At 40.1% G+C, this 142,100-nt stretch overlaps 2 protein-coding genes, 3 long non-coding RNA genes and 1 pseudogene across 5 annotated transcripts in view; 5 read left to right on the top strand and 1 right to left on the bottom strand.

Annotated features, from left to right (window-relative positions):
* The first annotated feature begins 8,546 nt into the window (after positions 1 to 8,546).
* Positions 8,547 to 11,499, top strand: LOC115584092 (uncharacterized). The gene is made up of 3 exons (XR_003984483.1): positions 8,547 to 8,586; positions 10,773 to 10,892; positions 11,386 to 11,499. It is a non-coding gene; the product is annotated as an uncharacterized LOC115584092 (long non-coding RNA).
* A 13,950-nt stretch (positions 11,500 to 25,449) lies between these two features.
* LOC115582747 (ribonuclease inhibitor-like) lies at positions 25,450 to 40,710 on the top strand. The gene is made up of 6 exons (XM_030418914.1): positions 25,450 to 25,636; positions 26,714 to 26,887; positions 34,958 to 35,131; positions 38,239 to 38,412; positions 39,738 to 39,911; positions 40,680 to 40,710. The coding sequence occupies exons 1-6, from the start codon at positions 25,524 to 25,526 to the stop codon at positions 40,708 to 40,710; spliced, it is 840 nt and encodes a 279-aa protein (XP_030274774.1). The 5' UTR covers positions 25,450 to 25,523.
* A 535-nt stretch (positions 40,711 to 41,245) lies between these two features.
* On the top strand, positions 41,246 to 45,054 carry LOC115582694 (uncharacterized). The gene is made up of 2 exons (XR_003984214.1): positions 41,246 to 41,414; positions 42,216 to 45,054. It is a non-coding gene; the product is annotated as an uncharacterized LOC115582694 (long non-coding RNA).
* Positions 45,055 to 58,411: 13,357 nt separating this feature from the next.
* Positions 58,412 to 103,092, top strand: LOC115582746 (NACHT, LRR and PYD domains-containing protein 14-like). Its single transcript, XM_030418911.1, has 10 exons — positions 58,412 to 58,486; positions 59,009 to 60,815; positions 61,899 to 62,072; positions 64,054 to 64,230; positions 69,034 to 69,207; positions 71,462 to 71,635; positions 73,905 to 74,078; positions 76,062 to 76,235; positions 102,302 to 102,440; positions 103,072 to 103,092. Coding segments are annotated over exons 1-10 (3,015 nt in total). The 5' UTR covers positions 58,412 to 58,485.
* A 10,636-nt stretch (positions 103,093 to 113,728) lies between these two features.
* LOC115582745 (NACHT, LRR and PYD domains-containing protein 12-like) lies at positions 113,729 to 125,000 on the top strand (annotated as a pseudogene).
* Positions 125,001 to 139,415: 14,415 nt separating this feature from the next.
* Positions 139,416 to 142,100, bottom strand: part of LOC115582697 (uncharacterized) — a 3,580-nt gene continuing 895 nt past the window's right edge. Inside the window, exons 2-3 of the long non-coding RNA XR_003984217.1 lie at positions 141,204 to 141,260; positions 139,416 to 139,646 (exon numbers count right to left, since the gene is read on the bottom strand). This is a non-coding gene — a long non-coding RNA (uncharacterized LOC115582697). The remainder of the gene's footprint in view (positions 139,647 to 141,203; positions 141,261 to 142,100) is intronic.

The raw sequence follows: 142,100 nt of genomic DNA, 5'->3' as shown, positions 1-142,100 counted from the left end.
CATGTGAGAACTTGTGTTTGTCACAGTGATTATTTTCTGCAATAATCAAAAATACAATGTAAAAGTCCCACAGAGGGAAACAGAGCGACACGTACTTCTTTAAAGAGCTCAAAATGTGTCCAACTGGAGAGGAACTTGCATCAGATTGTGTTCACATTTCAACAGTGTGGTGATGTAAGAGACGTGTCACACTGAAGATCAACATTACAGTTATCACAGTATTTTAATTATTTTACAGCACAAACAACCAAACGTGTAAAAGTCAAGACGACTCATCACAAACTGAACTACATGATGAACAGAACATGATGAGGCACATTGTTTGGGTGAATGTCTCCTTTAATCAGGTGTCAGGACGGTTTGACACATTTCAAACTGATGGTGTGTTTTGACAAAAGCAGGTTTATTTGTACAGAAAACAAAGTGATTCACAGACGACATAACAGGTGTTCAGAGAAGAAAGACAGAAAAGACATTTGAACAGATATTAACAGATAAAACAGGAGAAGAAGAATCACAGAAATTAAGGAACAACTGGTTGAAGACAATAAAAACAGAAAAGTTTCTGACAATGTGGATCATAAAGGTTAAACTCCGCTTCTCCAGGTTTAGTTTGGAGTCAACAGATCTGATCCCAGACCAGCTGAGGAGATCAAAAATAAACCAGCCAGTGCTTTATAAACCAACAGCCGTGTTTCAGTTCTTTGGCCACGGTGAAGATCTGACAGCTGGACTGATGTGGTCCCTCCTTGATCTGCTGCAGCTGACTGATCTGAGACCTGCAACTGAAGATAAACACAAGTTTTACTAAAATCCTGCTGAGACAAATCCTCTAATTCTAGATCTAAGACAACATTTAGGCTCTTCATCTACTCTTGATGAGCCACTGTGTGACCGTTTGAAGTGAAGCAGTTACAAAATATCCAAATTTGAAGTTGTTATTGGGACAAAGCTGTCACATTCTGTTGTCTCTAAATATGAACTGTCCATATAACTAATCAGATAAATACACTCTCTGCAAAAATACAGGCTTGACATGGGTCTTGATCCCCGGTCATCTGTATCCAACACAGCAGCAGTTCTACTGCTCTATTCCCTCAGCCCAAATGTTTTAGTTAGCTACTACTTTGAACATCTCTGATTGAATAATTTCTGAAGGAGATTAATATGAGAAAAAGGCCAGCAAAGTTCCCATAGCATCAGGTAAGAAAACTGATCGCAGTCGTTGTTGACTGTAATTAAACATTAATGGAATTTCAATTTCCTCCACTTCTTCACCGACGAAGAAGGCAAACACCGCAAGCTCAGCCAAGTCACGTCACGTCTACGGGAAGAGAGAGTGTCCGACTTCATAGCAGCGTTTGTAGCCCCGCCCCTGCTGTCGCCAGCAGATCTTGCTGATGCAGTCAGGCAGCAGGAGGTCAACTTGAACACACCTAATGTCTCCCTGCACTGGTTGAATGAGAAACATGTCTGTTATCTTTAAACAAACAGGTTTATCAACTTTATTTCAAGAGACATGAGATCATGAACCAGTTCTTTCTTTCTTACTTTCGTTTTCATGGAACCAATTTCAACTCAGTCTGTTAAGTACAAGAGATCTGCCTGTGAACACACACCTGTTGAAAGGGGAGGAGCCACACTGACCCTGTGATCCACAGGTGTGATGTCCAGGTACAAGTTCAGAGTCCGTTATCAGAGTGAACCTGTGATATTCAACTAAAGTGTGTGTGTGTGTGAGAGAGAGAGAGAGACTTCCTGTTCGTCCTGTTATCTGTCCTCTGCAGCTCATAAACAAACGTGTTCACCTCATGGTGCATTCAGGGACACCTTGTAAATTATGAAATCACCACTTATAGCTGTCTTTTCTGGTGTTTTCCTTTGTTGACCTACATCAGCTGCTTGTGTGATTAATGTCTTGCTCTTACAACGCAGCTTTTAAAATGATTATCAGTAAGATATCACAGTCAGTTACACACGAAAAAAACTTGTAATCAAACTTCTATGATAAAACTCCAGATTCTTCTACAGTAGGTCCCAAAATACTCCTGTGCGAGTAGTTATACGTCCACCGCAACATTTTAAATAATGGTTATTTGGAATGACTACTCCCTAGGGCTGGGCGATATGGACTAATAGTCATACCCGATATATTTAGGCTGAATATCGATATACGATATATATCCCGATATTTTTATGCAAAGTGAGAGCAAATGTTCAGTCAAAATCAAAGCCAAATATGACATGTGGGTGGGAATTTCGTCATTTTAGGGGCAAGTCCATTTGGCCTTCACTTTTTTTTTTGTCAGGGGCACCAAGGCCACATGACAGGGCACAAAGGCCACTGAGTAAAATGTGTTGATTTACCTTTCAGACTGATACCATAACATCCTAATTTATAATAAGACATGGATTATGTATTAAAACATTTTTTAAATACCAATATCAAGTTAATGTTACATTACAAAACAGTTTTTTTAAGTAGGGTTAGAGTGAGGTGAGTTTTGTGACACCTCACTGAATATTAGTGTTATTGAATATTTCTCCCAAATAGAAATTCCCCAAAATTATGGCAAAGCACATTTTTTTCCAAACAAAAAAATTGTAGAATAACCAGCAGGAGACCACTGATGTGTGGAATGATTTTGGTGACACTACACTCTGAATAATAGTGAAGTTATTGAATTTTTTGTAGTTTCTCTTTTCGGTGTTGCACTTTGTAGACGGTCCCTGCGCCCTCGTCTCACAGCTGGCTGACCATACAGACCAGAGTTAATGTCCAGACACTCGTTTTGATTAACATACGGTTGTAGCTCGTTGTCTTCCTCACTACGGTAGGAAAGAGCCGTCAGTTGTGTTTTAACAAGGTTTCACTTATGAGTTATTGATCCGGGAAGTTCGAATCTGTGAATATATTTCCAACTTTACCGGACTAAATCCTACCACATACGTCAGTTACGTATCATGTCAAAACCGGCTGAGCTCGCTCTCTGTGCTCTAAGTTTCCTTCTTCTGTTTCGAGACGCTGCTGCTGTTTGAGAGGCTTTCACGTGAGATCATCGTGATGATGAGACTCCACCTGCGCGAACCGCGGACTCACTGGAGTTACTGTGAGTGACTACTGTGCACTCAGGTGGCTGTAATTAAAGACAAGCTCGCTACGCTGACCGGGCCAGGGGCACAGAGGACGCTGTGGCCGTGCGATGATATTTTTTCACGGGGTATCAAGGCCAAAGTGTGGGGCAACGGCGGCCACCAAAGTGTTTGTTGAAGAGTACCGGAGTGTCTGTTCCAGCCCCTCCCCTCTCTGTGCATGAAGGAGGAGGGGCGGGGGGAGCAGTGCAGAGAGCTCCGGGTCAGCAGTTTGCCCGGAGCAAGGACCACAGCGCAAATTTGAACTATATCGATGTATGCGATATGGTCTAATTCCATATGACATTTAAAAAATATATCGATATAAGTTTTATATCGATATATCGCCCAGCCCTACTACTCCCCTTATGATTTTCTTATGGTATCATCTGTGGCCCAATGATTGATGGCTAATTGTCAGGTGTGTTTGAATTTCTACCGAAAAGGCAGGAAGTGTTTTTTCGTTTGGACAAAGAGGGGGTGGTCATATAGTTTTTTAACCACCGAATAACAATAATTCGTTTCGTTTCGTAGTTTATTCATTGGTTGATCGTTTGGAATTGTGCATCCTGATTTATGGATTTCGTTTGGGATCGCAATAAATTCATTTAAATTAATTAGTCTACGACTACTTGTTTGAAGGTGCGTCTGAAAGGTTTCACCCCGATCTGGTCTCGGCGTCGGGCATTGTATTGAAAGCCGATACATAACATTTCTGTTTTTTAATCCAGCGAATGCGCCCCCCCCTCCCCCTCTCCTCCCCCTCTCCGTCCGTTAGGGAGGAATCATTGAAAGTGAAACTAAACTGTTCATTCTCCATTTTGAGTCGACAGAACAGCAGCGGGACGGCTACAGTGTGAGTCAGGGTGAGTGTTAACACACTTTATCTTTAATTACAGTCAGAAACTCTGAGTCTGTTTTCTCTCTGTGAGCTGAAGAAGACATGAACTCAGGAACTCTTCATACAGACACTTTAACTTTTTATCTGTCGAGAACTAAACTGCGTCACCGTGTGTACGTGTGTTTGTGTAGTGTGTGTGTGTGTGTGAGACGTTGTGTGTTACTTCCTGTTCTCAGTCTGCCGCAGCTCAAGAACAAACTCGTTCACCTCCACGGTAGAACTCATGTTCACCTTCCTCTGTTGTGTTTTTGTTGTTTCTGACACAAAACTAAGATTAAAATATATAACTTTGTGTGAAGAGACAGAGAGAGGTGACGTCTTCCTCCTGTGACCGCTGTCAGTGCATCTACACGGAACATACAAATCCAAAGCGTGTTTACACTACTTTATACGGTAAAGCTGGGGCTCTCATGGGGCATTCACAGACACTTCAAAAAATTATGAAATCGCCACTTCATCGACTACTCGCGTCATTAAAGGGATATTCCGGTGTAAGTTTAATCCATGGTCTAAATCACCGTAAAACTGTGTTAGACTCCCTCTGGAGAGATCAAGTTAGCAGACCGCTAATTTACAGAGTTTTATCAACCTCAGAAACGACCGCACGACAACAATACACTGCAGTAAATGGATCCAAATATACCCTTACAAAAATGTCCTGTGGTAAAATACCATTAAAAAAAAAAAATGCAATTTCTGTGGTACTGTACCTCATGTTCTTAGAGTAAATTCCTGTGGTACTCGAGGGGTTCCTGTGGTATTTTGGGACATTTACCACAGGATTGTACCTCAGGCACTGTGGTACTATACCGTACATTCTGTAGTACTTTACCACACATTCTGTGGTACTGTATTACACATCCTGTGATACTATACTATACCATATACTATACTATATACAACTACAACAAATCTAAACACAACCTTTAAATTAGGTTTTTTTTTAATTAATAAAAAGAAAAGGACACCATATTATCAGAGGATATATTTTATTTAAATCTTCAAATATGCAGTATGAGATACAAAGAATAAAATATGTATCATTAGTGGATTTAGGAACAATGAAAATAAACCAATGTTTATAAATTTTATTTAACAGAGACCACCAGAATAAAATGGAGGGGATACTGAACTTACATTCCCCGGTGGCCAAACATAAAACAAACACTTTTTTTAGAGTACTTTATTTCCCTTTTTAACAGTTCATTCAAAATATTGTTCCTTACTGCTTCTTGAAGGATATGCAGAGGCGTGCCACGAAACTGGGCTGCAGCTATTGCTTAAAAAGAGGAAAGACAAAATTACTTAGAAAATACCTCAGAACTTCAAACTGTAACGTTAATCAAACATTTGATATATTTGCCGTATTTGTCGGAATAGATAAATAAAACTCACCACCCGAGAAGCCTTCCTTGTTGTGGGGAAGCCCTGTGAGTGGATTACCAAGTGAAGTAGAGTCGGGCTGCGGGACTCTACTGCACTCGGTAACCCACTCACAGGGCTTCCCCACAACGAGCCTGCAGCTGGTTTGAAGTTTTGTTTATCTATTCCGACAAATCCGGCAATGATATCAAATGTTTGATGCCTCGAAATATGTGCTGGGACCCTGTTTCTAATGTTGCTGAAGTTTGGTGCTGTTCTGAGCATTATTTGTGGCTTTTTCAGCCACATTAGCAGACACTAAAAAAATAACAATATCAAAATCAAATTGTTATACTTTGTTATAACTCCACCAGAATCTTCTACAGCAGCTCCCAAAAAATTCCTGTGAGAATATTATCATGTTTTTTCACAGCAACACTTTTGATAATTTAATGCTAAAATAACATTTTTATAAACTTCAAATCAAATTATTATAATGGAACTCCACCAGATTCTTGTATTAGGACTCTTGTATCTCATAAGTTCTCCCTTTCTCTCATAATTCTGACTGACACAGTGAATATTTATTAACAAGCTCAGTGTTCATCTCTTTTCTCTAACTGGCAGTAATGAGCTGCTGTGAAGCCTGAAACAGACACAGACACAGTGTGCAGCAGCTGATTTATTCAAAGCTGCTGCTGTGCTCTGTAACTTTTATCATAGTTTTACTGTTCTGTACTTTACTGTATTTTTTTTTTTTTTGTAACGAGTTGCACGTGCAGAGCTGTTCGGTTTGCTGACGTAATGACGTCATAAACCTGAGTAGTTTTAGTAACATATCACTTTAATATTTTAACATTCAACCAGATGATTCAAACTGTGAAAACTGTGTACTCAACGTCACTAATCATTGACTGGTCATTAACATGTTTGTTTACTTTGAAAAGACATGAAGAAAAAACAATTTTCAGATTGTAATTAAAAAAAAAAATCAAATTAACTTAAAAATATAGAAATATAAATAACTTTTAATGTCTTTTCAATACAAACCTTTTTTTTCACTTGTCACTGTGGTTCTGTTCAGAGCCCGGGAGGTGACATGGATCTGTGTTTTTTCACCTCCCAGCCTCCGTAGTTTTGTTTTTTAATGATACATTTAATTTTCAATGCTAAAATGAATCCTCACTTTTCTGGCTGCATACTAACGGAAGGAGAGGGAGGAAACCTCAAAGACTAAAAGTGAAAGTAAAATGTTCAGACTCCATTTTGTGTAGACAGAACAGCAGCAGACCTGCAGCAGTGTGAGTCAGGGTGAGTGTTAACACACATTTTATCTTTATATCACAGTCAGAGTCTCTGAGTCTGTTTTCTCTCTGTGAGCTGAAGAACACAAACAGGAGGAACTCAGGAACGCTTCATTCAGAAACTTTAACTTTTTATCTGTTGAGGAATAAACTGCGTCACCGAACAATAATGAAACTCAACCAACAGTAAAATGTCGTCCCACTTCTGAAACATGAAGTCGTGTTGAGGACAGTGTGGTAACAACAGAGACAGAGTGTCTGCTGGAGTCTCAACAAACTGAGTTTATCTGCTGCTGTTCAGCTTTAAGACGAAGCTGTGAGACTGCTCTGTGTGACATCACACAGGATTCATCTGTCACACAATTTCACATGACACGTGGTGCCATGACACATTTCCTGATTCTTGTTTGCTGAACTCAAAGTCAGTGTCACTGTTTCACCTCTCAGACTGACTTCAGAGGAGAAGATGAGTGTTTGTGTGGAGGAAGAGGAGAGAGCAGAACCTCCAGGATCAATCTGTCCTTCTATGAAGAGTGACTGGTCCAGAGATGAACCTGAACGCTTCAGTAGTGAACCTGGACCCTCAGACACAAAGTAAGAACTGGTTCTGACCCATATTCAGTTGTCTCTGTCAGTCACATGTGATTTTGTTGTAATACAGTTTCTCCTAAAATGCATCTGTCAACTAAAATAAGATTCTTACTGTGTTTTCACATATAGTCTCTTTAAGTGAACTGAACTCAGTCCACTTAGAGAGACTCAGTCCTCTTAAAGAGACTCAGTCCTCTTAGAGAGACTCAGTCCTCTTAGAGAGACTCAGTCCTCTTAAAGAGACTCAGTCCTCTTAGAGAGACTCAGTCCACTTAGAGAGACTCAGTCCACTTAAAGAGACTCAGTCCTCTTAGAGAGACTCAGTCCACTTAAAGAGACTCAGTCCTCTTAGAGAGACTCAGTCCTCTTAAAGAGACTCAGTCCACTTAGAGAGACTCAGTCCTCTTAGAGAGACTCAGTCCTCTTAAAGAGACTCAGTCCTCTTAGAGAGACTCAGTCCACTTAGAGAGACTCAGTCCACTTAAAGAGACTCAGTCCTCTTAGAGAGACTCAGTCCTCTTAGAGAGACTCAGTCCTCTTAGAGAGACTCAGTCCTCTTAAAGAGACTCAGTCCTCTTAGAGAGACTCAGTCCTCTTAGAGAGACTCAGTCCTCTTAAAGAGACTCAGTCCTCTTAGAGAGACTCAGTCCTCTTAAAGAGACTCAGTCCACTTAAAGAGACTCAGTCCTCTTAGAGAGACTCAGTCCTCTTAAAGAGACTCAGTCCTCTTAGAGAGACTCAGTCCTCTTAGAGAGACTCAGTCCTCTTAGACAGACTCAGTCCTCTTAAAGAGACTCAGTCCACTTAGAGAGACTCAGTCCTCTTAGAGAGACTCAGTCCTCTTATAGAGACTCAGTCCACTTAGAGAGACTCAGTCCTCTTAAAGAGACTCAGTCCACTTAAAGAGACTCAGTCCTCTTAGAGAGACTCAGTCCTCTTAAAGAGACTCAGTCCTCTCTGTTCACACTACAGTTCATCTGGTTCTCTTGGTGATCTTTACACCTTTGAATTATTGAATAAACTCTTTATGATAAAGAAGAGAAATAACAAACAAAGAAATAATTTGCCCCATCAGTCTCGTGGTTTGTTTATTCGGAGCTGTTAAAACAGTTTGATCATCTGAGAATTTATCCAGGATTCATGTGATGAAAATGAAATCACTGTTGGTGTTTGCAGAGTTCAGTCCAACAGACAGAGAGCAGAACCTCCAGGATCCATCTGTCCTTCTATGAAGAGTGACCGGTCCAGAGATGAACCTGAACGCTTCAGTACTGAACCTGGACCATCAGACACAAAGTAAGAACTGGTTCTGACTCATATTCAGTTGTCTCTGTCAGTCACATGTGATTTTGTTGTAATACAGTTTCTCCTAAAAATTCCTCCACCGACTACAATAAGATTCGTACTGTGTTTTAAGTGAACTAAACTCAGTCCTCTTAGAGAGACTCAGTCTTCTTAAAGAGACTCAGTCCTCTTAGAGAGACTCAGTCCTCTTAGAGAGACTCAGTCCTCTTAGAGAGACTCAGTCCTCTTAAAGAGACTCAGTCCTCTTAGAGAGACTCAGTCCTCTTAGAGAGACTCAGTCTTCTTAAAGAGACTCAGTCCTCTTAGAGAGACTCAGTCCTCTTAGAGAGACTCAGTCCTCTTAGAGAGACTCAGTCCTCTTAAAGAGACTCAGTCCACTTAGAGAGACTCAGTCCTCTTAGAGAGACTCAGTCCTCTTAGAGAGACTCAGTCCTCTTAGAGAGACTCAGTCCTCTTAGAGAGACTCAGTCCTCTCTGTTCACACTACAGTTCATCTGGATCTCTTAGTGATCTTTACACCTTTTAAATTATTGAATAAACTTTTTAATATATGGATGAGAAATAACAAACAAAGAAATAATTTGCCCCATCAGTCTCGTGGTTTGTTTATTTGAAGCTGTTAAAACAGTTTGATCATCTGAGAATTTATCCAGGATTCATGTGATGAAAATGAAATCACTGTTGGTGTTTGCAGAGTTCAGTCCAGCAGACAGAGAGCAGAACCTCCAGGATCCATCTGTCCTTCTATGAAGAGTGACTGGTCCAGAGATGAACCTGAACGCTTCAGTACTGAACCTGGACCATCAGACACAAAGTAAGAACTGGTTCTGACCCATATTCAGTTGTCTCTGTCAGTCACATGTGATTTTGTTGTAATACAGTTTCTCCTAAAATGCATCTGTCAACTCAAATAAGATTCTTACTGTGTTTTCACATATAGTCTCTTTAAGTGAACTGAACTCAGTCCACTTAAAGAGACTCAGTCCACTTAAAGAGACTCAGTCCTCTTAAAGAGACTCAGTCCACTTAAAGAGACTCAGTCCTCTTAAAGAGACTCAGTCCTCTTAGAGAGACTCAGTCCTCTTAGAGAGACTCAGTCCTCTTAAAGAGACTCAGTCCTCTTAAAGAGACTCAGTCCACTTAGAGAGACTCAGTCCTCTTAAAGAGACTCAGTTCACTTAGAGAGACTCAGTCCTCTTAAAGAGACTCAGTCCTCTTAGAGAGACTCAGTCCTCTTAAAGAGACTCAGTCCTCTTAAAGAGACTCAGTCCACTTAAAGAGACTCAGTCCTCTTACACAGACTCAGTCCTCTTACACAGACTCAGTCCTCTTAAAGAGACTCAGTCCACTTAGAGAGACTCAGTCCACTTAAAGAGACTCAGTCCTCTTAAAGAGACTCAGTCCTCTTAGAGAGACTCAGTCCTCTTAGAGAGACTCAGTCCTCTTAAAGAGAATCAGTCCACTTAGAGAGATTCAGTCCTCTTAAAGAGACTCGGTCCTCTTAGAGAGACTCGGTCCTCTTAAAGAGACTCAGTCCACTTGGAGAGACTCACTCCTCTTAGAGAGACTCAGTCCTCTTAGAGAGACTCAGTCCTCTTAAAGAGACTCAGTCCTCTTAGAGAGACTCAGTCCACTTAAAGAGACTCAGTCCACTTAAAGAGACTCAGTCCTCTTAGAGAGACTCAGACCTCTTAAAGAGACTCAGTCCACTTAGAGAGACTCAGTCCTCTTAAAGAGACTCAGTCCTCTTAAAGAGACTCAGTCCACTTAGAGAGACTCAGTCCTCTTAGAGAGACTCAGTCCTCTTAGAGAGACTCAGTCCTCTTAAAGAGACTCAGTCCACTTAGAGAGACTCAGTCCTCTTAGAGAGACTCAGTCCACTTAGAGAGACTCAGTCCTCTTAAAGAGACTCAGTCCTCTTAAAGAGACTCAGTCCACTTAGAGAGACTCAGTCCTCTCTGTTCACACTACAGTTCATCTGGTTCTCTTGGTGATCTTTACACCTTTGAATTATTGAATAAACTCTTTATGATAAAGAAGAGAAATAACAAACAAAGAAATAATTTGCCCCATCAGTCTCGTGGTTTGTTTATTCGGAGCTGTTAAAACAGTTTGATCATCTGAGAATTTATCCTGGATTCATGTGATGAAAATGAAATCACTGTTGGTGTTTGCAGAGTTCAGTCCAGCAGACAGAGAGCAGAACCTCCAGGATCCATCTGTCCGTCTATGAAGAGTAACTGGTCCAGAGATGAACCTGAACGCTTCAGTACTGAACCTGGACCATCAGACACAAAGTAAGAACTGGTTCTGACTCATATTCAGTTGTCTCTGTCAGTCACATGTGATTTTGTTGTAATACAGTTTCTCCTAAAATTCCTCCACCAACTACAATAAGATTCGTACTGTGTTTTAAGTGAACTAAACTCAGTCCTCTTAGAGAGACTCAGTCTTCTTAAAGAGACTCAGTCCTCTTAAAGAGACTCAGTCCTCTTAAAGAGACTCAGTCCTCTTAAAGAGACTCAGTCCTCTTAGAGAGACTCAGTCCTCTTAAAGAGACTCAGTCCTCTCTGTTCACACTACAGTTCATCTGGATCTCTTAGTGATCTTTACACCTTTTAAATTATTGAATAAACTTTTTATGATATGGATGAGAAATAACAAACAAAGAAATAATTTGCCCCATCAGTCTCGTGGTTTGTTTATTTGAAGCTGTTAAAACAGTTTGATCATCTGAGAATTTATCCAGGATTCATGTGATGAAAATGAAATCACTGTTGGTGTTTGCAGAGTTCAGTCCAGCAGACAGAGAGCAGAACCTCCAGGATCCATCTGTCCGTCTATGAAGAGTAACTGGTCCAGAGATGAACCTGAACGCTTCAGTACTGAACCTGGACCATCAGACACAAAGTAAGAACTGGTTCTGACTCATATTCAGTTGTCTCTGTCAGTCACATGTGATTTTGTTGTAATACAGTTTCTCCTAAAAATTCCTCCACCAACTACAATAAGATTCGTACTGTGTTTTAAGTGAACTAAACTCAGTCCTCTTAGAGAGACTCAGTCTTCTTAAAGAGACTCAGTCCTCTTAAAGAGACTCAGTCCTCTTAAAGAGACTCAGTCCTCTTAAAGAGACTCAGTCCTCTTAGAGAGACTCAGTCCTCTTAAAGAGACTCAGTCCTCTTAAAGAGACTCAGTCCTCTTAAAGAGACTCAGTCCACTTAAAGAGACTCAGTCCTCTTACACAGACTCAGTCCTCTTACACAGACTCAGTCCTCTTAAAGAGACTCAGTCCACTTAGAGAGACTCAGTCCACTTAAAGAGACTCAGTCCTCTTAGAGAGACTCAGTCCTCTTAGAGAGACTCAGTCCTCTTAAAGAGAATCAGTCCACTTAGAGAGATTCAGTCCTCTTAAAGAGACTCAGTCCTCTTAGAGAGACTCAGTCCTCTTAAAGAGACTCAGTCCACTTGGAGAGACTCAGTCCTCTTAGAGAGACTCAGTCCTCTTAAAGAGACTCAGTCCACTTAAAGAGACTCAGTCCTCTTAGAGAGACTCAGTCCTCTTAGAGAGACTCAGACCTCTTAAAGAGACTCAGTCCACTTAGAGAGACTCAGTCCTCTTAAAGAGACTCAGTCCTCTTAAAGAGACTCAGTCCACTTAGAGAGACTCAGTCCTCTTAGAGAGACTCAGTCCTCTTAGAGAGACTCAGTCCTCTTAAAGAGACTCAGTCCACTTAGAGAGACTCAGTCCTCTTAGAGAGACTCAGTCCTCTTAAAGAGACTCAGTCCTCTTAAAGAGACTCAGTCCACTTAAAGAGACTCAGTCCTCTTAGAGAGACTCAGACCTCTTAAAGAGACTCAGTCCACTTAGAGAGACTCAGTCCTCTTAAAGAGACTCAGTCCTCTTAAAGAGACTCAGTCCTCTTAAAGAGACTCAGTCCACTTAGAGAGACTCAGTCCTCTTAAAGAGACTCAGTCCTCTTAAAGAGACTCAGTCCACTTAGAGAGACTCAGTCCTCTTAGAGAGACTCAGTCCTCTTAAAGAGACTCAGTCCACTTAGAGAGACTCAGTCCTCTTAGAGAGACTCAGTCCTCTTAAAGAGACTCAGTCCTCTTAAAGAGACTCAGTCCACTTAGAGAGACTCAGTCCTCTTAGAGAGACTCAGTCCACTTAAAGAGACTCAGTCCTCTTAAAGAGACTCAGTCCACTTAGAGAGACTCAGTCCTCTCTGTTCACACTACAGTTCATCTGGTTCTCTTGGTGATCTTTACACCTTTGAATTATTGAATAAACTCTTTATGATAAAGAAGAGAAATAACAAACAAAGAAATAATTTGCCCCATCAGTCTCGTGGTTTGTTTATTCGGAGCTGTTAAAACAGTTTGATCATCTGAGAATTTATCCTGGATTCATGTGATGAAAATGAAATCACTGTTGGTGTTTGCAGAGTTCAGTCCAGCAGACAGAGAGCAGAACCTCCAGGATCCATCTGTCCGTCTATGAAGAGTAACTGGTCCAGAGATGAACCTGAACGCTTCAGTACTGAACCTGGACCATCAGACACAAAGTAAGAACTGGTTCTGACTCATATTCAGTTGTCTCTGTCAGTCACATGTGATTTTGTTGTAATACAGTTTCTCCTAAAAATTCCTCCACCAACTACAATAAGATTCGTACTGTGTTTTAAGTGAACTAAACTCAGTCCTCTTAGAGAGACTCAGTCTTCTTAAAGAGACTCAGTCCTCTTAAAGAGACTCAGTCCTCTTAGAGAGACTCAGTCCTCTTAGAGAGACTCAGTCCTCTTAGAGAGACTCAGTCCTCTTAAAGAGACTCAGTCCTATTAAAGAGACTCAGTCCTCTTAGAGAGACTCAGTCCTCTTAAAGAGACTCAGTCCTCTTAAAGAGACTCAGTCCTCTTAGAGAGACTCAGTCCTCTTAGAGAGACTCAGTCCACTTAGAGAGACTCAGTCCACTTAGAGAGACTCAGTCCTCTTAAAGAGACTCAGTCCACTTAGAGAGACTCAGTCCTCTCTGTTCACACTACAGTTCATCTGGTTCTCTTGGTGATCTTTACACCTTTGAATTATTGAATAAACTCTTTATGATAAAGAAGAGAAATAACAAACAAAGAAATAATTTGCCCCATCAGTCTCGTGGTTTGTTTATTCGGAGCTGTTAAAACAGTTTGATCATCTGAGAATTTATCCTGGATTCATGTGATGAAAATGAAATCACTGTTGGTGTTTGCAGAGTTCAGTCCAGCAGACAGAGAGCAGAACCTCCAGGATCCATCTGTCCGTCTATGAAGAGTAACTGGTCCAGAGATGAACCTGAACGCTTCAGTACTGAACCTGGACCATCAGACACAAAGTAAGAACTGGTTCTGACTCATATTCAGTTGTCTCTGTCAGTCACATGTGATTTTGTTGTAATACAGTTTCTCCTAAAAATTCCTCCACCAACTACAATAAGATTCGTACTGTGTTTTAAGTGAACTAAACTCAGTCCTCTTAGAGAGACTCAGTCTTCTTAAAGAGACTCAGTCCTCTTAAAGAGACTCAGTCCTCTTAAAGAGACTCAGTCCTCTTAAAGAGACTCAGTCCTCTTAGAGAGACTCAGTCCTCTTAAAGAGACTCAGTCCTCTTAAAGAGACTCAGTCCTCTTAGAGAGACTCAGTCCTCTTAGAGAGACTCAGTCCTCTTAGAGAGACTCAGTCCTCTTAGAGAGACTCAGTCCTCTCTGTTCACACTACAGTTCATCTGGATCTCTTAGTGATCTTTACACCTTTTAAATTATTGAATAAACTTTTTATGATATGGATGAGAAATTGTGAACAAAGAAATAATTTGCCCCATCAGTCTCGTGGTTTGTTTATTTGAAGCTGTTAAAACAGTTTGATCATCTGAGAATTTATCCAGGATTCATGTGATGAAAATGAAATCACTGTTGGTGTTTGCAGAGTTCAGTCCAACAGACAGAGAGCAGAACCTCCAGGATCCATCTGTCCGTCTATGAAGAGTGACTGGTCCAGAGATGAACCTGAACGCTTCAGTACTGAACCTGGACCATCAGACACAAAGTAAGAACTGGTTCTGACCCATATTCAGTTGTCTCTGTCAGTCACATGTGATTTTGTTGTAATACAGTTTCTCCTAAAATGCATCTGTCAACTCAAATAAGATTCTTACTGTGTTTTCACATATAGTCTCTTTAAGTGAACTGAACTCAGTCCAGTCTCTATAAGAGACACAACTGAGTCTCTTATAGAGACTCAGTTGTGTCCTGTTCACACTGTCAGTTTGTTTAAAAGCAGGCTTCTCTTTCTGGTCCATTTGAACTATGATTGGGACTCATCTTTAAACCTTTATTGTATAAACTCTTCATGGATGAAAAATGAGGAACAAAGAAATCATTCGTCCCATCTGCTTCTTATTTTGTTTATTTGAAGCTGCTTCATTTTGTTTATCAAGGATTCACAGGATATAAATGAAACATGTTAGTGTTGGCAGAGTTAATTTTGAAAGATGGAAAGCAAGTTCTCAATTATCCAGCTATCTTTTCTAGATGAACCATCAATGCTCGTGGTTCATGGAACTATTTTGGATGGAAGCTTACAGCAGCCATGTTAAGCTGCACAGAGCAGACTGAGCCAGGCAGGAAGTCGGAAATATGAACAATAAATACACTTAAAACAGATAATGAAACCATTTAACTAAGTAGTCTACTCATCTGTGTTAGAAGCGATATGCAAACAAAATGAAAAGTTATCTGTAAAGTGTAAAGAACATGATAAGGACAGATTCAGTGTCTCAGGTGTTTCAGTCTTTGGATTTAAATCTTTGTGTCCTGTCTTCTCTGCTCCTTCACAGAGAGAGGAAGAGGAGTCATGTTTCTGTGAAGAAGCAGCCCACCTGCTGTGTTTGGTGTCAGGACGTCCTGAAGGATCCGGTCTCTACCAGCTGTGGACACTGGTTCTGCAGACGCTGCATCACATCATACTGGGACCAGTCTGCTTCACCAGGAGACTCCTCCTGTCCCCAGTGTGGAGGTAAGACCCAGAACAACAGCTGGACTGCAGACAGCCAGTCTGACCAGCACTGTACAGAGTAAGACTACATCTGTCCTCTGATGTCTTCATGTCTGAAAACACTGTTGATTTAATAACGTGACATTTGTTTGTGTTGCACTGCACAGACAACTAAAATCTTTATAAATGTCTCTACATCTAAAGACCAACAGCATGTTTTTTTCTGCTCTAGCAGCATTCAAATCTGTTCTGCATCACATCTCATCACAACCAATAGAAATACATTTAGATCTGATATGTTGATGATGATGGAGGAATGTTTAACTGTGTAAAGCAGCAACATCACAGTTCTGTCAGACAGACTCACTGTCTAAAAGCCAACAAAGAGCTAAAGACGAGCTTAGCTTCCTGCTGATGTCTCTGTCTTCCCTCATATACAAAGACATCTTTTTTTTTTTTTTTTTACTTTTTTTCCTTCAATTAGTCAGCAAAAACATGTACAAAAACATAGAAACAAAGCACAGGGCGGTAAACACTACTTTGTCACATACAATTGCCATTTTGTCCATCTTACAGTATATAACTCCATTTTGAGTCGAAGACTGTAGGTCAATTGTTCCATTGATAGAATTTTCTCTACAATGTCCAGCCAGTGGCTCAGTCCAGGTGGTTCAGTTTTCAACCAATTTCTTGTAATGGCCTTCTTAGCCGCAAGAGACAAGATCTTGAACAAGTGTATGTCCTCTTTACCTGTTACAGGGTCTGTTATCAGTCCCAGGTATATATGCTGGGGCTCATTAGGGATATTATATCCAAAAATTTCAGCCATGGCTCTCAGCACCTCCTCCCAAAATGAGCGTATTTTCACACATGACCAAAATGTATGAGAGTGGTTGGCATTCAGTTGCCCACATTGTCTCCAACAGAACTGTTGTTGACCTAATTGTTTACTTTTAATTCGGGGTGTAATAAAAAAACGTGTTAAATTTCTCCAACCAAACTCCCTCCATCTTTTAGAGCTTGTTGATGTATGTTGGGTCTTAAATATAGATTGCCAATCACTCTCAGGCAACTCGACGTTAAATTCTTTTTCCCATTTCACTTTAATATACACTGTAATTCTTCCCTGTTGCTTCAAGAAACCCTTATACAGTTTAGAGACAATTCTTGAGGGAGTTTCATGTACGCACCTGTCAGCACTTCAATTACACCATTCCCTTCCAGTGAGATTTCCTTCTTGATTTCTGTCTCGAAAAAGTGTCTAACTTGAAGATATCTGTACAAATCTCCATTTTCCAATCCAAACTCATTTTTAAGTTGTCTAAATGATTTAAGATGTTGCTTGTCTACAAGTGTACATGTTGCTGTTATGCCTTTGTCTCTCCACTTTTCAAAGGTTTTGTCTAATGTTCCCGGTCTGAACCTGGAGGTGTGAGAAGGCCAAATCAACAGCTTACAGTCTCCTGTTAACTTATATTTTTTAACCACATCGTACCATATTTCGAATGTTTGTCTCATAATCGAGTTTTCACCTTTAAGAAGACCCATATGTTCTTTTCCACTTAACCTTGACTGTGGAGGGGCCCGACCCAGGCCCATCTCAATGTCTTTCCATCTGGCCTGATAACCGGGAGAGCACCAATATACTACGTATCTTAATTGTGCAGCATGGTGGTATTCTCTAAAGTTTGGCAAAGCCAAACGTCCATTTTCTTTGTCCAGCTGAAGAGTCTTATCCTAGGCACTGCTCCCGCCCAGATGAACCTAGAAATCAACTTGTCCCATGCTGAGAATTGTGAGTCCGGTATTCTAACTGGGAGCGACAGAAAAAGATATAACAACCTAGGCAAGAGATTCATCTTGACCACCTCGACTCTTGAGCTGAAATCCATTACTAATGATGACCATTTTGCCACATCTCTTTGAATTCTTTCATTTATTTGTTTGTAATTTGTCTCGTAAATTCTGTCGAATTCCTGAGTTATTATCACTCCTAGGTATTTTATTGACTTAGCATTGCAATTTAAGTTATATCTCTTCCTGATTTCTTTATTAGGGCCCGAGCAGGCCATCGACCTGTGAGGTCCCTATTGAAATTGGAAAAATTATTCTTCCTATTAGTTTTCCTCTCCGAGTACGACTGCAGTTTTGGAAGCCTGAACATACCTGAAAACTCACCAAATTTGGAATATACGTCACATCAGGCGAAAATTGCGATACTGCATTGTCATTGAGCGTGGTCGTGACCTGCGGGCTCTGTAGCACCCCCTAATGTTCAGCCCCGCCTCCCACAAGTGTGTAGAAGAACGAAATTTGGTACGCCGATTCCTCATCTCCAGACGCACAAAAAACCCTCTTGCACTGATACCGTCACTCCAACAGGAAGTCAGCCATTTTGATGTGTGGCGGCATTTTTGTCCAATTCATGCCTACTTTGAAAACTATCTTGTCCTAGAGCTTAAACACCCCAGTCTTCAAGTTAACTCAGTTATCATCTTCATGCCTTGAAGAACAAAAATTATGGAAATCTTTCAGCTGCGACATACCTTAGTGGGCGGGGCGGTGGAAACCATTTTTTCCACTCGCCGTCAAGCATCAAGGCTTTATAACTTCAACATACAATTTCCTATCCATACCAAACTGCTCATAAGTGTAGAGGCTGTCTCCCCGAATAAATCTCAGCATCAATACTAAGTCGGCCACTTTGCTTTTGGCCGCCATTTTGAAATATTGCCAATCTTCGTACTTAAATTATCTCCTCCTACAGATGTAACACACCGACTTCACAGTCACTCAGTATCATCCTCTGACCTTGAAGATGAAAAGTTATGGAAATCTTTATACTATGTCAAACCTGCTGGCCGCGGTGGAGCGGTCAATTCAAATCCTTCGCCGTAAAGCATCATGTCCTCATAACTTCTTCATACAATTTCCTATCTCGGCCAAATCTCTCAGGAATGCAGAGGGAGTCGCCCTGAAAAGATCTGTGTTGTCATGGGGCGTGGTCGTGACGCCTGGGCTCTGTAGCGCCCCTTATTGTGATGCCCCGCCTCCTACATGCACGTAGATGGACGAAAATTGGTACGCACATTCATCATGACCAGACACACAAAAAGCCCATTTGGATGCATACTCTCAGTCCAACGGGAAGTCAGCCATTTTGATGTGTGGCGGCATTTTTGTCCAATTCATGCCTACTTTGAAAACTATCTTGTCCTACAGCTTAAACACCACAGTCTTCACATTTACTCAGTATCATCTTCATGCCTTGAAGAACAAAAGCTATTGAAATCATTCAGCTGTGTCAAACCTGGTGGGCGTGACGGCGAACGCCATTTTTCCCCTTTGCTGTCAAGCATCATGTCCTTATAACTTCCACATACAATGCCCCATCTCCACAAAATTCCTCATGAATGTAGACAGTCTCGCCCTGAATACATCTACACATCCCTTCAAAGTCAGCCATTTTGAATTTGGCGGCCGTTATGAAATATTGTCTGACATCATACTTTCACGTCTTCCTCCTACAGACTGGACACCACAGACTTCACAGTCAGTCAGTATACTTCTCGGACCATGCCAAAGACACGCTAGTAAAATCTTTATCCTACGTCATACCTGCTGGCAGTGACGGTGCCCGCCATTACAATCCTTCGTCATGAAGCATCGAGTCCTAATAACTCCTTCATACTATTTCCTATCTCGGCCAAATCTCTCAGGAATCTAGAGGGAGTCGCCATGAATAGATCTGTGCATCAATACTGAGTCATATCCATAGCGCCACCCACTGGACACATGAAGTAAGTTTTATCTCAGTCAATTTAGGCTTCCTACATGCACGTACATGAATGAAATTTGGCATGCATGTGTGTTATGACAAGACGCAGAAAGTCCAACAGGAAGTGTTCAATTTGGATTAGAAGCACATCAATATATGGTGTAAGTTATACAAGTCGTCCACTAGATGTCATTGTTGTCTTTCAAGTCACATGTATCCTAGATTAGAAATCTCTGAATAATCTCTGAATAATTCCATTCCATTCCAGGAAGTCAGCCTCATATTTATCAGATTTTATTGAAACTTCAAAATGTGGCAGCACGCACTTTATAGAATAAAGACTAGCAAACAAAGCAGAAATCAGATCAAAAGCTTGACATTGACAGACAGCCATAAATACATTTTTGAAAGAATGCAAGTGAAGCATTATTTTACACTCATTTATGTGCAGTGATGACAAACATAGTCAGATGTACATGGCATTTGCAGATAGTTTTGTCCAAATTGCACATTACGACATGGCATAATTGAAGGGTGATGTTTAGAGCCACATAATGGATAAGTTAGTGGTAGTAAGCCACAGCACATAATTTTCAATCAAGCCAATTTGCTAAGAATGCCACTTGTGTGTAGTTGTGATTCTGCCCAACTTTTCCGCGATGAACACAGTGGCTAACCCTGCCATTTGAAACAACTGAGTGATGTCTTTGGTTACGTAACACAAATCACAGCTGTGGTTAACAGTCAGTATGTAAAGCCATCATGCTGTTTAGCATGCTTTGCCTCTGCTAATGTTATGTTGGACATTGTTCTGCTTATTCCAACACTGATAATATACTGCATTCAGCTTTCCAGCCTTTTCAGACATTCTTTAATACCGACAGGAGGAACAGCCCACCAAATCATAGGAAAAACTGAAACGGAAGGTGTTGTGCGGGTAAACCCGACGGCGGCGTGCGTCGACGGCAGCATGCCCCGACAGGCGCGCGGACTGCGAGGGCCTGTTCATCACTGCTTGCAGTTTTAATTTGGCTTGTAATTGAAAGTTAAAACCTGAGTTTTTGACATATTCAATTTGTAGCCCGACATCAATCCATATTCTTCCATTATCTTTACTAGTTTAATAAACGTATTTGGGTCTTTAAGGAAGGTAATTATATTGTCAGCAAATAGGCCTATTTTGTGTGCATCTCTTTCGATCGTGATTCCTGTCAACTGGTCCTCTTCTCTAATTATTTGAGCGAGTGGCTCTATGAAAATCGCGAAGAGGGCGGGGCTAGCACGACAACCTTGTCGTGTCTCTCTGTACTGTTTAAAAGTGTCTGTCAGGTGTCCATTAATTTTAACTCTGGCTGATGGGTCTGTGTACAATGCCTTTATACATTTAATGAATTTATCATTGAATCCCATCCTCTCTAGTACTTTAAAAAAAAAAATCCCAGCTGACCCTGTCGGACACTTTTTTGGCGTCTAAGCTGATCAGGGCAGCGCTTACATGGTGTTTATTGACATGTTCTATAATATGAAGGGTGCGCCTGATGTTATCCTGTGTTTGGCGTCCTTTTACAAAGCCTGTCTGGTGGGGCTTTAGCCTTCTCAAGTGTCCAATTAAATGATTCCAACAGTACCGGGGCGAGGACTTCTTTGAATTTTTTGTACCATTCTTTTGGATAACCGTCGCTTCCAGGACTCTTATTAGTTGCCAGTCTATTGATAGCTTTAATCAATTCGTCTTTTGTGATAGGGGCAGTCAGACAGTTATTTTGCTCTAAACCTATTGAGGGGGAGGTCCAGTGAAATCAGGAATTGTTTTGTTTTCTCTTCGTCCACTTTCTCATGCTGTGAATATAAGGTCTCATAGTAGTTTTTAAAGATTCTATGAATTTCCTCTGGATCGTATTTTAATGAATTTGATAAAGGATCCCTGATTTTATGAATTGAATTTGTTATTTGTTGTGTCTGAAGACGCCTCGCTAATATTCGTGTTGCCCTTGGGCCTGATTCATAGAAGGTTTGCTTCATGAATCTCAATTTATTATCTATTTCATCGTTAATTAAGTTTTCAATTTGTTTCCTTATATCTTTAATCTGGTTCCCTATTATGTCCTTATTGTCATTTTTGGGAAGTTGTTTCTCTAATTTTCCCAATTCCTTCTCTAATTGATCATATTTTGATCTCCGGATTTTCCTTAGATGGGCTGTTCTTGATATGAGCTTCCCTCTCATAACCGCTTTGACCGTGTCCCACACAATAGTTGGGTCGACCTGGCCATCCTTGTTATCACTTAAACAATCCCCAATTTCTTTTTTGATTTCCTCTACTATGGATTTATTGTTTAGAATTCCAATATTCAGCCTCCATAGTGTGTTTCTCGGCTTGCTGTTCAAACGTATTTTTAAATAGATAATACTGTGATCAGACACGTCTGCTGTTCCGATTGTACACTCATGTACCCTGTATCTATCTATAGTATTCATCAGGAAGAAGTCCAACCTGGAGTGAACTTTGTGTGTAGCTGAATAGTGGGTGAATTCTCTGCCTCTTGTATGAAGGCTTCTCCACACGTCAATTAAACCTGCCTCTCTTATCAGAATATTTAGGGTTTTTGATTTTGGGTATCCATGTCTGCTCGTGCTTGTTGTATCTAATTGATGGTTCAAAATTGTATTCCAATCTCCAGAGCAGACAAGGACTCCCTCGCTCTCAGATACAATCAGGTCGAATAATCTTTTGAAAAAGCATAAGCATAAACAATCACAAGTGTGACCAGAACACTGTCCATCCTGCCCTTGATTAATATATATCTGCCTTCATCGTCCCTTTTTACTTTAAAGTCAAAGTTTAACGAATTAGATATCATTATCACAACCCCTCTCTTCCTACTATTTTTACATGAACTATAATATGTATTGGAGTACCCAAACTGTTTTAGTTTTTGTGTGTCTCTTGTAAAAAAATCACTTGGGACTCGTCTTTCCTCATTTTCGCCAGCACCCTACTCCTCTTGACTGGGTTACTCAAGCCATTAACATTAAGAGAAGCTATTTTCCAATTATGTGACATTATCATTAAAACCCAGGAAAAGAAAGAATGACTTTGTGTTGTCCCCTGATAACACAAAAAAACAAGAACATAAGCAGAACAAAGTCACCTGAACGTAGTGAAACACAGACCTCCAAACTGGGAGGAGATAACTCCTCGCCGAGACCCCGTTGGTGGGTCGAGGGTAGATCCTATAACTAAGATAAGGCCCTATGCATAGGGTGGCTAGGCCATCTGAACGGACTAGCCCTACCATCCTAAAGTCCAACGTAAGCTATTGAGAATTAAGTTGTGTCTCCCAGACATTTATTAACAATATAGCCTTTATTAAGCCTGATATTAGTCCAGATCAGCGCTTGTATTCCAGTCTCGCAGTGGCAGTAATCTTACCAGCCTGTGATAAATTCTAATTCTTCGTTCTACTCTCCTTGCGCTGGGGATGATCACTCTGGAAACTCTGAAGTTTGTGCCGCGCCCTCCGGGAGATGTCGTCCTCTGCCCTGCGATGTCCTGTTGCCTTCTGCCACGACCCCAGCAGCTCTCCCAGACGTGCTCCCCAGTCAATCGCCCCCTCGGCCGGCGTCGCCTCCTCCATTGCTATTCCTCATCTCCTCAGCTCCGCTCTCGCCTCCTCCGCGCTGCTGTAAAGTCGGGCTCCCGTCTCCCAGTGGATGCGCATGTTTACATGTGGTGTTTGGAAACAGTTTCCTTTCACTTTCAGAGCTTTTTTGATCTCGTTGTAATCTTTGCGTTTCTTGACCACCTCAGCTGTGTAATCATGAACAAAATAAAGAGATTTGTTATTCAGCTGGATCTGTTCCTTCTTGTTTTTTTTCCACGCCTCCTTTAAAACCAATTCTTTGGTTGCGAATTCCTGGAAATTGATTATGAATGCTCTCGGGGGTTTATCTGGAGCGGGCCTCTGAGTGCCGGATCTGTGGGCGCGTTGTATTTTTAACTCCATGCCATCCGGGATTGGCAGCTTGCTCCGGATGAGCGCCTCGACAAACTTCTTCTCCCTCTTCTCCTTCTGCCACTCTCTGGCTGTCGTCGTGTTTTTCTGCTTTACAGGCTCTCTTTCGTCGGCTTTTTGGCTTCTAAGTGTTCTTCCCCACTGCATCAATCTTTCTTATCGAGCAATACTGAATTTGAAATTAGTTTGGATATAATTCGCGATTTGTCTGGGAGAGCGATCTCACCAAGCGTCTGGCTACTCCATGTGCCAACCCGGAAGCCATACAAAGATTATTACAACATCACACCACTGTTAGTGATTTAGGTGGACTTAATAACCTTTACGTCTTTATATACTTGTATTTTGATCATTTTTATATTGGGAATAAAATAATCACCACATTTTTTTATTTTGTCTCTTTCAGTGAATGTTGGTCTGCAGGAGGTTTTAGATGAACATAAGATCAGTCTGAGGAGGAGATGTGAACGTGTGACTGAAGGAAGTGATGGAACAGGAAGTGATGGAACAGGAAGTGGAACCCTCCTCAACAGGATCTACACTGAGCTCTACATCACAGAGGGACAGAGTGAAGAGGTTAATACCCAACATGAGGTGAGGCAGCTTGAGACAGCTTCCAAGAAGAAGACCTTCAGTGAAACTCCAATCAGGTGCTGCGACATCTTTAAAGCCTCACCTGACCAACAGAGACGCATCAGAGTGGTTCTGACCAACGGCGTCGCTGGAGTTGGAAAAACCTTCTCGGTGCAGAAGTTCACTCTGGACTGGGCAGAGGGCTCCGAAAACCAAGATGTCAGTCTGCTGGTTCTGCTGTCGTTCAGGGAGCTGAACTTGATCAGAGATGAGCAGTACAGTCTTCTCAGGCTGCTCCATGTTTTCCATCCAACATTACAGAAGGTGACAGCAGAGAAGCTCGCTGACTGTAAACTTCTCTTCATCTTTGACGGCCTGGATGAAAGCAGACTTTCACTGGATTTCAACAACCATGAGGTCGTGTCTGATGTCACACAGAAGTCATCAGTCAGCGTGCTGCTGACAAACCTCATCCAGGGGAAGCTGCTTCCCTCGGCTCTCGTCTGGATAACTTCCCGACCTGCAGCGGCCAATCAGATCCCTCGTTCACGTGTGGACAGGGTAACAGAAGTACAAGGCTTCACTGACGTCCAGAAGGAGGAGTACTTCAGGAGGAGGTTCAGTGATGAAGATCTGTCCAGCAGAATCATCTCACACATCAAGACCTCCAGGAGCCTCCACATCATGTGTCTGATCCCAGTCTTCTGCTGGATCACTGCTACAGTTCTGGACCACATGTTGACTACATACCAGAGAGGAGAGCTGCCCAAGACCCTGACTGACATGTACTCACACTTCCTGCTGGTTCAGACAAAGAGGAAGAAGCAGAAGTACCATGAGGGACGTGAGACGAGTCCACAGGAGCTGACGGAGGCTGACAGGGAAGTTCTTCTGAAGCTGGGGAGGCTGGCGTTTGAACATCTGGAGACAGGAAACATCATGTTCTACCAAGAAGACCTGGAGCGCTGTGGTCTTAATGTCACAGAGGCCTCGGTGTACTCAGGAGTTTGTACAGAGATCTTCAGAAGAGAGAGTGTGATCTTCCAGAAATCAGTCTACTGCTTTGTTCATCTGAGCGTTCAGGAGTTTCTGGCTGCAGTCTACATGTTCCACTGTCACACCAACAGGAACACAAAGGTGGTGGAGAACTTCCTGGGAGGTTGGAGGTATAACAGTGATTCATCCCTGGAGGTCTTCTTGTGGAGAGCCATGAACAAATCCCTGGACAGTAAAAATGGCCACCTGGACCTGTTTGTCCGCTTCCTTCATGGCCTCTCTCTGAAGTCCAACCAGAGACTCTTAGCCGGGCTGCTGGGTCAGACAGACAACAGTCCAGAAATCATCCAGAGAGCCATCAACAACCTGAAGGAGATGAACAGTTATGAGAGCTCTCCTGACAGAAGCATCAACATCTTCCACTGTCTGACGGAGATGAACGACCACTCAGTCCATCAGGAGATCCAAGAGTTCCTGAAATCAGAGAACAGATCAGAGAAGGAACTCTCTGAGATCCACTGCTCAGCTCTGGCCTACATGCTGCTGATGTCAGAGGAGGTTCTGGATGAGTTGGACCTGATGAAGTACAAAACATCAGAACAGGGACGACTGAGACTGATTCCAGCTGTGAGGAACTGTAGAAAGGCTCGGTAAGTCCAGATGTGTTAACATTATGAAGTGAGGTAAAGCTGAAGCCTTCAGTATTAAAGATCAACACTTTACACACATGAATAATATAAAACCTCAACACTATACACGTTTACCAAAACAAGTATTAAACCTGCTGATTGAATAAATGATCATCACCAAGCTCAGAGTAGAAATGACATGAAGTCGTCTTGTTTCCAAAACATTACACTAAATTATTACCCATAAAATGATAATAAGACAATGTTTAGTTGTAATTCTTGTGTTTGTGCAGTGGGAGGCATTAAATGAATGAAATGGGAGATGAAAAGCAGATGGAGCCACAGAATAAAATGCATCAAAGATTGAGAAAATACACACAAACACATAAGTGAGGTAAATACATACGAGTGCAGTTCCAACCTACAGTGACTTCACAGTTCACTGATCATCATGTGAACATGAAGCTGAACCAATAGAAATCACAGCAGCCTGTAAACTAACATCTGACACGTTTACGTCTCACTTATTTCAACACTTTTGTCCTAAACTGTCATTTCTGCTTCATTATTTCCCTCAAGGACACTTCAACATGTATTTCTGTTTATTTATATGGCACTTTAAAAGCACTCACATCAGTTTGTTGGACACAAATAAAACAGCACAACAATGAAAGAGTCACAAGAAAAGTATTACAGGGACAATTACAAATATAAATATAAAGACAGCAGAATGAAGAAAACAGACAAACACAAATATGTCAAACCAAAATCAAACAAAGATGAAATCATCAGAATCAGCCGTTAAAAGCCGTTTTATACAGGTGTGTTTTGAGGGGGATTTAAAATGGGCCACTGATTCAGCCCAGCTGATCTCCTCAGGCAGGTCAAAGTCTGGAGGCTCATGTGGAGCCGAGGAGCTCAAGTTTCAAACTACAAACCTTGTGATCGCTGACTGAGCAGCTCAGGCCGAACAGCTGACCAGCTGAGCTACAGCTGCTCATGTTCATGTGCTTTGTGATGCAAAATGTAAAGAGTCTATTTTCATAGTAAAGAGTCAGATTTTATCTGATTTAAATGTTTTATTATCTGTATTCACAGACTGACTCTCTGTAAACTCTCAGAGACTCACTGTGAAGTCGTCGCCTCAGCTCTGAAGTCCAACCCCTCACATCTGACACATCTGGACCTGAGTCACAACATACTGAATGATTCAGAAGTGAAGCTGCTGTGTTCTGGACTGGAGAGTCCAAACTGTCAACTGGAGACTCTGAAGTCAGTTCATGTGTTTTTTCTCTGTGTTTATTGAATTTAAATCTAGAACAGAAGATTTAAATATCCTTCAGTTCACACACACACACACACACACACACACACACACACACACACACACACAGCTCAGTGCATGTCTGATCAGTGATGAAGACAGGGTACCCGTGGGGTCTTAAAAAAGTCTTACATTTGATAACGTAAATTAAGGCCTTGAAAAGGTCTTAAATTTTGTTTACATGTCTTAAATTTCATTCTTAAAGGTCTTAATTTTTCCCTTTCTTATCTGCATGATACAGCTCAACAACATAACTGTATACTAAGTAAACTAACAAGAAAAATTCATGGAACGTTGCGTTGTAAAATGATTTTTGAGGTGGCCTTCCAATGCACTGTTTCAACTAGGAGGTCAGAAAATCCTGATTTCCGAGTTTTCTATAACGCAGCATTACGTTGGAGCGTGCACAGTCAGCCGCTGACCCGCTGATGTCGTCACTCGCGCAGCAACTTTGGGAAGGGCAAGTGCAGATGTAATCCATTGTGGCTAAGTGACTCAAAATATGACTGGGTTCAGGCTGTAACAGGGAATGAGTGGGAGGCTCAGTGCAGCCTGTGCCGCAAAAAATTCAAGCTCGGCACAATGGGACATATGGCCTTGGAGTCACACATGAAGAGTGCTAAACATTTAGCATGCTCAGGAGCTACACGGAGGCAGGCATTGTATTTGTGAAACGTTTATTTTATTTGTGAAAATGCTAAAGGGGAGATTTCCCCGTTTTTGTTTGATACCTACAGACCACATTAGACCAGGTCCAGGTCAAAAACCACTGTACCCAGACTTCTCAAATCTGGATTAGATTATCCTACAGAGGCTAAACATTCATTATAACACAGTTTCTGATCTGTGAAACTTTTATTCTATTTGTGAAAATGCATTAAAGGCATTTTTCACTGTTTTCTCCTCATATAGACCACATTAGACCTGGTCTAGGTCAAAAACCACTGTACCCAGACTTCTCAAATCTGGACTAGATTAATCTCCAGGCTCTGAAGATTCATTATAACACAGTTTCTGATCTGTGAAACCTTTATTCTATTTGTGAAAATGCAATAAAGGCAGATTTCACCGTTTTCTCCTCATACAGACCACATTAGACCTGGTCCTGATCAAAAACCACTGTACCCAGATTTCTCAAATCTGGATTAGATTATCCTACAGAGGCTAAACATTCATTATTACACAGTTTCTGATCTGTGAAACCTTTATTCTATTTGTGAAAATGCAAAAAGGGATAATTTCACAAAACCTTCACAAAACAAGACTTTAGCAAGACTGTATTCACACACCTATTGAGACAGGCAATGAGTTCAGTGTCTTGCCCAAGGACACTATGACATGATGACACAGAGTGGAGGAATTGGGATTCGAAACACCAACCTTCTTGTTGGACGACCTGCTCTACCTCCTGAGCCACAGCCACCGTAAGTGAAGCTAAAAAGCATCCAGCAGTAGAAAATAAGTTTAGCTTTGGACTTTTGGTGTTTAACAGTTTTTTTTACGTTTGCTCATGTTTTTGTCTTTGAGATCTGATTACAGGTTTTGGCTGCATGAGATCACAGGCCTCCAAAGAAATTATCACAGGAATAGTATTCTCACTGTGTTAACAGTGTACTAAATATTTTGGAGAATAAATCTTTGTTGGGCAGTCTAGACCCATGTTTCTTTTGCTTTCCTCTTGCTGAAAAATGATATTACTTGGACAACCTTTTTTTATTTTTTAACTTGGTCCAAGTTTTATGGTCTCAACTCTGCTTTTGTAAGGTTGTGTCTTTTTTTATTTATCATTACATATGATTAACCATTAACAAAATAGTCATAAAATGTGTCAACAATGTCATAATGGACACAGTGTAAAAATAAAAAAAAATGTTTGACCAAACATGTTTGGAAAGGTTTGGCTTTAATTTGTTGACGAGGCAACATTTTCAATATATTCTTCTATCTATAATAACCTGATCTATCACATTTGTAGAAAAAGTCTCTTTACATGCAGTGACTGCTGGTATTAGTTTAATATCACATACACCACTTACGCACTGCTGAAAATGCATCCCAGAGCAAGCCAGCTCTAAAATAATTACATTATGTTACTTAATAATTCAGGTAGGTCTCTTGTAAATTAGACCCTGGGTCTCATTGAGATTTTACCTGTATAGATAAAGGTTAATAAAAAAGAAAATAGCCATTGTAGGGCATGTCATTTGTTGGATTTTTTGATTTGCCTGGCAACAGATTTTTTTTAAATATATTTATTAGTTTTTGTATTCATAGAACACAAATCATGACTTTTATCGGATATTTCCCAATTGACCAGTCGATGAAGATGTGTTTAATGTTTCTCAAGAGATAAACATTACTTTTTTACTGTTTTATAGTGAGAAATAAGAGATCTTCATGTCCATCAGAAATGAGATGGAGAGACTTGGCTTAATCTGAAAAAATAAAGATGTTTAAAAAAATGGACAAGACACTGAACTCATTGCCTGTCTCAATAGGTGTGTGAATACAGTCTTGCTAAAGTCTTGTTTTGTGAAGGTTTTGTGAAATTATCCCTTTTTGCATTTTCACAAATAGAATAAAGGTTTCACAGATCAGAAACTGTGTAATAATGAATGTTTAGCCTCTGTAGGATAATCTAATCCAGATTTGAGAAATCTGGGTACAGTGGTTTTTGATCAGGACCAGGTCTAATGTGGTCTATATGAGGAGAAAACGGTGAAATCTGCCTTTATTGCATTTTCACAAATAGAATAAAGGTTTCACAGATCAGAAACTGTGTTATAATGAATCTTCAGAGCCTGTAGATTAATCTAGTCCAGATTTGAGAAGTCTGGGTACAGTGGTTTTTGACCTAGACCAGGTCTAATGTGGTCTATATGCTGAGAAAACAGTGAAAAATGCCTTTAATGCATTTTCACAAATAGAATAAAGGTTTCACAGATCAGAAACTGTGTTATGATGAATGTTTAGCCTCTGTAGGATAATCTAATCCAGATTTGAGAAATCTGGGTACAGTGGTTTTTGACCTGGACCAGGTCTAATGTGGTCTATATGCTGAGAAAACAGTGAAATTTGCCTTTAATGCATTTTCACAAATAGAATAAAGGTTTCACAGATCAGAAACTGTGTAATAATGAATGTTTAGCCTCTTTAGGATAATCTAGGCCACATTTGAGAAGTCTGGGTACAGTGGTTTTTGATCAGGACCAGGTCTAATGTGGTCTATATGAGGAGAAAACGGTGAAATCTCACTTTATTGCATTTTCACAAATAGAATAAAGGTTTCACAGATCAGAAACTGTGTTATAATGAATCTTCAGAGCCTGTAGATTAATCTAGTCCAGATTTGAGAAGTCTGGGTACAGTGGTTTTTGACCAGGACCTGGTCTAATGTGGTCTATATGAGGAGAAAACGGCGAAATCTGCCTTTAATGCATTTTCACAAATAGAATAAAGGTTTCACAGATCAGAAACTGTGTAATAATGAATGTTTAGCCTCTGTAGGATAATCTAATCCAGATTTGAGAAGTCTGGGTACAGTGGTTTTTGATCAGGACCAGGTCTAATGTGGTCTGTAGGTATCAAACAAAAACGGGGAAATCTCCCCTTTAGCAATTTTCACAAATAAAATAAACGTTTCACAAATACATAGCGGGTGTCAGGAAAAGTTAATGTCTTACCTAAAATATCTAAAATGTTTTTACATCAAGCAGTGTCACAAAAAACAGACAATCAGTGTACAAACAGTCGCACTGCACGATACGTTAATTTCCCCTTAACTTTCCCCTTAAGTGCCGAATTGGAAGCTGGCGAATCGGAGGCTAACTTCAGCGTCGTCACAGCCAGGTAACATACGAGCGCTTTGTGGCTCGACGCCAACAGTTCAGGCAGAGGTGACGTGGACACTAAAGACGATATTGGACCACCACCCCCTTAGCAAAAAGTAGTATACTTGAAGTTCATTTTATTAGGTATGCTTGAGTATAAGTATTGCAAGTATACTATGGACCATGTACTTGTAGCATACTAGAAAGTATACTGATTTAATACTTATTCGGACTAAATTGGAACATTTTAAGTTTATAAAAGTATACTTTAAGTACACTTTATAAGGTCATTTTTAAGTTTACAGAAGTACACTTTTAAGTAAACAACACGTACAGTCATCTATATACTACTAGTGTACTAAGTATATACTTCTAGTCCACATTTTAGTTTATTAACATGTAAGTTTATAACAGGGGTAATACCTCAAAGCAAATGTGTGTAGTGAAAAACATTTTTATTCTGCTATATTAAATGTAAGCACAACTCAATGATTCAACCTTTTTCTGTACTTACATCAAAACATTGTAAGTATTAGCACTTATAATGTGACAAGCACTAGCATGAGATTCACCACTTATTACCATACATGCCCACTGCTTAACAGACGGGAAGTCTCTCCCAGAAAACACCCCTTCACTCACGGTGCCAACATTTTTATCATCTTTGTTAATTCGACACAATTTAACCACATAACAAGGATGTGAATTAACCCGCAACCGTCTTACACATCATCTTATTCACAAACACATTCACAAACCATAATTACACCAACAACAGAATACCCAAGAGTCTTTGCACCACAGTCCACAGTATACTAAAGTACAAGTATAAGCTTTAGTATTAAAGTATAAGTCTAAGTATTAATGTACTTAGTCTTAGACTATTCTTTATACTTTTCAGTATAAGCCAAGTATACTTCACTATACTTTTCTTAAGTAGGCTATATAAAATGTAGTATATAAAAAGGAAACTTCAAGTATACTGCCTCAGTTTTAGTATAAAATAAGTATACTTGTAGTACACTTGAATAAACTACTTTTTGCTAAGGGCTCGTATACGTCAAATGAAATTATAAGGGAGCTCTTCAAAGTCATGTGCATTATTTCATAAATGTATGCCAGAATAGGTGCGAGGTTGGTCTTAAATTTCATTGGACGTGGTCGTAAAAAGGTCTTAAAAAGTCTTAAATTTGAGTGGAAAAATCCTGGGGGGACCCTGGAAGATGATGGAGGATGAAGCTCACAGTCAGTCAGCTGTGTGTTGATGGAGATGATTACAGCTTTCTATGTGTGTGAGACAGAGCTGCTTGTTTGTGTTGAAGGTGAATCGATGGTGTAGAACTTTTCTGTTTGGTGGTTGAAGTCTGTCGTGTGATTGAAATGATGTCCCAGGCTGCTTAGAGTCCGTACATCCAACAACAATTCCCACAATTCCTTGGGAACAATCCCATAATTCCTCTGCAGTTTCCTTCAGGTCATTTTCTCAGCGAGTAGGAATGAGATGGATCGGTTTGGGCGATAAAACAATAACGGTATCTATCGCAATAGACACGTGATCAATATCAATAGAAAATACGTTCGATAGAGCGTTGGATAATTTCACTGAACTCCGTTAGAAACAGGTGATCTGTGAGCGGCGAAACACAGCGCGAGGCCCAGTTGCTGGACGAGAGGTTTATGCACGCAACTCTGTTTACTTTCGATCAAAACGAAACTTAACAATTTCAGACACAGACACAGACCGTAGAACTATAGGTTCTATGGTTGAGAAAATGTAGTGCCAAAAGTGCCAACAGACCGACTATAGATATGTACTTTATATGACCCCACTTTAAAAAGCCGAACTATCCCATTAACATATTGTCAAGCAGCAATGTCAGCTTCTTCACTATTTTGTCTCATGTCTTAGATTTTGATTCTGGAATCTTCAAAATAATTTTTTTTTCAAAAATCTCACTTGTAGTCACCATTTAAAGGGTTATTTGTCAAATTTTTCTTATTTCAAATGGGTAAAAAAGAAAATCAATAATTATCAATATCGACTCATAAGAAACACTTATATCGTTATACATTTTTTCAGCCATACCGCCCAGCCCTTGGATCGGTGCTGGAACTCTGAAATAATTCTTTACAGTAACTGTGGTCAGTTGTGCACGAGAGGCATCATGATATTGCGATATAAATAAAGATGAAAACACAAGTACCTGTATATGTACATCAGAAGATATTGATTAGAGGACAAATTGAGTCAAAACTATTTCATTCAAAACAGCCTCTCCATTTTATTAATTCCCATGAAATTTCCGGGCAGTAATATTTTCTTTGTCCAGCTCGTTGTTCTTGCTGTCTCTCTTAACTTTGAAGCCAAAGTGCTTCCAAATGTCAACTTTAAATTGCGGAGGCGTTGTTAACTTGCCATCCATTTTGCAAAGACCTCAGCCACTCTCTCTACTACAGAAATACACCCGCCGCACAGCAGAGTCGCTCTTCGTCGCTCTTCGCAGTGAAGGTACGGAAGTCGTCTAAACATGAATCTTTTTTTTTTTTTTTTTAAATCGATCTTTGGAGTTCAAAAATTGATACTGTATTGGGCGGCAAAGTATCGCGATATATTGCCGTATCGATATCTTTACCCACCCCTACTATAGAAGCCCAACATGCCAGTAAGAAGGTAGAAACTTGAGAAACAGTTTTAGCCTTAGCAAACGCGCCTTAGCTAGCTGCTAGCAAGAACAAAGTTAGCAACGCACCAGTCTTGCTAGCAAGAAGATAAACATAGCAAAATGTGATCACTACTGATCTACTGAACAACATAGATAGACAATATAAGCCTAACATGCTAGCAAGATAGGAACTTGAAACATGTAACCATGTTTTAGCCGTAGCTAGCATTGGCAATTGATTAATAATGTAAGCAAATAGTGAACGCACCAGCATGAAGTTAAGCCTGGAGAAACACTTTGAAACATAAGAGTGTAACTTACAGATGAGTACAGAGAGTATCCAGACATCTAGAATGTGTCGGGAGGGAAGATTTTATGGATAGCCTACATCGAGTGTGTAGCGTAGCAGCTAGCTACACACCAACATCCACAGGAACATCCACAGATTCAGATTCCAGTTTGTTGTCCTCGCGTATCTCTCACATACCAGTGTTCTGTGCAAGTATCCGATTCCGATTCAGTTTGTTGTGTTTCTCGCATATATCTCCACTCAAAGAAGCATTGTTCTTAAGGTGTGTTGTTTGAGATGCGAAACACAGGAGGTGGGGCGTGGGGGTGGGCTCTGCAGTGATTGGCTCTGGTGCTCTGCAGTGATTGGCTCTGGTGTGCACAAATTCAGAGGCGTGGCTGTGGTTGACAATGCTGGTGGAATTCGTAAATCATTGATAAATCATTTATTAACGGTATCTTTGTAGTCCAAACAAATCTGACGTTGCACACCCTTCAAGCAGTCATGTTGAAAATCTCAGGTCAGTCTGATCCTGATCTGCAGAGATATTTCAGGCACACACACACATACACACATTCTCTCTCTCTCACACACACACACACACACACAATAATTGTAGTTATTAATGTGTGTTGATGTGAACAGGTAGGTGAATGTTGTGTTGACAGGATGATGTCCCCATGATGATGATCCACAAAAGAGAGGTGAAGCCACGCCCCTTCTGCTCGACCAACTGGGACCTTATTTCAGAACAAATGCGACAAATAATTTTCTGCTCTGGTTTGAATTGTGTCATGAATCTCACAGATGATGTTTGTCAGTTTAAAAGAAAACATTTTCTCAAGAAAGTCTCAGTTTGTCATAAAACTACTAAAATATAAGACTGTGAAAATATATGATTATAAACTTTATACTTATATATATACTTATTTATACTTTACTTATTTACCACAAACAGACGCTTTCTTGACTGAAATCAGGTCCCATGAGGTCCACCTGAAGGGGCGGGACTTCCCCTCCCTATAGAAAGGTGTAGTCTGTAGTCCTAAAACCAGAATTCTGTTTGTTTGTATTGGGCACCCCTGTGGTCCTCTGGTGGACAAACTATGCAACGCCAACACTCATAACATGGTTGAATGGGTGTTTCGTCTGTTTTTATTTTATTTTTTAAATATTCATTTATTGCCGTTATAATGGTTATAATGGTTGTATCTACATAATTTGTTCTATATTCAGATTGAGGTGCTGCAGTTTGTCAGAGATCAGCTGTGCCTCTCTGGCCTCAGCTCTGAGGTCCAACCCCTCCCATCTGAGAGAGCTGGACCTGAGAGGAAACAAGCTGAAGGATTCAGGAGTGAAGCTTCTCTCTGCTGGACTGGAGAGTCCAAACTGTCGACTGGAGACTCTGAGGTCAGTACACCAACACTATTTCTTGATTGTAGAAAATGTCCACTGTGTAAAGTTTATAATATTTGGTAAAAAGAGTTGTTGGTGTGTGTGTTTGGTTCTTGCGGTGTTTCTTGGGCTTGATTTTGGACTACATTTTTAACATTTGGATGAGGGAGGGCTTCAAAAATATTATTTATTTATCCCAGAGGGGAAATTAGGTCATCGTAGCAGCAGTACAATACAATCAGTGTGTATATATATATATATATATATATATATATATATATATATATATATATATATATATATATATATATATATATATATATATATATATATATATATATATATATATATATGTGTGTATATGTATGTGTATATGTATATGTATATATATATATATATATATATATATGTATATGTGTATATATATATATATATATATATGTATATGTATATATATATATATATATATATGTATATGTGTATATATATATATATATATATATATGTATATATAATACAAGGAATCTCTGTCTGTCTGTGTGTGTGTGTGTGTGTTCCTCAAATATCTCTGCGGATCAGGATCAGACTGACCTGAGACTTTCAACATGGCTGCTGCGTGGTTCAGTGGTGTGCAATAAGCATTTGCTTGGACTGAATAAATTATTTCATAAATGCTTTACAAATTCTGCAAGCATTGTCCACCGGAGCCACCACAGTCACGTGGGAACCAGAGCCAACCACTGCACACCGTGGCCACGTGCGCACCAGAGCCAATCACTGCAGAGCTCAAGCCCACGACATACCTGAAGAAACAAGCGGATTTATTATTATTATTATTTGGACCGGGATTTTGCCGGCGGTTCGGTTCCGTTCTGTGCATCTAAACTGACTGTTGTGGATTAATGAGATTAAACAAGTCCAAGTCTGTTCGGGTCTGAGGAGATCCGGAGACGCGCGGATAACAAAGTGGGATCGGAATCTGTGGATGTTTGTGTGTAGCTAGCGCTAGCCGCGCTAGTCGCTAGCTAGTGCTAGCTACACGGCCCACCGCCCCAGTTGACGGAGCGGACGCACTGGCACGTCCAAAACCGGATTTAGGGTAAATAATGTCCAACACGCCTTTTCGCTAAAATTGCCGTTACGTTTGCTTTGTGTCTGGTGCAGGAAGAAACAGTAAAAATGTGTTTTTGTCACAAGTGGATTTATACCTGCAGCGGCGCGAGCTGGACCGGGATTTTGCCGGTGGTTCCATTCCGTTCTGTTCTGTTCATCTAAACTGACTGCTGTGGATTATAATGAGATTAAACAAGTCCAGACTGAGTCTGTTCGGGTCTGAGGAGATCCGGAGACGCGCGGTCAACAAAGTGGGATCGGAATCTGTGGATGTTTGTGTGTAGCTAGCTGCTAGCCTGCTAGCCGACCCACACGGCCTAACGTTACCTACCGAGTTGACGGAGCGGGCGCACCGGCATGTCCGAAACCGGATTTAGAGTAAATAATGTCCAACACGCTTTTTCGCGAACATTGCCGTTACGTTTGCTTTATGTCTGGTGCAGGAAGAAACAGTAAAAATGTGCTTTCGTCACGAAAGTGTCCAAGCAGCAAGTTTGGTTGTTGAGGAACAGGAAGATGTGGGAGAGACATCGCGGATGATTGACAGCAGCAGTGATGTGTTGGAGACAGCGACAGAGATAGCGAGTTTTGAGAGTTGAGAGATTTGTGACATATAGCGTGTTTGGAGTGTATAGTTAGTGTGTTATGTAGTGTTTGGCGTGGTGTGTTTAGTGAGTAGTGGAGTCGTGTTGTGAGGCAAACCAAGGAGGAGACGGCTGAATGTGGAACAGGCAGGAATGAGCTGAGGAGCCTGAGGCATTGCCTGCATTTAAATGTAAATAGTTACACATAGCTTTGTAAATTTCAAAAACTTATGCACCAATTTAGCAAACAACAATTTATATTTGCATTATAACTAATGCAATTGGTCCATTAAACATATTTGTGGTTTTCACAGTAAAAAATCTAACTTTTTCTACTCGAATTTTATGTTTTTTTGTGATTTTAGGTCCATTGTGTTAATACAGTATCACAAAATAAAAAAATAACTCTACAGTCACATGTGAGGTTGTAAAAATAAAAAAATAATGACACCAAGTAAATAGTTTGTAATAGGCAAAAACGGCCAATTATACCCTGGAATATCGGATTTCACAACAAACCTAAATATCCCTGACGTCCCACCTTCAAACACAGCCTCATTTGGCCATCCATGAAAAAGCTGCTTAACCTCCCACTTTTCTATAGGAATACATTTTTCTTTCGGGCACTGCACTAGTAATATCAATGTGTGTTCAGCACATATGTATATTTTCATATAAAGGTGTATATGTAAATATATTTACACTAATTATCAAATAAATTAAACTAATTTTACTTTTTGTGTTGTTTTCACTTGTATTCACTCCTTCATGAATGAGTGATCTGTACACTGGAGACCCTCTGAACTAATGTTAGTTTAAAATGGATAAAGTGTTAATGATGAATATGAATCTGTGTTGACGTGAACAGGTGTATGAATGTTATACTGACATTTGGATGATGTGTGTAGAAGGCTGACATGATGTTGATCCTCAATAACACTGGGGGTGCACAATTACTTGCAAAATAATCAAATATACAATATGTCTAAGTGCAATATACAAATTGCAAGAACTACTTCATTTTTATAAAAGGTAAAATGTGTCACAAAACAGTGTTGTAATGATATTTTGTAGAGCTGCAAAGATGTTCTGGCCTACAAAGTTTGTTCTCCAGACGTACTAGAACATGTTTGTTTGGCAGAGACAGGGAGAAATGCCACATCGTCATGATTTTACTAGTTATTCAGTGACAAGGAAAATTGTGATGTAAAATTTAATCATCCATAATGATAATGGATAATATAACAATGTCTGTCAAAATAATTGCAATATCACTTTTTGATCATATCGTGCAGCCCTAAAAGTTACTTGACTCATTTTGGAGAAAAGCTCATTGATAAAGACATAGTGATGTTAAGCTCCACATTTAAACACATCTGATTGTAGTATAAATGGTTTTATCTACATAATTTGTTCTATACTCAGATTGTGGAGCTGCAGTTTGTCAGAGATCAGCTGTGCTTCTCTGGCCTCAGCTCTGAGGTCCAACCCCTCCCATCTGAGAGAGCTGGACCTGAGTAACAACAAGCTGCAGGATTCAGGAGTGAAGCTTCTCTGTGCTGGACTGGAGAGTCCAAACTGTCGACTAGAGACTCTGAGGTCAGTACACCAACACTATTTCTTGATTGTAGAAAATGTCCACTGTGAAAAGTTTATAATATTTGGTAAAAAGAGTTGTTGGTGTGTGTGTTTGGTTCTTGTGGTGTTTCTTGGGCTCGAATTTAGACTAAATTTTGGAAATTGGGATGAGGGAGGGCTTTAAAAATCTCTAGGAGTTTTCATAGGTGTATGCATGTGTTTGTGTGCATAAAATCAAAATATGTTGTAAAATAAAAATATGTGGTAATAACTTAAGTTTTATAATAAGATATAGAAATGTGGTCAATGTATTTGTATTATGTATAATATATTATAGGTTAAGTATGTATATATGTACACGTGTGTTCAGCACATATGTATATATTCATATAATGGTGTGTATGTAAATATATTTATGTATTAAATGTTATATGTTAATTGTACACATAGTATATCAAATTGTATATAGTTAGATGGGAGTGTAAAAAGGTAGACAGGTTTAGGAATGGAAGTAAATTGATTCGGATTAATTACTGAGTTGTAGTGGAGGATTAAATAAGTGTATACTTCATCCTACTCCATTTCAGGCATGTCAGTGCTTGTTAATGGAATATACTTTGTAACATTCTTTTAATTTGATTAATTAATTAATTATCAAATTAAATTAGACAAATTTTACTCATTCCTTCATGAATGAGTGATCTGTACACTGGAGACCCTCTGAACTAATGTTAGTTTAAAATGGATGAAGTGTTAATGATGAATATGAATCTGTGTTGACGTGAACAGGTGTATGAATGTTATACTGACATTTGGATGATGTGTGTAGAAGGCTGACATGATGTTGATCCTCAATAACACTGGGGGTGCACAATTACTTGCAAAATAATCAAATATACAATATGTCTAAGTGCAATATACAAATTGCAAGAACTACTTCATTTTTATAAAAGGTAAAATGTGTCACAAAACAGTGTTGTAATGATATTTTGTAGAGCTGCAAAGATGTTCTGGCCTACAAAGTTTGTTCTCCAGACGTACTAGAACATGTTTGTTTGGCAGAGACAGGGAGAAATGCCACATCGTCATGATTTTACTAGTTATTCAGTGACAAGGAAAATTGTGATGTAAAATTTAATCATCCATAATGATAATGGATAATATAACAATGTCTGTCAAAATAATTGCAATATCACTTTTTGATCATATCGTGCAGCCCTAAAAGTTACTTGACTCATTTTGGAGAAAAGCTCATTGATAAAGACATAGTGATGTTAAGCTCCACATTTAAACACATCTGATTGTAGTATAAATGGTTTTATCTACATAATTTGTTCTATACTCAGATTGTGGAGCTGCAGTTTGTCAGAGATCAGCTGTGCTTCTCTGGCCTCAGCTCTGAGGTCCAACCCCTCCCATCTGAGAGAGCTGCAGCTGAGTGACAACAAGCTGCAGGATTCAGGAGTGAAGCTTCTCTGTGCTGGACTGGAGAGTCCAAACTGTCGACTAGAGACTCTGAGGTCAGTACACCAACACTATTTCTTGATTGTAGAAAATGTCCACTGTGAAAAGTTTATAATATTTGGTAAAAAGAGTTGTTGGTGTGTGTGTTTGGTTCTTGTGGTGTTTCTTGGGCTCGAATTTAGACTAAATTTTGGAAATTGGGATGAGGGAGGGCTTTAAAAATCTCTAGGAGTTTTCATAGGTGTATGCATGTGTTTGTGTGCATAAAATCAAAATATGTTGTAAAATAAAAATATGTGGTAATAACTTAAGTTTTATAATAAGATATAGAAATGTGGTCAATGTATTTGTATTATGTATAATATATTATAGGTTAAGTATGTATATATGTACACGTGTGTTCAGCACATATGTATATATTCATATAATGGTGTGTATGTAAATATATTTATGTATTAAATGTTATATGTTAATTGTACACATAGTATATCAAATTGTATATAGTTAGATGGGAGTGTAAAAAGGTAGACAGGTTTAGGAATGGAAGTAAATTGATTCGGATTAATTACTGAGTTGTAGTGGAGGATTAAATAAGTGTATACTTCATCCTACTCCATTTCAGGCATGTCAGTGCTTGTTAATGGAATATACTTTGTAACATTCTTTTAATTTGATTAATTAATTAATTATCAAATTAAATTAGACAAATTTTACTCATTCCTTCATGAATGAGTGATCTGTACACTGGAGACCCTCTGAACTAATGTTAGTTTAAAATGGATGAAGTGTTAATGATGAATATGAATCTGTGTTGACGTGAACAGGTGTATGAATGTTATACTGACATTTGGATGATGTGTGTAGAAGGCTGACATGATGTTGATCCTCAATAACACTGGGGGTGCACAATTACTTACAAAATAGTCAAATACACAATATGACTAAGTGCAATATCCAAATCACAAGAACTGCAATTATTTTATAAGGTAAAATGTGTCACAAAACAGAGTTGAAATGATATTTTGTAGAGCTGCAAAGATGTTCTGACCTACAAAGTTTGTTCTCCAGACGTAATAGAACATGTTTGTTTGGCAGAGACAGGGAGAAATGCCACATCGTCATGATTTTACTAGTTTTTCGGTAACAATGAAAATTGTGATGTAAAATGTAATCATCCATAATAATAATGAATAATATCGTGATATCTGTCAAAGTAATTGCAGTATCACTTTTTGACCATATCGTGCAGCCCTAAAAAACACAATGACAAAGTCACTTGAGTCATTTTAGAGAAAAGCTCATTGATAAAGACATAGTAACATTAAGCTGCACATTTAAACACATCTGATTGTAGTATAAAGCTGAATAATTTATTCTATATTCAGATTGCGGGACTGCAGTTTGTCAGAGATCAGCTGTGCTTCTCTGGCCTCAGCTCTGAGGTCCAACAACTCCCATCTGAGAGAGCTGGACCTGAGTGAGAACAAGCTGAAGGATTCAGAAGTGAAGCTGCTGTCTGATCTTGCGGAGAGTCCAAACTGTAGACTGGAGACTCTGAGGTCAGTAGAGGATTTGAGTCAGTTCCTGCTGGTTTTAGCCGTATTGAGTCAGCCAATCAGATCAACCAGCAACTTGTTGTTATCATGTGTTTGAGCTGCTGACTGTTTTCATCTCTACAGGAAATAAAGCTGGATTGCAGCTGACAGCATCAGATGTTTAGAGACAGTTTGCTCTCATTTCAACACTAAAGAAATGATCAGGTCCTCTTTGTCACAGCTCTCAGATCAGTCTGACTAAACTTTGCAGATCAAAGTACCGTCATGAGATTTAGTGACCATGTGATCTTAATACAGAGCAGAATCTCTGCTGTAGTCCAATAAACACAGCTGATGGTTTTCTCTACAGACTTTATGAACATGGATATATCTGTCCATTTGATCGGTCCACATATTTTTATAAAAGACTCATATTTACATATTTGTCTCGTAATATTTTAAAGTAGATGAAATATTCAAATGTCACAAAGACATTTAAATCTAACAGCAGTAAATCATAATTATAGTGAGCAGTATCTCAGTTTCTGCACTAATGATGCATTCAGGGACTCTCCGCTGTTAATTGTGTACTTCGGTGAAATCTGCAAAGTTAACAGACTTGATATCCAAAGTGTCTGCAGGTCCTTTAAGCTTCACTCCCACACATTCACATGAGAGCTGAAAGGAAGCTGGCTGCGCTACACAGCTGCTCCACTTCTGGTGCTGCTGGTCTTTATAGTGGATGTGCTGCATCACTGACTGAGAACTGATGAGAAGAATCTCTGTAAACATTAATGACTTGTGTTGTCTCTCTTCTCTCATCAGATGGAAGTGATCTCTGTAAGGGTGGTGGTGTGGAGAGGATCAGCTGTGTCCCGATGATCCAGAGAGATTGAAGCAGCAGAATCAACTAAGATGACCGTCAGTGCTGCGGTCTGAACTGCTCTAAAATCTGCTTTAGTGTTAAGTTAACAATCATCCATTTATGTGTAACAATAAAGTAAAAAGTGGTAAGTGTGGAGATTAAATGTGCAGTTGTAGAAACTGCGTCAAATAACCAAATTATATTCATCGTGGTGGGAGTCACCAGGCAGATGGAAGATGGAAATCAAGAGAAAGTGTTTTCAGACCGATGCGATGTGAGACCAGTGGGCTCACCTAGCCCCAGCAACCCACATGAAGGCCAGTTGGGTCAACGACCCACAAATGGCCCAACGACTTTGAAACTCAGAGCGCACGCGTGTCTTTATCGACTCTTTAAAGACACTCCCACACAGAGTTTAAAGGCCTACAAACTCAACTCCAGTTAGTAAGAACTGAAGAAGCCTCTTGGATGAGACGTGAAATGTCTGAACCCTCTGTGGTCGACTGATATGTCCAAATCATGTGACCAATTTAAGATGATGTAACAGTAAGACGCAGCCTCACTGAGTCTCTGTTTCAACTTCAACAAACTATATAACAGTTTTTAAATTGTGTTGATAAAGTAAAACCGGACATACAATAAAAAAAATTACGCAAGGCTTTATCATGAATATTGTCGTCACGTTTAGTGTGCGTTTGCAGGCAAAAAAACCACGTGACACCCCCATTTCTATTGGTGGAAAAATGCACCACATCAACCAGTCGCAAAAGTATATGGCAAAGCACGTGATTTGCTTGCTGAGGAAGAGGTGAAAGTTGTGGGAGGGATGGCGGCAAAAGATTGACGGCGGTAGTAAAAGCAAGTTTTGAAAGTTGAGAGATTTGTGACATTTAGCGTGTTTGGAGTGTGTAGTTAGTGTGTAGTGTAGTTGTTTTTTTGTTTTCTGTGTCAAAACAATGAGATTACTGAATGTGGAGGCAGAGCAGCTCTTCTATGAGCTGGGAGGAGCTGAGGCAGACCTGAGCCTGAGGCATTGTCTGCATTTAAATGTAAATAGTTACATATAATAACTCTGTAGATTTCAAAAACGTATGTACAAATTTAACAAACAACAATTTATATTTGCATTCTAAGTTTGTTAAACATGTTTGTGGTTTTCACAGTAAAAAATCGAACTTTTTCCAAAGCAGATTTTATGATTTTAGTGAGATTTCAGGTCCACTGTGTTAATAAACGACACCAAAACAAACAAGGCAAGGCAAATAGTTTTTAAGGTGAAATGTAAAAAGTAGTGAAAAATGGTCAATTATACCCTGGACTCCAGAGGGTTAACTTAAAGCTCCTTGTGGGCCGAATTACACCAAAGTGGTTTTGGCTGTGGAGGACTAAAGTGTCTCCCTGACGTTTAAAGAAACTGAAGCATCCAGTTGCCTACAATACAGCACTTACAATGCTTGAAGAATGAATTCAGGTCAAGTCATATCACAGAGAACTGTCTCTGTTTTGGGTTCATACCGATGTGGTAGACAGATAAATTCTCTAGGTGTATTTGCTGGTCTCAGTTACTATTTATTGATTTTAAAACAGCTTTTAAGAAACGGCCTCTCAGTGGAGACAGATGAACAGATGCTCTGCTGCTGAGAACTAGGCACCGCTCAGCCTCAGGTAGTGTTGGAGGTCATACAGAGATCAAAGTAGACAAAGAAGTTGCCAGAGTAACTGCGTAACCAGCATGATGATACTGGCCTTCAAGGCCTTCAAGGTCTTCAAGCGAGACTTCTTCTCTGTTCTGGAGCCTCAGTGGTGGAATGAACTCCTGACCAACGTCAGGACAGCAGAGTCACTCTCTGTCTTAAGCCAAAGACTCAAGACTCATTTGTTCAGACTTCACCTCGACCCCGCAGAGCATGACTCCCTCCCAACACCCCTCTATTTTTTTTTTGTATGTACACACTTGTATGTTCGTATCGTCAGCACTTCTATCACAGCACTTATGCACTTAAAGTATCTTTGATAAATAGCAGCTACGATCCTCAGATGATGGCTTGAGAATTTTTTCTGTATTTCTTTTTACTCCATAGACGGTGATGTCGTGGTTTCTCTCTTGTGACAAATGTACTTATTGTAAGTGGCTTTGGATGAAAGCGTCTGCTAAATGCCCTCAATTTAAGTGTAAATGTACATGTAAACTTAAAATGACACACGACTGTCCCTCACAAGCCATCGGAGATATGTTTATTGAAATGATCCAGATTTAGATCAGTTTTTGGGGACTGTGTTTTGTTTTATTTTGTTGTTTATTTTTCTGATGTTAAATTTTATTCCTTTTCATGAATCCTTATATGTTTTATTATGTAAAGTCATGAATGATTATAAATGGTTGGGTTTTATTTTCTTTGCTATGGTTGAATTTTATCATAAAATAAGCATATTAACCCTTTATAACGACTTTGAAATGACATCATGTCTTCTTGTAGGTCTTAGTTCTCCTGTTTTTCTTTGAATTTTATGTGGTTACTTGCTGTCTTTTTTTTCCCTCTTCATTTCTCGTCCTGCAGGTCCATGTGACCTCTGATGTCTGTCAGAAATCTTAAAGCTTGTGGTTTTATTTTGCTAGTGTGGTGAAAACCTTTTCTAAAAGGCCTGTTACTGTATTGCTGCTCATAATATGACTGTCATGGAGCCTCATGTTGCATCTTTATTCCTTTTCATTCATCCTAATATGTTTGTTATGTTTCAACCATTTTGCTATCTATCTGCTAAAAGTAATTTTAATAAATACATATGTTGTCATCATCATTTCATTTCTCATTGTCTTTAATCATAGTATTAAGTGTGTTTAATTCGTCCATAATACTGATCATCCAACTTTTTAAACTTCTTTGTTGTTTTCTGTTTGTGATTTATTTACCAAATATTCCTGTGACTGTTTTTTTCACTACATCACAAAAGATATCATCATTTCATAGTTCTTTTTTTAAATTTCCATTAGCCACATAAATTACTTTGTTGTTTTGTACCTACTAAATTGATCATAATTGATTTGTGATCAGAAAGGTGATCAACATCATGTGAGGATTCTGAAACAAAATGTAGAAAAGAGAGACAATGAAACCAATAAGTAATTCTGGATTCTAAAGATCTGATGGAGTCTCTCCAATTAAACATCTTCATATCAGGATTGAAACCACCAAACATCTTTGACTTGAAGGATGATCACAAATAGTCAGTACTTTTGAGTCTTGATTGTGGGACTGAGCCTCTATGTACTTTATCTACAAGATCACCTGGAGCATCTTTAGGATCTCCAGTGTGCCTCCTCAGATTTGTTTTATAGTGCTTCTGTCTTGATACTAAGTTATTTCATTTGTGCCTGATGCGTTGTTATGGCTATATAATTTATAGACCATGAAAAAAAAAAACAGTTGTTCACCATCATCTAAAGTGAACAACTCAACAATGTCTGCAGTCTGGAGTTTTGAGAAAAAAGTGGACTTAGAACATTAGAATGAAACAGCTCCCAGGTCAGTCCTTCTTCCTCTCTGCCTTCTAAGCCCCTCCCACAGAGGAGGAGCCTGCCCTGCACGAGCAGGCTTGTTACCACGGCAATAGAGGACGCAGATAACCAAGACTGCACATTCACAATAATAACAACAACTTACAACAACATAAGCCCTGACTGTTCTATTTGTGATTAATACAACTAAATTACAGTGACGAGTGCCTCCTGCAGATCACTGTAGATATCCAGAGTAACAATCAATATTCTTCACATCACTGTAGACGAGTCACCAGGTGATCATTCAGGTAATCATCATCACCTGCTGCCTGTCTGAAGCATGAGTAATGTTGTTTCTATAAACCAATTCAACCACTTCAGAGCGTCCTGAACACAACCTAACGTTATAAGAACTGCCTGCTCACTTAAAGACACTTTTGCTAACCAGTAGCCATAAAGACAAAGCTAAACACAGGAGTTAGCATACAAGCTAACAAGCTAGATTTAGCAACAAGCTACGTAGCTCGACTGCAACATCGTACTGCAATATGCGCTATTGTGAGTATTACTGTAATCACCGCCATCTTAGTCTCGTGGTTAAAACATAGAATGAAACATATATCCAGGTTACCTGTCCAGCAGAAAAGTCCTTACAGATCCAGCAGCTCCTCCACCTCTGAAATGACACTTCCATATGTATCCTTGTTTTCTCTCTGGCTTGGTCCAGTTCTTTGTTTTAACACTGCAGGGCTGCAGCATATGCACGAGAATGATTGACACTTCTCAGACACGCCCCTTGGCTCTGATTGGTTGTGTTGACCTAAGTGGTGGATTCTTGCAGATCAAATTACAGCCACTGGGTGGAGCCACAGACAGCTGACCTGTATCTGATTCTACTGTCAGATCATAATGACAATTTTAGCAAATATAACAAATACAATAGTTTCAGACTTAAACTTTAATTTTCACTGTTCTGGACGAAGAGGCTCCCTCCCTCTTTGTCCGTTAGGGAGCTTTGAAAGTGAAATTAAGTGTTCAGACTAATTTAAGTCGACAGAACAGCAGCAGGACGGCAGCAGTGTGAGTCAGGGTGAGTGTTAACACACAGTCTATCTTTATATTACAGTCAGAGTCTCTGAGTCTGTTTTCTCTCTGTGAGCTGATGAACTCATGAACGCTTCATTCAGAGACTTTAACATTTTATCTGTCGAGCACTAAACTGCGTCACCGTGTGGATGCGTGTGTGTTTGTGTAGCACTGTAGATATTAACAGATGGCTAAGACTCAACGGCAGGTTCGGAAAAGCAGTTTTAAGACTAGTATTCAAGAATAACAGACCACAGACTATGAGGTCAGTTTGAACCAGAGATGGACAGAGTACTCGACCCCAGTACTTGAGTAAGAGTACAAATACTACTGGTCAAAATTTACTCTGTTACAAGTAAAAGTAGCTCAGTCGACATGTTACTCAAGTAAGAGTAAAAAAGTACTTGCCTTTAAAAGTACATAAGTATCCAAAAGTACATGCTTTTAAATTTACTTTAAGTAAAAGGGTAAGAGTAAATTTCTTATGTTTCACATCAATTAATTACTATAATTTTTTCTAAATGAATTTAAGGACCTTTTAACTCTTGTTTCTGAGAATGAACTCTTTGAAACCAATGTTGTCCCCAGACCACTGGTTGAGAGTCACTGCTTTACAAAAAACTACATCTGATGCAGCCACTGTCGCGGTTTTGTGTTGACAAACGCAGTCGAGAGCGTGGCTACTTTGGTGGTATCCTTATGGGGAGGGATGACGTATTTCCGCTTTACCGTAGATCCCAGTGGAGAGCTGCACTGTGATAGGTTTCCTTCTTTGACAAACACAGCTTGTGTCCAATAGTGTTCTAGAAAAAAAAAACTACTTTTCAGCCTTCCTAGAAATTAACTCGAGTAAAAGTTAAAATATTTGTCTTGGAAATGTATTCAAGTAAGAGTAATAAGTACCAAATAAATCTAATACTCAAGTAAAGTACAATCCTCTGGATATGTACTTAAGTACAGTACTCAAGTAAATTTACTCCATTACTGTCCACCACTGGTTTGAACTGCCAGCAAATTTATATTATTCGCAAAATAGTAGTGGACAATACATACATAGAGTATGGTACCAGACAACATATATGGACAGAGGAATATTGTACTCAAATCCCTTAAACAACAAAATAAAACCCAATCTCAGGAAAATATTATTTCTCCCTATTTTGTCTCTTTGAGTTTATCTTAACCCGATTTGAGTTAATAAATCATGTTCAAGTGGGATCCTTTAAGTTGTTGTCTTAATTCTTATTTCTCGTTTCTTTGACTTGACTCAGTTCTGGGTTAGGGGTTATCTTCTCCATCCAGCCATCTTCTCTTCCACGCTGCTGGTTGGCAAACACCAAGTGATCGTCTCAGCTAGACATGTTGCCCTGTTGTGCAACATACATAAACATGTTTAGCCTTGCATATTTCTTAACAAAAAAAAAGGTACACCTGAGCTGAACAAGCACATAAATAAATCTCAATTATCAATTCAGTCCAGACCACCTAACAACATGGCGGCGGCCGTCCTCCTCACTTTACTAGAGAGGCCAAACTCGAACATGCATCTGCTAGTAGCTTCTTAACTCGCTCTTTACAAATAAAAACACTTAAAATACAAAACAAAGACGTTCACGCTTAGCTTAGCTTAGCTTAGCTTAGTTTAGCTTAGTTTAGCTTAGCTATTGGCATGTTCCATTACACATTTCGCTTGAAAACACACGAGATTATACTAATCTTTTTTTTTTTTTTAACTCAACAAATCCTTGTTGAAAAGAAATAAAATACACACAATAAATCCAGCAGTGTAGAGCTTAGATTAGGCCCAATAGATCAAGCCTGACCTGACCCGAGCCCGTGCACGTTGTGTCCGAGCCGGCCCGACACCTTAACTGTAATTATGAACCTGAGCCCGATTTAAACCCAACATTATTTTAATACGTGGGCTGTTATAACTGATGTTCTCAACTACAATTCCAACTTGAACTTCAGAAATCTGTTTAGAATTATCTTAATGAATAATGCAACAAGTGCCGCACTTAATGCACTCGACAAAACCCACACATGTTATTATCACTGCTAACAACTTGTTTAAAATGGTTCCATACCTCCGACTTTCCTCCAAACTTGCTCAAATTTAATTGTTTTTATTTTTTTCTTTACATCTTCAAGCTCCATGTTGCACTTAAGCTACGCAATCAGTGATGTCGGTAACGCGTTACTCTAATCTGACCACTTTTTTCAGTAACGAGGAATTTAACGTGTTAATATTTCCAAACCAGTAATCAGGATAAAGTTACTTATTAAAGTCACTGTGCCTTACTATTATTTTTGTCATTTTCCTTAGTAAAAATATATATTTTTGCTTTCTCCGTGTGTCTCGGGGAGTGACGCCACGTACGCGACAAGTTACGTATTCAGCACAAGGTCACTCATGTGTAACACCACGCAGTGACAAAAACAACAATGGAGGGAGGAGAGAGATGTACGTTTTCTAGCTGTAAATAGTCATTATTTTGTGTTAAAAAAACAAAAAACAACACAAATGCTTGATCAAGGGCCCGGCCTCCGGCAGAGAATCTGAACTCTACAGCAGTGTACAGGGAAGGTGAACACAAAATCCTCCAAAATAGAAAAAACAAGCTTCACATTCCTCAAAAATTCACTTCTTTACACTTTTTTTTCTGTCTCTCCTCAGCAGCTTTCTCTCTTTATTTCCCCCCAAACCTCCAGTAGGTGGCGCAGCAGCTTCCTGATTGGCTGTTACCGCTGCACGCGTTTAAGGAATAGTAGCTACACAAAGTAAAACAGCAGAAGTGAACTATAAACTACTTTTTAATGAATGTAAATTGTAAATGAACTTAATTACTAATTTGCTCACTGTATTTAACAATTATGTAACCTGTCACCTATTTGTTGGTTTAAGTGTAATCTATCTATTGGCGCAGTGGCTGGTGTGGAAACGAGATGTCCTCTTGCATGGTCTGTAATAAGTAATTTTGCTGTGTAATGTACTCATTGAGATTTGTGCTAAGTGTTTTGAGCACTTACTGTGATTTGTTAAGCCATGAAGCTACTTTTTGGAGACTTGTAATGATGCTAAACTATCTTAAATGCTTCCCATCGTTTCATGTGCTGTTCAGATTATCCTGAGACTGATGATAATGTTCACACATTGCTGTGCTGTGAGCTGTGTTGCAGGTAATATGTTGTGCATTTTATTGTTACTTTTCATGATGTTTTATTGTATATTTTGTCTGAGCTGCCACTTGTTCAGCTAAAAGGCTCACATTCATTCATCTAGCTCTGAATTTAGTGTATTCTTATACTCACCTCATTGTAAATGTTGAACGTGTTCTTATAATCAATTTTATGTGACATAATGGATCATGTGGGTTTTTTTAACTTATGTTTGTGGAATAACAATATACTATACAATCACACCAGGATGTAATTTTATATGAAAAGATTTGTGTTTTTTATTTTATCATTTGTTGAATGCACAGAGAAAAGAGGACTTCACTGTGATCAACCTGATACTGATGATCATGTTCACACATTGCTGTCTGTGAGCTGTGTTGCAGGAGGGAATTGTGTGTAATAAACGCCCCATAATCCACCTGGTCATCGTCTGTGGTCTGTAGAAGCGACAGTAGTGTGGAGCTGCATGTCACTGATGGCTGTGACACGTCACATAAGGCTTATTAACCCTGGTTACACGTGTGTGTGTGTGTGCGTGTGTGACTGAGAGACGTTGTGTGTTACTTCCTGTTCTTTGTCCTCCGCAGCTCAACAAACTTGTTCACCTTCCTCTGTCGTGTTTTTGTTGTTTCTGATGCAAAACTAAGATAAAATATCTACAATATAACACAAACTTTGTGTGAAGAGACAGAGAGAGATGACGTCTTCCTCCTGTGACCGCTGACAATCCATCTGCACCTCTGAGGCGCTCTGTCGAGCAACATAAAAATCCATCGCGCGTCTATACTACGTTATACGGCGGAGCGGGGATTTCATGGAGCATTCAGGGACACTTCAAAGGCTCAATTTTTTCGTGTTTTCCTCTGTTGAACTACATCCGCTGCTTCTGTCATTTATCTCTTGTTCTTACTGCTTTTTAACTAATTATCAGTAAGATTTTACAGTCGGTTATATTAGCAGACACACAAAAAGAAACTAGTAATCAAACTTTTAAGATTAAACTCCACCAGATTATTTTAGGTCTCAAAGCAGTAATACGTTCACTGCAACATTTGTAATAATATAATGCTAAAATAATTAAGATAATTGATATTTATCGGACACTATAATATTCTTATAAACTTAATTTTTTACAATCAAACTTCACCAGATTCTTGTTTTAGGACTTTTGTATCTCAATTTCTAAATGTTATCTTATAAATAAAAGTTTCATCTCAGTTCTACCATTTCTCTCATAATTATGTTTGACGCAGAGAACATTTATTAACAGGCTTAGTGTTCATCTCTTTTCTCTAACTGGCAGTAATGAGCTGCTGTGAAGCCTGACACAGACACAGTGTGCAGCAGATTCAAAGCTGCTGCTGTGCTCTGTAACTTTTAGCATAATTTTACTGTTCTGTACAGTATTTTTTTTTCACTGTCACATCATGTAACGAGTTGCACGTGCAGAGCTGTTCGGTTTGCTGACGTAATGACGTCATGAACCTGAGTAGTTTTAGTAACACATCACTTATATTAATAATATTTAACATTCAATCAGATGATGCAGACTGTGAACTCTGTGTATCCAGCATCACTAAACACTGACTGATCATTAACATGTCTGTTTACTTTGAAAAGACATGAAGAAAAAACAATCTTAAGATTGTAATTAAAAAAATCGAATTAACTTAAAAATATAAAAATAATAATAACTTTTACTGTCTTTTCAATACAAACCTTTTTTTCCACTTGTCACTGTGGTTCTGTACGGAGCCCGGGAGGTGACATGGATCTGTGTTTTTTTCACCTCCCAGCCTCCGTAGTTATGTTTCTAATGATACGTTTAATTGTTGACAAGTTATCCTTTGGTTTACTCTGCTCAGCTTCTGCCCAAACTTGAAAAATGGCCTGGCCAACCATGAAAGATTCAATAGGACAACTCTTTTCCTCTTCTAAATTTTATTTTCTTATTGGAGGAGATATTAGGTTGAAAACCTTCAAACAGAAACAGAAATGTACAACCATCATTAATTTCAAACAAATAAATGTCTTAAATGTTTTAGTAATTTTCTTAAAGTAATTTATTATTCAAATTATAATTATTATTGACTTTAACTTAACTGTTTCAATCTTTACAATATTCGATTACCATGTACGTCCAATTTATCAATCATCAAATATTATTTCTCAATTATCATTGACATTGAAGCATGAAATCAATTTGTAAGAGACAAACAAAACCCAGCAGGCTGCTTCACTGCTGCTCAACATGAATAGGCCTGCTGTCTGTCCTAATCATGCAAGAAACCAAACTACACCTTTTCTGCTTTCAGCAACAAAACAAACATTTCTCATCAATATAATTTCGGTTCATCCATACCAGTAGCTCCTTCATGGTTTGACCCAAGCTGAACAGTCTGAACTCCTCTGTTGTCTGAATCCACACTGGAGTGCTGAGTGATCCTGCTGAAAGGCTGCAGGCAGGTGCTCTCAGTCAGCTCATCAGCTGGTGTTAGTTTGGGGATTTTCCTCTCCTCAACAGGGAGGCAATACACTGCTCCACCTGTCCTACAGGTGTCATGATTTCTTTAACTGATTTGACTTTTGACTCAACAATTGTCAGTGCTAAAAATAATCGTCACTGTTCTGGCTGCATACTAATGGAAGGAGAGGGAGGAACCCTTAAAGCCTCAAATTGAAAGTAAAGTGTTTAGACTCCATTTTGAGTGTCAGAACAGCAGCAGGACGGCAGCAGTTGGTCAGGGTGAGTGTTATCTCACATTTTATCTGGATGTCTTTAATAACTTAATGCTAAAATAATTAAGATAATTAATAATTAGCAGACACTGATCACCGAGCGACCAAGTTAAGTATGGCTTAACATTATTATTGTATATATTTCGGTGTGTATAATATTGGCTTATTTTGTATAGTGCTTGGAGGGAGTAGGTTACATGTGAGAGAGGGCTAATTAAGTCATAAGCGGGACATCCATATAGTTTCACTCAAAACGGTGTGTGTGGATTCATTGTGGTGATTCCTCAGGTTGCTGTGGTTGATAAACTGCAGTGCCTCCTGCGTTGAGGGTGCGAGCGTGCCGTGGTTTGAAACGGTGTGTCTTAAACTAGAATCTAGTCCTGTGTGTAGTGGTTCTTCACTTGAATGAAGCGTATTGGCTGTCCTGTGATGAGTTCCTCTAGTCGGTTGTAGCCATCCTCACCTCTATGAATTAGCTTTCATATATTTAACTTGTGATGATTTAATAAAGATCCGTTGTATGATTATTTAAAGGCTCTGACACTGGCAGTATTTTCCTGCTAAAGGACAAAACCCACATTTATTACAATATTTATTAACAAGCTCAGTGTTCATCTCTTTTCTCTAACTGGCAGTAATGAACAGGAGTAAAGCCTGATGCAGACACAGTGTGCAGCAGCAGAAAATCAAATCACCACTTAAATCTCCCTTTTCTCATGTTTTCCTTTGTTGACCTACATCAGCTGCTTCTGTCATTAATCTCTTGTTCTTATAAGCAGCTTTTTAACTGATTATCAGTCAGATATCACAGTCAGTTACACACAAAAATAAACTTATAATCAAACTTGTATGATTAAACTCCACCAGATTTTTACAGTAGGTCCCAAATACTCCAGTGAGAGCAGTAATACGTTCACTGCAACATTTGTAATAATATAATGCTAAAATAATAAACAAAAATAGTTGCAGACTACAGCTTTAACGCACATGTTATCTTTATATTACAGTCAGAGTCTCTGAGTCCGTTTTCTCTCTGTGATCTGAAGAGGTCAAACATGAACTCATGAACTCGTCCCGCTTCTGAAACATGAAGTCGTGTTGAGGACGGAACCAAACAACGTGGTAACAACAGAGACGTGTCTGCTGGAGTCACAACAAACTGGGAGGCTGTGGCTCAGTGGGTAGAGCGGGTCGTCTAGTGATCGGAAGGTCACCAGTTTGAATCCTGGCCCCCCTAGTTGCATGCCTTGAGCAAGATGCTGAACCCCAAATTGCTCCTGATGAGCAGTTGGCGCCTTGCATGGCAGCCTCCGTCATCAGTGTATGAAGGCTCAATATCTTCTGCAGCATGAACACGAGCATGTAGGCCGCCATTGTTGTTGTTATGGGACGTCGCGAGGTGGGGCGATGGCGTCATCGTTTTGGAAAGTATGCGGATTCGCCGTCCACATGAAAACAGGAGGGCTGCGTTTTCGGATTCCTCCACCCTGAGACCCGTTTTCAAAAAAGTGCGTTTTCAGGATCCGTATGGACGGTCGGCCAAAACGATGCAATACATGTGCGTTTTCGCAAAACGGCGTTGTCGTCTGGACGGGGCCTGAATGTGTTTGTGAATGGGGCATGTGTTGTACGGCGCTTTGAGCTGTCGTTGGACTGGAAAAGTCTGCTTTACCAAACTGAGTTTATCTGCTGCTGTAAGACGAACCTGTCTGACTGCTCTGTGTGACATCACACACTGGCACATGTGACACATGACTGCCCGAACCTGAATTATAAAACCAGACATGATACATTTCATCATCTTCTTTTCTTACACTGTGTGATTGTGTTTCACTCTCTGTTCTCTTGAACAAACTTGTTTTCTGATTCTTGTGTCCTGCAGCTCAAAGTCAGTGTTTCACCTCTCAGACTGACTTCAGAGGAGAAGATGAGTGTTTGTGTGGAGGAAGAGAGAGCAGAACCTCCAGGATCCTGCTGTCTGTCTATGAAGAGTGACTGGTCCAACGAAAATCCTGTAAACTTCAGTACTGAACCTGGACCATCAGACACAAAGTAAGAACTGGTTCTGAATCATTTCCAGTTGTCTCTGTCAGTCACATGATTTGTCTTTTTCTGTTGATTGGGAGTATAATAACATTTCTTTTAAAATGCAACTGCCACATATACATCGGTTAAACGCTGTGATAAAGTCAATGAAATTATTTGACCCATCTGCCTCTATTTTGATTATTTAGAGCTGTTTAAAGGGTTTTCTTATTGAATATTTTTATCCAGGATTCATGATGTAAATGGAAACACTGTTTGTGTTTGCAGAGTTCAGTCCAGCAGACAGAGAGCAGAACCTCCAGGATCCATCTGTCCGTCTATGAAGAGTGACTGGTCCAATGAGGAACCTGTAAACTTCAGTACTGAACCTGGACCCTCAGACACAAAGTAAGAACTGGTTCTGACTCATTTTCAGTTGTCTCTGTCAGTCACATGTGTTTTTGTTGAAATATAGTTTCTTCTAAAATGTATCTGTCAACTAAAATAAGATTCTCACTGTGTTTCAAGTGAACTGAACTCAGTCCACTTAAAGAGACTCAGTCCTCTCTGTTCACACTACAGCTCATCTGGATCTCTTGGTGATCTTTGCACCTTTGAATTATTGAATAAAGTCTTTATGATACAGATAAGAAATAATGAACAAAGAAAGCATTCATTCCATCTGCCTCCATTTTGTTTATTTAGAGCTGTTTAAAGGGTTTTGTCATTGAAGAATTTATCCAGGATTCATGTGATATAAATGAAAACATTTTTGCTGTTTGCAGAGTTCAGTCCAACAGACAGAGAGCAGAGTCTCCAGGATCCTGCTGTCTGTCTATGAAGAGTGACTGGTCCAACGAAAATCCTGTAAACTTCAGTACTGAACCTGGACCCCCAAACTTAAAGTGAGAACTGGTTGTGGATCATTTCCAGTTGTCTCTGTCAGTCACGTTTGTCTTTTTCTGTTGATTGGGAGTATAACAACATTTCTTTTAAAATGCAACTGCCACATATACATCGGTTAAACGCTGTGATAAAGTCGATGAAGTTATTTGACCCGTCTGCCTCTATTTTGATTATTCAGAGCTGTTTAAAAGGTTTTCTTATTGAAGATTTTTTTCCCAGGATTCATGATGTAAATGAAAGCATTTTTGGTGTTTGCAGAGTTCAGTCCAACAGACAGAGGGCAGAACCTCCAGGATCCAGCTGTCTGTCTATGAAGAGTGACTGGTCCAACGAAAATCCTGTAAACTTCAGTACTGAACCTGGACCCTCAGACACAAAGTAAGAACTGGTTCTGACAACATTTCCAGTTGTCTCTGTCAGTCACATGTGTTTTTGTTGAAATATAGTTTCTTCTAAAATGTATCTGTCAACTAAAATAAGATTCTGACTGTGTTTTAAGTGAACTGAACTCAGTCCTCTCTGTTCACACTACAGTTCATCTGGATCTCTTGGTGATCTTTACACCTTTGAATTATTGAATAAAGTCTTTATGATACAGATAAGAAATAATGAACAAAGAAAGCATTCATTCCATCTGCCTCCATTTTGTTAATTTAGAGCTGTTTAAAGGGTTTTGTCATTGAAGAATTTATCCAGGATTCATGTGATATAAATGAAAACATTTTTGCTGTTTGCAGAGTTCAGTCCAGCAGACAGAGAGGAGAGTCTCCAGGATCCATCTGTGTGTCTGTGAAGAGTGGCTGGTCCAATGAAAATCCTGTAAACTTCAGTACTGATCCTGGACCCTCAGACACACAGTAAGAACTGGTTCTGACTAGAGATGCACCGATCAGGATTTTTGGGGCGATCACCGATCATCAAAAGCAGTATCTGCCGATCCCGATATTGCCGATCACCAATCACAGCATCAAATCCATAAATTCTTATTATATCTATATTGTTGTCTTGAGTAACTTTCATATATTTAATTAATGATTCTTCTTACACAACATTGACATTGTATTATTAAGTATAAAAATTAGGAGATGAGAAAGTATCATGAATTGACCACTGTTTTATTGCAGGCTGAGGCAATGTACAATATTTCACACTCTGGAGACTCTTAGAGACAACTTGGACTCAGCTTACACAGAGTAACTGTAGCTTACTAGTGGGAATGCAGTCAGGGTGGGAATTTTGGCATTTTAGGACCAGAGTTAATGTCCAGCCGCTCGTTTTGATGAAAATACGGTTGCAGCTCGTTGTCTTCCTCACTACGGTAGGAAAGAGCCGTCGTTTGTGTTTTAACAAGGTTTCACTTATGAGTTATTGATCCGGGAAGTTTGAATCTGTGAATATATTTCCAACTTTACCGGACTAAATCCTACCACATAAGTCAGTTACGTATCATGTCAAAACCGGCTGCGCTCGCTCGCTGTGCTGTAAGTTTCGTTCTTCTGTTTTGAGACGCTGCTGCTGTTTGAGAGGTTTTCACGTGAGATCATCGTGATGATGAGACTCCACCTGCGCGAACCGCGAACTCACTGAAGTTACTGTGAGTGACTACTGTGCACTCAGGTGGCTGTAATTAAAGACAAGCTCGCTACGCTGACCGGGCCAGGGGCACAGAGGCCACTGTGGCCGTACGATGAGTTTGTTTTTTTTCACGCTGCATCAAGGCCAAAGTGCGGGGGTGAAATTCCCACCCTGCATGCAGTCAATGCACTGTCTCTATATTAAGACGTCATCTGATCGGCCTGATTTGATCTATTTTGAGAACTCCGATCAAAACCGACAGGGGCATTATCAGCCGATTGCGATCGGTTGCCGATCGATGTCAGTCACATGTGTTTTTGTTGTAACACAGTTTCTCCTAAACCTCATCTGTAAACTACAATAAGTTTCCTACTGTGTTTTCACATATAGTCCTCTTTAAGTGAACCAAACTCAGTCCTCTATCTGTTCACACTACAATTCATCTGGATCTCTTGATGATCTTTTCAATATTGTTGGAAATATTAACAATAAATACACTTAAAACAGACAAATAATGAAACAATTTAACTAAGTAGTTTACTCATCTGTGTTAGAAGCACAAAAAGACACTCACTTCTGAAACACTCAAAGTGGGATTTGAAGCCGAGTGGAGCAGAGAACAAAACAGCATCACACACATGAAGTTACAGAGTATAATCGCTCACATCAGGAGTTTGGGAGCTGATGATGGGAACGGATGGCTGGAAGCAGTATTTGCCTTTCTAGATCACCAATCAAAATGTTCTTTCTTTTCTTTATTATCATCTATAGCTGTTCATTTTTAGTGGCATCATTAAAAAACATTAAAAAATTGAGGGAATTAGTCGTTACATTTATTTAGCTTGATTCAAAGAAACAGTCTTATAACAAAATGAAAAGTTATCTGTAAACTGTAAAGAACAGAATTCTGAAAGATTCAGTGTCTCAGGTGTTTCAGTCTTTGGATTTAAATCTTTGTGTCGTGTCTTCTCTGCTCCTTCACAGAGAGAGGAAGAGGAGTCATGTTTCTGTGAAGAAGCAGCCCACCTGCTGTGTTTGGTGTCAGGACGTCCTGAAGGATGCGGTCTCTACCAGCTGTGGACACTGGTTCTGCAGACGCTGCATCACATCATACTGGGACCAGTCTGCTTCACCAGGAGACTCCTCCTGTCCCCAGTGTGGAGGTAAGATCCAGAACAACAGCTGGACTGCAGACAGCCAGTCTGACCAGCACTGTACAGAGTAAGACTACATCTGTCTGCTGATTTCATCATGTCTGAAAACACTGTTGATTTAATAAAGTGACATTTGTTTGTGTCACACTGCACGGACAATTAAGATCTTTATAAACGTCACTACATTTAATGACCATCTAAAACACAATAACATGTTTTTTTTCTACTCTGTTCTGCACCACGTCTCATCACAACCAATAGAAATACATTTAGATCTGATACGTTGATGATGATGGAGAAACTGTGTAAAGCAGCAACATCACAGTTCTGTCAGACAGACTCGCCGTCTGAAAGCCAAACAGCAGCCTGAGCTCAGCTTAGCTTCCTGCTAATGTCTCTGTCTTCTCTAACATACAAACACGTCTTATTCTCCAGATCACTGCAGTTTTCAGTTTTTATTACAACATCACAACACTGTTTGTGTTCAGGTGGACTTTCTGACCTTTACGTCCTTATATACTTTTATATTGATCGTTTGTATAATGGCAATAAAATAATCACCACATGCTCTGATCTGGTCTCTTTTCAGTGAATGTTGGTCTGAAGGATGTTTTAGATGAACATAAGATCAGTCTGAGGAGGAGATGTGAACGTGTGACTGAAGGAAGTGAAACAGGAAGTGATGGAACAGGAAGTGATGAAACAGGAAGTGGAACCCTCCTCAACAGGATCTACACTGAGCTTTACATCACAGAGGGACAGAGTGAAGAGGTTAATACCCAACATGAGGTGAGGCAGCTTGAGACAGCTTCCAAGAAGAAGACCTTCAGTGAAACTCCAATCAGGTGCTGCGACATCTTTAAAGCCTCACCTGACCAACAGAGACGCATCAGAGTGGTTCTGACCAACGGCGTCGCTGGAGTTGGAAAAACCTTCTCGGTGCAGAAGTTCACTCTGGACTGGTCAGAGGGCTCCGAAAACCAAGATGTCAGTCTGCTGGTTCTGCTGTCGTTCAGGGAGCTGAACCTGATCAGAGATGAGCAGTACAGTCTTCTCAGGCTGCTCCATGTTTTCCATCCAACATTACAGAAGGTGACAGCAGAGAAGCTTGCTGTCTGTAAACTTCTCTTCATCTTTGACGGCCTGGATGAAAGCAGACTTTCACTGGATTTCAACAACCATGAGGTCGTGTCTGATGTCACACAGAAGTCATCAGTCAGCGTGCTGCTGACAAACCTCATCCAGGGGAAGCTGCTTCCCTCGGCTCTCGTCTGGATCACTTCCCGACCTGCAGCGGCCAATCAGATCCCTCCTTCATGTGTGGACAGGGTAACAGAAGTACGAGGCTTCACTGACGTCCAGAAGGAGGAGTACTTCAGGAGGAGGTTCAGTGATGAAGATCTGTCCAGCAGAATCATCTCACACATCAAGACCTCCAGGAGCCTCCACATCATGTGTCTGATCCCAGTCTTCTGCTGGATCACTGCTACAGTTCTGGACCACATGTTGACTACAGACCAGAGAGGAGAGCTGCCCAAGACCCTGACTGACATGTACTCACACTTCCTGCTGGTTCAGACAAAGAGGAAGAAGCAGAAGTACCATGAGGGACGTGAGACGAGTCCACAGGAGCTGACGGAGGCTGACAGGGAAGTTCTTCTGAAGCTGGGGAGGCTGGCGTTTGAACATCTGGAGACAGGAAACATCATGTTCTACCAAGAAGACCTGAAGCGCTGTGGTCTTAATGTCACAGAGGCCTCGGTGTACTCAGGAGTTTGTACAGAGATCTTCAGAAGAGAGAGTGTGATCTTCCAGGAAACAGTCTACTGCTTTGTTCATCTGAGCGTTCAGGAGTTTCTGGCTGCAGTCTACATGTTCCACTGTTACACCAACAGAAACACAGAGGTCCTGGAGATTTTTTTGGGGAAAACATCTCTGGACGTCCTTCTGAAAGCAGCCATGGAGAAATCCCTGGACAGTAACAATGGCCACCTGGACTTGTTTGTTCGCTTCCTTCATGGCCTCTCTCTGATGTCCAACCAGAGACTCTTAGCAGGTCCGCTGGGTCAGACAGACAACAGTCCAGAAATCATCCAGAGAGCCATCAACAACCTGAAGGAGATGAACAGTGATAAGATCTCTCCTGACAGAAGCATCAACATCTTCCACTGTCTGACGGAGATGAACGACCACTCAGTCCATCAGGAGATCCAAGAGTTCCTGAAGTCAGAGAACAGATCAGAGAAGGAACTCTCTGTGATCCACTGCTCAGCTCTGGCCTACATGCTGCAGATGTCAGAGGAGGTTCTGGATGAGTTGGACCTGCAGAAGTACAACACATCAGAACAGGGACGACAGAGACTGATTCCAGCTGTGAGGAACTGTAGAAAGGCTGTGTAAGTCCAGATGTGTTAAACATTATGAAGTGAGGTAAAGCTGAAGCCTTCAGTATTAAAGATCAACACTTTACACACATGAATAATATAAAACCTCAACACTATACACGTTTACCAAAACAAGTATTAAACCTGCTGATTGAATAAATGATCATCACCAAGCTCAGAGTAGAAATGACATGAAGTCGTCTTGATTCCAAAACATTACACTAAATTATTACCCATAAAATGATAATAACACAATGTTTTTATTTGTAATTCTTGTGTTTGTGCAGTGGGAGGCATTAAATGAATGAAATGGGAGTTGAAAAGCAGATGGAGCCACAGAATAAAATGCATCAAAGATTGAGAAAATACACACAAACACATAAGTGAGGTAAATACATACGAGTGCAGTTCCAACCTACAGTGACTTCACAGTTCACTGATCATCATGTGAACATGAAGCTGAACCAATATAAATCACAGCAGCCTGTAAACTAACATCTGACACGTTTACGTCTCACTTATTACAACACTTTTGTCCTAAACTGTCATTTCTGCTTCATTTTTTCCCTCAAGGACACTTCAACATGTATTTCTGTTTATTTATATGGCACTTTAAAATTACTCACATCAGTTTGTTGGACACAAATAAAACAGCACAACAATGAAAGAGTCACAAGAAAAGTATTACAGGGACAATTACAAATATAAATATAAAGACAGCAGAATGAAGGAAACAGACAAACACAAATATGTCAAACCAAAATCAAACAAAGATGAAATCATCAGAATCAGCCGTTAAAGCTGTTTTATACAGGTGTGTTTTGAGGGGGTGTGTTTTAAAATGGGCCACTGATTCAGCCCAGCTGATCTCCTCAGGCAGGTCAAAGTCTGGAGGCTCATGTGGAGCCGAGGAGCTCAAGTTTCAAACTACAAACCTTGTGATCGCTGACTGAGCAGCTCAGGCCGAACAGCTGACCAGCTGAGCTACAGCTGCTCATGTTCATGTGCTTTGTGATGCAAAATGTATAGAGTCTGTTTTCATAGTAAAGAGTCAGATTTTATCTGATTTAAATGTTTTATTATCTGTATTCACAGACTGTCTTTCTGTGGACTCTCAGTGACTCACTGTGAAGTCGTGGCCTCAGCTCTGAAGTCCAACCCCTCACATCTGACACTTCTGGACCTGAGTCACAACGACCTGAATGATTCTGCAGTGAAGCGTCTGTGTTCTGGACTGGAGAGTCCAAACTGTCAACTGGAGACTCTGAAGTCAGTTCATGTGTTTCTTCTCTGTGTTTATTAAATTTAAGTCTAGAACAGAAGATTTAAATTTCCTTCAGTTCTCTCTCAGACACACACACACACACACACACACACACACACACAGCTCAGTCTGATCAGTGATGAAGATGATGGAGGATGAAGCTCTCAGTCAGTCAGCTGTGTGTTGATGGAGATGACAGTGGTGATGAAGATCTGTGCTTTGATTACAGCTTTCTATGTGTGTGAGACAGAGCTGCTCATTTGTGTTGAAGGTGAATCGATGGTGGAGAACTTTTCTGTTTGCTGGTTGAAGTCTGTCGTGTGATTAAAATGACGTCCCAGGCTGCTTAGAGTCCCTACATCCAACTGCAATTCCCACAATTCCTTGGGAACAATCCCATAATTCCTCTGCAGTTTCCTTCAGGTCATTTCCTCAGCCAGTAGGAATGAGATGGATCGGTGCTGGAACTGTGAAATAATTCTTTAGAGTAACTGTGGTCAGTTGTGCACCAGAGGCAGGTTCAGAGTTCACCTGGCTCTTATGCTCACTGTGCCTGCAGCGTACAGAAGCAGGATGTTGGATTCACTTCTGTTTGCAAATCCACTCAACTGGTTTTCTTTAAGAGCTGTTGGCTGGGATATTTGTAGAAAGAAGATCAGTGGTACGATGTGTTGTCTGAACACATCTGGAGCTCAAAGTGTTCACAGCTGTTCCAAACAGCCAAAGGTGGAGTGAAGAGCTGCTGGAGACACAACAATGGTTTAAATATGGAGAAGACGTGTCACATGTTCAGACAGTCTCTGCTGAAGACGTTCATAGTGTTTCACTCAGCTGTTCATATGAACAGTGACAGAAATAGTTGTGTAACAAATGAACAAAGAGCTGAGAGAGAAGTTCAAACCCCGCCTCCTTTCTCACCTCCACTCAGGCGACCAATCACACAGTGAGGTGTGTGTTAATGTTGGATTGTTGGTTTTAAAGTGACAGACACTGTTGGACACAGACCGTCCTAATGTGACATCAGAAAGGTGTGGCCCCACTCACATTTAAATCTGTCAATAGAAAGTGTTGAATCTTTGAAAAAGGAGCTTTGATGATGTTAAAGTCACACTGGACAAAAGACACATGGATGTAATTTAATGTCTTCTCTGATTGAACACACTGCACGTGTTGACTGTCTGAAACTCTGAAGACAAACTTTACAACATTGAAGATATTACACTGCTGATGTCAGTTATAAATGTGACACCATTATTTCACACATGTTGTTTTCACATGTTTAAATCACATTTTAATATGTATTTTAAACCTTTGTTAACACTTTCACAACATTATTCAAACTCTGTGAATCTTAGTTTTCATGTCATCAGGTCTGAAGGGGATCTGACCTCATAGATTTGATGCTGATTGACTCTGAGCGTCTTGTTCAGCTTCATATTTAAAACAGATCTGATATAACATTAAACATTCATCACTGGTTGATTCTCTCTGAACCTCTTAATCATTTGATTCCTTCGTGCTTCTGTGAATAAAAACAGAAACCAGTGTTTTCTTCTCTGTCAGACGATAACAAACATGTTTGTTCAGAACCTTTATGATGACATGTGACGTTTATACTGACTGAAATATTTAAACTCAGGATGATTTTGATCTGAAACAGTAGAATCAAATCTTCAGTCAGTTTCTGTTGGTTTCTGTTTGGCTGCACAACATGAGTTTGTATAGATGGAGCCTCTGGTGGAGCTGCAGAGTTTAAGAGGTGGAGTCACTACGTCTTTATTGAAGCAGCAGCACGTTGTCATTAATATTAATGAGAGCTCTGTTTCACTTTGTGTATCTGACAGTTTTGGACCTGCAGCCTGTTGGGTTCAGGTGTTTGGAGCTTCATTTTCTAAACTTGTTCAGCTCTGAACAGAAGTTTAAACACTGAATGATTTCAAGCAGGAACATTGTCTTCTAATCTCACTTCATTTATTCTTTATTCAGATTGAGTTGGTGCAGTCTGTCAGAGATCAGCTGTGCCTCTCTGGCCTCAGCTCTGAAGTCCAACCCCTCCCATCTCAGAGAGCTGGACCTGGGAGGAAACAACAACCTGCAGGATTCAGGAGTGAAGCTGCTTTGTGATTTTCTACAGAGTCCAAACTGTCGACTGGAGACTCTGAGGTCAGTACACCAACACTATTTCTTGATTGCAGAAAATGTCCACTGTGTAAAGTTTATGATATTTGGTAAAAAGAGTTGTTGGTGTGTGTGTTTGGTTCTTGCTGTTTCTTGTGCTCGATTTTAGACTACATTTTTTAACATTGTGATGAGGGAGGGCTTCGTAGATGTATGCATGTGTTTGTGTGCATAAAATCTAATTATGTTATAAAATCTAAATATGTGGTAATAACTTAAGTTTCATAATAAGATATAGAAATGTGGTCAATGTATATTTATTATGTATGATATAGGTTAAGTATATTTGTATGTGTGAGTATGAATATACTCCTTTTCAGGCATGTCAGTGCTTGTTAATTAATTGAATTAAAAGAATGTTAAAGAATATTCCATTAATTATCAAATTAAATTAAACTAATTTTACTCTTTGTTTTGTTTTCACATGCATTCATTCCTTCATGAATGAGTGATCTGTACACTGGAGACCCTCTGAACTAATGTTAGTTTAAAATGGATAAAGTGTTAATGATGAATATGAATCTGTGTTGACGTGAGCAGGTGTTTGAATGTTATACTGACATTTGGATGATGTGTGTAGAAGGCTGACATGATGTTGATCCTCAATTACACTAGAGCTGCACAATTAATAATCAAATAATCTAATACACTGTGGCCCTCATTTATCAAACGAACGTACGTCAGAAAACCGTGCGTACGACCATTTCCATGCAAACTTCGGCATTTATCAATTTGGACGTGAGCCGAAGCTACGATCAGATCTCACGTCAGGTCTGAGCTCGTGTACGCAAATCTGAGTCTGCAGCACAGCAAAATCTGGCTGAGTCTGAAAATAACAAACCTCAGCTGTCATTAAGCACAAGCAGTCACATATTTAGAACAGATCAAAACAGATTCTTAAAACAAATAAAAAAACATTTTTTTTTTAAATAATTTTAAAAAAAGCCCCTGTTTTTACTGATACCCCTTTTGTTTGTAAAATAAAATATGACAACTAATTAACAGAACAGAAGATTTAAATTTTGTTCAGTTCTCTCTCTCTCTCTCTCTCTCTCACACACACACACACACACACACACACACAGCTCAGTCTGATCAGTGATGAAGATGATGGAGGATGAAGCTCTCAGTCAGTCAGCTGTGTGTTGATGGAGATGACAGTGGTGATGAAGATCTGTGCTTTGATTACAGCTTTCTATGTGTGTGAGACAGAGCTGCTCGTTTGTGTTGAAGGTGAATCGATGGTGTACAACTTTTCTGTCTGTCGTCTGATTAAAATGTAAATCTGTGAATAGAAAGTGTTGAATCTTTGAAAAAGGAGCTTTGATGATGTTAAAGTCACGCTGGACAAAAGACACATGGATGTAATTTAATGCAGGGGTTCTTAACCTTTTCGACCTTAAGGCCCAATTTTTTCAGTGCGGAGTGGCCCGGGGCCCATTAAATATTAACACTGTATATGCAGTGGGGAAGCTACTTTGCAAGTGTAGCATGTAAAACTACATTCAGCCTGGCTGTAGTTTTAACAAACTGCATTTCTACTCCTGGAGAAATGTGGTTTGTAAAACTACTGCTAAAAAAAGTAGCTTTAGCAACTACTTATACTCATTATACTCATTTAAATCAGCGTTAAATAAATCAACATATGATGTATATGAAACAAAATATAATAGCCTACAAAAAAATCATATACAAATATGACTCTCAACTCAAGCTTTATTTTTCAAAGAACAAAAGCTGACATTTTTGGTCAACATCACAGGAACTTCAGAGGCACTAAAAACGTCTTTACCAACACTAAAAAGCCGCTCCCATGCTGCACTGGCTGTGACACCAGTGTTGAACTTCTTCAAAGAAAAATAAAATAAAATGTATATTATATAGATCTTTTATCTATATCTATCTATCTATCTATCTATCTATCTATCTATCTATCCATCTATAGATAGAAAAACTCATCTTATTTGCCAAAATTGTAGTTTGTGAATTGAGTGGTTAAACTACAAAAAATTACCCAAAAAGTAGTTGAATTACTTGACGCAGCACAAAATATAAATGTAGTTTAACTACCAGCAAGTTACAGCAAATTGTAGTTAGCTGTGAAGTTCAACTACTTCTCCACAACACTGCATATAGGTTTAATTGATCTCACTCTTGGTTTGATTTGTATTCAATAATAAGTAAAATCCACTTACAGTTTAACATGGTAATACGTTAATAGAGTTGAATAAATAATACAATTACGTGATTATACGTGATAACCACAAAGATTTTTAATGAACTTCTGTCAACATATTGTGGCGGGCATGGGCAGAAGAAAGTTTCACACCACAGTTTCTTAATTTTGACAAGGGTCCTGAACTGTCAACGCAGTAACATACAGTGACCACAGTTTAACTCACCAGTTTACCAGTTTAAGGCTGGTATGTAACACTGTTACTGTGATGATAAATGAAACTTAAATATTGAATCTGTGTCTATAATAACCACACCCTGACATGTAAATGTGACATCCGTCTTGATTCATTTAACTAACTTTATTTTAACTAAAATATGGACAACTGACTGCATAATATGAATCAGAAACAGAAATGCTTTACAGCAGCTCCCATTCAAAGTCAAGAATATGCAGAAAAATAGTAGTAGTAGTCATAATAATAATAATAATAATAATAATAATAATAATAATAATAATAAACTATATATGCTGCATGTATTTACTGCAACTGTACGTTTTTTTCACCATTTAACATTATTTTATACATTATCATATTCTATTATGTTCTGTCATGGAGTACATCACTTCACTGCTGAAAGAAAAGAAAGCAGCTCACTGCCAGTTGCAGCTTCTTATCATGATCTGCAGTCTTTGTTAATTTTCTGTCATGATTGTTATTATTAGTACCCATCAAAAATCACAGTTACATGTCAGGATGTGGTTATTATAGACATATTCAATATTTAACTGTCATATGTCATCACAGTAACAGCGTTACATACATTAGCAGCTGTAAACACATAACAACATTATAAAACACATCATGTGGTCCTCTTTAAACGCTGGGTGGAGGCGTATATTTGGGTAAATAACCGCCAATGCAGAGCATAATTTATTTGGAAAAAACATCAAGGAAGAAGACGTGACTGACCACTGACACTGCACGTTTTTCTTCTTCGCCTTTTTCACGTGTTGTGCCCAGAAGGATGCCAGAGAGTTTACAGAGAAGCTGGAGAAGTTTGTGACATTTTCATCCTGGATTTTTGTGAGGAGGGAATTAAACAATTGGTCCCATATAAACGCCTGGTCTGTTAAGTGATTGAAACAAATAAACGGGCTATTATTTGGTATTTTACGTTTGTTCCCGCATCATCAGCACGAGCTGAAAAATACATCTAACTCAGCAAGAGAGGCGGGACTTAAGGCTGAACAGCCAATCATCAGCCGGTCAGTCCCAAAGCCGGTGTCATGTTTGAAGCAGCAACAGGAGATGGAGAGGGAGAGGAGGCAGCTGCAGGGAGAGCAGATACAGATCGGCCGGAGAAACTGAGCGATTGTAGTGAGGCGTTTGTGCAAAACTGAGTGAACCGACTCACCGGGAAAAGTGTGGGTGTTAAAACACCGACACTCCCCACGGGTGCGAGTCGCACCGTGCGACGCCCCTGGCTACAGGTGAGCAGCAAGCTGAATGTCTTCTTCTGTTCTTCTGTGAGCTTCTTAAACAACTTAATGACGCATTACCGCCACCGTGTGGTCGGAAGCTGCATTTTAACTGAGCGTCTCATGGATAACAGCTTTTCTCTGGCGTCTTCAGTTGATAACCTATGCAGTCCCGCGGCCCTCGCGGCCCACTGTGCAAAACTGAAAGTTTTTGGCGGCCCACTAGGTGGCGCTTGCGACCCAATCTTGGGCCGCGGCCCTATGGTTAAGAATCACTGATTTAATGTCCTCTCTGATTGAACACACTGCACGTGTTGACTGTCTGAAACTCTGAAGACAAACTTTACAACATTGAAGATATTACACTGCTGATGTCAGTTATAAATGTGACACCATTATTTCACACATGTTGTTTTCACATGTTTAAATCACATTTTAATATGTATTTGAAACCTTTGTTCACACTTTCACAACATTATTCAAACTCTGTGAATCTTAGTGTTCATGTCATCAGGTCTGAAGGGGATCTGACCTCATAGATTTGATGCTGATTGACTCTGAGCGTCTTGTTCAGCTTCATATTTAAAAGAGATCTAATATAACATTAAACATTCATCACTGGTTGATTCTCTCTGAACCTCTTAATCATTTGATTCCTTCGTGCTTCTGTGAATAAAAACAGAAACCAGTGTTTTCTTCTCTGTCACACGATAATGAACATGTTTGTTCAGAACCTTTATGATGACATGTGACGTTTATACTGACTGAAATATTTAAACTCAGGATGATTTTGATCTGAAACAGTAGAATCAAATCTTCAGTCAGTTTCTGTTGGTTTCTGTTTGGCTGCACAACATGAGTTTGTATAGATGGAGCCTCTGGTGGAGCTGCAGAGTTTAAGAGGTGGAGTCACTACGTCTTTATTGAAGCAGCAGCACGTTGTCATTAATATTAATGAGAGCTCTGTTTCACTTTGTGTATCTGACAGTTTTGGACCTGCAGCCTGTTGGGTTCAGCTGTTTGGAGCTTCATTTTCTAAACTTGTTCAGCTCTGAACAGAAGTTTAAACACTGAATGATTTCAAGCAGGAACATTGTCTTCTAATCTCACTTCATTTATTCTTTATTCAGATTGGAGGGCTGCAGTTTGTCAGAGATCAGCTGTGATTCTCTGGCCTCAGCTCTGAAGTCCAACCCCTCCCATCTCAGAGAGCTTCAGCTGAGAGGAAACAACCTGCAGGATTCAGCAGTGAATCTGCTTTGTGATTTTCTACAGAGTCCAAACTGTCGACTGGAGACTCTGAGGTCAGTACACCAACACTATTTCTCGATTGTAGAAAATGTCCACTGTGTAAAGTTTATGATATTTGGTAAAAAGAGTTGTTGGTGTGTGTGTTTGGTTCTTGTGATGTTTCTTGGGCTCGATTTTGGACTAAATTTTTAACATTGTGATGAGGGAGGGCTTCAAAAATCACTAGGCGTTTTCATAGATGTACGCATGTGTTTGTGTGCATAAAATCTAAATATTTTATAAAATATAAATATGTGGTAATAACTTAAGTTTCATAACAAGATATAGAAGTGTGGTCAATGTATATTCATTATGTATAATATAGGTTAAGTATATTTGTATGTGTGAGTGTATGAATATACTCCTTTTCAGACATGTCACTGCTTGTTAATGGAATATTCTTTGTAACATTCTTTTAATTTGATTAATTCATTATCAAATTAAATTAAACTAATTTTACTCTTTGTTTTGTTTTCACATGCATTCATTCCTTCATGAATGAGTGATCTGTACACTGGAGACCCTCTGAACTAATGTTAGTTTAAAATGGATAAAGTGTTAATGATGAATATGAATCTGTGTTGACGTGAACAGGTGTATGAATGTTATACTGACATTTGGATGATGTGTGTAGAAGGCTGACATGATGTTGATCCTCAATAACACTAGGGCTGCACAATTAATAATCAAATAATCTAATACACAGTGGCCCTCATTTATCAAAGGAACGTACGGCAGAAAACCGTGCGTACGATCATTTCCGCGCAAACTTCGGCATTTATCAATTTGGATGTGAGCCGAAGCTACGATCAGATCTCACGTCAGGTCTGAGCTCGTGTACGCAAATCTGAGTCTGTGGATTTGTGGTGCAGCACAGCAAAATCTGGCTGAGTCTGAAAATAACAAACCTCAGCTGTCATTAAGCACAAGCAGTCACATATTTAGAACAGATCAAAACGGATTCTTAAAACAAATAAAACAAAATAAAAAAATTAAAAATTAAAAAAAGCCCCCGTTTTTACTGACACCCCTGTTTTGTAAAATAAAATATGAACACTAATTAACAGAAGATTTAACTTTCATTCAGTTCTCTCACTGTCACACACACACACACACACACACACACACACACAGCTCAGTCTGATCAGTGATGAAGATGATGGAGGATGAAGCTCTCAGTCAGTCAGCTGTGTGTTGATGGAGATGACAGTGGTGATGAAGATCTGTGCTTTGATTACAGCTTTCTATGTGTGTGAGACAGAGCTGCTCGTTTGTGTTGAAGGTGAATCGATGGTGGAGAACTTTTCTGTCTGTGGTGTGATTAAAATGTAAATCTGTCAATAGAAAGTGTTGAATCTTTGAAAAAGGAGCTTTGTTGATGTTAAAGTCACGCTGGACAAAAGACACATGGATGTAATTTAATGTCATCTCTGATTGAACACACTGCACGTGTTGACTGTCTGAAACTCTGAAGACAAACTTTACAACATTGAAGATATTACACTGCTGATGTCAGTTATACATGTGACACCATTATTTCACACATGTTGTTTTCACATGTTTAAATCACATTTTAATATGTATTTGAAACCTTTGTTCACACTTTCACAACATTATTCAAACTCTGAGAATCTTCGTGTTCACGTCATCAGGTCTGAAGGGGATCTGACCTCATAGATTTGATGCTGATTGACTCTGAGCGTCTTGTTCAGCTTCATATTTAAAAGAGATCTAATATAACATTAAACATTCATCACTGGTTGATTCTCTCTGAACCTCTTAATCATTTGATTCCTTCGTGCTTCTGTGAATAAAAACAGAAACCAGTGTTTTCTTCTCTGTCAGACGATAACAAACATGTTTGTTCAGAACCTTTATGATGACATGTGACGTTTATACTGACTGAAATATTTAAACTCAGGATGATTTTGATCTGAAACAGTAGAATCAAATCTTCAGTCAGTTTCTGTTGGTTTCTGTTTGGCTGCACAACATGAGTTTGTATAGATGGAGCCTCTGGTGGAGCTGCAGAGTTTAAGAGGTGGAGTCACTACGTCTTTATTGAAGCAGCAGCACGTTGTCATTAATATTAATGAGAGCTCTGTTTCACTTTGTGTATCTGACAGTTTTGGACCTGCAGCCTGTTGGGTTCAGCTGTTTGGAGCTTCATTTTCTAAACTTGTTCAGCTCTGAACAGAAGTTTAAACTCTGAATGATTTCAAGCAGGAACATTGTCTTCTAAACTCACTTTATTTATTCTTTGTTCAGATTGGATGGCTGCAGTTTGTCAGAGATCAGCTGTGCCTCTCTGGCCTCAGCTCTGAAGTCCAACCCCTCCCATCTGAGAGAGCTGGACCTGAGAGGAAACAAGCTGCAGGATTCAGGAGTGAAGCTGCTTTGTGATTTTCTACAGAGTCCAAACTGTCGACTGGAGACTCTGAGGTCAGTACACCAACACTATTTCCTGATTGTAGAAAATGTCCACTGTGTAAAGTTTATAATATTTGGTAATAAGAGTTGTTGGTGTGTGTGTTTGGTTCTTGCTGTTTCTTGGGCTCGATTTTAGACAAAATTTTTAACATTGTGATGAGGGAGGGCTTCAAAAATCACTAGGCGTTTTCATAGATGTACGCATGTGTTTGTGTGCATAAAATCTAAATATGTTATAAAATATAAATATGTGGTAATAACTTGAGTTTCATGATAAGATATAGAAATGTGGTCAATGTATATTCATTATGTATAATATAGGTTAAGTATATTTGTATGTGTGAGTGTATGAATATACTCCTTTTCAGGCATGTCAGTGCTTGTTAATGGAATATACTTTGTAACATTCTTTTAATTTGATTAATTCATTATCAAATTAAATTAAACTAATTTTACTTTGTGTTTTGTTTTCACATGCATTCATTCCTTCATGAATGAGTGATCTGTAAACTGGAGACCGTCTGAACTAATGTTATTTTAAAATGGATAAAGTGTTAATGATGAATATGAATCTGTGTTGACGTGAACAGGTGTATGAATGTTATACTGACATTTGGATGATGTGTGTAGAAGAATGACATGATGTTGATCCTCAATTACACTAGAGCTGCACAATTAATAATCAAATAATCTAATACACAGTGGCCCTCATTTATCAACAAACGTACGGCAGAAAACCGTGCGTACAACCATTGCCATGCAAACTTCGGCATTTATCAATTTGGACGTGAGCGGAAGCTACGATCAGATCTCACGTCAGGTCTGAGCTCGTGTACGCAAATCTGAGTCTGTGGATTTGTGGTGCAGCACAGCAAAATCTGGCTGAGTCTGAAAATAACAAACCTCAGCTGTCATTAAGCACAAGCAGTCACATATTTAGAACAGATCAAAACGGATTCTTAAAACAAATAAAACAAAATAAAAAAAAAATTAAATTAAAAAAGCCCCCGTTTTTACTGATACCCCGTTTTTGTAAAATACGACAACTAATTAACAGAACAGAAGATTTAAATTTCATTCAGTTCTCTCACTCTCTCTTTCACACTCACACACACACACACACACACACACAGCTCAGTCTGATCAGTGATGAAGATGATGGAGGATGAAGCTCTCAGTCAGTCAGCTGTGTGTTGATGGAGATGACAGTGGTGATGAAGATCTGTGCTTTGATTACAGCTTTCTATGTGTGTGAGACAGAGCTGCTCGTTTGTGTTGAAGGTGAATCGATGGTGGAGAACTTTTCTGTTTGCTGGTTGAAGTCTGTCGTGTGATTAAAATGTAAATCTGTCAATAGAAAGTGTTGAATCTTTGAAAAAGGAGCTTTGATGATGTTAAAGCCACGCTGGACAAAAGACACATGGATGTAATTTAATGTCATCTCTGATTGAACACACTGCACGTGTTGACTGTCTGAAACTCTGAAGACAAACTTTACAACATTGAAGATATTACACTGCTGATGTCAGTTATAAATGTGACACCATTATTTCACACATGTTGTTTTCACATGTTTAAATCACATTTTAATATATATTTGAAACCTTTGTTCACACTTTCACAACATTATTCAAACTCTGTGAATCTTAGTGTTCATGTCATCAGGTCTGAAGGGGATCTGACCTCATAGATTTGATGCTGATTGACTCTGAGCGTCTTGTTCAGCTTCATATTTAAAAGAGATCTAATATAACATTAAACATTCATCACTGGTTGATTCTCTCTGAACCTCTTAATCATTTGATTCCTTCGTGCTTCTGTGAATAAAAACAGAAACCAGTGTTTTCTTCTCTGTCAGACGATAACAAACATGTTTGTTCAGAACCTTTATGATGACATGTGACGTTTATACTGACTGAAATATTTAAACTCAGGATGATTTTGATCTGAAACAGTAGAATCAAATCTTCAGTCAGTTTCTGTTGGTTTCTGTTTGGCTGCACAACATGAGTTTGTATAGATGGAGCCTCTGGTGGAGCTGCAGAGTTTAAGAGGTGGAGTCACTACGTCTTTATTGAAGCAGCAGCACGTTGTCATTAATATTAATGAGAGCTCTGTTTCACTTTGTGTATCTGACAGTTTTGGACCTGCAGCCTGTTGGGTTCAGCTGTTTGGAGCTTCATTTTCTAAACTTGTTCAGCTCTGAACAGAAGTTTAAACACTGAATGATTTCAAGCAGGAACATTGTCTTCTAATCTCACTTCATTTATTCTTTATTCAGATTGGAGGGCTGCAGTTTGTCAGAGATCAGCTGTGATTCTCTGGCCTCAGCTCTGAAGTCCAACCCCTCCCATCTGAGAGAGCTGCAGCTGAGAGGAAACAACCTGCAGGATTCAGGAGTGAATCTGCTTTGTGATTTTCTACAGAGTCCAAACTGTCGACTGGAGACTCTGAGGTCAGTACACCAACACTATTTCTTGATTGCAGAAAATGTCCACTGTGTAAAGTTTATAATATTTGGTAAAAAGAGTTGTTGGTGTGTGTGTTTGGTTCTTGTGATGTTTCTTGGGCTCGATTTTAGACTAAATTTTTTTACATTGTGATGAGGGAGGGCTTCAAAAATCACTAGCCGTTTTCATAGATGTATGCATGTGTTTGTGTGCATAAAATCTAAATATGTTATAAAATATAAATATGTGGTAATAACTTAAGTTTCATAATAAGATATAGAAACGTGGTCAATGTATATTCATTATGTATAATATAGGTTAAGTATATTTGTATGTGTGAGTGTATGAATATACTCCTTTTCAGGCATGTCAGTGCTTGTTAATGGAATATACTTTGTAACATTCTTTTAATTTGATTAATTCATTATCAAATTAAATTAAACTATTTTACTCTTTGTGTTGTTTTCACATGCATTCATTCCTTCATGAATGAGTGATCTGTACACTGGAGACCCTCTGAACTAATGTTAGTTTAAAATGGATAAAGTGTTAATGATGAATATGAATCTGTGTTGACGTGAACAGGTGTATGAATGTTATACTGACATTTGGATGATGTGTGTAGAAGAATGACATAATGTTGATCCTCAATTATACTAGGGCTGCACAATTAATAATCAAATAATCTAATACACTGTGGCCCTCATTTATCAAACGAACGTATGGCAGAAAACCTTGCGTACGACCATTTCCACGCAAACTTCGGCATTTATCAATTTGGAGGTGAGCGGAAGCTACGATCAGATCTCACGTCAGGTCTGAGCTCGTGTACGCAAATCTGAGTCTGTGGATTTGCGGTGCAGCACAGCAAAATCTGGCTGAGTCTGAAAATAACAAACCTCAGCTGTCATTAAGCACAAGCAGTCACATATTTAGAACAGATCAAAACGGATTCTTAAAACGTATAAAACAAAATTTTAAAAATTTAATTTAAAAATAGGCCACATTTTTACTGATACCACTTTTTTGTAAAATAAAATATGACAACTAATTACCGGAATACCTAATAACTCCGCTGGCAAACCTGCTACAGAGCAGGAACGCAGATTCAGTAGTGCGCACACACACACACGCACACAGTGGAACTGCTTCGGGTAACTAAAGGGCAGCTGGCTCCATCTCGGACCAGCAGGGGGAGCGCTGCTGTATGCCCCGGAGAAAGTGTGCCATATTATTTTGGCCTGTTCAGTTTTGCACAATATTGCATTAGTGAACGGAGCCTTTGATGTGCCGGCGCTGCCAGGATGCTGATCTCCATCTTGAAGAAGTTTCTCTTCTTGCCAGTGTTCCTTCTCTCCATGTTTGACCTCAGTGGGCGAGGCCTCCGAACCAGGAATATTTAAGGGCGTAACATGGTAATGATGATCGAATTCAGCCGCTGCATTTATCAAGACCCGATCATTCATATGCTGGAACTGGTCAGATACGAACGTTTCATAATTCACACGTGTGTCCTGTCGTAAGACCAATTCTGCACTCAGATCTGCACCAGTTTTCACGCAAGATCGATAAATAAGGGCCAGTATGACTAAGTGCAATATCCATATCGCAAGAACTGTAATAATTTCATAAAGGTAAAATTTTGTAGTGCTGCAAAGATGCTCCAGCCTACAAAGTTTGTTCTCCAGACGTAGACGGAGAAATGCCACATCTTCATGATTTTACTAGTTTTTCAGTGACAATGAAAATTGTGATGTAAAATGTAGTCATCCATAATAATAATGAATAATATCACAAAATCTGTCAAAATAATTGCAATATCACTTTTTGACCGTATCGTGCAGCCCTAAAAAACACAATGACAAAGTCACTTGAGTCATTTTAGAGAAAAGCTCATTGATAAAGACATAGTAATGTAAAGCTTCACATTTAAACACATGTGATTGGATTATAAATGGTTTTATCTACATCATTTATTTTATATACAGATTGAGTTGGTGCAGTTTGTCAGAGATCAGCTGTGCCTCTCTGGCCTCAGCTCTGATGTCCAACCCCTCCCATCTGAGAGAGCTGGACCTGAGAGGAAACAACCTGCAGGATTCAGAAGTGAAGCTGCTGTCTGATCTGAAGGACAGTCCAGACTGCAGACTGAAGACTCTGAGGTCAGTAGAGGGTTTGAGTCAGTTCCTGCTGTTTCAGCAGCATTGAGTCAGCCAATCAGATCAACCAGCAACTTGTTGTTATCATGTGTTTGAGCTGCTGACTGTTTTCATCTCTACAGGAAATAAAGCTGGATTGCAGCTGACAGCATCAGATGTTTAGAGACAGTTTGCTCTCATTTCAACACTAAAGAACTGATCAGGTCGTCTTTGTCACAGCTCCCAGATCAGTCTGACGAAATTTTGCAGATCAGAGAACCGTCATGAGATTTAGTGACCATGTGATCTTAATACAGAGGAGAATCTCTGCTGCAGTTCAATAAACACAGCTGATGGTTTTCTCTACAGACTTTATGAACATGGATATATCTGTCCATTTGATCGGTCCACATATTTTCATAAAAGACTCATATTTACATATTTGTCTCATAATATTTTAAAGTAGATGAAATATTCAAATGTCACAAAGACATTTAAATCTAACAGCAGTAAATCATAATTATAGTGAGCAGTATCCCAGTTTCTGCACTAATGATGCATTCAGGGACTCTCAGCTGTTAATTGTGTACTTTGGTGAAATCTGCAAAGTTAACAGACTAGATATCCAAACTGTCTACAGGTCCTTTAAGCTTCACTCCCACACATTCACATGAGAGCTGAAAGGAAGCTGGCTACGCTACACAGCTGCTCCACTTCTGGTGCTGCTGGTCTTTATAGTGGATGTGCTGTATCACTGACTGAAAACTAATCAGAAGAATCTCTGTAAACATTCATGACTTCTGTGGTCTCTCTTCTCTCATCAGATGGAAGTGATCTGAGTAAGGGTGGTGATGTGGAGAGGATCAGCTGTGTCCCGATGATCCAGAGAAGTTGAAGCAGCAGAATCAACTAAGATGACCCTCAGTGCTGCTGTCTGAACTGCTCTAAAATCTGCTTCAGTGTTAAGTTAACAATCATCCATTTATGTGTAGACACAATTAGGTAAAAAGTGGTAAGTGTGGAGATTGAATGTGCAGTTGTAGAAACTGCGTCAAATAACCAAATTATTTTCAGGGTGTTGGGAGTCACCAGGCAGATGGAAGATGGAAATCATGAGAAAGTGTTTTCAGACAGATGCGATGTGAGACCAGTGGGCTCACCTAGCCCCAGCAACCCACACGAAGGCCGGTTGGGTCAACGACCCACAAATGGCCCAACGACTTTGAAACTCAGAGCGCACGCGTGTCTTTATCGACTCTTTAAAAAGACACTCCCACACAGAGTTTAAAGGCCTACAAACTCAACTCCAGTTAGTAAGAACTAAAGAAGCCTCTTGGATGAGACGTGAAATGTCTTAACCCTCTGTGGTCGACTGATACGCCGGTGCGTCCAAATCACGTGATTGATATAAGATGATGTAACAGTAAGATGCAGCCTCACTGAGTCTCTGTTTCAACTTCAACAAACTATATAACAGTTTTTAAATTGTGTTGATAAAGTAAAACCGGACATACAATAAAAAATGTATGCAACGCTTTCTCATGAATATTGTCGTCACGTTTAGTGCACGTTTGCAGGCAAAAAAAACACGTGACACCCCCATTTCTATTGTTGGAAAAATGCACCACATCAACCAGTCACAAAATTATATGGCAAAGCACGTGATTTGCTTGCTGAGGAAGAGGTGAAAGTTGTGGGAGGGATGGCGGCGAAAGATTGACGGCAGTAGTAACAGCAAAGTTTTGAAAGTTGAGAGATTTGTGACATTTAGTGTGTTTGGAGTGTGTAGTTAGTGTATTTAGTGTGTATTGTAGTTGTTTTTTTGTTTTCTGTGTCAAAACAATGAGATTACTGAATGTGGAGGCAGAGCAGCTCTTCTATGAGCTGGGAGGAGCTGAGGGAGACCTGAGCCTGAGGCATTGTCTGCATTTAAATGTAAATAGTTACATATAACTGTGTAAATTTCAAAAACGTATGTACAAATTGAACATATTTGCATTCTAAGTTCGTTAAACATGTTTGTGGTTTTCACAGTAAAATATCAAACTTTTTCCAAAGCAGATTTTATGATTTTAGTGAGATTTCAGGGCCACTGTGTTAATAAACGACACCAAAACAAACAAGGCAAGGCAAATAGTTTTTAAGGTGAAAGGTAAAAAGTAGTGAAAAATGGTCAATTATACCCTGGACTCCAGAGGGTTAACTTAAAGCTCCTTGTGGGCCGAATTACACCAAAGTGGTTTTGGCTGTGGAGGACTAAAGTGTCTTGCTGACGTTTAAAGAAACTGAAGCGTCCAGTTGCCTACAATACAGCACTTACAATGCTTGAAGAATGAATTCAGGTCAAGTCATATCACAGAGAACTGTCTCTGTTTTGGGTTCATACCGATGTGGTAGACAGATAAATTCTCTTGGTATATTTGCTTGTCTCAGTTACTATTTATTGATTTTAAAACAGCTTTTTAGAAATGGCCTCTCAGTGGAGACAGATGAACAGATGCTCTGCTGCTGAGAACTAGGCACCGCTCAGCCTCAGGTAGTGTTGGAGGTCATACAGAGATCAAAGTAGACAAAGAAGTTGTGAGAGTAACTGCGTAATCAGCATGATGATACTGGCCTTCAAGGCCTTCAAGCGAGAGCACTTCATTCTTCTACATCAGCTGGCCGGCTGGTACCGCCATCACTGAGATCAACCAAATCTCGCTCAGAGAAGTCACGACTCTTCTCTGTTCTGGAGCCTCAGTGGTGGAACAAACTCCCGACCAACGTCAGGACAGCAGAGTCACTCTCTGTCTTAAGCAAAAGACTCGAGACTCATTTGTTCAGACTTCACCTCGACCCTGCAGAGCATGACTCCCTCCCAACACCCCTCAATTTTTTTTACTTTTACGTACACACTTGTATGTTAGTATCGTCAGCACATCTATCACAGCACTTATGCACTTAAAGTATCTTTGATAAATAGCAGCTACGATCCTCAGATGAGGGTTTGAGAATATTTTCTGTATTTCTTTTTACTCCATAGACGGTGATGTTGTGGTTTCTCTCTTGTGACAAATGTACTTATTGTAAGTCACTTTGGACAAAAGCGTCTGCTAAATGCCCTCATTGTAAATGTACAAATGGAAATGGATGTCATGTAATGTGCAAATGTAAATGTAAACTTAAAATGACACACGACTGTCCCTCACAAGCCGTCGGAGATGTGTTAATCTTCAAGTTTTACAAGCAGCAACTCTACCTGTTAAAAATCTGCAGCGTTGCCTCCGTTCTCTGGAGGCGATCAGACACTGAATCCCCGACCAACTGCTGCATCAAGTCCCATTAAAGTGAGAGGAAATATATCTGGATACACACACACACACACACACACACAAATACAATCAAACATATTTAACTTTTCAGAGTGTTTGATTCATTCTCACTGTAACGTCTCTTGAAGCTCATCAGCTGCTTCACAACACAAACAGATGTAGATGATGTTTTAATAAAAGTGGATACATTTAACTTCTTAGCTTGCATTACATCACTATTATGTATTGCTACTATACATTATTGTTGCATCAGTGTCACAAAATAGCTTGATTAATCTACATTAACTTGTTATATAAATTATATTATAATCATGTACAAGTTACATCTGTGTAATTAATGCATTCAGACTTTCAATCAAATGTATTGAACCATGAAATTATCTAGATTTAGATCAGTTTTTGGGGACTGTTTTGTTTTATTCTGTTGTCTATTTTCCTGATGTTGCTTTTTATTCCTTTTCATGAATCCTTATATGTTTTATTATGTAAAGTCATGAATGATTATTAATGGCTTGGGTGTTCTTTTCTTTGCTATGTTTGAGTTTTATCATAAAATAAGGATATTAACCCTTTTTGATGACTTTGAAATGACATTAGGTAGGCCTATTCTTGTAGGTCTTACTTTTCCTATGTTTTTCTTTGTGTTTTGTATAGTTATTTGCTCTGTGTTTTTTTTCCCTCTACATTTCTCATGCATGTGACCTCTGGCGTCAGTCTTAAAGCTTAAAGCTCCTTTGACTTGAAGGATGATCACAAATAAAGTCAGTACTTTTGAGTCTTGATTGTGGGACTGATCCTGTATGTACTTTATCTACAAGATCACCCGGAGCATCTTTAGGATCTCCAGTGTGCCTCCTCAGATTTTTTTTATAGTGCTTCTGTCTTGATACAAGATTATTTCATTTGTGCCTGGTGTGTTATTATGGCTATATAATTTATAGACTATAAAAAAAAAACAGTTGTTCACCATCATCTAAAGTGAACAACTCAACAATGTCTCCTTTAAACTTGTTAAAGCTGCAGTCTAGAGTTTTGAGAAAAAAGTGGACTTAGAACATTAGACTGAAACAGCTCCCAGGTCAGTCCTTCAAAGCCCCTCCCACAGAGGAGGAGCCTGCTGTGCAGGCTTGTTACCATGGCAATAGAGGAAGCAGATAACCAAGACTGCACATTCAAAATAACAACAACATAAGCCCTGACTGTTCTATTTGTGATTAATACAACTAAATTACAGTGACGAGTGCCTCCTGCAGATCACTGTAGATATCCAGAGTAACAATCAATATTCTTCACATCACTGTAGACGAGTCACCAGGTGATCATTCAGGTAATCATCATCACCTGCTGCCTGTCTGAAGCATGAGTAATGTTGTTTCTCTAAACCAATTCAACCACTTCAGAGCGCCCTGAACACAACCTAATGTTATTAGAACTGCCTGCTCAGTTAAAGACACTTTTGCTAACCAGTAGCCATAAAGACAAAGCTAAACACAGGAGTTAGCATACAAGCTAACAAGCTAGATTTAGCAACAAGCTACGTAGCTCGACTGCAACATCGTACTGCAATATGCGCTATTGTGAGTATTACTGTAATCACCGCCATCTTAGTCTCGTGGTTAAAACATAGAATGAAACATATATCCAGGTTACCTGTCCAGCAGAAAAGTCCTTACAGATCCAGCAGCTCCTCCACCTCTGAAATGACACTTCCATATGTATCCTTGTTTTCTCTCTGGCTTGGTCCAGTTCTTTGTTTTAACACTGCGGGGCTGCAGCATATGCACGAGAATGATCGACACTTCTCAGACACGCCCCTTGGCTCTGATTGGTTGTGTTGACCAAAGTGGTGGATTCTTGCAGATCAAATTACAGCCACTGGGTGGAGCCACAGACAGCTGACCTGTATCTGATTCTACTGTCAGATCATAATGACAATTTTAGCAAATATAACAAATACAATAGTTTCAGACTTCAACTTTAATTTTCACTGTTCTGGACGAAGAGGCTCCCTCCCTCTTTGTCCGTTAGGGAGCCTTGAAAGTGAAATTAAGTGTTCAGACTCTTTTAAGTCGACAGAACAGCAGCAGGACGGCAGCAGTGTGAGTCAGGGTGAGTGTTAACACACATTCTATCTTTATATTACAGTCAGAGTCTCTGAGTCTGTTTTCTCTCTGTGAGCTGAAGAACTCATGAACGCTTCATTCAGAGACTTCAACGTTTTATCTGTCGAGCACTAAACTGCGTCACCGTGTGGATGCGTGTGTGGTTGTGTAGCACTGTAGATATTAACAGATGGCTAAGACTCAACGGCAGGTTCGGAAAAGCAGTTTTAAGACTAGTATTCAAGAATAACAGACAACAGACTATGAGGTCAGTTTGAACCAGAGACGGACAGAGTACTCGACCCCAGTACTTGAGTAAGAGTACAAATACTACTGGTCAAAATTTACTCTGTTACAAGTAAAAGTAGCTCAGTCAACATGTTACTCGAGTAAGTGTAAAAAAGTACTTGCCTTTAAAAGTACATAAGTATCCAAAAGTACACGCTTTTAAATTTACTTTACGTAAAAGAGTAAGAGTAAATATCTTATTTTTCACATCAATGAATTACTATAATTTTTTCTAAATGAATTTAAGGACCTTTTAACTCTTGTTTCTGAGAATTAACTCTTTGAAACCACCTGCACTGATGTGCTTGCTTTTAGAACCACAATGTTATATAAAGCCTGCAGAAACACCTATAAAAACAAATGAAATGAATGGGATCACAGGAGGACAGCAGATGTTGCAGATGCAGATGTTTATTAACAATCATTAAAACTGTAACCAAATGAACCTGCACCGTCCAACTTACTCTCTATCATTTAGCTAAGTTGGGAACTGGAACCCCCTCAGAGACCAATGTTGTCCCCAGACCACTGGTTGAGAATCACTGCTTTACAAAAAACTACATCTGATGCAGCCATTGTCGCGGTTTTGTGTCGAGAGCGTGGCTACTTTGGTGGTATCCTTATGGGGAGGGATGATCCCAGTAGATCCCAGTGGAGAGCTGCACTGTGATAGGTTTCCTTCTTTGACAAACACAGCTTGTGTCCAATAGTGTTTTAGAAAAAAAGAAAAAAGAAAGGAGCAGACCTGAAAGTAACGAGTACTTTTCAGCCTTCCTAGAAATTAACTGGAGTAAAAGTTAAAATATTTGTCTTGGAAATGTATTCAAGTAAGAGTAATAAGTACCAAAGAAATCTAATACTCAAGTAAAGTACAAATCCTCTGGATATGTATTTAAGTACAGTACTCAAGTAAATTTACTCCGTTACTGTCCACCACTGGTTTGAACTGCCGGCAAATTTATATCATTCGCAAAATAGTAGTGGACAATACATACATAGAGTATGGTACCAGACAACATATATGGACAGAGGAATATTGTACTCAAATCCCTTAAACAACAAAATAAAACCCAATCTCAGGAAAATATTATTTCTCCCTATTTTGTCTCTTTGAGTTTATCTTAACCCGATTTGAGTTAATAAATCATGTTCAAGTGGGATCCTTTAAGTTGTTGTCTTAATTCTTATTTCTCGTTTCTTTGACTTGACTCAGTTCTGGGTTAGGGGTTATCTTCTCCATCCAGCCATCTTCTCTTCCACGCTGCTGGTTGGCAAACACCAAGTGATCGTCTCAGCTAGACATGTTGCCCTGTTGTGCAACATACATAAACATGTTTAGCCTTGCATATTTCTTAACAAAAAAAAAGGTACACCTGAGCTGAACAAGCACATAAATAAATCTCAATTATCAATTCAGTCCAGACCACTTAACAACATGGCGGCGGCCGTCCTCCTCACTTTACTAGAGATGCTAAACTTGAACATGCATCTGCCTGTAGCTTCTTAACTCGCTCTATACAAATAAAAACACTTAAAATACAAAACAAAGACGTTCACGCTTAGTTTAGCTTAGCTTAGCTTAGCTATTGGCATGTTCCATTGCACATTTCACTTGAAAACACAAGAGATTATACGCTAATCTTTTTTTTTTTTTAACTCAACAAATCCTTGTTGAGAAGAAATAAAACACACAATAAATCCAGCAGTGTAGAGCTTAGATTAGGCCCAATAGATCAAGCCCGACCTGACCCGAGCCCGTGCACGTTGTGTCCGAGCCCGCCCGACACATTAACTGTAATTATGAACCTGAGCCCGATTTAAACCCAACATTTTTTAATACGTGGGCTGTTATAACTGATGTTCTCAACTACAATTCCGACTTGAACTTCAGAAATCTGTTTAGAATTATCGTAATGAATAATGCAACAAGTGCCGCACTTAATGTACTCGACAAAACCCACACGTTATTATCACTGCCAACAACTTGTTTAAAATGGTTCCATACCTCCGACTTTCCTCCAAACTTGCTCAAATTTAATTCTCCTGTTTTTATTTTTTTCTTTACATCTTCAAGCTCCATGTTGCACTTAAGCTACACAATCAGTGATGTCGGTAACGCGTCACTCTAATCTGACCACTTTTTTCAGTAATGAGGAATTTAACGTGTTAATATTTCCAAACCAGTAATCAGGATAAAGTTACTTATTAAAGTCACGGTGCGTTACTATTATTATTGTCATTTTCCTTAGTAAAAATATATATTTTTGCTTTCTCCGTGTGTCTCGGGGAGTGACGCCACGTACGCGACAAGTAACGTATTCAGCACGAGGTCACTCATGTGTAACACCACGCAGCGACAAAAACAACAATGGAGGGAGGAGAGAGATGTACGTTTTCTAGCTGTAAATAGTCATTATTTTGTGTTAAAAAAACAAAAAACAACACAAATGCTTGATCAATGGCCCGGCCTCCGGCAGAGAATCTGAACTCTACAGCAGTGTACAGGGAAGGTGAACACAAAATCCTCCAAAATAGAAAAAAACAAGCTTCACACACCTCAAAAATTCACTTCTTTACACTTATTTTTCTGTCTCTCCTCAGCAGCTTTCTCTCTTTATTTCCCCCCAAACCTCCAGTAGGTGGCGCAGCAGCTTCCTGATTGGCTGTTACCGCTGCACGCGTTTAAGGAATAGTAGCTACACAAAGTAAAACAGCAGAAATGAACTATAAACTACTTTTTAATGAATGTAAATTGTAAATGAACTTAATTACTAATCTGCTCACTGTATTTAATAATTATGTAACCTGTCACCTATTCGTTGATTTAAGTGTAATCTATCTATTGGCGCAGTGGCTGGTGTGGAACAATATGTCCTCTTGCATGGTCTGTAATAAGTAATTTTGCTGTGTAATGTACTCATTGAGATTTGTGCTAAGTGTTTTGAACACTGAGTTTTTGGAGACTTGTAATGATGCTAAACTAGCTTAAATGCTTCCCAATGTTTCATGTGCTGTTCAGATTATCCTGAGACTGATGATAATGTTCACACATTGCTGTGCTGTGAGCTGTGTTGCAGGTAATATGTTGTGCATTTTATTGTTACTTTTCATGATGTTTTATTGTATATTTTGTCTGAGCTGCCACTTGTTCAGCTAAAAGGCTCACATTCATTCATCTAGCTCTGAATTTAGTGTATTCTCATACTTACCTCATTGTAAATGTTGAACGTGTTCTTAAAATCAATTTTATGTGACATAATGGATCATGTGGGGTTTTTTACTTATGTTTGTGGAATAACAATATACTATATGATCACACCAGGATGTAATTTTATATGAAAATTATTGTGTTTTTTATTTTATCATTTGTTGAATGCACAGAGAAAAGAGGACTTCACTGTGATCAACCTGAGACTGATGATCATGTTCACACATTGCTGTCTGTGAGCTGTGTTGCAGGAGGGAACTGTGTGTAATAAACGCCCCATAATCCACCTGGTCATCGTCTGTGGTCTGTGGACAGTAGTGTAGAGCTGCATGTCACTGATGGCTGTGACACATCACATAAGGCTTATTAACCCTGGTTACACGTGTGTGTGCGTGCGTGTGTGACTGAGAGACGTTGTGTGTTACTTCCTGTTCTTTGTCTTCCGCAGCTCAGCAAACTTGTTCACCTTCCTCTGTCGTGTTTTTGTTGTTTCTGATACAAAACTAAGATAAAATATATACAATATAACACAAACTTTGTGTGAGGAGACAGAGAGAGAAGACGTCTTCCTCCTGTGACCGCTGTCAGTCCATCTACACGTAACATAAAACTCGATCGCGCGTCTACACTACTTTGTAAGGTAAAGCGGGGGCTCTCATGGAGCATTCAGGGACACTTAAAGGAACTTAGGGCAGGATCACGAAATAAGACTCAATAGCGACACGACGGCCGTTTGGGTAACTGCAGCCTTCAGCCAAGCCGGCGCGGGAGCGCGCATGAACTCTTCACAGCAGTGCAGCTGATGCTGTGACACGGTTATTTGTTTGCTCACTGTTCACGCGACCGTTTACTGCAAGACTTCCTCGCATACCTCCGCGGAACTACCTTGGTAGCCTACATCAGCGAACAGCATGATGTCAAGAGACGAAGTAAGTAAACTAAGTGTTTATCTTAGTGCAGCTTTAGTATGTTTCTTTGACAACATTAGCGCATCAATTCAGCAAAACGACAGTTGTAATGTAAAGTACGCTTACCTTACACTGGCCAAATGGTTACTAAAGTTCAAATTTCACCAGCCACGGTGAATAACAAGCTAGCGATAACCATTGCTTTGTGATTGAAGCTAATGTGACTGCTAACAATGTTATGGTGTTTGACGAGCATTTGGCTTGTGGCTGCAGCTAATTTCTGACTGTGGTATTTACCAACATAGCTAATATTTATAACATTGGATAAAGCTTGCTAACAAGCTGACATTAGTGTGCAGTCATTATCATGTAACAGCAATAGTATGATTCAATATCTCAAGCCACGTTATGTGCCAGTGCCAGTGAGATCATTTGTGAAATCATTTCCATTATAAGACAATATAAATGGTATGAATAGCACTGCGCCATAACAAAGTAAATACAAGGAAAACACAAATGTCATTATGTCATAACTGGTATTATACCAAGTTGAATCAGAATAAAAATAACATCAAATAAAATCAAAACATCACTTTGAGGATTACTAAAGTTATTCTTATTAGTATTGTTCTCAATGTTTTTTGTTTCAGGATTTGGAATTGACTCTGGAAGGAGTGGCACACATGGAGATGTACTGCCTGGATGAGGGTACACTGCGTCTGGTTAGGATGACGTGGAACAACATCTTTGCTCTGGAGGACAGCCAAGATGTGGGCAGCGATAACCGAGAGTTTCGGTTTGCTTCCTACCGGCGATTTACGATCTGGCAGGATGGGCGTCAGAGAAGAGGGAACTGAAGGCCGATACCGAGCTGCTGTGTTCTTCGTATCTGGTTAAACTTCCCTGACCCCTTTGCAAACTACACAGGTTACAAAGAAGCTCCATTTAGGGTGCATGACTGATATTTTCTCCTGTTTTGTGTCCCTGTGACCACAATACCTAAAAAAACCCCCATTTCTTAGCCAAAGATTACACTTTCATCCAAAAATAAAAACTATTTATGTACATTATGTATTTTTATATTTATTTTCAAAGTTTACAGTATTTTTCAAATTTGCAGTATGTACAAAGTTTTATTTTGTATTTTTTTACATGTTTATAATAAAATAAATGTGTGGTAAACAAGACGGTCTTGTCTTCTCTCTTTTCTTGCTCACGTCTCTGGATCATGTAGCTGAGGCCTTTATGGAGAGAAGAGAACAGTAGCGTTAGAACACATACCAATGCTCCATAATCAAATCTGGTAATTATTATGTTATATTATAACATTTTACAATGTTTTGTCTATATTCTGAAAAGATTGAAATTCCTAATGACCAAAACTTAGAAAGTGAAAACATACTAACCCCTCAGACACTGGTTCAATTGGTGATAATCGATGAGAGAGTTTAGCAGCTGTTTGCTTGCTGGGTGTTGATGCTCTCATCTCCTTACTTCCCCGAGTAGCAGCTTCAGGAGTCTGCTTCTTCTGATAGCTGGAAAACAGCAATATTTTAAAAAGTTAGAGTCTCAGTCAGCAAGCTGGCTGTGACTTTGCTACCTTGGTGTCTTTTCTCTTTGGTCAGAACAACTATGGCCAAGCAATGTTTGCCTGTAACAATAATAATATCAAAATACATGCCTCAGTCAGTACTATTGTGTGTTTCACTTTCACAAACAATTTCTCCTGCTTTACTTACAACGTAATGTATAATGTCTGGAGCAATCTTGTGTGTATGGTACAACACGAGAAAAATAAAGGCTAAAAGCTCTATTGATGAGTTGAGACCTCTCTTTTAGCCCACCCACCCCAAAGGACTCAACCACACAGACGTGCTTCACAAGCAAGGTCGTAATAATAATAACAATAATAATAACTTTATCAGACCTGTAGACACGCACAATATCAATTATTATATAGCACCACCTGAGCTCGTTTACATTGTGCACTTCACGGTTAGCTCTAAACTGCCTTTTATTCAGCGACATCACAACAGTATCATCAACTCGTCAACACAATAGCCCCCAAGCCATAGCCTGTAAATACGGTTACTGTACACCCCAAATACTGTATTTACCAGGGACAGGAACGAGACGGGAGCCGGTGCTGTGTATATGATATATTTCACTGTACAGATTGTAAAGCCCACTGAGGCAATGTGATTGTGATTTTGGGCTATATAAATAAAATTGATTTGATAGCCGTATCCCCTACACTCACGAAGCAGCCTGGAAGCCGGCTCGCTGTGTGTAGCTAGCGGCTAATATGACTACACAGACCCAAACAAACCGTTAGCCTGTTGCTACAGCCAGCTGCTAACGTCACCTCCCAGATACAGTATTTCCGGTCCACCGCGCTTGTCTTCTTCCGGTCTCCAAGCCATCGAGGATGCGCATTCAGCGTCAAATACCGTCATGTCCGCAGGGCTGCGCGGGAAATTCGGCCCCGAATAGCAGTACATCATGCAGCACACAGCCTGTTCAAGGCAATGGGGAGATATGTGTGTGGGCTCATTCTTTTTGGTTTTGAACGCTTCATCACCCATTAGCATTAAAATACTTATAATGAATGTTTATTTTTTCACAAATCCTGCCCTAAGTTCCTTTAAAACATTATGAAATCATAACTTGAAAGGCTCAAGTGTTTCGTGTTTTCCTTTGTTGACCTACATCAGCTGCTTCTGTCATCAATGTCTTGCTCTGACAACGCAGCTTTTAACTGGTTATCAGCAAGATATCACAGTAAGTCACACAAAAAAGAAACTTTTAATCAAACTTTTATGATTATTTTACAGTAGGTCCCACAATTCTCCTGTGAGAGCAGTGATACGTTCACCGCAACATTTGTAATAATATATGCTAAAAAAATAAAGATAATTAATGATTAGCAGACACTATAAAAATCTTATAAACTTCAAATCAAATTATAATCAAACTCTACCAGATTCTTGTATTACTACTTTTGTATCTCAATTTCTAAATTTTATCTTATAATTATAAGTTTCATCTCAGTTCTACCATTTCTCTCATAATTATGTTTGACACAGTGAATATTTATTAACAAGCTCAATTTGCATCTCTTTTCTCTAACTGGCAGTAATGAGCTGCTGTGAAGAAAAGACATGAAGAAAAAACAATTTTCAGATTGTAATTGAAAAAAAAAATCGAATTAACTTAAAAATATAAAAATAATAATAACTTTTAATATCTTTTCAATACAAACCTTTTTTTTCCACTTGTCACTGTGGTTCTGTATGGAGCCCGGGAGGTGACATGGATCTGTGTTTTTTTCACCTCCCAGCCTCCGTAGTTATGTTTCTAATGACGTTTAATTGTTGACAAGTTATCCTTTGGTTTACTCTGCTCAGCTTCTGCCCAAACTTGAAAAATGGCCTGGTCAACCGTGAAAGATTCAATAGGACAACTCTTTTCCTCTTCTCAATTTTATTTTCTTATTGGAGGAAATATTAGGTTGAAAACCTTCAAACAGAAACAGAAATGTACAACCATCATTAATTTCAAACAAACAAATGTCTTAAATGTTTTAGTAATTTTCTTAAAGTAATTTATTATTCAAATTATAATTATTATTGACTTTAACTTAACTGTTTCAATCTTTACAATATTCGATTACCATGTACGTCCAATTTATCAATCATCAAATATTATTTCTCAATTATCATTGACATTGAAGCATGAAATCAATTTGTAAGAGACAAACAAAACCCAGCAGGCTGCTTCACTGCTGCTCAACATGAATAGGCCTGCTGTCTGTCCTAATCATGCAAGAAACCAAACTACACCTTTTCTGCTTTCAGCAACAAAACAAACATTTCTCATCAATATAATTTCGGTTCATCCATACCAGTAGCTCCTTCATGGTTTGACCCAAGCTGAACAGTCTGAACTCCTCTGTTGTCTGAATCCACACTGGAGTGCTGAGTGATCCTGCTGAAAGACTGCAGGCAGGTGCTCTCAGTCAGCTCATCAGCTGGTGTTAGTTTGGGGATTTTCCTCTCCTCAACAGGGAGGCAATACACTGCTCCACCTGTCCTACAGGTGTCATGATTTCTTTAACTGATTTGACTTTTGACTCAACAATTGTCAGTGCTAAAAATAATCGTCACTGTTCTGGCTGCATACTAATGGAAGGAGAGGGAGGAACCCTTAAAGCCTCAAATTGAAAGTAAAGTGTTTAGACTCCATTTTGAGTGTCAGAACAGCAGCAGGACGGCAGCAGTTGGTCAGGGTGAGTGTTATCTCACATTTTATCTGGATGTCTTTAATAACTTAATGCTAAAATAATTAAGATAATTAATAATTAGCAGACACTGATCACCGAGCGACCAAGTTAAGTATGGCTTAACATTATTATTGTATATATTTCGGTGTGTATAATATTGGCTTATTTTGTATAGTGCTTGGAGGGAGTAGGTTACATGTGAGAGAGGGCTAATTAAGTCATAAGCGGGACATCCATATAGTTTCACTCAAAACGGTGTGTGTGGATTCATTGTGGTGATTCCTCAGGTTGCTGTGGTTGATAAACTGCAGTGCCTCCTGCGTTGAGGGTGCGAGCCTGCCGTGGTTTGAAACCTTGTGTCTTAAACTAGAATCTAGTCCTGTGTGTAGTGGTTCTTCACTTGAATGAAGCGTATTGGCTGTCCTGTGATGAGTTCCTCTAGTCGGTTGTAGCCATCCTCACCTCTATGAATTAGCTTTCATATATTTAACTTGTGATGATTTAATAAAGATCCGTTGTATGATTATTTAAAGGCTCTGACACTGGCAGTATTTTCCTGCTAAAGGACAAAACCCACATTTATTACAATATTTATTAACAAGCTCAGTGTTCATCTCTTTTCTCTAACTGGCAGTAATGAACAGGAGTAAAGCCTGATGCAGACACAGTGTGCAGCAGCAGAAAATCAAATCACCACTTAAATCTCCCTTTTCTCATGTTTTCCTTTGTTGACCTACATCAGCTGCTTCTGTCATTAATCTCTTGTTCTTATAACGCAGCTTTTTAACTGCTTATCTGTAAGATATCACAGTCAGTTACACACAAAAATAAACTTATAATCAAACTTGTATGATTAAACTCCACCAGATTTTTACATTAGGTCCCAAATACTCCAGTGAGAGCAGTTATACATTCACTGCAACATTTGTAATAATATAATGCTAAAATAATAAACAAAAATAGTTGCAGACTACAGCTTTAACGCACATTCTATCTTTATATTACAGTCAGAGTCTCTGAGTCCGTTTTCTCTCTGTGAGCTGAAGAGGACAAAAATGAACTCATGAACTTTTTATCTGTCGAGGACTAAACTGCGTCACCGAACAATAAGGAAACTCAACCAACAGTAAAATGTCGTCCCGCTTCTGAAACATGAAGTCGTGTTGAGGACGGAACCAAACAACGTGTAACAACTGAGACAGAGTGTCTGCTGGAGTCACAACAAACTGGGAGGCTGTGGCTCAGTGGGTAGAGCGGGTCGTCTAGTGATCGGAAGGTCACCAGTTTGAATCCTGGCCCCCCTAGTTGCATGCCTTGAGCAAGATGCTGAACCCCAAATTGCTCCTGATGAGCAGTTGGCGCCTTGCATGGCAGCCTCCGTCATCAGTGTATGAATGTGTTTGTGAATGGGTGAATGTGGCATGTGTTGTACAGCGCTTTGAGCTGTCGTTAGACTGGAAAAGTCTGCTTTACCAAACTGAGTTTATCTGCTGCTGTAAGACGAACCTGTCTGACTGCTCTGTGTGACATCACACACTGGCACATGTGACACATGACTGCCCGAACCATCATCTTCTTTTCTTACACTGTGTGATTGTATTTCACTTTCTGTTCTCTTGAACAAACTTGTTTTCTGATTCTTGTGTCCAGAGCTCAAAGTCACTGTTTCACCTCTCAGACTGACTTCAGAGGAGAAGATGAGTGTTTGTGTGGAGGAGGACGAGAGAGCAGAACCTCCAGGATCCAGCTGTGTGTCTATGAAGAGTGACTGGTCCAACGAAAATCCTGTAAACTTCAGTACTGATCCTGGACCCTCAGACACAAAGTAAGAACTGGTTCTGACTCCTTTCCAGTTGCCTCTGTCAGTCACATGATTTGTCTTTTTCGGTGGATTGGGAGTATAACAAAATTTCTTTTAAAATGCAACTGCCACATATACATCGGTTAAACGCTGTGAAAAAGTCAATGAAATTATTTGATTCATCTGCCTCTATTTTGTTTATTTAGAGCTGTTTAAAGGGTTTTCTTATTGAATATTTTTATCCAGGATTCATGATGTAAATGGAAACACTTTTGCCGTTTGCAGAGTTCAGTCCAACAGACAGAGAGCAGAACCTCCAGGATCCATCTGTCCATCTATGAAGAGTGACTGGTCCAACGAAAATCCTGTAAACTTCAGTACTGAACCTGGACCCTCAGACACAAAGTAAGAACTGGTTCTGACTCATTTCCAGTTGTCTCTGTCAGTCACATGTGTTTTTGTTGAAATATAGTTTCTTCTAAAATGTATCTGTCAACTAAAATAAGATTTTGACTGTGTTTTAAGTGAACTGAGCTCAGTCCTCTTAAAGAGACTCAGTCCTCTTATAGAGACTCAGTCCTCTCTGTTCACACTACAGTTCATCTGGATCTCTTGGTGATCTTTACATCTTTGAATTATTGAATAAAGTCTTTATGATACAGATAAGAAATAATGAACAAAGAAAGCATTCATTCCATCTGCCTCCATTTTGTTCATTTAGAGCTGTTTAAAGGGTTTTGTCATTGAAGAATTTATCCAGGATTCATGTGATATAAATGAAAACAGTTTTGCTGTTTGCAGATTTCAGTCCAACAGACAGAGAGCAGAGTCTCCAGGATCCATCTGTTTGTCCATAAGGAGTGACTGGTCCAGTGAGGACCCTCCATCCTACAGTACTGAACCCGGACCCTCAGACACAAAGTAAGAACTGGTTCTGACTAGAGATGCACCAATCAGGATTTTTGGGGCCGATCACCGATCTTCAATCATCAATCATCAAAAGCAGTATCTGCCGATCCCCATATTGCCGATCACCAATCACAGCATCAAATCCATAAATTCTTATTATATCTATATTGTTGTCTTATGTTACTTTCATATATCAATGATTCTTCCTACACAACATTGACATTGTATTATTAAGTATAAAAATTAGGAGATGAGAAAGTATCATGAATTGACCACCGTTTTATTGCAGGCTGAGGCAATGTGCCATATTTCACACTCTAGAGACTCTTAGAGACAACTTGGACTCAGCTTACATAGAGTAACTGTAGCTTACTAGTGGGAATGCATGCAGTCAAGGTGGGAATTTTGGCATTTTAGGACCAGAGTTAATGTCCAGCCGCTCGTTTTGATGAAAATACAGTTGTAGCTCGTTGTCTTCCTCACTACGGTAGGAAAGAGCCATCGTTTGTGTTTTAACAAGGTTTCACTTATGAGTTATTGATCCGGGAAGTTTGAATCTGTGAATATATTTCCAACTTTACCGGACTAAATCCTACCACATAAGTCAGTTACGTATCATGTCAAAACCGGCTGCGCTCACTCGCTGTGCTGCAAGTTTCGTTCTTCTGTTTTGAGACGCTGCTGCTGTGTGAGAGGCTTTCACGTGAGATCATCGTGATGATGAGACCACCTGCAGGAACCGCAAACTCACTGAAGTTACTGTGAGTGACTACTGTGCACTCAGGTGGCTGTAATTAAAGGCAAGCCCGCTACGCTGACCGGGCCAGGGGCACAGACGCCACTGTGGCCGTACGATGAGTTTTTTTTTTTTCATGCTGCATCAAGGCCAAAGTGCGGGGGTGAAATTCCCACCCTGCATGCAGTCAATGCACTGTCTCTATATTAAAACGTCATCTGATCGGCCTGATTTGATCTATTTTGAGAACTCCGATCAAAACCGACAGGGGCATTATCGGCCGAATGTGATCGGTTGCTGATCGATGTCAGTCACATGTGTTTTTGTTGTAACACAGTTTCTCCTAAACCACATCTGTAAACTACAATAAGTTTCCTACTGTGTTTTCACATATAGTCCTCTTTAAGTGAACCAAACTCAGTCCTCTATCTGTTCACACTACAATTCATCTGGATCTCTTGGTGATCTTTACAATATTGTTGGGAATATTAACAATAAAAATAACTTAAAACAGACAAATAATGAGCCATTTAACTAGGTAGTTTACTCATCTCTCCTCCTTGAACCGGCACCTTATCGTGGTGGAGGGGTTTGAGCACCTGAATGATCCGAGGAGCTATGTTGTCCGGGGCTTAATGCCCCTGGTAGGGTCTCCCAAGGCAAACAGGTCCTAGGTGACGGGTCAGACTAAGATCGGTTCACTCGCCCCTGATGAAAGTTACTCTACCAAGGACGTGCACGTCGCCCGGATCGGCGTCACCGGGGCCCCACCCTGGAGCCAGGCCCGGGGTTGGGACTCGCAGGCGAGCGCCTGGTGGCCGGGTCTCTGCCCACGGGACCCGGCCGGGCACAGCCCGAAAGAGCAACGTGGGCCCGCCCTCCCGTGGGCTCACCACTCGCGGGAGGGTTCAGAAGGGGCCGGTGCAGTGGGATATGGGTGGCGGTCGTGGGCGGGGGCCCCGGCGGCCCGATCCCCGGATGGTGACTCTAGCCATGGGGACATGGAATGTCACCTCACTGGGGGGGAAAGAGCCTGAGCTGGTGCGGGAGGTTGAGCGGTACCGACTAGAAATAGTCGGTCTCACCTCCACGCACAGCCTGGGCTCTGGAACCCAACTCCTTGAGAGAGGCTGGACTCTCTTCCACTCTGGAGTTGCCCGCGGCGACTGGTGTAGGCTTGCTTATAGCCCCCCAGCTCAGCCGCCATGTGTTGGAGTTCTCCCCGGTGAACGAGAGGGTCGCTTCCCTGCGCCTTCGGGTCGGGGATAGGGCTCTCACCGTTGTCTCGGCTTATGGGCCGAACAGCGGTGCAGAGTACCCGGCCTTCTTGGAGTCCCTGGGAGGGGTACTGGAGAGTGCTCCAACCGGGGACTCCGTCGTTCTCCTGGGGGACTTCAACGCCCACGTGGGCGATGACAGTGTTACCTGGAGGGGTGTGATTGGGAGGAACGGCCTCCCAGATCTGAACCCGAGTGGTGTTTCGTTACTGGACTTCTGTGCTAGTCACAGTTTGTCCATAACGAACACCATGTTCAAGCATAAGGGTGTCCATATGTGCACGTGGCACCAGGACACCCTAGGCCGGAGATCAATGATCGACTTTGTGGTCGTGTCATCTGACCTCCGGCCGTATGTCTTGGACACTCGGGTGAAGAGAGGGGCTGAGCTGTCAACTGATCACCACCTGGTGGTGAGTTGGATCCGCTGGCGGGGGAGGAAGCTGGACAGACCTGGCAGGCCCAAACGTACCGTGAGGGTCTGCTGGGAACGTTTGGCAGAACCCTCTGCCAGGGAGATCTTTAACTCCCACCTCCGGGAGAGCTTTGACCAGATCCCGAGGGAGGCTGGGGACATAGAGTCCGAATGGACCATGTTCTCCACCTCCATTGTTGACGCGGCTGTCCGGAGCTGTGGCCGTAAGGTCTCCGGTGCCTGTCGCGGCGGCAATCCCCGAACCCAGTGGTGGACCCCGGAAGTAAGGGTTGCCGTCAAGCTGAAGAAGGAGTCCTACCGGGCCTGGCTGGCCCGGGGGACTCCTGAGGCAGCTGACGGGTACCGGCAGGCCAAGCGTGCGGCAGCACGGGCAGTCTCGGAAGCAAAAACTCGGGTCTGGGAAGAGTTCGGGGAGGCCATGGAGAAGGACTACCGGTCGGCCTCGAAGAAATTCTGGCAAACCATCCGGCGCCTCAGGAGGGGGAAACAGTCCTCCACCAACACTGTTGACAGTGGAGGTGGGGAGCTGTTGACCTCGACTGGGGACATCGTCGGGCGGTGGAAGGAATACTTCGAGGATCTCCTCAATCCCACCGACACGCCTTCCATAGAGGAAGCAGAGGCTGGGGACTCAGAGGTTGACCCATCCATCACCCAAGCCGAAGTCACTGAGGTAGTCCGTAAGCTCCTCAGTGGCAAAGCACCGGGGGTGGATGAGATCCGCCCTGAGTACCTCAAGTCTCTGGATGTTGTGGGGCTGTCTTGGCTGACACGTCTCTACAGCATCGCGTGGCAGTCGGGGACAGTGCCTCTGGACTGGCAGACCGGGGTGGTGGAGCCCCTATTTAAAAAGGGGGACCGGAGGGTGTGCTCCAACTATCGGGGGATCACACTCCTCAGCCTCCCCGGGAAAGTCTATTCCAGGGTACTGGAGAGGAGAATTCGGCCGATAGTCGAACCTCGGATCCAGGAGGAACAATGCGGTTTTCGTCCTGGCCGTGGAACACTGGACCAGCTCTATACCCTCCGCAGGGTGCTCGAGGGTTCATGGGAGTTTGCCCAACCAGTCCACATGTGTTTTGTGGACTTGGAGAAGGCATTCGACCGTGTCCCTCGTGGCATACTGTGGGGGGTGCTCCGGGAGTACGGGGTCGGGGGCCCTCTGTTAAGGGCCGTGCGGTCCCTGTACTGCCGGAGCAGGAGCCTGGTTCGCATTGCCGGCAGTAAGTCAGACCTGTTCCCAGTGCATGTTGGACTCCGGCAGGGCTGCCCTTTGTCACCGGTTCTGTTCATTACTTTTATGGACAGAATTTCTAGGCGCAGCCACGGGCCGGAGGGGATCTGGTTTGGGAGCCAATGGATCTCGTCTCTGCTTTTCGCGGATGACGTGGTCTTGTTGGCTCCTTCGAGCCGGGACCTCCAGCATGCCCTGGGGCGGTTTGCAGCCGAGTGTGAAGCGGCTGGGATGAGAATCAGCACCTCCAAATCCGAGGCCATGGTTCTCGACCGGAAAACGGTGGCCTGCTCCCTCCAGGTGGGAGGAGAGTTCCTGCCTCAAGTGGAGGAGTTTAAGTATCTTGGGGTCTTGTTCACGAGTGCGGGAAGGACGGAGCGTGAGATTGACAGACGGATCGGTGCAGCGGCCGCAGTAATGCGGTCTTTGTATCGGTCTGTCGTGGTGAAGAGAGAGCTGAGCCGAAAGGCGAAGCTCTCGATTTACCAGTCAATCTACGTTCCGACCCTCACCTATGGCCATGAACTCTGGGTCATGACCGAAAGAATAAGATCCCGGATACAAGCGGCCGAAATGAGTTTCCTCCGCAGGGTGGCAGGGCGCTCCCTTAGAGATAGGGTGAAGAGCTCTGTCACCCGGGAGGAGCTCAGAGTAGAGCCGCTGCTCCTCCACATCGAGAGGAGCCAGCTGAGGTGGCTCGGGCATCTGTTTCGGATGCCCCCGGGAAGCCTCCCTCGGGAGGTGTTCCTGGCATGTCCCTCCGGGAGGAGACCCCGAGGAAGACCCAGGACACGCTGGTGTGACTATGTCACTCAGCTGGCCTGGGAACGCCTTGGGGTCCTCCCGGAAGAGCTGGAGGCAGTATCCGGGGAGAGGGAAGTCTGGGTGTCCCTGCTCAGGCAGCTGCCCCCGCGACCCGGCCCCGGATAAGCGGAAGAAAAAAATGGATGGATGGATGGAGTTTACTCATCTGTGTTAGAAACACAAAAAGACACTCGCTTCTGAAACACTCAAAGTGGGATATGAAGCCGAATGGAGCACAGAACAAAACAGCATCACACACATGAAGTTACAGAGTATAGTCGCTCCCATCAGGAGTTTTAGGACTGATGATGGGAACGGATGGCTAGAAGCAGTATTGGCCTTTCTTGATCACCAATCAAAATGTTCTTTCTTGTCTTTATTATCATCTATAGCTGTTAATTTTTAGTGGCATCATTAAAAAACATAAAAAAAATTGAGGGAATTAGTAGTTACATTCATTTAGCTTGATTCAAAGAAACAGGTTTAAAACAAAATGAAAAGTTATCTGTAAACTGTAAATAACAGAATTATGAAAGATTCAGTGTCTCAGGTGTTTCAGTCTTTGGATTTAAATCTTTGTGTCCTGTCTTCTCTGCTCCATCACAGAGAGAGGAAGAGGAGTCATGTTTCTATGGAGGAGCAGCCCACCTGCTGTGTTTGGTGTCAGGACGTCCTGAAGGATCTGGTCTCTACCAGCTGTGGACACTGGTTCTGCAGACGCTGCATCACATCATACTGGGACCAGTCTGCTTCAGCAGGAGACTCCTCCTGTCCCCAGTGTGGAGGTAAGACCCAGAACAACAGCTGGACTGCAGACAGCCAGTCTGACCAGCACTGTACAGAGTAAGACTACACCTTACTGCTGATTTCATCATGTCTGAAAACACTGTTGATTTAATAAAGTGACATTTGTTTGTGTCTCACTGCACGGACACTTAAGATCTTTATAAACGTCACTACATTTAATGACCATCTAAAACACAATAACATGTTTTTTTTTTCTACTCTGTTCTGCACCACGTCTCATCACAACCAATAGAAATACATTTAGATCTGATACGTTGATGATGATGGAGAAATGTTTAACTGTGTAAAGCAGCAACATCACAGTTCTGTCAGACAGACTCACTGTCTGAAAGCCAAACAGCAGCCTGAGCTCAGCTTAGCTTGCTGCTAATGTCTCTGTCTTCTCTAACATACAAACACGTCTTATTCTCCAGATCACTGCAGTTTTCAGTTTTTATTACAACATCACAACACTGTTTGTGATTCAGGTGGACTTTCTGACCTTTACGTCCTTATATACTTTTATATTGATCGTTTGTATAATGGCAATATAATAATCACCACATGCTCTGATCTGGTCTCTTTTCAGTGAATGTTGGTCTGAAGGATGTTTTAGATGAACATAAGATCAGTCTGAGGAGGAGATGTGAACGTGTGACTGAAGGAAGTGATGAAACAGGAAGTGGAACCCTCCTCAACAGGATCTACACTGAGCTCTACATCACAGAGGGACAGAGTGAAGAGGTTAATACCCAACATGAGGTGAGACAGCTTGAGACAGCTTCCAAGATGGAGACCTTAAGTGAAACTCCAATCAGGTGCTGCGACATCTTTAAAGCCTCACCTGACCAACAGAGACGCATCAGAGTGGTTCTGACCAACGGCGTCGCTGGAGTTGGAAAAACCTTCTCGGTGCAGAAGTTCACTCTGGACTGGGCAGAGGGCTCCGAAAACCAAGATGTCAGTCTGCTGGTTCTGCTGTCGTTCAGGGAGCTGAACCTGATCAGAGATGAGCAGTACAGTCTTCTCAGGCTGCTCCATGTTTTCCATCCAACATTACAGAAGGTGACAGCAGAGAAGCTCGCTGTCTGTAAACTTCTCTTCATCTTTGACGGCCTGGATGAAAGCAGACTTTCACTGGATTTCAACAACCATGAGGTCGTGTCTGATGTCACACAGAAGTCATCAGTCAGCGTGCTGCTTACAAACCTCATCCAGGGGAAGCTGCTTCCCTCGGCTCTCGTCTGGATAACTTCCCGACCTGCAGCGGCCAATCAGATCCTTCCTTCATGTGTGGACAGGGTGACAGAAGTACAAGGCTTCACTGACGTCCAGAAGGAGGAGTACTTCAGGAGGAGGTTCAGTGATGAAGATGTGTCCAGCAGAATCATCTCACACATCAAGACCTCCAGGAGCCTCCACATCATGTGTCTGATCCCAGTCTTCTGCTGGATCACTGCTACAGTTCTGGACCGCATGTTGACTACAGACCAGAGAGGAGAGCTGCCCAAGACCCTGACTGACATGTACTCACACTTCCTGCTGGTTCAGACAAAGAGGAAGAAGCAGAAGTACGATGAGGGACGTGAGACGAGTCCACAGGAGCTGACGGAGGCTGACAGGGAAGTTCTTCTGAAGCTGGGGAGGCTGGCGTTTGAACATCTGGAGACAGGAAACATCATGTTCTACCAAGAAGACCTGGAGCGCTGTGGTCTTAATGTCACAGAGGCCCCGGTGTACTCAGGAGTTTGTACAGAGATCTTCAGAAGAGAGAGTGTGATCTTCCAGAAAACAGTCTACTGCTTTGTTCATCTGAGCATTCAGGAGTTTCTGGCTGCAGTCTACATGTTCCACTGTTACACCAACAGGAACACAGAGGTCCTGGAGATTTTCTTGGGGAAAACATCTCTGGACGTCCTTCTGAAAGCAGCCATGGAGAATTCCCTGGACAGTAACAATGGCCACCTGGACCTGTTTGTTCGCTTCCTTCATGGCCTCTCTCTGGAGTCCAACCAGAGACTCTTAGCAGGCCTGCTGGGTCAGACAGACAACCGTCCAGAAATCAACATGAGAGCCATCAACAACCTGAAGAAGATGAACAGTGATGAGATCTCTCCTGACAGAAGCATCAACATCTTCCACTGTCTGACGGAGATGAACGACCACTCAGTCCATCGGGAGATCCAAGAGTTCCTGAAGTCAGAGAACAGATCAGAGAAGAAACTCTCTGTGTTCCACTGTTCAGCTCTGGCCTACATGCTGCTGATGTCAGAGGAGGTTCTGGATGAGTTTGACCTGAAAGAGTATAACACAACAGAGGCGGGACAACTAAGACTGATCTCCTGCTGTGAGGAACTGCAGAAAGGCTCGGTAAGTCCAGGTGTGATCATTGTCAGTGATACATTTTCCAAGCAGGTTCTGAGCACTTTTGAAGTAAAGATTCTTTAAGCCTTTTTTTTATTTTACATTAAAGATAATCATAGCTTGATTTAAGAGAGAAGTGACAGGATGCCATTCTGTGGTGATTCAGTGATGCATCTCTTAGCTTGTAATCTTTCTTAGAGGCTTAGTTAGGTAACTTTAATGAGCACCAGCTGATCTGACCTGTTTTAGAAGCTAGCCATGTGTTTTAAAAACTGATCATTGCGAATGTGATCAGGTTCAGTGAATCAGCTTTGGAGGGGACAATTAAATGACATTTTCTCAATAGCAATTCTTGAAGGGAAGCCAAATGTAGATCTGAAAGAAAAATGTGTCACCCTGCCGGCTAAGAAACTACATTACTCTTGCAAACACTGCTAGTTGTGTTTACAGTGATATACTGGGGGGAAATCCTGGACGGGATTCGTGCCCCCCTGGGATTAACGCCTTTATGATTTGACAAACACATTATTTTATGTGACCCCTGTCACCCACTAGACTATCATTTAAATCCACTTGGTGTGGCTAGCTAGCTTTTGAATACTCTTAAATGTTATATTCCTAACTCCTTTTTATAGAATTAACTTCCGAATGTAATGTTAGTTCCTAATGCTCTAAAAATGCATCCTCTCTTTTCCACTTAAATACTTTTACTCGCAGGTGTCTCATTTGATCTGTGACGATATCAAGCACCTGTAGTGTAAAATAATTTACTGTAGGCTAACTGTATAAGACAAAACGCAGCCCACTCTTCTCCTCAAATAATGAAAAATAAAAATAAAAAATCCAGGAGCAGCAACCACATTTCAACAGCGGCGCACCACCGCTGCTACATGCATATCGGGTAAACACTGATTTGAGGGGTGCATTATGAAATCCTTTGGGACAATATTTATGTCAGTATCTGATTGTATTCAGTTTTTTTTGTATTACCACAGACTTTCTGGCTGTCGTCTCTCAGACACTCAATATGAAGTCTTGGCCTCAGCTCTGAAGTCCAACCCCTCCCATCTGAGAGAGCTGAAGCTGGACTCCAACACTCTGCAGGATTCAGCAGTGGAGCTGCTGTGTGTTGGACTCAAGAGTCCAAACTGTAGACTGGAGACTCTGAGGTCAGTTCACAGACTGTGTGACTTCTTTTGATTTCATTAATTAATTATAAAATTAAATTATAATAGTAAACTGTGTCACAAAACAGTGTTGTAATGACATTGTGTAGCGCTGCAAAGATGCTGTGGCCTACAAAGTTTGTTCTCCAGACGTAATAGAACATGTTTGTTAGGCAGAGTCAGGGAGAAATGCCACATCGTCATGATTTTACTAGTTTTTCAGTGACAATGAAAATTGTGAGGTAAAATTTAATCATCCATAATAATAATTAATAATATCGCAATATCTGTCAAAATAATTGCAATATCACTTTTTGACCATATCGTGCAGCCCTAAAAAACACAATGACAAAGTCACCTGACTCATTTTAGAGAAAAGCTCACTGATAAAGACATAGTAATGTTAAGCTCCACATTTAAACACATCTGATTGGATTCTAAATGGTTTTATCTACATAATTTATTTTATATACAGATTGAGTTGGTGCAGTTTGTCAGAGATCAGCTGTGCCTCTCTGGCCTCAGCTCTGAGGTCCAACCCCTCCCATCTGAGAGAGCTGGACCTGAGTGGAAACAACCTGAAGGATTCAGGAGTGAAGCTGCTGTCTGAGCTTGTGGAGAGTCCACACTGTAGACTGAAGACTCTGAGGTCAGTAGAGGGTTTGAGTCAGTTCCTGCTGGTTTCAGCAGCATTGAGTCAGCCAATCAGATCAACCAGCAACTTGTTATCATGTGTTTGAGTTGATGTGAAGACGACTGTTTTCATCTCTACAGGAAATAAAGCTGGATTGCAGCTGACAGCATCAGATGTTTAGAGAGAGTTTTCAATGTCCATTTGATCGGTCCACATATTTTTATAAAAGACTCATATTTACATATTCGTCTCATAATATTCAAATGTCACAAAGACATTTAAATCTAACAGCAGTAAATCATAATTATAGTGAGCAGTATCCCAGTTTCTGCACTAATGATGCATTCAGGGACTCTGAAACGCTGTTTAGTGTGTACTTCGGGGAAATCTGCAGAATTAATAGACTTGATATCCAAAGTGTCTGCAGGTCCTTTAAGCTTCACTCCCACACATTCACATGAGAGCTGAAAGGAAGCTGGCTACGCTACACAGCTGCTCCACTTCTGGTGCTGCTGGTCTTTATAGTGGATGTGCTGCATCACTGACTGAGAACTGATGAGAAGAATCTCCGTAAACATTCATGACTTATGTTGTCTCTCTTCTCTCATCAGATGGAAATAATCTCGGGGTAAGGGTGGTGGTGTGGAGAGGATCACCTGTCCTGATGATCCAGAGAGATGTACAAATGTAAATGTAATCTTAAAATGACACACGACTGTCCCTCACAAGCCATCGGAGATGTGTTAATCTTCAAGTTTTACAAGTAGCTCAAAATCTGCAGCGTTGCCTCCGTTCTCTGAAGGCGATCGGACTCTGTGGGTATTTAATTGACAGAATCCCATTAAAGTGAGAGGAAAAATATCTGGAGGCTGGCAAACACATCCACTTTTCTGAACTGCTCCCCAAGACACATTTCTGACCACAAACGCAGAAGAATTTCCAAATTGCTCACAAGACTCGTAGTTTCTACCTTGTCATCATTTGAGTGATAGCAGTTACTGTTTTTGAGGGAGACGTGTGATAATGTGAGCTGCAGCTAAATTCACTAAATCAACTCTGCAACCAGGAACAATTCGGCCAACACACAGAGAGAGTTTAATACACACAGTGACACACACACACACACACACACACACACACACACACACAATCAAATGTATTTAACTTTTCAGTCCCATTGTGTTTGATTCATTCTCACTGTAACGTCTCTTCAAGCTCATCAGCTGCTTCACAACACAAACAGATGTAGATAATGTTTTAATAAAAGTGGATACATTTACTGCTGTTTAGCTTGCAGTACACCACTATCATGTATTGCTATAATACATTATTGTTGCATCAGTGTCACAAAATGGCTTGATTAATCTACATTAACTTGTTATATAAATTATAATCATGTACAAGTTACATCTGTGTAATTAATGCTTTCTGACTTTTAACCCAATTGATAATGAACTTTGAAATGATCCAGATTTAGATCAGTTTTTGGGGACTGTGTTTTGTTTTATTTTGTTGTTTATTTTCCTTATGTTACATTTTATTCCTTTTCATGAATCCTTATATGTTTTATTATGTAAAGTCACGGATGATTATTAATGGATTGGGTTTTATTTTCTTTGCTATGGTTTTCTTTTCTGTTTGTGATTTATTTTCCAAATATTCCTGTTACTGTTTTTTTCACTACATTAAAAAATCTATCATCATTTCATAGTTATTTTTTTGAAATATGAATTACTCAAATTAATTGATCATAATTGTTTTGTGATCAGAAAGGTGATCAACATTACGTGACTCTTTGACTTGAAGGATTATCACAAATAAATTAAATACTTTTAAATCTTGATTGTAGGACTGATCCTGTATGTACTTTATCTAGAAGATCACCTGGAGCACCTTCATGATCTCCAGTGTGCCTCTTCAGATTTGTGTTATAGTGCTTCTGTCTTGATACAAAGTTGTGTTATCTTTGCCTGATGCGTTATTATGGCGTTATGAAAAACAGTTGTTCACCATCATCTGAAGTGAACAACTCAACAATGTCTCCTTTAAACTTGTTAAAGCTGCAGTCTAGAGTTTTGAGAAAAAAGTGGATTTAGTCAGAACATTTGAATGATCGCAGCTCCCAGGTCAGTCCCTCTAAGCCCTCCCACAGAGGAGCCGGCTTGTAACCACGGTAACAGAGGAAGCCAGATAACCAAGATGGCGCATTCAAAATAACAACAACAAAAGAAGTCTATTTCTGATCAATATTACAGAATTACAGAATTACATGCAGATCACTGTAGACATCCAGAGTAACAATCAATATTCCTCACGTCACTTTAGATGAGTCACCAGGTGATCATTCAGGTAATCATCATCACCTGCTGCCTGTCTGAAGCATGAGGAACGTTGTTTCTCTAAACCAGTTCAACCACTTCAGAGCTCCTGAACACAACCTAACGTTATTAAACTGCCCGCTCACTTAAAGACACTTTTGCTAACCAGCAGCCATAAAGACAAAGCTAAATACCAGAGTTAGCATACAAGCTATGCTGTATGTGTGCGTGTGAAACCTTGTGTGTTACTTCCTGTTCTCTGCCGCAGCTCAAGAACAAACTTGTTCACCTTCCTCTGTTGTGTTTTTGTTGTTCAACCCAATGATGCAAACTGTGAACATTGAATTCCCTAAATTCAATGTCATTTAGGGAATTCAATGTTCACAGTTTGCAACATCGGGTTGAATGTTAAAATGATGTTTTGCTAAAACTACTGTGCATTAAACGTCACCAATCATTGACTGATCATTAACATGTGTTTTCATTGATCCAGGTGTCTGTGTGGCTCACAGAGCCTCCTCTACACAACACAGTGACAGAAAGATAAAACTGAAAACCTGTGACACTGAAAAATCTGTTTACTTTCAAAAGATGTGAAGAGAAAAATCAATCTTCAGATTGTAATTGATAAAAATCTAATTAACTTAAAAAATATCCTAATATAAATAACTTTTAATGTCGGTTTTATTTTCAATACAAACTGTGGCTTTGTACGGAGCCCAGGAGGTGACACGAATGTGTGTGTTTCTTCTTTTCTAAAACGCGACCGTGAATTAGAAGTTTTGTTTTTATTGATACATTTTATTTTAGATGCTAAAAGTAATAATCACTGTTCTTGCTGCATACGAATGCACGAAGAGGGAGGAACCCTCAAAGTGAAAGTTAAGTGTTCAGAGGGTTAGGATTAGGGTTCTCTCATAATTCTGACTGACACAGTGAATATTTATCAACAAGCTTTAGTTTTCATCTCTTCTCTCTAACTGGCAGTAATGAGCTGCAGCATCACAGTGAACCTGAATTGTTTTTGAAAGAGAAACACGTCTGTTATCTTTAAACAAACAGGTTTATCAACATTATTTCAGCAGACATGAGATCATGAACCATTTCTTTCTCTTCTTCTTTTTCATGAAACAGTTTCAACTCAGTCTAAAAACAAGAGATCCACCTGTGAACACACACCTGTTGAAACAGAGAGGGGAGGAGCCACAGGTGTGATTGTCCAGGTACAAGGTCAGAGTCCATCTTTGTGTGTCAGAACAGAGTGAGTGTTAATACAACCTGGTATGTCCAGCTAAAGTGTCTGTGTGTGTTTTATGTGCGTGTGTGTGTGTGTGTGTGTGTGTGAGTTAGGGACACTTCCTGTTCTTCCTGTTCTCTGTCCTCTGCAGCTCATGAACCGACTTCTTAACCTCCTCTGTAGAACATTGATTTCATGGTGCATTCAGGGACACCTTTTAAATTATGGAATCATCACTTAAAACTCCCTTTTCCGGTGTTTTCCTTTGTTGACCTACATCAGCTACTTCTGTCATTAATGTCTTGCTCTTACAACACAGCTTTTTAACTGATTATCAGTAAGACAGTCAGTTACACACGAAAAGAACCAGATTGTTTTACAGTAGGTCCCTGTAGCACCACATTATGTAATGTAATAACGTGAAACTTATCACGTTATAAAGTGATACAGTTTTATGTTTTGTTTTCTGGTTTGGCAGCAATACCCTTTGGTACGTCTGTGTCCTAGTCTACTACAGTAAACAATTTCAAATGTATTGAGCGAGGCACTTTTTTCTTTGCTAGAATTTAGAGAAAAAGTTGTCAGCTCTTGTCTGTAGACTACTTTTCACTCATATTGTGAGGGTTTGTTTTACATATTCTATAAGTACAGATAAAGGGCCAAATGTGTTACATTTTATGGTCCATATTTGTTTTCATGTTTTGTCTGCTTTCTATCACGTATAATATTTGCATAACATAATCCAGATTGCATGTGTGTATGTCTTCCAGCATTTCAGTGCACCGATAATGTTCAAGCCAGTAAAACTCATTTAGTGCAGTTTTTGTCAAACAAATTCTCTATGAATTCAGTTATATTTGATTTAGATTTGACCAATGAAACATCCTATTAGTTTTTAAAATTAATTCAGATTTATGATTCATGCTGGTATGCTCAAAGTCAATGTCATTCTGATGGTATAATGTTTTTTTCTAATTAAGACATCAATTTTGGTGGTTTATTACATAATGCACCAAATTTTTACATCTTCTTGATAACAAAAGTGCAACACTTGCATTTTGTAATTACTGATGCAATATGTAAGAACTTATTACAAAATGCGGCCACAGAAGTTTATTACATATTGTGTTCAAGAATTGTATTACAGTAAAATGTGGGAGATTATTGCAAAAACACAACCTCCACAAAGAGACATCAAACTACCACTGCTCCTCTTCTCTTCCTGCAGGTGAAGGACGAGCAGCTAAGACGAATAAGACGAGCCGCCACAGGACCTGAAGCAGGAAAATTGAGTATCCGTCTTCTGATGAAACTCCTTCAGGTCCTGCAGTTGTTTGTTGACTCTGGTTTCACATAGTAATTAATTAAGTAATTAATCCACATTAAAACCCACCTGATTGTATTATAAATGGTTTTATCTACATAATTAGTCTGTATTCAGACTGTGGTGCTGCAGCTTGTCAGAGATCAGCTGTGCGACTCAGCCTCAGCTCTGAGGTCCAACCCCTCCCATCTGAGAGAGCTGCAGCTGAGTCAGAATAAGCTGCAGGATTCAGGAGTGACGCTGCTGTGTGATTTTCTGCAGAGTCCTCACTGTAGACTGGAGACACTGAGGTCAGTTGAGAGTTTGAGTCCGTTCCTGCAGATTTCAGCAGTGTTAAACGTACTAATGCTTCACTTAGATTGAATTCCTACAGTTTGTCAGAGATCAGCTCTGCCTCTCTGGCCTCAGCTCTTAAGTCCGACCCCTCCCATCTGAGAGAGCTGCAGCTGAGTCACAACAGGCTGCAGGATTCATGAGTGAGACTTCACTCTACTGGACTGGACCAAACTATTGACTGGAGACTGAGGTCAGTACAGCAACACTATTTCTTGATTTAGAAAATGTCCACTGCGTAAAGTTTATAATATTTGGTAAAAAAGTTGTGTTTGGTTCTTGCGGTGTTTCATGGGCTCGATTGTGGACTAAATTTTGGAAACTGGAATGAGGGAGGGCTTTGAAAAATCGCTAGGCGTTTTCATAGATGTATGCATCCGTTTGCGTGCATGAAATATAAATAAGTTATTGCTACATAGGTTGTTTTATAACCTAAGTTTCATAATAAGATGAATGAATATGTTTAATATATTATAGGTAAAGTATGTATATTTCTATGTGTGAGTGTATGCATATATATATATATATATATATATATATATATATATATATATATATATATATATATATATATATATATATATATATATATATATATATATATATATATCTATGTGTGTGTATGTGTATGTGTATCTCTATATCTATCTCTATATCTATCTATATATATATGTGTGTGTATGTGTATGTGTATATATATATATATATATATATATATATATATATATATATATATGTGTGTGTGTTCAGCACATATGTATATATTCATATAAAGGTGTGTATGTAATTATTTTTATGTATTTATGTAAATATATTCATGTATTATATGTTTTATGTTAATTGTATACATAGTATATCAAATTGTTTATAGTTAGATGGGAGTGTACAAAGGTAGAATGGTTCAGGAATGGAAGTAAATTGATTATGATTAATTACTGAGTTGTAGAGGAGGATTAAATAAGTATAAACTTTATCCTACTCCTTTTCAGGCATGTCAGTGCTTGTTAATGGAATATACTTTGTAACATTTAATTAATTGATTATCAAATTTAATTAAACTAATATGACTTTGTTTAGTTTTCACTAGCATTAATTTCTTGATGAATGAGTGTTCCTCTGAACTAATGTTAGTTTAAATAAAGTGTTAAAGATGAATATGAATCTGTGTTGACGTGAACAGATGTTTGAATGTTATACTGACATTTGGAAGATGTGTGTAGAAGGCTGACATGATGTTGATCTTCAATAACAGTGGGGGTGCACAATTACTTGCAAAATAATCAAATACACAATATGACTATACAATATACAAATCGCAAGAACTGCAATTCTTTTTTAAAGGTAAAATGTGTCACAAATAGTGTTGAAATGATATTTTGTAGAGCTGCAAAGATGTTGCGCCCTACAAAGTTTGTTCTCCAGATGTAATAGAACATGTTTGTTTGGCAGAGACAGGGAGAAATGCCACATCATCATGATCCTACTAGTTTTTCAGTGACAAGGAAAATTGTGATGTAAAATGTAATCATCCATAATAATAATGAATAATATTGCAATATCTGTCAAAGTAATTGAAATATCACTTTTTGGTCATATCGTGCAGCCCTAAAAAACACAATGACAAAGTGATTGACTCATTTTAGAGAAAAGCTCATTGATAAAGACATAGTAATATTAAGCTCCACATTTAAACACATCTGATTGTAATGTTAATGATTTTATCTACATAATCTAGTCTATATTCAGACTGTGGTGCTGCAGCTTGTCAGAGATCAGCTTTACTACTCTGCCTCAGCTCTGAGGTCCAACCCCTCCCACCTGAGAGAGCTGCAGCTGAGTCAGAACAAGCTGCAGGATTCAGGAGTGACGCTGCTGTGTGATTTTCTGCAGAGTCCACTCTGTAGACTGGAGACACTGAGGTCAGTTAAGAGTTTGAGTCCGTTCCTGCTGATTTCAGCAGTGTTGAGCTTTACATAGTATCAAAGCAAAAATCCAGCATCAGATATATAAAGACAGTGGTCCTCATTCATCAAACCTGACCTTTTTCTACTCTCATTTCAACACTAACAATCTGATCAGGTCATCTTTGTCACAGCCCTCATATCGGTCTCATTGAATTTTGCAGATCAAATAACTGTCATGATATTTAGTAACCATGCGACCTTAAATGGAGCACAATCTCTGCTGCAGTCCAATAACAACAGCTGATGGTTTTCTCTACAGACATTATGAACATGGATATATCTGTCCATTTGATCGGTCGACATATTTTTAGAACAGACTGATAGTTACATATTTGTCTCATAATATTTCAAAGTATATGAAATATTAAAATTTCACAGACACATGTACATCCAACAGCATTAAATCATTAAAGTGAGCAGTATCTCCGTTTCTGCACTAATGATGCATTCAGGGACACTCAGCTGTTTATTTCCGCTGTGTACTGAAATCTGCAGAGTAAACAGACTTGATATCCAAAGTGTCCGCAGGTCTGTGAGCTTCACTTTCACGGAAAAGAAGCTGGCTACGCTACACAGGTGCTTCTCTTCTGGCGCTGTTGGTCTTTATAGTGGATGTGCTGCATCACTGCCTGACGGATGATGAGAAGAATCTCTGTAAAACATTAATGACTTCTGTTGTCTCTCTTCTCTCATCAGATGGAAATGGTTGCCATAAAGGTGGTGGTGTTGAACAGATTAGTTGTGTCCTGATGATCTAAGTTCAGCTCCAGTTTCAGTTCAATTCCACTACCATTTATTTATGTGAAGACACAGTTAAAGAAAAAGTGGTAAGTGCGTTGATTCAATGCGCAGTGGTAAAAACTGTGGCAAAAAACATTATAATCAGCATGGTGGGAGTCCAGAGGCATGGCAAACATAATGTGCACTGAAAAAGTAAGATGGAAATGAAAAATCTCAAGCCATGATGGTGCAGCTATGAACTAAAAGATTCAACAAGTAAAGGAGAATAAATCAGGCAAGAAGCATAAATATTGTTTCTGTCCAATTTGACCATTGGACAGAAAAATTTAGTTCTTAATCCAGCAGGAGGCAGTACTGCAACATTTTTGTTGTGTATTCTGAATGCATGTGGGGTTTGATATTGATGCAAACATTTGATGACATAGAACCTGTTGGAGTGTACAAAATAACATCTAATTTCTTAGCTTAATTCATTTACATTTACTTGGTAGTATAAGATCCACATCATGGACTTTAAACTTACATCTCTGTCATAAATGCATTCCATCAGATATCTTAAAGCTTGTGGTTTTATTTTCCTAGTGTGGTGAAAACCTTTTCTAAAATGCTTGTTACTGTATTGCTACTCATAATATGACTGTCATGGCACCTAATGTTGCTTTTGTATTCCTTTTCAATGATCTTAAGATGATTCAGCCATTTTGCTCTCAACCTGCTGAACCATTTCAATGTAAACATTTGTTGTCATCATTAGGGCTGCACGATATTGGAAAAAACTGACATTGCGATTTTTTTTAACCCTGCGATATATATATTGCGATATGAAAAAATACAGAAATTTTGACACATGACCTGAATAGCACTTTATGCTATGCTGCAATTCAAAATGGTAAGCATTTATATTTCATATGAGCTCATTCATGCATGCTTGCACCCTCCCAGAACTTACATTCCCCACTCTGGCGTTCTTTAATTTTTTTAAAATTCTGCCTGTCTAATTTTCTTTCGGGGGCGGGTCGGCCGTCGGTAACAATTCATAGCAGGTCGGCTCGGGTGATGATGTAATTTGTGCTACTGTAGGAAAACGGGTTGGATGCAGTTTTAAGTGTGGCAAGGCACTGTTGACACAGAACACATGTTTGTTCATTTCTTGTAGCCAAAATAATTCAAGATAACGGACGTTGCTTTTCTTTTTGGCACCAAGTCTCCGTTTTCGTGATTTTCTCTTGTCCGTTGCTCATTTTTCAATGTTGTTACTTACTCCATGTGCAGGGGCATGGTCTGCTTCGGCACACTGATTAAGAGCTAATGTGATTGGTGGATCGTTGTGCATGCAGAGTCTGCAGTGTGTCAGGTACCCTTGAAATTAGATGGGTTCATTTGCCTCCTACATCGCAGGCTCTGCGATGTGAATATTGCACACACATACACCGCGATGGCGATGCTCAAACGATATATTGTGCAGCCCTAGTCATCATCCTTCCAGTGGTTTTATTTCTTATTGTCTTAAATCATAAATGTGTGTAATTCGTCCATTATACTGATTTCATCAACCTTTTTGTTTTCTTTTTGTGATTTATTAACCAAATATTCCTGTTTTCTTTCACTAGATCACAAAATATATCAATTTTTGAAATTTCCATTAGCCAGATAAATTACTTTTTTGTTTTGCACCTACTAAATTGAACATAATTAATTTGTGATCAGAAAGGTGATCAAAAGTTGTTCATGATCATCTGAACTGAACATCTCAACAGTCTCCTTTAAAACTTGTTAAGGAGGATGGTGACACCTGCTGGTTGTTTGGGGGCAGGACAAAAATAACATAATAAACAGCTTTCCTAAACTTCCACCTGTATGAGTCTCTTGTAAAAATATCAAGTCAGTTTTTTTTACAAAAAAAAATAAATGTGCAACATGTCAGGTTATTCATATGTGAATATTTGTGAGTATGTGTGAATATGTGTTTGTCTGATTTTGCATCTGTCCAAAGTAGTTCTTCCTCCTTCCCTCTCTTCCTACCTGCACACTGTGCATATTCATTCCCTTTACAAGAACACAGCCTTCAGCTTGACTGTAAGGGAAGAAGTTTTTACATCATTGTCTGAAGTAAATGACTACTAGAACAGTGTAAAAATACTGTGCTAATTACTTTTTGTGAAAGTCCTGTATTCATTATTTGCAGAGAAACGGCAACAAAGTTGTGTGAGTTCCCATTTATACAAAATAAAACGGATCATAATCAGGGAGACACACTTCCTGTTTTCATCCCAATGAGCCTAATGGGAGGAAATACCAAACTGAGATCTCCATCTAAATGTTGCTTCAGCTATGTTCTCACATGATTAGATTTACTTGATGAGAAGAAAAAAAAAACGAGCAGCAAAATGTACCTGAAGTACCAAAACTTAAGATACTCTGTACGCAGAATAATGTACATGATATTATTAAATTATAACCCATGATGTATTAATATTGCAGCTGGATGGTGGTGATGTTATTACAGCCAACAAGGCTGCCTAATGGGCGCCTGCAGTTTGAATCACACCACTGGATATTTTCAAGACTGGAGGCATTTCCGTCTGTGACCATGGTGACCAGGATCTTATGTTTTTCCTGTAACCAAGTTAACCTGAGCAAAGTATAATCACATCGTTGGTGGTTAGAAGGTGATGGTTCTAGACCTGGTCGGGACAGAGCCCTTCAGTCTGCGTGGTCCAGATGATACGTGACAAGTTCGAGGTGAATAGTTCACTTTCTTATAAAAGCACGAAACTTGGTTAACTTGTAGTTTGGGGACTTAAACATGTCCAGATATGGAGCCATCACCAAAATGTCATGTAGTGGTCATTTTACTTACGCAATAATGGAGTTATACATTTATCTTTATTGTGGTATTATTCAGTCTCTCCTAGCTTCTCAGATACAGTCATTTCCTTCTCATAATGTAACTGAACTCAGCACAAACTGTTCACCTGAACAGTTTGTCATTATTTGAGTTGACATCCTGGCAGCAGGGGCACTGCTCCAGGGGGCAGGCTGACCAAGGCTAGGGTCGGGACACCAGCTGTGGTAAATCATTAACTATTTTCTGGTGTTATTAGTTTCTATTGACAATAATATTGAAACTTGTATTGATGATATACTGATGTTGTATTGATCATTTATAGATGTTTTATTGATGATATGCAGATGTTGTATTGATGATATGCAGATGTTGTATTGATGATATATTGATGTTGCATTGATGACATATAGATGTTGCACTGATGAAGATCATTTGTAGTGAGGAGGAAGAGGAAAGAGCAGAATTTTCAATATGTGTGTCTATGAAGAGTCACTTGTCCAGAGATGAACCTCCAGCTCTCAGTAATGAACCTGGACCCTCAGACACACAGTATGAACTAATCATGACTCATTTTCATTTACGTCAGCCAATGCCAGGTTTCCCTTTTGTGATTATTTGTTGGTTTTGTGTTTGAATGGTAACAGTTCGACTGAAATGCAACTGATGACTCAAACTAGTATGTAAAATGTCATTGTACTGGTGCGTAGAGAAAGCCTCCAGCACATTTCTCTGGATTACTCTTCTGATCAACCTTTTTAAAGACCACAGATCAAACAATTTAGGATGAAGAATGGCCGATATGAATATGTGGCTGATCAGTCAGAGCATCCTTACTCTTAACAGTAGTTCAAACCTATCTAAGTCAAGTTAGGCTTTCCAATGTAACTGTTAAACAGTAAACGTCATAATCGGCTCGCTTTAATTAAAGACTTTAGCTGTCAAGTAGCCTCAGAGAGTGTTGTGTTGTAGCCTGTTAGCCAACTATGGGCAAACCACTACAATTCAAGATTAAAAAGGACAGTCTTATTCACAACAGACTGAATGTTAAATTCAACAGAATAGTAATGCAGGGTTTCCTCTACATGTAACTGACTGTGGCGCACCGCCACGGCAAAATAAAAGCTGCCACACCTTAAAAATTCAGGCATAAATAAATCTAGTGTTAGAGAAAGGAAATATTTTACCGTCGTCTTCCACCGCAGTATTTGACGTTAGCTAGCATGTTGGATATTTAGCTTGAAAATTAGCTAGAGGATTAAAATGGTCACTTAGAGCAGAGTCCTGCACGGGTCTTATTTTGCAAACCCGCCCGAACCCGCCATACTTATAACCGCATCCGACCCGTTTTCCGACAGTAGCACAAATTACATTCGTACCCGAGCCAACCCGGTATAAATTGATACTGACGTCCGAAGGAAAATTGGACGGACGCAATTTTTAAAAGTGAAAGTAAGCCAGTGTGGGGAATGGGAGTTCTGGGAGGGCGCAAGCACGCATTAATGAGCTCATATGAAATATAAATGCTGTCATAAAATCATTTGTGTCGCTAATAATGACTGATGATAAGTGACGCCTTGAAAATGACAATCGTAAAACCCGATCCGCCTCTTCATCTGTGTCCAACACAGTACATTATTTTTCACCTGTGCAGGACTCTGACTTGGATAACTCCTTACTTAAAACAAATAATAAAAATATTTCTTTACAACATGAATCTTCATTCCAAGCCCATGCAGGGGAGTTCATGATGGCTGTGTGAGAGCATTCCCTAAAATCCCTAAGTAGCCTATGACATAAGTAAAGATATTACATTATGATGACCCAAACTGTACAAATGTATAGTTGAGTAAAAAGTAATTTTTTGATTTTGTGTTGAAGAACATTAAACAGCTTAAAAAAACTTGATGTTTAACATGTTGTTTTTGTATTGGGAATGAAACTATCCACCAAATCTCAAAGTCTTCTTTAGTTTAACATTTCTTCTTCTTTTTCAGTGGATGCTGGTTTGCAGGAGGTTTTAGATGGACACAAGATCAGTCTGAGGAGGAGATGTGAACATGTGACCGAAGGAAGCAATGAAGCAAGAAGTGGAACCACCCTCACCAGGATCTACACTAAACTCTACATCACAGAGGGACAGAGTGAAGAGGTTAATACCCAACATGAGGTTTGGCAGCTTGAGACAATTTCCAAGAAGAAGACCTTCAATTCAACTCTAATCAAGTGCTGCGACATCTTTAAGGCCTCACCTGACCAACAGAGACGCATCAGAGTTGTTTGGACAAATGGCGTCTGTGGCATTGGAAAAACCTCCTCAGTGCAGAAGTTCACTCTGGACTGGACAGGGGGCTCCAAAAACCAAGATGTCAGTCTGCTGGTTCTACTTTCGTTCAGGGAGCTGAACCTGATCAGCGATGAGCAGTACAGTCTTCTCAGGCTGCTCCATGTTTTCCATCCAACATTACGGAAGGTGACAGCAGAGAAGCTCGCTGTCTGTAAACTTCTGTTCATCTTTGACGGCCTGGATGAAAGCAGACTTTCACTAGATTTCAATAACCATGAGGTCGTGTCTGATGTCACACAGGAGTCATCAGTCAGTGTACTGCTGACAAACCTCATCCAGGGGAATCTGCTTCCTTTTGCTCTCATCTGGATAACTTCCCGACCTGCAGCAGCCAATCAGATCCCTCCTTCATGTGTTGACAGGGTAACAGAAGTACGAGGCTTCACTGACGCCCAGAAGGAGGAGTACTTCAGGAGGAGGTTCAGTGTTGAAGATGTGTCCAGCAGAATCATCTCACACATCAAGACCTCCAGGAGCCTCCACATCATGTGTGTTATCCCAGTCTTCTGCCGGATCACTGCTACAGTTCTGGGCCACATGTTGGCTACAGACCAGACAGGAGAGCTGCCCAAGACCCTGACTGACATGTACTCACACTTCCTGCTGATTCAGACAAAGAGAAAGAAGCAGAAGTACGATGAGGGTCATGAGACGAGTCCACAGGAGCTTATGGAGGACAGGGAAGTTCTTCTGAAGCTGGGGAGGCTGGCGTTTGAACATCTGGAGAAAGGAGACATCATCTTCTACCAAGAAGACCTGGAGCGGTGTGGTATCACAGAGGCCTCGGTGTACTCAGGAGTTTGTACAGATATCTTCAGAAAAGAGAGTGTGATCTTCCAGAAAACAGTCTATAGCTTTGTTCATCCGAGCATTCAGGAGTTTCTGGCTGCAGTCTACATGTTCCACTGTTACACCAACAGAACACAAAGGTCCTGAAGAACTTCCTGGGAGAAAGGTTGGAGTATGGAAGCAGTGGCCCATCACTGGATGTCTTCCTCAGACATGCCATGGAGACATCCCTCAAAAGTAAAAATGGCCACCTGGACCTGTTGGTTTGCTTCCTTCATGGCCTCTCTCTGAAGTCCAACCAGAGACTCTTAGCAGGCCTGCTGGGTCAGACAGACAACAGTCCAGAAATCATCCAGAGAGCCATCAACAACCTGAAAAAGATGAACAGTGATAAGATCTCTCCTGACAGAATCATCAACATCTTCCACTGTCTGATGGAGATGCACGACCACTCAGTCCATCAGGAGATCCAAGAGTTCCTCAAGTTAGAGAACAGATCAAAGAAGGAACTCTCTGAGATCCACTGCTCAGCTCTGGCCTACATGCTGCAGATGTCAGAGGAGGTTTTGGAGGAGTTTGACCTTAACAAATACAATGCATCACAGGAGGGACGGCTGAGACTGATCCCTGCTGTGAGGAAGTGCAGACAGGCTCTGTAAGTCCAGAATAATGTTTAAGTAAGGCTGAAGTCAAAGTGTTTGAATATATATATACATTTTACACACATACACACTATTAAACTGAATGGAAGATGAAGAATGGGGTAGAGAGAACAGCTGTAAGTAATATCATTTTTTTTAAGTTTGTCTCAGGCATTAATCCTTTCAAATACTAAAATACATCTAATTTACTCAAGCATTTGAAATGGCAGCACAGCAAAGTGAAAGCTGTTGACAAAACGCTGGTGCTGACAATTACCTGTCTAAGCACAAACTGGCTAAACAACAGAAAATGATTTCTACTGCAGGACACACTTTTGGAGAGATGTTAGGAGGACAGTAAAGAAGCTTTTTAATCAGTAATAAGTAAATATATCCACATTACATATTCGGACTAATGTGCCCAACACTGGTCTATGGGCCCTATCTAACTGTATGCTGATAGTAGCTTCTTCAAACACACGCAGCAAAAGCAAGCACCCGGCTCCCTCAATTTGTGCTGAATGGCTTACCACCTCCACCATTTTCCTCCATCCTTGCCCAGCGCCATTTGTTCTCAACTCCGTGCCCAAGTAAGGCTGTATCTTTGCCAGGTTTAAAAAACTTTGCTTACATTTGAGCAGAGTTGCATGGCAACCACACAGCAAGACGCGCCCTACTCTGCTGTAATTGGCTAGCACTCGTTGGTTGACCTCATACCATTTGTAGGTAGAACCACACTTTGCTTCACTGAAGATGATGAGTTAAACTGCATCAAAAAATCTGGCATGACACCAGAGTATAGGGGTGGGCGATACTGCAAATTTTGGTATCAATCTGATACCAAGTAATACAGGGCCAGTATTGCCGATACCGATTTTACTTGAAAGTTCCTGATCACTGAATGATCTTGTACTTTTGCCTTTAAATAGCTGATTATGATTATGATAATAATAATACACAGGACAAAGAATTTAGCCAAATAAGAAAATAATATTTAATATAACTAAATCTATAACCTATCTGCATGTAGCCCAAATAGGAATACTAATGTTCCTTCAACAGATACACAAAAGGGTTATTATATTCTGCCATATTCATACTTCAGAGTGAACCTGAGTGAGTGGAGTGAAAGAGAGTTGAAGAGGAGCACTGTGCTGAGAGACGCTGTGATCACACAAACTCTGTGAAGAAATACACGTGATTTGTGGAACTTATAAAAGAGAAACTACTACAAAAATATCGATCTCATCGTGCATCGATCCAATACCAATACTCACCTTGGTATTGAAACTATCGATATTTGGATCGATCCGCCCCCCCTACCAGAGTACTTCAAGCCTTGTAGTAGGAACCACCTACATAGGCCAGTTCACAGCATGCATACACTTGGCTAGCAAATATCATGGCATGATCAGTGTAAAAAAGACTAAAACTGGACAGGACAGAGGAAAAGGCAAATATCGGGGCACAATAATGTAAAAAACGAAAAGATTTAGGTATAAACTGGACAGGACAGAGGCAACTGCCCAAGGGTAAACACAATTGAACTTTTAGCTCCTGAAATAAATAATTTTTAGACAGCTCTTGATTAACCCTGATGATGGCTGTTTAGGCTACGGTCACACGTGCGCAAAATCAAGAGTCCTTAAGATTCGCCTTCCAGTTCACTTCTATTTAATGAGCGCTAAGAGGTAAATAAAACATTTGCATCTTGTGGCAATACTTTGTGTGTGTGAGAGAGAGACCTTTTGGAGGAACACAGAACATCAATCTAAATTACATCCTTGGAGGTGTATCAGGAAATGCAAAACTATAAACCTTGTGATAAATGACTGAATAAATTGATTTATTTTATCTAAATGTTATCTGTAATTACAGGCTTTCTGGAGGTGGACTCTCAGAGACTCACTGTGAGGTTGTGGCCTCAGCTCTAAAGACCAACTCCTCCCATCTGAGAGAGCTGGACCTGAGTGACAATAAGCTGGAGGACTTAGGAGTGATGCTGTTGTCAGCTGGACTGGAGAGTACAAACTGTAGCCTGAAGACTCTCAGGTCAGCTCATGTGTTTTGCACTTGTCCAGTTTATATCTACCTTTAGCTGACTTGTTTTCTGGGTTTGTCTTAGCAGACTGCAGTTTGCCTCCAAATTTCATCTAGTACTGAAATTGGATTGATGTCTATCAAGGAAACTGTTGAATTTACCTTCCAATGTGCTGCACGAATTGAATTTGTTTATAATTTTTGTTAAATGTGAGACAAATCTGCAGGTGTCTGAATTATCTTGTGTGATCTGTCAAGAACAACAGCCGACATGTCATCGCGTAATGATGCATTTAGAAAATTATGTCTCTTTGTGTTCTGACTCAACTAGTAAACAGGAGGTTACAAATCTACTATATTTGTACAAGAAGATTTGAGGTTACATCTAAAACAAGAAGAACTTGCTTCTCACTTTGCTCATTTTGATCCAGTTATAAAGATGACTGAGGAGAAGGCAGAGCTCAGTCAGTCAACTGTGTGTTGGTGGAGATGTCAGTGGTGCTGAGGATAGTCCAAATATGTGGCTTGAAATGAGAGCACCAGAAGTGCTGAGACAGGTGTTAAAGAGGTGTTAAGTTACACATTTACTGTAATTTTTCTTTTTCCATAAAGTCATCAATGTCAAACTGGCCATTGTGGATGTTTATATAAATCTTCTGTCTTAGCATTTCCCATAAATGACACATGCTTGTTATGAAATGTGAAATTTGAAAGTGAAACCAACATGGCTGATTTGATAATTATAAGTCTGTGCTCACTGATGAGGACAACATTATCTTGAGCTACACATCTCAAAACTGAACACATCTGATTAAAATTATAAAAATTATAAATACGTTTTTATCCACATCTTGTGTTCTTTCTCCAGATTGAGGAGGTGCAGGTTGTCAGAGATTAGCTCTACTAATCTGGCGTCAGCTTCGAAGTCCAACCCCTCCCATCTGAGAGTGCTGGACCTGAGTCACAACCGGCTGCAGGATTCAGAAATGAGGATACGGTATGATTTTCTGCTACACATTTAAAATCTGAACACATCTCTTCGGATTATAAACCGATTTTTATCCACATCCTTTATTCTTTGATCAGATTTGGAGGGAAATGCAGTTTGTCAGACCTCAAATGCGCTTGTCTGGTCAGACTTCTGAGGTTTCGACTCAGCCATCCAATACACTGGTGCAACAAGCCCAACGAGGATTCACTTGTGAGGCTGCTGTGTGACTTTCTGGAGAGTCCACTCTGTAGACTGGAGACTCTGAGGTCAGACATTTTTTACTTCCGAGCTCAGATATGGACATCATACCAGTGTTTCACAACAGTTTAAATGTCTGTATCTATGTCACAGACATGAAGAGAATACACACAACAGGTGAAGGGCAGTTTTTAAAATCATATTTATTAACTTACATTTTGCAACTTACTTTGTGAGGAAGTTAAAAAGAAAACATCCTGAATTCCTGTCTAAAATTTATTTTTTTGGTTGCCGCAAAGCTAGAAATTATCCCAAGGCATCCTTAAAAACATAAATGTTGTCACGCATAGAAATGTTGAAAGTTTATAATATAAACTTCAAAAGTTCTCTGACTCTTGTGATCCAAAATGTTGATCTGTAGCTAAATTCTGAGGCTTTCTGGAAAGAGTTTTGGAAATATAGCAACTTATAATCAACCCGAAGCAATTTCAGGCATAAAACATCAATTTCTAGTTTAAGCTACCAAGTACAGATATCGATACCAATAATTTGGCTAGTTGAACACATACAGATTGTAGAGTGGTGTAGTGCCGAGTCCAAAATTCGGATATCAGTTCGAATTTTTGCAATTGTATTCCCTTGTCTCAAAGTCAGTTGATTTTAGGTTAAATGCCTGAAAAAAGGTCCTTGGTTGCCACAGGCTGAAGATTTTTACATGTTTTGTTCTACCCAATAAAATATATCATTAAATGTCCCACAATTTAATTAGAAAGCATGTATGTGTCTTTTCTAGCAACCGTCTAAATGAGACAGCAGAGGTTGTCAATGACATTAAATGCCATCACAGCGAACACAGAGACTCATCTACTCATGAATCTGTCTTTACAGGCTGACTTCAGTTACAAACTATTCTAACTCTGACTTTACAACTTGTACATTCATCAGCTTATAGAAAACCTGTATAGTAACTGTGTCGTCAGACGTTTAGTTGTGGTGACATTGAAGGGACCAATATATAGTTGTTTATTGAAAAGCTTGTTGATTACTATATAGTGAGGTTGAGCGACAAGTCTAAAATCTGAACACCCCTAATTATAAATTGATTTATTTTCATCTGCATCATTTATTCTTTATTCAGATTGAGGGGCTGCTGGCTAACAGAGATCAGCTGCGCTTCTCTGGCCTCAGCTCTGAGGTCCAATCCCTCCCATCTAAGAGAGTTGGACCTGAGTAAGAACCACATGCTGCAGGATTCAGGAGTGAAGCCGCTGTTTGATTTTCTGCAAAGTCCACACTGTAGACTGAAGAATTTGAGGTCAGTTCACTGACTCTTTGTTTCTGATGTAGAGCTTCTTTGTCTAAATATCATGTTTTAGTGTTTTATGAAAGCTGTAAGATTCCTTTAAGTCATTTTTTCATATTTCAGTCACTGAAGACTTGTTGAAGTAATATAAAGTTTATAACAGAATACAGAATATCCTTTTGAACTAATGTTTGTTTAAAACTGATCAAGTATTATTGATGAATATCAATCTTGTTGACACAAATAAATCTATGATTGTTGTGCTGACATTTGGATGATGTCTGTAGAAAGCTGACATCATGATGATCCTCAATAACACAATAAGAAAGTCGCTGAATACTCATTTTAGTGAAAAGCTCATAGATTAGGACATAGCAGTGTTGCACTACACATTTAACATCTTAACATATTTGACTGGATCATAAATGGATTTTTATCTACGCCATTTATTCTCTATCAGATTAAGTCTCTGCTGGTTGTCAGAGATCAGCTGTGATTCTCTGACCTCAGCTCTTCAGCCCAACCCCTCCTATCTGAGACAGCTGGACCTGAGTCACAATGAGCTGGAGGATTCAGGAGTGAAGCTGCTGTGTGATTTTCTGCAAAGTCCACAATGTAGACTGGAGACTCTCAGGTCAGTTCACTGACTCTGTTACTATTAGTTCATTCCATGCCATCTCACCCAAGCCCTCCCAGTTCATGCCAGTAATTTAACTGAAAAAACAAATACATGTTTAACTCCTATTGTATTCATAGGACCTTGCAACGTGCTTTAGCTGTAGATTTTTCTAAGAAGGGTTACTTAAATTTCCTTAAAATTGCATACATTTGACAGGATTATAAAATATATCTTTATCTACTATACATACTTTATTCTCTATTCAGACTGTGGAATTGCAGTTCCACAGAGATCAGCTGCAATTCTCTGACCTCAGCTCTGAAGTCAAACCCCTCCCATCTGAGAGAGCTGGACCTGGGTAACAACAACTTGCAGGATTCAGGAGTGAAGCTGCTGTGTGATTTTCTGCAGAGTCCGACCTGTGGACTGAAGACTCTGAGGTAAGACACAATTTGTTACTTCTGTGTTACAATTTAATGCTATGACTACTATACTCATCCATTCTGAGTATCTTATTAATGTGCACATTGTTTCAGGCTGAGTTGGTGCAGTTTCAGCCCCCGGCCCTGACGGCGATGATCGATCGAGCGCGCCCCCCCCCCCCCGACTGACAGTGACGAGCGTCCGCACCCCCCCCCGACTGACGGTGTGCCGCTATACAAAAAAATTCTGGGGAGAACCCTGAGAGTCCACTCTGTAGACTGGAGACACTGAGGTCAGTTGAGAGTCTGAGTCTGTTCCTGCTGATTTCAGCAGTATTGAACTGTACATAGTATCAAAGCAAAAATCCAGCATCAGATGTATAAAGACAGTGGTTCTAATTCATCAAACCTGATCTGTCTGCGCTCACATTTCGACTTTTTTGAAAAGTCCACAATGTACATTGGAGACTCTGAGGTCAGTTTACCAAAAATCTGTAACTATTGTAGATCTTATATGTTTAATTAATGAGTGAACCTAATTCATGCTTATACGTTACTCACATACTTCTTGTAAACTTAAAAATGTCCCCAAGGTCATATTTCCATATTTCCTGAACTTAAACTTTACAGTACATAGTGTTTGGTAAATAATCATATTTGAATGAAGTCCGTCTAGAGGGCTGACATTATGATGATCCACAATAACAAAATGACAAAGTCGCTCAACTCATTTTAGAGAAAAGCTCATTGATTAGGTCACAGTATTTGATGATAAATGTATTTTGAGCTACATAATTCATTCTATATTCAGATTGTGGGGCTGCAGTTTGTCAGAGATCAGCTGTGATTCTCTGGCCTCAGCTTTGAATGCCAACCCATCCCATCTTAGAGAGCTGCAGCTGGGTGACAATAAGCTGCAAGATGCAGGAGTGAAGCAGCTGTGCGATTTTCTTCAGAGTCCACACTGTAGACTAGAGATTCTGAGGTCAGTTCATCTGCTTTGTACTTGTACAGTGTATGTCTAACACTAAAACTGGCTGCAGGATTCAGGAGTGAAGCTGCTGTGTGACTTTCTAGAGAATCCATACTGTAAACTGAGGAATTTCAGATCAGACACCATTTTTGTACTTCTACGTTGTTGAGATTAATTTGATGTGAAAGTTGTGGTTATACTAAACTGCAGCTAAAAGGATGATAGTACATTGATCCATAGTATCTCATGAGGTCCAGTGTGCATGTTTATAAGAGCAGAAATAACTTATAATATTAGCAAAGATAGAATATATTGGCCACTGGTGGAGCTGGCAATCCTTATTACATAGAAGCACGTCATTGAGATTGTGGAACTGCAGTTTGTCAGAGGAAAGCTGTGCTTCCCTAGCCTCAGCATTGAGCTCCAACCCATCCCATCTGAGAGAGCTGCAGCTGAGTGGAAACAAGCTGCAGGATTCAGGAGTGAAGCTGCTGTGTGATATTCTGCAAAATGAACACTGTAGACTGGAGACTCTGAAGTCAGTCAGGGATATACTCAGTCCATGCTTGTATCAGCAGTATTGTACAAAACATTTCATCAAAGCAAAGATCCAGTATTTGTTGGGAATAGTCAGCCAATCATGTCATCCACAGTTGTTCTGATCATGTGTGACGTGAAGACAGGTCATTCATCATCAGTAATCACAGCTGATGTTTTCCTGCCCAGTCTTAATGAATACAAAGGAGCTTCAAAATCATGTTTATCTACCTGAACTATTTTTTTTATAATAAACTCCATGTTTACAATTATGTTAGAACATTTAAAAGTACATGAAATATTGAATATTTATGAGATGCTATTTTGAACAGTGTTAAAAGCATAGCAGCAGTAAATCCATCATTAAACTGAGCAGTGAATTTCTGTTTTCTGCAATAATTGTGCGTTCAGGACAATCAAGTGTTTATTTCCACTGTGTACTTTGGTGAAATCTGCATAGTTGCATTGTCGTGCTGCTCCACTTCCAGCCCTGCTGGTCTTTACAGTGGATGTGTTGCAACAGCTGATGAAAGGAGTCTTTGTAAACACTCATTCATTACTTCTGTTGTCTCTCTTCTCTCATCAGATGGAAATAGTCTCTTAAAGGGTGGTTGTGTGGAAAAGATCAGCTGTGTCCTCATGATCCAGAGAGGTTGAAGCAGCAGAATCCGCTGAGATGACCCTCAGTGCTGCGGTCTGATCTGCTGTCACTGAAGATCAGTGTCAGGCAAAATGTCAACTCCACCATGATCCCTGTGTTCCTATGACAGGGTATCATCAGTGCATCTAGACTGCTCTTCTGCCCTGTCCTCCTGTCTACACTCCACCTGCTCCATAATCACCTACTCCACCTGGAACCTTGACTGTGATTTGTTACAACATAAGAGGCAAGGAGGCCACTTTAAGAGTAAAGGATAGGGATGTCCCGATCAGGTTTTTTTTACCCCGATCCTGATCCGAGTCCTTTAATATTCAGTATCTGCCGATACCGAGTCCCGATCCGATACTTGGCCTTAACTAATATTTTCCTAGATAATACAGCTGCATTAAGAAAAAAAGTACCTGCATCTAAGCTGTTCCTTAATAGGTTTTTATTATTTTGTTGAAACAAAGTATATACTTTAATATAGCTCTTAATTATTCTGCACATGCTATTACAACATTGGCCTCCACCTTCCTTGTGTTAGCAGGTGAGTGTGTGATGCTGCATTGTGACAGCAGACCCTCTTGTACAGCCAGCTGAAGTGTGTGTCAGACGCAGCTCGCGCTTGGTACCTCCATATAATCCTGCTTATTTCATGTACTTTACGTTGTCTCATAAAATGACGTGGACACGTTGCTTGTCTATTAACGCGTTCAGCATCTCCTGGATTGCCTGCTTTACATGCTATATGAGACCCACGAAACTAGTGCGCATATACCGGCATGTTGTAACTCGAAAGTGGCATAAATGTAATGCAGAGATGGTAGGGCATACCGGGGATTCAAAAACTCCAGGTGACGAAGAAAACCCTGATCACCTACCACGGAGATGAGCTGGTTTTCCAGAGCGATTAATTTGATGACCCTCTCTGTATTATTTGTGGACATGTCGCTGAGGATATTTCTCATAACTGAAAGTATCCGCGACTGTTTGCTGCTTTGATCTCCTTGCCTGTACTCTCGAGTGAACACGTTGTATTCTTTGAGTTTTTGTTTTGTATATGCTGTATCAAATGAGTAGTAAAATGCAGCTCCGCGAAACGGCCGTATAGCAGATGTTACATGTCGCCGTTGGACTGCTTTAGCTTTCTAATTGACGTTATTTCCACACTGCAGACACTTTATTCACAGGTTTGCCAGAGTAACACCGCGCGCGCGTCTGCGTTCCGCCACAAATTGTGCTCTGACGTTAAAAATAAATAAATTTAAAAAAATAAATAAAAAAATCGGGCTTGGGTCCACGTTCAAAATTGCCGATTCCGATCAGCGGAAAAATGCCCAGATCGGCTCCGATCCCGATCCTACAGATTGGATAGGGACATCCCTAGTAAAGAAGAAAGTAAATGGGAAATTAAATTACATGAACATTAATGAGGCTGCTTCTATGGGTACTCACTCAAGGCTCTGTCTGTCATTCTGTCTCTGATGATCATTTTTGAATAAGTATTAACTTTGCAAAGCAGAAGGATGAATGGGTAACCATGACTGAAAACAATGTGTTGAAGTTTAGAAATCTAATGAAAATCAATAAAGAAATGGTGTGGAGCTGAGGTTATGAGAAAGTGTTAAAGAATTGATTAGGTCAACATGAGGACAAGAGGAAAGGCCATGCCTCGGCCTCAAGAGCAAGACGATTATTTCATAACGATGCGTTATGAAATCGTTGGCCGTCATCAAGGGACTATTAGTCATTGAACTGAGAGATGGCTGAGAAATTGGCCTAATAAGGACACCAAGCCATTGTCCCAAGCAAGAGAGTATGCAAACCGACTAAAGTTAGCACGGACTAAAGTTCATTCTTACACTTGCTCAAGCCTTGAAGAAATACCTGAGACGGGGAATGTGAGCAGCCTAAACTTTGCAGAATGGACTTCAAGAAATCTTCAGCAGAAACAGACCAAGGAATTAAGAGTGCAACAGAAAGACAAATCATGTTCTGCGATGAATGTGCACACACGCATTTTCAAGTCTCACACACTCGGTCGGTCATTGTTGTGTGTTGGAGAGCGCGAACAGCTGCTGTATGAGCGGGGTCTGATTCGTGACGTGGTAGAACTTTTTTACCGCTAGTTGCATAGATTAGCTTTCTCAAGCACGAAGTGCTGCTCTTAACTTAACACCAGCTGACAAAAGCTTACCGTCTTTCCCCATTTCTTATATCCACGCCTAGCACCATTTATTTGTTAATCCGTTATCAATTAGGACGGCATCTTTCCCAGGCTTCATGAATTTACTCTCCATCCTACTCTCCTACATGACGTCTCTGCACGGGTATCTATGCAACATAAGACTCGGTGGAAGCACATTTTTCCAAGACCCGCCCCATTGTACTTCTGATAATAGCCCTTTTTAGATAGAAAAGGCGGCACATTTGCTTCAAGGTAAGGGCGGCAATGTGCCTAAATGGAGGCGTAATATTCCTCCTTTTCCAAAAACCGCCTCTGAGGTAGGTATAAGCATGTGACGTGCTGTAAGTTGTGCTGTAAACAAATGACAATGAATTTGTCTTGAAAATAAGAGCTTTACATTGCACCCCATTGGAGTTCAGAACTGGGTTCTTGGCGGGGGGCTTTTAATTTGAAAGTAGTGACCGTCCTTAGCTTGACACAACATCAAGCTAACACAACAAAACAGCTACAGAGACTGAGGAGATTATGGAGCCAGAACGGTGACTTTAAAATTTGGCATCAAAAAAAAAAATTGGCATTGAAAACAAAACCAGTACTGAAAAAAGAAACATTGTCATTGAAACATTTGTATTGAAAACAGTTGTATTGGCATTGAAACAAGTATTGGCACTGAAAAAAGAAACCAATTAAAATAATTAAAATCCGAAAATCGTATCATTTTATTTTATTGGGATTTTTTTGTATTTTTCAATGACAATCTTCAGATTTTTTCTTCATGTCACTTTTTTTTCAGTGACAGATTTTTTTTACAATGTCAGTTATTTTCAGTGTCACTGATTTTCAGTTTCAACTTTCTGTCACTGTTTTGGCGTCGAGAGGGAGGGGCCTGAGGGGAGGGGCAAGTAGAGCGTGGTTTGCATATCATTTGAGAAGGTAATGGCAGCAGTCTGCGGGAAGGCGGGGCTGGACGGTCCAGCTATGATACAGTTGTAGCCGGCCGTCTCTGGGCAACACAGAGCCCAACTACCTCGCGGACTTTTCTTCAAGCTCTCTCCCGTTGTGTCAAAGTCTCTGTGTATCTGGTTCTGTCCCGGAGCTCCCGAGCTCTGGTCTCTACATGCATATGGAGTGTGGTAGTAGTACCGGAGCGCCGAGCACGGAGCGTTAGCCACAGTTAGCATAACAGTAGAACAGCCTGTTGCTCCGAGCCGGGGCTGCAGCGCTCTGGTCTGCTCCCCGAGCTCTGTGCCACCGCACTGCTACCGGAGACCGGAGCTCCTGAGCTCCCCTATAAACTCAGTTCATGTGAATAATATCACTATTCCTACAATGACTCCGTTGAGTCGAAGCGAATAAACTCAACACGTCAGTATGCGGGTAAAGTCAGCTGTGATTGTGCTACTGTGGTTCATAGTAAAGTTCAACAGACAGCTGTAATCAAGTGACAGACACATATTTTCATAACTGACTGACTTTTCTCCCAGCACTCTCCTTTATTGTCCAGTCTCTGTATGCGTGTGCAGCGGTGCGGTGTTACAGAGCTCGGGGAGCAGACGGAGCGCTGTTGTCGGCGAGGCAGCCCCGGCTCAGAGCGACACAGCTGGGGCTAATGCTTGTTAGCTCCGTACTACTACCACACTCCATACACATATAGATACCGGAGCTCGGGAGGTCCGGTCTCCGGTAGCAGTGCGGTGGCACAGAGCTCGGGGAGCAGACCAGAGCGCTGCAGTCGGCGCTGCAGCCCCGGCTCGGAGCAACAGGCTGTTCTACTGTTATGCTAACTGTGGCTAATGCTCCATGCTCGGCGCTCCAGTTCTACTACCACACTCCATATGCATGTAGAGACCAGAGCTCGGGAGCTCCGGGACAGAACCAGATACACAGAGACTTGGACACATCAGGAGAGAGCTTGAAGAAACATCTGCGAGGTAGTTGGGCTCTGTGTTGCCCAGAGACGGCCGGCTACAACGGTATCATAGCTGGACCGTCCAGCCCCACCTTCCCGCAGGCTGCTGCCATTACCTTCTCAAATGATATGCAAACCACGCTCTACTTGCCCCTCCCCTCAGGCCCCGCCCTCTCGACGCCAAAACAGTGACAGAAAGTTGAAACTGAAAATCAGTGACACTGAAAAAAAACTGACATTGTAAAAAAAATCTGTCACTGAAAAAAAAGTGACATGAAGAAAAAATCTGAAGATTGTCATTGAAAAATAAAAAAAAATCCCAATAAAATAAAATGATAAGATTTTTGGATTTTAATTATTTGAATTACTTAATTATTTCAGTGCCAATACTTGTTTCAATGCCAATACAACTGATTTCAATACAAATGTTTCAATGACAATGTTTCTTTTTTCAGTACTGGTTTTGTTTTCAATGCCAATATTTTTTTTTTCGATGCCAAATTTTAAAGTCACCGTTCAGGCTCCATAGGAGATGCTGCATCTCCTGGACCTCAGCGGCTGTCCGGTGGTTCATCTTGATATCCGCGGGTGAAATGATGGACTGACTGCTGTGATCAGCTGTTTCCTGGTTTTAAAACTCCCCAGCTGTGGGTCGCACAACAGTGCAGGTCATTGACACCTCCGCCCACCTCACGCAGAGGCTGGCACATTTCCGCCCTGCTGCTGTCTAAAACCGTGGACCGAGCTCTGTCTAAAAATGGCTAATGTTAGTTTGAGAGAGGGAGAGTTGTGTTCCCATCATATCACTGGCAGACGCACTCGTGAACTCTCAAGTGCTATCAAGAATTTTTTTTTAATATAGGACAATTTTTTTCTCGCAGTCAAATGTCGCGCGCTGGAAATCTGGCACAGTGCTTGAATACTTTAAGCCCTGAATATTGTGAATTTATCAATAAGAATTTTTGATAATGATTGATGGTAAGTGAAACAAGTATGCTTTGCCCTTGCTAAAAAGCCCATGCAATAAAACCTAGATAATGTAATTAAAGTTAAAGTTGTGGACATTGATTTTATGTCTAGGGTTAGGGCTAGTTACTCTAGCCTATCAAATTGAAACAGTCCCATAGGGTTTACCAAAATCCCTTAAAATCCAACCTAGCACTATACCAAGTGCACAAATCATTTAGAGGAGAGTATCTGACTCAAGGGCTCTTCGTGTCAGATGCCAAACCAGAGGAAGCAGGGTAGACATTCGGATTCAGGCAGTGAGAAGCTAGGCGATTCTCTTTACTACCAGTTTAAGAAATCCCTATTTAAATTCCCATTTTTAAGCAACCTCTTGTAGGTTTAGAGATCTAACCCCTTATAACAGAGAGCTTGTCGAGTGCTTCCTGGACAGGAGTAAAACTCGGGATCACTTTGGACCCAAAAAACATTTTAAAATTATTAATTCACAATCAGAACAGTCCCTTAAAGGTCTTAAAGGTCCCATATTATGAAAAAACATGTTTTCTCTGGTCTCTACATATATAAGCTGGTCCTCCGTGAGCCTGCCAACTCCCAGAATGAGGAAAACAAGCAATTCCTGCATGGTCTCTGCAGCCCACCCACTGGTAACGCGGCGCTCCTACAGGCTGTTCAGATTCAGCTCCTGTCGTTACATAACGAAAGGAGTCATTATTATAGGCCGACCTCCTCTGCACGGTGATAGGAGATTGGAAATAAAAACGAACATAAAAAAGGATATACCTGGGTAAAGATTATCGTAAAGTAGTTCAGTAAGGGTCCCAACTTTCCATTATAGGTGGGGAAATGAAGCTGCAATGCAATGCAGACGTGATAGATTCTGCTTCAGTGCAGAGACAGATCATAATCCATAGTCTGCAACTCATGCTCCTCATTGATTGTCCCACCTCAGCGGGACAATAAAGTTATGTAGCAACATTACTCCCATGCTTTGAACTGTAGGTGGACATTAGGCTAATGTTACTTACGTAGGAGGTATGTCAGAGGGAGGCAGAGATCATCTGCAAGTGATAAAAAACTCTATCTCTATTTTTAAATCTGCTCTCAGGGCACATGTTGGATTTTATGAACTTGCCAGGAAGCACGAACTGGACAAACTGCCTCACAACAACTAATAATCATGTTAGCCATTTTCACCTGAAGCTAACATCTGCAGCCATAAATAATAACTGATACAATGAGCCCAGCTAATCAGCCAATATCTGAGGCAGGGCTGTCAACTTTGCCACCCAACTCTTTGAGGTGTGCACAGCAGTCAATAAATGCATTTTCTTAAAGCTGCCATGTGAAAAAACAACAGTAGTGTAGATTACACCAAACCTGGAAGACACTGCAGATGGATACATGTTTTGTTTTTGTAATGTTAAGGTATTGAAAAGATTCAGGTTTTATTTTGCAAGCTGCTGCAGTGTGATTATTGGAAAGACTTTCTGAGTAAAAGAGGGACTTAAATGTTGGAAAAGAAGCCATGTACAGTAACATGGATCACTGAGGATGCTGTATTATGAAATGTATCGAGAAACGCTGACAGCTAAATCTTAATCGAATCAAATCATGAGACTCAGATTCACACCTCTACTTTGATCACTGGTACATCATTTAAAAGTATAATACATCTCATCAAATGATTCCAATCTTAAAGGACACTGAAGTGCAAAAAACAATAAGTATATTATTACTATATTTGATGATAGCACAAGCAGAAATGAATTCCAGTAATGTGAGATACAATGAACACATATAAGGAGAATTCAAGTAAAATTTAGAAAGTTACATCAGGATAGACAGTTTTCTCAGTGTCTTTGCTCGTCTCAAAGCTCATTTACTTTTCACACATTAACAAAACACAAAATTCTGAACTTCTGTTCACTGTGATACCATAAAACCATGACGTTTTCCTGAGATATTTATCAAGAAAATCTCACATTGTTGGAATCACAAATGATATTCTACACATTTTGCTGTAGTATTCAGAAACATTGTGTCTACACTTGAATAACAGTGTTTTTAAATTTGAGATAAAATATAAAACTCATTTATGTGTCAAAAACTTTTGGGCCACAGCCATGAAAGCTGTACTGAGGATCACACATAATCTTAAATTTAAAGCTATCAAGGCAGCATTTGTTGAATTATTGTTTACATTATATTATGTATCCTATGTAATTGTATCTATATAATCCAATCCAATATAGAAGCAGAGTAATAAAAACCAGCGCTGAATGATGAAAATGATGAATACTTTGTGAGTTTGTGGTGTTGCACTAGATTGCATTATCCCGCAGATGTTCACATTATTGTGTCCATTGCAATGCGTTTCCTCTGTCTGATCTCCTACTTATAACTGACTTCAGCACAGGTCATGTGTGAACACAAGGGGGCAGTGCTGGCAAAGGAAACAGAGAAAAGTCAAACAGCAGATGGCAGCGACCCAATCTAACGTTTCCTCAACAGAGAGTCACAGAGCTTCCACAGGATTTAACTGAGACTGAACTCACTCAGACACTGACGTCAGCTAAAGTGACACACTTTTTTCCAGTCACCTCAAAGCCTGAATGTAACTGGATGACAGAGAACATTCATGCAACTATTCTTTCTACTATTTTTGTCTGAACATTTATGGGAAAGTTTTCTCCCTTCTCAGGAGTTAAGAGTTCTTTATGCAACGGGTTTGTTGCAGTCCTCTGCTTGTAATCATGTCTTTATGTCTTTAGTCTTCACTCTACATATTAGCAGTTTCCATTTTAGCAGACTATACAATTATTTCCTCAAAAATAAGATAATTCATATTTTTCTACTATTTGTCTTTTATTAGGAATGCATCCTGATTTGAAATGGACCACAATGTAAACTCAGTCAATATCTCCTCCCTCCATGCTGATGCAAAGTAAGGTGAAGTTTCATGGTCTACAAAACATTTCAGAAGCTAAAAAACATAAAATGGCTCCCCACAGCTCGTCCAAAATAATAAAACACTCCGGAAGCCCTGAAGATCCCAGATAGATTTGAAAAGATGTTATTTAAATCCTTGATGCAATGTTGAGGGAAATGGCGGTATTTATAAACCCGAGCCCTATATTTACGTGTTTTGATGTACAAATTATTAATACTAAAACATAACTGTAGCGTAATCCTTTGGGGCAACTCCGACTGTCAAAGTTACATTCGCTAAAAGTGCTAGTGTCTGCCACTCTGTGGTTGTTTTTCTAAATGTTTGACATCATTACAGAAAAAAATATCAATTAATAAGATCAGTTTGGTAAGCTTGCCTCATGGGTATTCTTAGATTTGAATTATTTGGTATGTTCTTGTGATATTAAAGTATTTTGTGTAAAACAACTCAGACTTGCAGTTGAAAACAAGCTACTGATGGAATCAATACACTAAATTCAACTCATTAGATGCTCTACGCATGATGCAGAGTATGCCCAGTGTGTGGCCTTTGATTATGAAAACTATCTGCTCGTCGTTCTCTCATTATCCCTCCGTCTCTAATGCTGCCTTCCTTTCTTACAGCCGAGTCTCTCTGGCACACACAGCCTCTCCTCTGTTTGCTGTAATCTGACAGCAGCATCAGCAGCAGTGATGGTGGTGGAGGTTTTCACAGTGAAATAGGCAGGAAATGGAGGGCTGATGAAATATTAATGTGGAATCATGGGAGGTCCAATGAAATCCATTAGGAGGCTCAAATCAATGGGAGGAGTAAGTAACACCAGACTCCCTCCCCGAATGACCCTGATGAATATAACAGTGTGGTGGAAATACAGAGTATCTGCACTGAATATGTGGAAGAAATGTGAACATTTCCTTCTTTCAGAAAATACAAAGATGCACTCCCCTCTCCCCACTTACAAGAGTGAAAGCCTCTTGAATTACTATTATAGTCGGGTAGTGCATTATAGAGCTCTAATGAAATGTCTGAATTAATCAGATGTTTTCACTCTCAACCAATTCCTCCATGTCTAATGGGGCGTGGGGCAATTACAGGCAAAATACTAGACCAGCAGCTCCTCATGCTGCAGGTCAGGACCTCCCAACTGGCTTCAGGATATTAATTGAGATGTTAAAGATGAAAGGAAAGGAAAAACAAATTCTACAAAACAAAATTCAGTTTAAATCTTCAAAATGTTCTAAATCTTTGCTTTTACCTTCAAAAGACAGAGGAATCTAAAAACAATTAAACAAAACAATTATGCTTGTTGCTTTAAAATACTATGAAGTTTGTTAGCTATTAAGCTAGCAGGACTATGAGCAGGGGTGCAGATCCGATGTCAGGATTGGGGGGGACGTATGCAACTCATACCATGCCACCAGAAATCACAACTTTGTAGAGGCTCACCATATCATTCAAAAAGTATTGAACAGGGAATCATTTATTGTGCTTACCTACCGTTTATTTGTCCTAAACAGCCAACAGCGCGTATCACTGCCCACTTAACTGTTACATTAGTAAATCATAATTTTAAGGGTCTCAGGCATATAATGTCTACTCATGTTCTTAATCTTTCACCCCCCTCCAACCTTCCCAGATCCCCAATTCTTCTCACCATCTTCTTTTCTCCCAGTGTATAGGACTACTTTATCCATGATTAATTGATATGGATGAATATCAATATATATGAAGCCTATACTATAGTTGTGTAAACTAACTGATCATGTTCTTATGATGCTAGTTATGCTGGTAAACAGTTCTAAAAAAAAGACACAGTTCTAAGAGCACAATAAACACAACACAAGTTGACCCAACAAAATCTAAATTTATTCACATAAATTTAGATAAAATCATTCCTTGTTTGTTTTCATCTGTCATTTTCCAGGACTCCAGAGGAGACCAGAGATTTAATGTGAAGTCAGAAATATACTTGTAAAACATTATTTGTTCCTCCATTTCAATCATTTCTTTGAATAATGTGAAGTCTTAAAATACATTTGTTCAATTTTGAATAATTTGTCACCCCTGGGATCTGCACCCATGACTATGAGTATACAGTAATGCTAGTGCGCTCTGTGAGGCTACCTGCAAACTCACAAATACTAAACGAACACTTTTATGTTGACCCCGTAAAATATGTTGTGTGTATATTTCAGCAGGCTAATATTTGCATGTTTGCATTAAATACAACGTACAGCTGAGGTTGATGGGACTGTCAATGTTGTTGCAGGCATTTGGTCATAAACCATCGATGAAAAATCAGAGGATCACCAAAGTCAACTGGTTAATTCATCCTGAGGGGAACATGAATATGTGACCTACATTTTGCGGTAAACCATCCAGTTGTTATACATAGAAATAGACATTTTGCTTGTGAAATACACAATATGTAATTTTTGGCGGGGTCTCCTCAAAACAATCAAACCATCAAAACAAAAGAAGTTTGCTGAGTGTTGTGTTTAGAGAGCTGCTGCCCAGCTGCTCATCTCAGAGAGCGAAGCCGCTGGGTACGTTCACGCCGCCATCTTCCCTCTGAGAAAGATCTTTCTAGCACTTAGTTGAACAACACATGTCAACCTCACCGTAGTGCTGGAGGAAACAATGTTTGAACACCAAAGTCAGTTGGATAAATTATCTGGATGTGCCAAATATCACATTTAAGTCTGGACCAAACATTATGGGAACCAGTGTACGAGACTATTTATAATGAAACTAAAATCAATTATGCTTTATTAACAACAACTGACAATCCACTACCACTTGCTTTTATTGATGAGCACTAATTAGACATTTCTTCACAAACTTTCAGAGCCCATCTTTATAAAAAAAAAGCATCACAATACTTTAGTCCTCACCAGAATAGAACAAAACTCTCCTGAGATGCTCTGTGTTTAAATGGTTGGCTCTTTAACGGAAGCAGTAACGGCTGAGATCAAATGACATCTACCAGAGTACTACGAGCAAGCTGCTGGAAACCTCTCCGTACCGTACATCCCATATACAGTTGTCGATAGGCCCCTCAGGGATCTTGGCTTCCCCACATCTACATATATCATCGTTTTCCCTACACAGCAGAATTCTAAACCACCAGACTCAAGACACTGTGGTTCCTTTCTCATCTGCCTCTCTCCTCCTCAGCTCTTTTAATTCTCTTCTCCACATCCATGACTTCCTCCTGCTTTCTCTTTCTCTTGTAGTTGCCTCCATTTCATGTACAGCACATGATTTTCACATGGCTGTATGGATAACAAGCTGATGTGCATCCATTTCACACATCAGCTAGCACATTGTGGAGTTCTGCTACATATTAAAAGTAGTTAGTAGTACTAAAGTAATCCTAGCTGTCTGCAGAGGGATCTGTATGAAGTCTTTTGTTCGGTCAGCGTCAGTTGAAGACTTAAAGTGAAACTCTCGACAAAAATCAACCAAGGCTTTATTTGCGATGGAATATGAGTCAAACCTTCGCATAAAAGCAACGACCTAACAGGCAGGAGAGTATGGTGGACCGCTCCTGAAGCCTGCCTGTTGAGCTGTTTTAAAAAAAAAATCCGGAACCACTTTGTCGTCTGCGGAATTCTGGACGCTTGACCAATCAAATTGTTTGCTTTGTAGGTGGGAAGTGACATCATACAAAGCAAATAATTGATCTGATATAATGAGTGAAAGTTTAATCATTCTACTTTTTTTCCGTTTGGTGCGAAATTAGAACACAAGAATGCGAACGTTTCGCACTGGACTCAAAGTGCTGCACGGATATTCCGCAAATCCGTGCGGCAGATTCGTATCGCACTGGTGTGAAACGGCTTTAAGTTTGAAATAAAACAAATCTGTTGGTGTGAAGTCAGAAAGAAGTGAGCAGAGGACACCTCAGCTTTTTTCATCATGTTTAATAACCTGTCCTCTTTTTTTGTTACGTGTTCCTGTTTTATCTTTATTCATGTGTCTTGGTTGTTGTTTTACTTCCTGTCTATGTGTTATCTTGGTCAGCTGTTACTCATCAGTCTCCAGAATGTTATGGTTGTTGTGTGCTTCCTATCATTCGCTAGTCACGGATTTCTGTTTCATCTGATTAACCTGAGACCTGTTGTTGCTTGTTTGTTTGTTTTGGACCTTGTTTTGTGTTTTTGGATTTGTTTGCCGGAACTGGATGTCCTTCCTGGTTTTGACTCCTGCCTGCCTCACCTTCAGTTGAGTCTTCAATTTGGTCAAAATCAAACTTCATCCCTCAGACATAGATGTTTGGGTCCTTCCCTTGTAATCATGTTCACCTGCACATCAGCTGTGACACATTCTGATGCACTGATTCATTTTTTTTTATCTTTAGATCAAGAATGGGAATAATCATGACAGTTGTACAGTTACATTCTTATTCTGTGGAGTACTCTTGATACTCGTTTTTAGTTTCCTTAAAAGAGACCTAGAGTATTTCCTCAGAGCGCTGACCTTTATAACTTTATCTTTGATGTTTCGATTCTGACATCTCTTTTTTGGAAAATATCAACTGTAAATAAAAAATATACAATTATTTCACTTTCCGGGTGCATAAGCGACATGCACAGCCTGTATTTAGCCAGAGAGGTAAGACCTGGAGTGAAATGTTAATCATTCACTGCTTCTCATTAACTCTATATCTCTGAGCGCACTGCAATAACTGCAGGCATTTCTGATGAATATATCATGATACTGCTCAGCTCCTCTCTTTATTAGTAGCTGAACAGTCGGGTGACAGAGGTACAGAGAGGTTATAGGAAGGTCATCTAATAGAAACCAAAAGTGGGTGGACATGTCGCCACTATTGCCAAGTGGAAATTGTGCCCTTGGTGAGATGTAATCTTCCAACAGTAAAAGCAACCTCCCTTTGCCCAGATCTAATTTGGTGGTGAACAAGAAGGCGTAAAGTTGTCAATGGGTCAGAAGCAGCAAAAAAATGGACAGTGGGACACATTTTCTGATTTGAGAAATCCTTTGAAGTCACTTCCCTCTGAAAATGTGTCCCAAGCAGAGACACGACCTTCCTGACAGCATGGTGCATGAGGCAAACAATACAACAGATTTCTAACAAGCCCTGCAGAGCGATGGGTTTACTGCGGATGCTGATGAATGCTCACTAAATATCACAGCTGTCTGTGGTGCAGAGCAGGGGCTTGATCCAGGAGGAGGAGGAGGAGGAGAGGGAGAGAGGGAGACAGAAGGGAACAGATGAGGGAGGAGTAAAGCCAGGAGATAGAAAAAAGAAGAGGTGGATGAATGGGACAAGGAGTGATAAGGGACAGATTGTGGATTCTGAGGGGGCATTAGTTTGAAATGAGAAGAAGACAGTGAGGAGGAAATGTTGGTATAAGAGTCGGACGGAACTGAAGTGGAGGAAGGTAAGAATCGACTTAGGTGGCTTAGAAGGTCGGCAGGAAGTAGGAATAAAACTTGGTGGGGGGAGGAAAAAACAAGGAGTAGGTAAGGGAGGAGGAGGAGAAGGAGGATAACCGATGTCCCAAATACATCTTATATTTATTTAGTAACTTCTTAGTTTAGTCAGTTTGCACTGGTTTACTCTTATACAAAATATGCATCGTTATTCATTTAAAAAGAAGAGTGAATATACATGTACATGTAATCACTGAGCCTGAGAATAGTTTATTAGTTTAATCAGAATAAAATGGAGGAAACTTGTGACTTTTATATCCAATTATCAAACATACAGTTTAAACTCATTTACACATCGACTTGAATGTGCACTGGGCAGCTGGGGAGATGAGAGGGTTATGGTGAGGAAATGAAGCAGGAAAGATAAGGATGGTTTTTGAAGGAGGAAAAGACGAGGAGGAAAAGTGGTGGGGAGGAGAAGGCTGGAGTGAGTCGGGTTGAAGGAAAAGGAGATGGCAGGGAAAGGAGGATGACATTTGAACAAAGGGAAGACAGACAGCAGAGGAGGAGGAGGAGGATTATTGGATGTGGCAGTGGAGGTGGGTAGAGTCTGAGGAAGTGAAGGAATTATTTTTGGATGAGGAGAAACAGAGGAAAATGAGGAAGATGGTGACCGCAGGAAGCCAGGAAGGAAGGAATACCAGGAAGAAGTGGGAGGATAAACCGATGGCTGAAAGTGTGAAGTGCCGACAAAAACAACAGATTTCTGACCAGGCTGGAAGAAAGACGGGTTGAGCTGTCTGTAGCTGTGAGGGGAGGAGCTCAGGGAAGAAGGAAAAGGTGGTGAAGGAGGTGCAGATGATCCAGGCCGGAGCAGAGTGGTAGTTTCAGAGAAACAAAAGGAAGATGTTAAGGGAGGCTGAAGTGAGGAACACACAATCAGAAAAACGCTATCAGAGAGTGGAGGGAAACAGGAGGAGGACGAGTATCAGAGCATGTTAACAGTCAGAACAATACCAGAGGTTTCTAACCAGCATGCAGAGAGATAAGTTTAGCTGTTAGTGAACGGTGGTTAAATGTCAAAGCTGACAGGAAAAGGACGAGGAGGAGGAAGAGGAGGAGGAGCAGCTGTTGAATGAATGTTTACTGGATATTACTGCTCTCTGTCAAGTCTTCTGGTTCTGCACAGCACATAGTGCAGTTTACGATCACAAATCAGAATCAGAATCAGTATACCTTTATTGTCCCACAAATGGGGAAATTTATTTGGCACAGCAGCAAAAGGACAGTAGTATTTTTTTTAAAAAAACAATAACAATAGTGAAAATAATCTAAAAGGTAAGAAATAGAATAGAAAGAATAAACTTGTATATACATATGAAAATATTTAGAGTACAAAAAGAACAAAACAGTGTGTCAGTGAATTTACAAATAATAATAAATATAGGTATTTATAAATATTGTATGCAGATATATGCTGCTGGGAGCAGTGCTGGTTGTAGAGTCTGACAGCAGCAGGAAAGAAGGAGAAATTCTTATTTTAGAAACGGACGTTCCTGAAGACAGACAAGCTAATTTTTTATTATAATCTTACTTTTTGTTATAGTAGAATAAAATAAAGTAACACAGCTTTCCTCTTATATTGCCACCATTGGTATCTGTATTGTTTGAATGAACTTTACTGTAATAATCATCGGACAAAACCAACTGAGCGACCCAACAGTAAGTCTGAGCTCCATGTCGTGGCCGAACAGTATTGAAGTTGAAGGTTTGTGTTGTGGCTGATTAAAACTTCTAGATTGAGTTACAGAAATTAATAAAAACACCTCTCTTCCACAAATAAGGGTGTTTTTGTGTTTTAAGCCCACAAAGCTCCAAAAGGCCCAGAAATGTGCCCATGTGGCTCTATACAGAACTCTTTCTCTGACAGTGACAATTTATAAATAAACGATGTCAACAGTTATATTAACTCATGATAAGAAGTTCACAGGGCTGAGGCACCACACTGTGTTCCATAATGAATCAGGCTGTTTCCTCCATGGAATAAAATGTACCATTGCAAGCTGAAGATGTTTGATAGGATTCACAGAATCATCGGTCCAAAAGATCACACCCATATACTCGTTACCTCAGCATGAGGCCGGTGATGGTGAAATCTTTTTACAACCTTGATGCAGTGTAATATGGTTATATATTCATTTCCCATCCTTGGATTTTTAATCCAGTGACTCTTTCAGTTTGCTCCACTTTTTCAATTTCATGTATTAAATCAAGACAATGGACATAAACAAAAATCTCAGTTATCCTCTTATTTTACAACCTTTCCACTGTTTCTTCACATGCTGTTGAATGACTTTTATACTGGATCCACAATTGTTTACATAATCACCCACAGTATTCAACAAGGGTTATGTTGCTGAATTAGACCCAGATCTCAATAAATTGGGCTCCTCTGATTTCTCTAAATTGTGCCTCCATCCTCCAGTCTGTGACCTGGAAATTGATCTAGCGGGCTGTACTCAAGGACATCTTCATTCCTAAATGCATCTCGAGGAGGGAGGAGGCTCTAATGGAGGAGTTATAGGCGAGGGTGCACAGATGTGACCTCTCAGAAGTCTTTTCCAGTGACGCAGAAAACAGGCACGACACACATGCAAGTTTTTGTATTCTAACGGTGTGTCCAGTTATTTCAGACTACTTGTGTAGCACCTCATAAGGCGACAATCTAACTGCATTCCTTCAAGACATTCACCTTGATAGTATCTGTCACACTATGCTACATTTTGAATTCAAACATAATATAAGTTGTCATGAACACGATTATGCTCAAATGAAAAAGATATTAAAATACAGCAGAAGTGTTAGAACATCACACATCACATTTAATTGACATTTCTCGTTATGTTAGACACCTCAGCTCCTCTCTCCTCGAGTCTATTTAATGCCTCCTCTGGTCACCAGGGCTGGATTTAGTCATTTTGGGGCGCAAGGCGAACACAGACATCAAAACCCTCCACATCCTAATTTCTCCCTGTTTTTCCAGTCCTCATTAAAACACCAACCTGTAACATCTTCTCTTCAAGATTGATCTTCTCTTCACCATCACTGACACAGCAATCCTGTTCACACATTACACAAGTATAACTGTTAACTTCACCTGTATGTCACTGAACATATGGACATCAGATCTGTTCAGCGGACATCAGATGAATGTGGGTTTTCATACATTTGTTTAGCTCAGAGATGTGACAATATTTAATAGGTGACATTTGCAGTTGAGCAGGTTAAAAGACCAGTTTTTGCATTATGTACTCCACTCATGGGATCTATGGTGTGAATTGAAAAAGGAGTTTAAAGTTTGAAAGTTATCTACTTCTCTGTTCTCAGTGTAGTTTAACATGTAGACAGTGTAGTTTAACATGGACAGTGTAGTTTAACATGTGGACAGTGTAGTTTAACATGTGGACAGTGTAGTTTAACATGTGGACAGTGTAGTTTAACATGTAAACAGTGTAGTTTAACATGGACAGTGTAGTTTAACATAGACAGTGTAGTGTATCATGTAGACAGTGTAGTTTAACATGTAGACAGTGTAGTTTAACATGTAGACAGTGTAGTTTAACATGTAGACAGTGTAGTTTATCATGAAGACAGTGTAGTTTAACATGGAGACAGTGTAGTTTATCATGTAGACAGTGTAGTTTATCATGTAGACAGTGTAGTTTATCATGTAGACAGTGTAGTTTAACATGGAGACAGTGTAGTTTAACATGTAGACAGTGTAGTTTAACATGTGGACAGTGTAGTTTAACATGTAGACAGTGTAGTTTATCATGGAGACAGTGTAGTTTAACATAGACAGTGTAGTTTAACATGGAGACAGTGTAGTTTATCATGTAGACAGTGTAGTTTATCATGTAGACAGTGTAGTCTAACATGTAGACAGTGTAGTTTAACAT

The sequence above is a fragment of the Sparus aurata genome, chromosome 6 (genome assembly GCF_900880675.1).
Source record: "Sparus aurata chromosome 6, fSpaAur1.1, whole genome shotgun sequence".
Taxonomy (NCBI): Eukaryota; Metazoa; Chordata; class Actinopteri; order Spariformes; family Sparidae; genus Sparus; species Sparus aurata.
Note: the sequence above shows the minus strand (reverse complement) of the source record. Positions and strands in the feature narration are given on the sequence as shown.

Coding starts and splice junctions, on each gene's coding strand:
- LOC115582746 (XM_030418911.1), top strand. Junction 74,079..76,061: donor TGTCGACTGGAGACTCTGAG/GTCAGTACACCA, acceptor TTTTATATACAG/ATTGAGTTGGTGCAGTTTGT. Junction 76,236..102,301: donor TGCAGACTGAAGACTCTGAG/GTCAGTAGAGGG, acceptor TTTTATATACAG/ATTGAGTTGGTGCAGTTTGT.
- LOC115582747 (XM_030418914.1), top strand. CDS start 25,524: ATGCTGCTGATGTCAGAGGAGGTTCTGGATGAGTTGGACCTGATGAAG. Junction 26,888..34,957: donor TGTCAACTGGAGACTCTGAA/GTCAGTTCATGT, acceptor TTCTATATTCAG/ATTGAGGTGCTGCAGTTTGT. Junction 39,912..40,679: donor TGTCGACTAGAGACTCTGAG/GTCAGTACACCA, acceptor TGACGTGAACAG/GTGTATGAATGTTATACTGA.